Source organism: Convolutriloba macropyga, chromosome 6 (assembly GCF_964194025.1).
Source record: "Convolutriloba macropyga chromosome 6, txConMacr16.3, whole genome shotgun sequence".
NCBI classification, from domain to species: Eukaryota; Metazoa; Xenacoelomorpha; order Acoela; family Convolutidae; genus Convolutriloba; species Convolutriloba macropyga.
In genome coordinates, this window is record NC_134473.1 from 64,234,513 (window position 1) to 64,349,989 (window position 115,477).

General features: G+C 33.6%; 1 protein-coding gene across 9 annotated transcripts; it reads left to right on the forward strand.

Moving 5' to 3' along the window:
* The first annotated feature begins 859 nt into the window (after positions 1-859).
* LOC142341862 (TNF receptor-associated factor 4-like) lies at positions 860-81,089 on the forward strand. 9 transcript variants are annotated; one of them, XM_075393134.1, is made up of 9 exons: positions 7,927-7,997; positions 16,037-16,190; positions 27,707-27,910; positions 35,671-35,829; positions 58,159-58,429; positions 67,935-68,173; positions 70,726-70,788; positions 71,044-71,380; positions 80,590-81,089. In XM_075393134.1, the coding sequence occupies exons 1-9, from the start codon at positions 7,957-7,959 to the stop codon at positions 81,006-81,008; spliced, it is 1,887 nt and encodes a 628-aa protein (XP_075249249.1). In that variant the 5' UTR covers positions 7,927-7,956; the 3' UTR covers positions 81,009-81,089. The 9 variants fall into 9 exon arrangements, with proteins under 9 accessions (XP_075249251.1, XP_075249250.1, XP_075249249.1 ...); XM_075393136.1 differs by lacking the exons at positions 7,927-7,997; positions 16,037-16,190 and adding an exon at positions 860-961; XM_075393135.1 differs by lacking the exons at positions 7,927-7,997; positions 16,037-16,190 and adding an exon at positions 2,341-3,030.
* Positions 81,090-115,477: the final 34,388 nt, after the last annotated feature.

Consider the following 115,477-nt stretch of genomic DNA (forward strand, 5'->3'; position numbering starts at 1 on the left):
GTTATAGTTATCAGATAACAGCAGACTGGAAATCAGGATTTATATCTCTACCTCATTAGTTACCATTATACGCTTTATGGCGTTCCCATTTTTAGTATCGAAAAAAAGTGTCAACTGATTTTTAATTGGCCTCGAAATGTCTATTTCACACAGTCTACAGCCCTCTCCCCTCGCCGCATTTCGTCTTTTTTAATCCCTCCCTCCCCCCCCCCCCCCCGCACTCAACCTTACCCCTCTCATCAATCCCGGCTTTCAACTCATCTTATTTTCCTGAAGTTCACCGCACCACATCACGGCCTAGTTAGTTATGAGTAACAACCAGCCAACCGCCCGCACACGTACTTGCCCGTTATTACAAAGCCCAATTTCCTTCAAAGAATTTTTCGGGTTGCCGCTGAAGGAAAACAATTAGGCATTTTAGTGTAGGCTGTAATTTTCCCCCTTTGGCCTATTTCCTCCCCGGGTTCCTTGAAAGAATACGAGAAATAGCGGCGGTATTAGTCAAAAAGTTAAACCCTTGCAGCTAAATTTTTGTTATACTTATACAGACGTGAAAAGTTATAACTTCACGCCTTTTGTGTATTCATTCACGTGTCCCTATCACCCTATATCTTTAGGGTATTTTTTGCAAATGAGTTGTAAAAAACGGACAGCCTTTTTTCAGTTGAGCAAATAAATGATACCTACCCCACCTATCAAAATATTTGTATAGGACCCGTTATTTGTTATTTCAGGGGGTTGGTCTTGCAAAAATTTATTCACCCCAGAATCTAATCTATTTTTCCTCAAAATTTTATCCATTGTAAATTTTTGGAAGACAATAAATCAAAACAGTTTACAATAATTCATACCGGGAATAATTTTGACCTGATAGCTTTTGTTCACTTATTTGCTTTTGGTCAATTCCCGGGCAATAAAAGCCCAATTTATATCTGCGAAGCTGCTGAAGTAACCAATTTAGGTATGTATTAAATTTCCGGATCATTACCATCATAGCCCCCCACCCCCAACCCCCCCCCCCCCCCATAAATTATAGCCCCTGATGGTATGCTATCATGATGGTGGGGGCTGTTACGTTTTGACCTTGGGGGGGGGGGGGGGAGGGTTGTAAAAGTAAAATGAGAAATCTCCAAATTTCCAATATAATTGAGGGTACTTTTGCGCATTTCAGGCTTAACATTTTCCATATTTGCTCTATTTGGCAATCAAGATCGAAAAAATCAATCTCTTTGGATTACCCAATTACTCATTGTTTAATTCCATTCGGCCGACGCTCAATGGGCAGAATTTGCTGAATAATCGAGCCTGGAAATTAGCTGTATTTTTGCTGCCTCGAACAATATAGAATCTGTTATGAGACACCCCTCGCCCTAACCCCCCCCCCCCCCCCCGACATCTCTAAGTTCAAGGCTAGGGTCATCAACTTTAAAAAAAATTAACATCCCAGCAACCAACCAACCCCCCCCCCCCCTCCCTCCCTCCCTCCCCCCCCCCCCCCCCCGTGTCTTTATCTGAGAAATATACGGACTGAAGTGCTTTTCCGGCCTTGTATTTAAATATGGCCCTCGGGATATAGTCTGAGAGATAAAAATGTTGTTGAGACTTTGTTTAATAGGTGGTGATAAATTTCCTTTTGAAGTAATACTTTTCATGTCAGACAAAAGCACCATCAACATTAGTTTTCAACTGCAACTTCCACCTAACACCCACCAATGCATTAATACAAATTAATGCATTAATGCATTAATAACTGTAGAAATAAATGTGAACTAATATTTTTCAAGGAAAAAAATTGAACACAAACACAAACAATTTTTTGACAAAACAAACAAGTTTTTATTCAACTGAATTTCATCCCGAGGCGGGTTCGGGTGTAAATATTGCGAGATCTTACTAGAATGTTGCGAGAAACTCTTGCAAGAGGAAAAGTTTTGCAAGAGGAAAAGTTTTGCAACATTTCCTCTTGCAAGATCACCATCCCAAGATAGCATCCCAATCTTTTGATTATAGGGAAAATTCACATGCACATTACAACCCCAACCCCCCCCCCCCCACCCCCCATATCCTCATAGTTGTGATATCCCCCCCCATATCCTCATAGTTGTGACATAACACAGAGCCTCACCCTGGTATATAAACCATTAGGGGTATTATTGGAAAGACCGAAAGACCCGGAATCCGTTTTCTTCTATTTGACCTTTCGGCTTAAGCAACTGGATGATCATTTGCCAGGCTTAAGGCGCAATCAATACGTGATCAAGATTAATCGTAAGGTATTTCCTGCCAAGCTCTCAGTCTTTCCTCAATTTCAGGGGTCAATTCTGCCCGAAAAGCACACATACAACTTCCTTCTGAAATTTCCCATGCCCAATTTAATTTAACCCCACTTTTTTTGCTTCCACTTGGAAGTCCCGAAAATATTCAAAAAACTTTTTAAGAAAGAATTTACCAAAAAATGTGTTTACAAGAACAAGTGCAATTTGGTATGTTTTTTGTATATAGTATGTGACCACATGTGATTCTAAGCCCCCCACTTTGTTTATTTTTTCTCCAAACAAAATTTCTCCCAGCTCGAGTTTAACTTTTCCTCGATTTGTACACATTAATTACATGAACGCTATTTGTCACATCCCAAAATTCGTCTACATTTCATTCTGTTCACGTCTACTTAATCCCCTAGCACAAAAATATATATGGCACTTTCTACCATCTTAATTTTGGTCATAAGCTTCCTGTTTATGAAGATTGATTAAAAGTAATCCGCGGGATTAAAAAGTGACTGTTGGTTGTTCTGTGTTTGACAGTGAATCAAATTAATTCCCTCAATATTGCTTCCCCCTTTTGTCAGTCCAAGAGGGTATTCTTTTGAACTGTCTTTCAGATTTGTACTCTTGAACCGTAAGCCTTTTGTGTTATGAGAGGCTGTTCAAATTGGTAGAATTAGAGGTGACGTTTTAAGTCGAGCGAGATAATTGATCTGAGCTCTGTTTCTGATCCCAGTTCGCCAACACCTTGGAATTTGAAAATAAGGTAAGACTTAAATTGTTGTTTTACTTTTATAGACAATTGTCTTCTTTAGATTGTGACTTTTATCATTGTTAAATTATATTCTTTAGTTCAGTTTTATAGTTCAAAGTTTAAACCACTCCAATTTTTTTCATTTATATAAAACAATAAACTTCCGAAAAGCGTAAAACAAAAAAGCGTGCTTGAAAAGTCATAGTCCTCAATTTAAAAAAAAATGTACAAAAGACCGTGCTTTTTGTCTGAAAGGGCTAAGGTGTAGTTTCCTTGCATAGATTTTTCCCTTTCTGTCTTGACTAGCAAATGTCTGATTTAATTTTTTGATGAAAAATAAAACGTCTGAAATCAAATTTGAGAATTATTTTAATGTATCATAATTATTGTAGTCTTTTGCGCCTTTTTATGCAAAGTCTCTGCTTGTAAGATTTTCTTGCCTTTAAAGGTTTGCATGTTCAAAATCTCTCTCATTCAAATTTTTCTGGTACCTGAAGTAAATTGTTGGCAACCGATCGCTAAAAACACGCAATTTTATACTAATTTTCACAATTTTTTTCAAGCTTTTTGAAAATTTTTGTTGTTTTTGAGTTTTTCAGCCCTAAGTGTCAAGGAACATCCTCTAGTGTTTTATAATAGGTTACTGCGTAGTTTCTAGTGGCAGTGGAATGGTTTCAGCATTTTAACATCGCGAATTTTAGCTTTTTTTTTTACAAATTTTGCAATTCTTTTCAATTTTGACATATATTGTCATTGTTAAGGTTTTTCAGCTTAACAGAAAATCTCCGTTAGGTATTGATAATAATTTACTGGAAAAAATTTTATGGCCATAGATTAGTTTTCAACTTTTATTATCACCAATTTTAGCTGTTTTTTTTTGTCATTTTAGCAAATTTTTAAATTTTTTTAAACTTTTTGTAATTATATTTTAGGTTTTTCCAGCCTCAAGAGCCACATAACCTCCTCTAGGGTTTGATTGTAGGCTACTGCATAGCTTCTAGATGTAGTGGAATGTTCTTCAGGATTTTGATATCAGCAATTTTTAAAAAATATTAGCAATTTTTTCAAGTTTTTTGAATCTTTTAAATCATTTTTTCCGGCACCAGGGTCCTAGGGACCTCCTCCAAGGTTTAATGATAAACTGTAGCATATTTCCTGGAGTTAATGGAATGGTTATCAATATTTTTAATGACTCCAGCTTTAGCAATCTTTTGATAAAGTTTGATTTTTTTTTTCAAATTTTCGGAAAATTATTATCTTGTTCCAAGTTGAAGGATCTTTATGAGCCAGTGAATCTATTTAAAGCTTGAAATAGGGATTCTGGAAAGTCTCTTGATATGATTAAATGGTTTTGGATATTTTAATATGTAGAATTTTAGCAAGATTTTGTTAAAATTTTCTTTTAGTTTCAAAATTTTTGAATATTTTTGTACTTTTCTGAGTTTAACGATCTTTACTGGCCAGCGAAGCTTTTCAAGTCTTGCAGAACCTTTTAACTCCAGTGACAAAAATTAGTTTTGAGCATTTTCTCTGTGAAATCTGGAAGCTTTTCTTTTAATTTTTGCAATTTTATGCAAATTTTTAATATATCAGGTTTTTATTTGATTTATTTACTAACAAGGCTAGAAAACTAAAAGTTACAGAGTGGAATCAAGCTAAAGCTAGCCTCACTATACCGTGGCTTGCAACTGACGAAGTCAAACGCTCGCCGGTCGTTTGAGAGCAATTCGCTCGACGTTAGTCGGTTATGTTTTAGAGTGTTAATTGCAAATTTTTGGACGGTCCAAATATAATTGAGTTTACAGTAATTATTTAAACTGTATATGCACTGTCATATGATTTCTTGAATTACTTTATAATAAAAAATTTTGTTTGGGTGCGAATAACAGTAAATCTTATATATTTTTTCAATATAAGAGGAATTAAATCATAGGTCCAAAATGCAATTAGAAGCAATTTCAAAATATTCATAGACGTCATGTTTTTGTTATAAACGGTAGCACTCATTATGGTAGAAAGTCTAAATAATTTATGAAACTGGAACCAAGACTTTTTCTTAGAAAAGTGTAATATATGTTGCTTAAGACGATCAAAGTGTCAAGTTGGTTGAATTTTAGCGGAACTTTCTTTAGAAATAACGTCAGTTTAACAATTCGAGAGAACGAGGTTGAACGAGAACTACAAATGGAAACTGAAGGCACTCTAAAGAAATTTTGGTTTTGCAGTAATGAAAGTGCACAAAAATATCCCAATTTTATGGTTTGCATACACCACGTGTTTGAGCGCAAGATTTAACACGTTCTCGAGTCACAATAAAATACTTCACAAAAAAATTCTCAATTGTTTCAAGTTACTTGATTATCTTAAAAAAATAATCAATTAAATCGAGAAAAAGAATTTGAGCGTTTGCTTGATATATCATAAAACCGTCGCAATGCATCCAACAAATTTCACAAAAAAAAAATAAAATTTTCAAACGATTGATAAATGTTGAAAATAACTGGCTGAAAATATTTTAACCCAGCTAAAGTTCTCACAATTTTATTCAAACGAAAATTCCTCCTTTTTTGAAAATGTTGATTAGGATTTTTAGACCTAATAGAGTACATTTAATTTGTTTTGGCTCCCCAGTCATCTGAAGGAGAACATCATATGCTCATATCTTTTAAAAGTGATTTTCGGTAGCTCGATAGAAAACTTTTATGTAGAAAATGCTGAGTGGAATCTAGTTGATCCGACAAGTGTTCAAAACTGTCCATTCTGAGATTTTTTTGTTTTTGGAGGCACTAATGGACTTTAAATATTGTGGAATATTCTGCTCATTTCATACAACTTGGATGAAGTTTATGCAGTCTCTTTATTGCATTTTATGTTTTAGTAATTTATCAATACATATATGTCTTTAGATTTTTACAATGAAAAATGAGTTAATAAGTTAATTGGTGCAACAATTTTGGCTAGCCTGAAGACTTTTTCGTTTGTTCAGAAAGATTTAAAGAAGATCAGCAAGTTGGTATCTAACAAAATTGTGCATTGAACATTGCGTTCAACTATTGGCACAATAACTCAACAAAAAATTTTTTGAAGAAAATATGTTTTCTTGCAATTTGCTTGTTTATTTTGCATTTCTTGGCCAATTTGTTTTCATTTGAATTGAATTTTGTTAAATTATTTTTTAATTTGTTTCTATTAACAAACAAAAATTGACTATAGCCACTCAACCAAATTCTCTGCGAACTTTTTCAGTAGTTTTGCCCTTAAGATAAGGAAAAGATAGATTAATCTGTACCAATTTCTACTAAAACATCGAAAAACTGAATCACGCAAACATTTGATAGGTAGAAATAAAGGGGAAAATTACCGTTGTCATTTTAAGAACTTGTTGAATTGTTCAATTCCTAATTCTGTTTAATTATGCAACCTCAGAATGATGTTGTAAAAATTATCTTTGACTTAAAACCATATAAGGATGTGTTCAAAAATTTTATGTTTGCATATGTTTTTATTTTTTGGGTTCGACTATTCAATAAAAAATTTTATTGGCTTGTTGAGTTTGAATTCAATTTATTAACGAATTATTTTTGTTATCATCATATGATGCTTTGCTGAGTCGCAGGAATATGCTGTACTGAAAATAGTTTTTGATTTGAGGATTTCAAATTACGGATTTAGGAATGGCCCATCTTTTTTGACAGAGAAAAATTATTAGAATTTTTTCTTCACCTTTTTTATTATGTGCTTTTTAAACGACTTTTAATCATAACAAACTGTACCAATTTTTTTCTTTTTGAATATAATTTTAACCGGTCGACTATTTTGGAAAATTAGTTTCACCGTCGCATTACAACTTTCTTTTTGTTTCTAAAAATTTTTTTCGCATCAAGAAATTTTTAAGAGCTGATCAAAAATTCGGTAGTTAACTAAGTTTTGGGATTCTGTATCCAAACAGACAATAAAGTGTTATTCTTCCTTTTGCTTCGATAATTAACTTTTGCAATTTCTGATATATCTTCTTATCTTCTTTGCGTTTTTTTTGTATAAAAGATCAAAGAGCAGTTAGCATTTATTCATTCTTTTCTGTTCCGGTACATCAATTGAAAGTAACACAAAATTGAAAAATTTTGGAGTCCTATATAGAATCTTTTTGGTCATTGAGAATTTTTGGAAAAATAAAGACCTAATCAAAACAATATGCTTTCAAATTTTATTAAAATGTAACGCTAAAAATTTAACTGATAATTTTCGTCGAATATTAAGCCCACAGCAATTAACCTGCTTTGTTTGTGGATTTTTTTTAGAATACGATTCAAACTTGTACAAAATAAATATTTTACGGAAACTACAGCCGTCGAAATTGACAAAATAAATTTTACCCCAACGTTACATTCCTACGAAAATTGTTGTCCAAGCTTTCACTAATAGAAGTTGACTTTAATCCTTTGACTTTTTTCCAACGCTCCTCTAAAGAAAGCATGATCTAAGCTCTCCTGAAAATCCAAATACCTAGAAACGGAAATTAAGTCAGTCAGTATTGAAAAAAGAACTCAATTTTTAAAATAAATTTCTAAATTATTCCTTAACTTTTTTTTGAAAATATGCGGATGAGATGAGTTCGAAGTTCATGTGCGAGCTAACGCGACAGCGCCTTATGATGGTTATAGAATCAGCAAAAAGAACATCCCACTTTTCAATTATTATCACGCTTCTGTCGTGAGAGAACATTTCTGGTGTCGGTTAAAACTTGAATAAATTATGTCGGGTTTGATCAAATTGAGCTGAGGGTCTCGTGCCGTATTTGCACTGATTAAATTTGACAGCTCATTTCAAGTATTGTAATTTATTACTTAATAATAAAGATATCTAATTGGTGTTCAAAGTTTGTTTTTCTATCATAGTTTCAGTTGTTTATTTAGTTGTTCATCTAATTCGTTACTCATTATGAACTTTAATTCTTTCTTCCGGCCTAATTTTCCTCTTAAGTAAGTTAAATGCCTACGCAGATAGATATTTAAAACAATATTGACCACCATCTGAAATAAAAATCGATTCTGATATTTGATCGGAATCAGCGATCATTTCAAACAATTTTTGTGCTTACCGTTGCGTAAAGTTTACTTTGGATCTCGATTTGAAAGTTGTTGAAAAAGTGGGAAAAGTGAAAAACAGCGAATGGGAAGCAGAATGGAATTAAAGCGGAATTGTTTAAAATAAAAATTAAAAAAAACAAAACAAAGCGGAAATTTCGCTTTCGTGTTAGGATATAATAGTGGATTTACCGAGACAATTTATGGTCAGATTGAGAAAAATAAAGCGAATAAAAAAGGAAGTTCACCCTGTCTGTTTTTGAAATTATGAATGCCATTAGTATGAAATAACAGAGGAATAAACATTTAGTTTAAATGGACTTCAATCGTGTCAAATTTCCTACTCTTATACCCAGTTTATACGTTATCAAAGAACGCAGACACTTATCCCTAACTTTTTAGTTGTCGAAAAGTGCCCAAATTTTGATTCCAGATAACACTAAAGCACAAATTAAACATTTACAAAACAGTGCAGTTACTTATACAAGGAAGAGCTGTGGTAAGATGAGATTTTCGAAATAAACCTAACTCCTCCAACCAAATATGCCATCCCTTGTCAATTGCGATTGACTATCTTGTACAAGAGTTATTTTGTAAGGGTCTCTAGCAAGCGTAGTTTTACAAGATTTTCTGACGTATACCCAAAAAAAACCATAATTCGTCTCGCGAAATAGCTTTGTCCCTTAATCATTCAAACGATAATAGGCACCTAAAAACAACAACTTTTCTTAAATTATGATGTCATGATGTTATTGAAGTTATTAATATATACATTTGATGTGATACCACAGCAATAAAACTAATTTAGGATTGTGCTTAATCTAAAAAATCTCTTGAAAAAATGTTTTTGCTGATATCAAAAAAACTGCGCCAAAATACTTCCTGTTAGTCAGCAGCAGAAAATGAGCTAAACTTGTTTTAATTTGACAGCCATTTTCAGCTTATTTTAATTATTCTCAATGTTTTCACAAAACAAGCATAAGGCTAATAAAAAATATTACAACTATGTTGTTCAACTTCTCAATTACTGTTCCGACCCCCACTTTAGTGGGGAGTGAGGAACTATATACTCAACTGGGTTTTTTTTTTGTTCAGTCAATTTTGGCCGACCGATATATTCATCGTAGAGAATTGTGAGTGGTATCATTAAAAAGCCCGTCTAGCGTAGAATACGAAATTAAAAAGATTTTTTCGATTTTCGTGTTTTACAGGGAGTTATCGAGGTTTAAATTTTTGTGAACATTCGACTGTTTTTGTTCACATTTTCAGTAATTTTTGCTAAAAATTGGCACAATTTCGCTAATATAATTCAAAATAAGTTAAAATTTTTAACGAGAGAGTGTTGCTGTTAACGTTAGAGATAGAAGAGCATTGCTGAATTGTTTGATTGAAGTTTTATTGCTAAAACTGTTGATAAAATTTTCAAAATTCAAACTTTTTTCCATCAAAAAAACTTTTTTGATACACTTTGTTAAAGTTTGCCAGACTTAGTGACCCAGAAACCATAACACAGACTCCCTAATCTCAAAAAGAGCGCTAGTTGCAATTAGACGCCGGTTGATAGTCTTCCAGAGTTGAAACTTTGCACTTTTTTTTTGCATATTTAACTCGATAATTATACAAAATGTTTTGGCAAAAAAAAATTTTTTTTTTTCAAAATTTGAAGAATTTCACTCAACAATTGGTCTAAATCGCAAATAGTTGGAACACTTGTTGGCCGGTTTGCTGGGCGTTTGACAAAATCAGGGAGAGGTTCGATACTATCATGGACTCTTAGAATCAGAGACTTTTTGGTTTTCATTTTGATGCTGCCTTTTTTTAAAATATTTTGCTTTCGTTTTTTTTAATGTTTATTACTGACAATATTTTTTTTCACGGATCCGTTAATGAAAGCTCCAATTTAAGGCCAAAATTTGAGGCCGAATGTAGATACAGTTGGTTTTCAGAGAACCAAAGGGTTTTTTATGGCTTTGAGGAAGAGTTTTAGTGAAAATTAACTGAATTCTTGTCTTTTGCCTTCAATTGTTAGTCTTTTGGCAGTCTGTTTTTTAAGTTTAGTCCCTCAACGATCTAATTTTTTTCTCATGGGGTGCAACTGGATTTTTTCAATTCATTCGATTGTTACCTAATGTCTCTTATGTTATTGAATGTATTTGTTTTAAGGAAAGTTCTGTGATTTTTTGAACTTGTCAATTTTCTACATTATTTTAATCAACATTTTGATTATTCTCAGTAAGTACAGGTCAACCTTTCCTCCTTATAGAATAAAAACTAAATTTGGGGCCAAATTGTTTTAACAGAAGGTTTACTTGCTTTTCGTACTACGAGTTTTCATACAAAATTTTCTGATTCTTGTGCATAATTGCCCATTTTTGCTGTTGTTTTTGGTTCTTTTGTAAATTGTCATGTTATTTAACAATCTAACGGAAGAAAGTGAAGAAAAACACTTGAAACTGAACATAATTTTTGTTTTCATAACATATGGTTTAAAGGGCTGCGACACCGTTCTCTTGCAGAAATTGGTAGAGTTTTTTTTTGCCCTATATTTGTTGTTAATTTTTGTTGTCATATGTTAAATATTGTGTAATTAAAAGTCTCAGCGGCCAACTATAGATGAACACGTGAACTACAATAACTTATTTTGGTAAATAACTAATGGTTGTTTTGACTTTCGAATTAAATTTCTAAAAAAGTTGTAATAGTATTCTTCAACTTATCACTTTTTGTTCTGGTTTGCGTTTTTTTTCGTATTTTCCAATATTGTATAATTTTCGTAAATTAGCCTCATTATCTAGAGCTGTTTTTATTTTTTGTTGAATCAAACAAGAATTTTTCTGTTATTTAAACTTTTTAATTGATGTCTTCACGGCTTAGACAATTTGTTTCAGAAGAATTTTGTGAAGTTTAGATAAGTTTCAGTTCATGTGGTTCTTTTTGTTCTCATTTTGTGATAGCCGTTTTACAAGAAGATACTATGATGATCAAAGGAGACGCAAATGAAGATGTTATTTTCTCGCGGTTAATATCTAATAAATTTAATGGCTTCAAAACTGTGGTTTCGTAAATTTGTTTGTGAAACTTATTTGTTCAGCTTGTAAATAATGTTATTTTATAGTCTTATAATTTAGTCTCATAAATAACAGTTGCAATTAGTTTTCCGAGTAGTTGCAAGACAAACTGTCTACTCTTTGAGTCGAAAGCTTTTGTTGGCTAAGAATTTTGAAAATATTTGTTTTTAATAAAAAAAAAAACAGATAGATTTTTGAGATTGTCAATTTTTGTTTGTTAAAGTGTATCTATGAATCTCCATATACAATTCACATCATTTATCTTTTGAAATACAATGTGTTCTTTATAGCAATTTTATTTTCCTCAAATGCTCTTTCTTCTTGGAACAACCAGTTTTCAAAAAACCAATTTTCATGATTTTTGCAAATTTGCCCCTTTTTTGTAGGTTTTTCTTTTTTTTTCACAGCATCACAACAATGGGTGTCATTTGACTTACAAATGTTGTCATCTGCAAAAAATGCAAACAAAGATTTTTGTTATTTTTTGCGATCAGCTTAATATTTAATTGATTGGGGGGACATCGTTTTCGTGCATAATTTTTAGTGCAAATTTTTCGTTTTTGCCTGTATTTTTGGTTCTTTTTGTAGTCGTATGACAAATCCTGGATAATGAAAGGCCTCAGTCGCTCTCTATTGAGGTATAAAGGACTCTCTCAATGATTTCATTTGATGCGTAATGTTTCTAATCAGTTCGAATTTAATTTTTTTTTTAAAAAAGCTATTTTTAATAATTTTGCCGGTTTTGCTCAGTTTTTGTCGACTTGTTGCCAACTCTCTTTGAGAAAAAGTCCCATTTTTTGTTCCAAAAGGTACCGGTTAATCTTTTTAGTATAAAATTTATCTGACGCCATTTTGATTTGTTTATTGGTTTTCAAAAAATGGACAAGGAGTTTTGGTCATAATTAATATTTGTAACTATTTGATTTTTATTGCCGTCTTTTCTGGTAGTCATATTATAGTAGCCACAGGTCTCATAGGCCCTCTAGAGTAGATTGTTTTATTTGTAATTTGTTGAACGATATGTTGATATTTTAATTTTTTAATCTCTGCCTCATTTGGTAGACAATTAAGTGAAAAATGTAGATGAGCGGGGTCGAAACTTAATGTGCGAACGCACATTACCGAGCCTCCTTGTTCCAATATAAGCGTTACGTCTAAAAATGCGGAAACACATGTTTGTGTTATTAGTATTTCATGCATCTTTTCTGTAGCTATGTTGACCGAAACGTTTTTATCAGGAACTTTTATTGAAGTGTTTTCAACCTCCAAAATGTGCTGAGGAAGTAATATATTCCCATTAACACAAATTTTGTTCAACAAACTTTTACTGTGGGACAAGTTTTTTGCTCAGTGATTTTCATGTTCTTTTCATATTCGAAAACAGAGAGCATCTTTTATCTTTAAACATAGTTAAAATTAACAATCTGCACATTTATTGAACCAATCCATGAATGTTTTAAACTAATCTATGAAAACTATACATCTTCTTTTTGTTAAAAAGATGGTAAAACAAAACTTAACAGTTTTTATTAGTTTTAAACGTTCCTTAATTGTTTTTCAATTAAAAATTAATGTTTAAGCACAATGTTTACACTCAAAAATTACTAAAACTGCAGTAGTTATGTCACTAACACTGTTGAGAGTTATCTGAAACATTAAAAAACTGCTAAGAATTCAACTTTTACAAAATAATTTTAAACCAATCACACCGCAACAAGACTAATGTTATGTTGACTCAAACATATTCATTAGGTAGGAAATTCAAATTATAGCATAATTGAATAATGTTCGCGAAAACTTAATTGATAACTTTTGTTGAAGGAGATTGTTTCGCGATTTCGAGTTGCTCTATGACTTCTATGAGATTTTAAACCTGTGATAAAATCACAAATCAAAAACGTGCAAAAAATTTGTTTCGAAGAGCTATAAACGGTCTTTTCTTTTTTTAAACAAAATTTTTACGATATTCTTGCAATTATTTTCAAGTTTTTAATCATCGTGAAAATTTTAAAACCGCTCTTTACCAGGGATAAAATCAATAGGGGTTTGGTTTTCCCTTTTTAGTTACAAGTTCTTCCCAAACGGTTGACCATTCTTCTGATTCAATTTAACTTTAGGCTTATTTTATTTATTTGAAGGAATTTTACAATTCAGTTTTTCAACTTCTGATCTATTCAATTAAGAGCGTTGCCTCTCAAAAAGGATGCAGTGGTTTATTGTTGTAGCACTTAATGCATCTTTTCTGTTGCTAAGCTGTCCGAAACATTTCTATCACGAATTTATGTGAATTGTATTCAGTCTGCAAAATGTTTTGTGGAAGTAAAATATTCGCAAAGAAATAACTTTTGTCCTACATTTTTTTTGCGAGGCAAGTTTTGTTTGGAATACTTAAATATATTACTTTGTAGCTCTCATGATTTTACAGAATTGTCATTGCAATATAATTGTTTCCATATTTTAAGATAGAGAGAAAAGTTCCATCTAACGTATGTGCTTCAAAAGATAGTTAAGTTTAACGATGTGCTCTCATATTGACCTAATCTATGAAAGTTGTAAACCAATCTATGATACCTTTATATTTTTAAATGGGAATATAAAAAGTCATCAGTTTTCATCGAATTTTTAAAAGTTCAGTAATTGATTTACATTTAAGAGAATACTGTTTAAGCACCATTTTGACACTCAAAAAAGTACAAAATGCGGTAATTTTGCAAAAGTTAGTGTTGAGAGTCTTTTGAAAAAATGAGAAGCTTAAAATCCACAATTTACAAAATAATTCTAGGTTAATCACACCGCAGGAAGAATGTTTATATAATGACCTAAACAATCATTACAATTAGGTAGGAAATTCAAATGACAGAAAAACTGTATCTTCCCAAAAATTTACCTCATAGCTGTTGCTGAAGGAGATTCTTTCAAGTTTTCAATTTTCGCTATAAATTCTATGAGTTCTGAAACCTGTCATAAAATCACAAGTTTACCCATAAATCACATCCTAGAGCCTTAAATGGTTTTTCAATTTTTAAAAGCAAATTTCTGTTCTTGCACGATTCTTGTAAGAGTTTGGCAGGTTTTGAATCATCCTGAGAGAATCTTGCAAGACTTAAATTCGATCATTACTGGGATGCACTGAATATAATTGATTTTTATATTATCTAAGATATGATTATTTGTTATCGAATGAGGAGCTTAATCAATCCCATTTTGTTTTCATTGAACCATTTTTGTGAGAAATTTTTGATGCTGGCTGATTTTTCTATCAATATTTTTCTTTTGTACATTTTGACATCAATTTTTCTTTAAAATTCTATGATTAAATTAAATTTTCCCAGCTACAAATCAACAATTATCACATAAATTATGATATCCTTCGCTTAATTTTGATAATTTAAATTTTCTCCTTGAAATTTCTGTTCTCAAAAAATCTCAACCCGAAAATTGTTATCAACAAAAATCAATTTTCAGACCGCAAATAAGCAACATGTCGACATCTATTGAATTCAACTCCAGGAATTTTGTCTATTTGCAAATCAAAAAATTCTTGCCATTGCTTCGTCTTCTGACAGATTTTTCCTGCATTCCGTATTCACGACATGTCTTTTTATGGCCTAGCTTCTCTCTCAGCCATTATTTTTATACACGAATTCACTTAAATCGAAACGGCTATTGACATTCTTTTCTTCCGGTTATTTCCTTTCACGTGCAAAAAATTAGCTCGCTTGTTGCATTGTTGTAAAATTCTTTCATCTTTTTGATGTGAATGTGTTTGCTTGATCAAACAAATTTGCTCTGTTTTTGTAGTTTTTTTTTCTACGTATTTTAGCTTCTTTTTCTTTTCTTGCTTTCTTTTTGTGACTTCGCATTATAAATTCAGTCATCGTGGCTCCATGGCCTGCGTACCCTAACAATAGAAGCGTGGTCATATACAGCGCCATGTGAAGGCTACTCCTGAAAAAGAAAAATTTAATTTAACTTCTCTTTTTCCCTTTGAAAAGCAAAATAAAATAAAACTTTTTTTGCATCTCGTCTTATTTGACCTCATGTGCTTTATTACACCCCGTTCACCTTGAATTAATTACGCAACGTAAGTAAACAATAATTTTACTCTGAAAAAGCCTTAAGAATGGCAGTTTTGCCATGCGCAGGTCGGCCTTTTGAGCGCCTAAAAGTCGGATAAGCAAACTCAATGACCCAAAAATTTTGATCGTAAATTAAGGCTAATTTCATTGTGCTCCAAAAGCCCAACTTGTCAACTCATAACGCGGCCTTGTTTGTACATTGCCAAAATGCCTTCGAAATCTGTAACTTAATCGCAAATATATTTTCGGCCGGCTTACCATAACAAGTTTTAAATCACTAAATTTATAAAAAATAGGTACGGCCGAAGCTCAAAATACATTTTTGAGCTTTCGAAGTGTTTATAGACTTAGTTTTGAGCGTTTGTCCGTAAGCTTCAAATATTTTCACAAGACTAGGTGATCAAATATTTGAACGTATAAATTTCACAAGGTGTTTTACGCGCAGCTACAACTGTTTTGAACTAAAGAACTAAACATAACTTTAAGAATTCGCTCATTAAAATTGTGTTATGTCAGCAATATAAATGCAGAACGTTACTGATCAGATAGCCCAAAGCGAACCCGCGAAAAATGTAGCAATTACGACCCCGGGTTTAACTCTACATGCTCTAACAAGACCGCCGGTAAGACCCCAAAGCCATATATACTCCAACATTAGCCCAAAATTGGGCTCAAAAACTTTCGAGTCGCTCCCTTTTGAAACATTGTATCAAAATTCTGTCAAATTTCAAACTTTACCCCATCGCTCGTCTTCGGCTAAGAGTTCGTTCGAATTATCGCCCGATAGTCCACCGTCTAGACTACCACGAGTGGAGTCACGTGACCTGCATCCATCCGTGCTGTTAGCCGAATTGTCGCATATTTATTCTATTCCGAAGAAGGAACCTGCTAATACGAGTGCTGCTGGTTGTTCGCGTGACTATGAAGAGAACAGTAAACAGGTAAAAGAGCATTCAAAGTTTACAAAAAATTTATTAAATACAGCATCGAAGTTTTAGGACACTTCACCCCCCCCCCCCGCCCTCACTCACCGTGAACAATGTTTTTTGATTTATACAGCCGTTACGCACAAACTAATGCCTAATGTTGCTTAGAAAACTATTTGCAGAGGCTAAGAAAATGTGATGGGACTTTTCATTATCATTTATATGTTTATTAACCGCGTTCATCAACTAAAAGGGAGTAACCCAAGTCACCTCTGGTCAGACCTACTTGAATCGGGTGGGTATTTACAGGGGGGGGGGGGGGGGGGGGGGGGTATTTACTGGTCACCGACATTGGTACTGAGAGTAAAAGATTTCTCAGAAACCGTTCATATGAAGACACATCTTTCGGGGGATGGACCGTTTGCTGCGGTTGGAGATCTTGTTTATGAACAGACTATCCATACTTTCAAAAGCGTTCTAAAATTTTTTAAACATGAAGGCATTGATGATAATTGGTGCTATGAGTTCTTTGCCAGAAATAGATGCTACTCTGTTTATACGTCCTCTGAGCGCAAAAGAAAAACATTTTTTTGTGAACAAACGAAGAAAACGTCGATCCTCTGTAACTGATGTTCTCTTGGTAGTCGTATGAAAATTTCATTTTTTTCTTCTGTTCGTCAACTTACATTTCATCTCATAAATATTAGTTCCCGTGCACTTTCTTGTAATATAAACACTACAGATTTTGTGCTACAACCGACGTTTTTATGACTTTTGCACTGAATCTTTTTGAAACTGGGCAATGCATTTGGTTCTTTTTGATGTCATTTGTTATTGCCAGTTTCAAAACAAACCCTAATTAGAAAAAATTGGATGACTACAAAAGTTTCCGTTATTAGCTCATACTTATAATGGTCTCAAAATTTTGTCTTTGCAGTTTGTTGTGCTTTTCTTGACTGTTTTTGTAGTCATTTTGTAGTTTTACCAATTAGTGTCTCTGAAGTCAGGCGATGTTGGCTTCTCAAGCAGTTACTTATGAATCCATCTAGTATTTTTAGTAGGAAGTTGATGGTTGTTATGACTTCAGAATTCATTTGGTTTAAAAATTCAGAGGGTTTTAGAGCTTTCTCTTTTTCGTTTTTAATAGCCGCACAGCGATAGCTGGGGCTATTATTGGCCTTCTCTTGGTTTTTTACGACTCGAAGAGGAGTATTGGTTTTCTTCAGGTTTTTTTTACCGGAAGTACTATTTGTTCAGACGCTGTTTTGACCTAAAAGCGTAAGTGAGTAAAATTGCAGTGTGAACTAATTTTTTCTGAGCGAGAGAAGTTTTTTGATCATGCGCCGAGTTTAGTGAATGACTTTTTGACTTTGAAAAGTAGTTTTTGACTGAATGGAACATAGATAACCGTCTTTAGCCGTTTTTTCGTCTAAATGACCCAATTTTTCTGTTTGTAATTTGGTTTTTTGTTGAACTTATTTTTATTCGATGCTATATTGAAATGTCAACCTCGGAAATTGATACCACTATGTTTTGTCGAGCCTGAAGATTGCGTTTCAAATTCAAAATTGGCACAGTCTTCTTGATTTTTTAGTTACTTTTTGTTTTTTTTTCTATTAATTTTGTCATTTTGGATCTTTTAACCTTCTGTTTGTCAAAAATCAGTTAATATGGCAACTTCTTTTTGAAAATTCATATACTCAACGCCTCTTTCTACCTGGATATAATTTTATTTTATAAAATTGTACATATGCTAACCCGATTTTGGTTAGTTTTTTGCCGATTTTTTGTCAGTTTTTTGGTTTCTATTTTGGTTTTACTTACTAGAAATAATCTTTTTGTGCAAAATGAGGGGTTGCAATTTCGTTTCAATAAAAGTTCAATCATTTTTCGGCGCTAAGTTTTTGAAAAACAGTTAAAATTTTTTCATAAATGCAGTCTTAATTTTTTTTTTGCAAAATGTTTTAATGTTTCGTCTTTATGATTTCTGCTTTTTCCTATTTTTTTGTTGTCTTCAGGAAGATAAGTCTTTGTATCGGATGACTAGTTATCTTTCCTTTTTCTTAAATGCTGAACAATGAAATGTATTCGTTTTTCTTGAATTTTTTAAATTGAGTTTTGATTTTCAAAAGTCATGTCTTTTTGTTACGGTGTTACTTACGTTGTGCCTACTAGCATATGTACAACAAGGAACAAGTGTGTTGTTTTTGCTTGTTTTAATTGCAGTGTTTAGAAGTGTAATTATAGGTGTTTTCTGATTCTTAAATTTGAGCTTTCTTTTTGAAAAACTTAATTTCTAAGATTGTTATCTGCCGTTTGCTTTTGCGATATTTTTCAGATTAAAATCAAGAATTATTTGAGGGCAATTAATAATTTTGTCAGGTATTCCAGGCTGTCAGTTTTTTGACCGTTTTAATTATTTCGGATTTTTTAACGTTACCAAACGTTTTCAATAATATAAAATTTTGCTGCATTTTGTTTCTCTTGGTGACAGTGGTTTAAGTTTCACCAATTTTTAGAGCAGACCTGGAGAAGTAGTGAGTTAATGGTTTAATACAAATGGTAGTGGCCTCCGCTGCAATTACAGTTTTGTTAGTGAAGTTTTGACGCTTCGAGTCGCTTCCGGAGTTCTTCCGGCTATGTTTTTTATTTCATCGTCATGATTTTTGTTGCGACCATATGACGTCACAGCAACTTTTTGTTCATTCGTTGATGCAATTTCAACTGAATTGCATGTGTGACGTCATTTTTTGCTCTTAGTGGAGCGAGTTTTTTTGTTCATGCGCGTGATTAAATTTTTGGTCACACTTGACTTACCTCACTCTCAAAAATGACTTCCTCACTTTGAAATTGACTTTTATTTATTTTAATTCAAAGAGATAAGGTCAAATCGGTGTGTGTCACTCTAATTGAAGGTTAATTGAGATCAGCTAATAGAGGCAGCAATAACTTATACAGATTTTTAATCGAAACATAGCAGATCAGCTGGGTGTGTGTCACTCTAAATGAAGGTTATTTGAGATCAGCTAATAGAGGCAGCAATAACTTATACAGATTTTTAATCAAAATATAACAGATCAGCCTTCAATGAAAAGAAGATTTTTTTGGTCTGTCTTTTTTATTGTTTTTTTAGACTGCTGATCTACGAATCTAGTGCGGCTATTTTCTGGCAATCTGCCAGCTGTGTTTCTTTTTGTCGACTTGTTTCCTAGTCTCATTAAAAGTAAGTTGCACCTGCTTTTTTTAGTAAAGTACGAATTGATTTGTCTAGTTTAGGTTTGTTTAATACTAATTTCACTTTGTTGATAAATGTTTCTTCAAGAAATATATTTTGAATTTTGTCCGTAATTAAAGTTTTTGTTGTTTTAATTTGTGTTTTTCTTGGCTCATAGGTCCCAAATGTCCATATTGTCCCAACGGTAATTACTAAAAGTAACCGCTGCTCCCCATGATGCTCTAATGCGGCATCAACTAGTTCACATCTAGAAGTTTGATTTTGTGAAATTTTTTTAAAACTTATATACCAAATGTTTTCGAACAGTATGTGAATTTTGGAATGTTTCGTATCTCTTCCTCATTTGGTTGGCATTAAGTCAAAATAAGAATGAGCCGGGTCAGAAAATTGTGTGCAAACGTACTTTACCGAGCCTCCTTGTTAATTGTTTAGTTCGGAATTGCTTAGATCACAATTTCTTTGTTTGTTATTTTCGATTAACTCTCAGGGGGAAATATATGAGTTTTGGATTGTTCTGTCAGGCATATTCAGCCTGGAGTTCACTATTCTTGTAATTGGTGTTCTGTATGGCAAGAAAATTGCGCTTTTGAAAATGAAAATTTCCTTAGAAGGAATGAATTGTTGATGTGAAAATTTTTCTGGTGTTAATTTAGGCTGGCGTTACCAGTTGACGAAAGATTTTCAACTTAATTACAAAATATTATTATCATGCTTATTGGGTTTTGATTTTTTCCCAAACAATATTGAGTTTTAAAAAGTGAATGATTTGGCTCTGAACAACCATTAGGCCAGGTCCATTTTGTTCAAACGATATTTTGTTGAAGTTTAGATATCTGTATCGTTCTATACTTTCTACGTATATAGTTTTTATGTATGATTCTAATATAGTTTTCATTGGTTTCCGTTTAAATTTACAGAAAATGATTGGTTCCCCTGCATTTGATTAACATTCAAGAAAATTATTAAACCAAAGCGGGGTATATTTTCTGCAATCTTTTGTGATTCATAGAGATAAAACCGACTTATTTGCTGTTTTGAATAACATACAACATAGTCATTTCAGGTGCCTACCAGTATCCGCTTCAATATCCGGGGTGGGAAAATGTAATCTGGGTCAATAAACTTATCATTTCATTCAGACACCAAATGCACCTCATAGTACATTCACAAAGAATGATTCCCTCAAAATGCAATTAATATTTTTCAAAGTGCATTAGAGATAAGAGGAAAAAAATTTTTCTGATTACAGGAAAAATCCAGGCACCAGACAGACAGTGATAAATTGGTATCAACTGAAAAATTGAGCTCAAAGTTTATCGGGTCACAGAAGGTGGCGGAAAGGGTGTTTAACAGGAGCTCTGCTTTTTGGGGTGAAAAAACAGTCAGACAATAAGAGTTTCGGCACATTTATCTATGAAAATGAATTTGTTTTTCAGCCACCCCCACCCCTTCCGCAGGGAGGTCTGTTTAGATATTTGATTATTTAAGAAAGACATGATGTTTATGTAAACATTACATCACCAAAGATACATATATTTCAATTGCAAGTAGCCCTAGTCGAGGAATGAGCACGGACAAAACGCAAGACATGAGCGGAAATTGAGCGGACATATTAGCAAAATCCGCTCCAAGTCCTTACATTTATTTGACAGGAATAAGCAGCATTTGAGCGGAGTAAAGATGCAAGAAATGGGAGGAATTTAAGCGGAATTAATATGCAATAAATGAGCGGCATTTGAGCGGGAAAAATGCAAGAATTGAGCGAATTTGAGCGGAATAAAAAAAACGCTAACTAATAGCCCTTGAGACTCCAAAATGCGCAATAGAGCCTAGAGAACTATCTTATAAAGTCAAGAAACCTATCTTATGGAGCCTAGAGAACTATGTTATAGAGCCTAGAAACCTATCTTATCCTATGCAAAAACGAATACGATTAAATTTTGAATATACTATGTTATTCATTACTTCATTCTTTCATTGCTCAAATTTTTTGTTCCGGTCAAAGTTTACTCATTTCTTGCATTTTTTCTACGAATCCACTCATTTGGGTCAAATTCTGCTCATTCCGGTCATTTCGTGCATTTAGAGCAGAATTTGAGCAGACTCATCGACTAGGGGATCCATTACCCAAAAACTACTTCTAATAGTCTGAAACATGATTTCTCTAATCTCTTCGGACATTTCTTCCAATTATGAACACGGTTACATGGTACTATAGCAATGCAGAAAAAAACCAATGAACTTTTGGTTCAATAATCCGATTACAAATTAGTGGTTAGCATTTCCACTATGTTTTTTATACTTTAAGCGGACTATTTAATCTCATGTTTGGTTGTGGTTGTTTTATACAAAAGTCCCTCGGGCTGCTGAGGCGAGGTGAAATACACTAGCTAATTATTGTGTTAAATAACCGTTTTGGTAATTTCAACTTGAAGATAAAATATTGGGTATATTTTGGGTATTTTGTCACATTGGGTAAATTAGCTTTGCTGACCTCTAATCAAATACACGTACCAAACGAGAGAGTTTTCAAAGAATCTGATTGGTGGAGAAAATTAGAACACAGAAACTTTACGCGTTCAACTATTCTATATTTGGTCTAGCTTTATTCTAGATTATATATTTTATCTCATCTGGCCATGCTTGCGGTTCATGGCCATGCATCACGGGCCTTTGGGTCTTGATATGAATCCATAACAAACAAAAATAAGATCAGCGTAATCAAAAAACAAATACAAAATTACAATTAGTCTGTAACATCTTACCCAATTTGAGGCCAGAGAACTTATCTTAACTCGGAAGTTTTGCAGGATAAATTTTAGGTTTTCAGTTGTTACTATGTGTATAGATGTATGGAAGAAATTATTAACCGATCAGGATGCGCTGTTTGAAAAAAACGAAAATTCTAGCGGCTTGTAATTAGATTCAATATCTGTATAGAAGGGAAAGCAAGCCATTGTGTCACAAATCAAAAATTAAAATCAACATAAAATAATAAAATCTATCAAATAACACGATTTTATGCCGAATAATTGTCAGTTTATTTACCATATTGGTATACATTTGTCACCTATAAATCAAATAAATTCCTGTTTTTTTACCGCATTGGGACAGACTGGTGATGGGGCTTTGATCTACAATCTAAGTAGAGAAAAGGCCTGCCAAATGGGCATAAAAGATTGAGGTCTAAAGGCCGCTTCTTTGTTCGATCGTTGTCTACTTTAACACGAGCTACTACTATTTGATTACTAAAAAAATTGTTTTGAAATTAAGTTTTCAACCGGCAGCCTGTTTCGTTAACCTACAGCTATATTTTGGGATTTTTTTCCATTCAGGGAACCATAAACTAAAAACATTTTTTTCAGTAAGTTATTAGAATAATTTTTCAATTGACTCTTCCGTACTTTCATTCTGCATTTAATAGTAATTTGATCTTTTTTTGTTTGTGTCCTCCAGTACAGTACGTTATGCGCCCCATCGTTACAGAGTACGTGCCATTACATAGTAATTCATTATATAAAATTATTGCACATGCGTCTCGGGGTTGCAAATTTAATGCAGCCACTAAGCTGGATTGGCACAAACGGAAAAGATCCTAGTAATTTAAAGTGAAGAAATTGTGAGCTTCGGCTTTGATAACATAATATCAGGGGAAGATTCTCTTTGAAGGGGGTAAAATTTTTCAATCCTATGCAACTAGCTAAAAAACCATAGTCAACAAAATGGCTGAGGAACTGAGGAAAGGTTCCACCTTTACATTCCAAAAAAGATCTATCTTTTGAAATAGTCGAATTTAACAATATCATAAATCTCGGTCACGTTGGTCTATTTTGTTTGAATAACAGTAGGTGGACCAGGAAATGAAAAAAGAGATAAAATGATAAAAGAAGAAATCTAATTCGATAAATATTTGCCCATCTTGATGCTGTTTTGAAAATTTTTTTACTAGAAAAAAATTGTCAAGAATAAAAATGGCAGTCTTTATTTGGAAACCGTTTTGTAACTAAAAACTTTCAACAAAAATGTCTGATAATGTTTTTTAAAATACAAAACGCTTGCTGTATGAGTGGAATTCAATACTCAGAAACAATATAGTCACTTGTAAATAACTTTCTTGTCGGAGTTCTCTTAAGTATCTCAGATTTTCAAGTTTTTTACAAGTTATTTTAATTAGATCTGGTTGAGCTCCACCTCTAATGTAAGAATTTCCTATTTTTAAGAATCCTTGTCATAAATATGTTTTTTGGAGCATTTTCATAATCAATTCATTCACTTGTATCTACATAACAATCATTTTGTAAAAACTAATTTTTCTTTATCGACAATCCCAGAAAACGCAACTGAAAAAAGCCGATAGGCATATCTGACAAAATAGGATTATGCCAATTGTATATAATGCAACAAAAAAATCTGCATTCGTGTCCCTCGGGCTGATTTAAGTAAAGATTGTTACTGAAAAACAATTTAACGTATTGAGTCAAATACACACTCATTTCTAAATTCGACTGTCTAAATTAAATCGAATTTATTAGTAAAAAAGAACTGCTGGAAAAAATTGCATTAAGAAAGTAGTTTGAAAACAGCTCAACCAATTTGTTAACAGTTGTTTAAAAGCAACTCTTGTTACAAATTTATGAAAGATTAAATTTCACCGAAAGTGGTTCATTAATATTTGAAATTTTGTTCGACAGTACAACAATAAGAGAAGCCACGAGGAAGACACAAATTGGTCCAACCCATCAAATCTCAAAATATATTTAGAAATTTTAGAGTATTATATAGGTTTAAGGAAGGCCCAAGTCTACATAAATTTAGTTCATCATATAGTTTTCCACCCAAAGCAAGAACATGATGACCATTCTTCGTAAGAATGTTCTAAGTTGCTTGGGGAAACTTTTTTGTCTTGTTTGATTTTAATTTTACTTGGTAGTTCATTCCAATCTAGTATCACTAATCTAACAAACTAGTTTTGCATTTTGGTAGAGGAAATTTTTTGGTCCCAGAACAATTTTTTTGACGCGTATATTTTTGACCTCATAGACTCATGAAGATTCCAGGTAATTAAGGGACGTCCCGATGTTGGTGAAAAAGCAGGTCGTAACTGTTTTTTTTATTTTCCAAAAGTATTGTAATCGTTTTGTTTTTAAAAAGAGTTTTACGGGGAGTATATTCGGACAGCATTTAATATCTTGAGCAGATTCAAATTTTTGTCTAAAAAAGGTTGCTCGTAATGACCAGTTAAGCTGTTTTTCAAGAGATTTTATTAAATTTTGCTCGATTGCGTGAATGATAATTGCTGAGTAGTGCAAGTGACTTAATACCAGGGCATTTAAGACACGTATCAATAGTTTTTGTGGAATTGATTTTCTAATAGCATAAATTGTTATTCCTCGGGCCATTTTTCGTAGGATATGTTTCACTTACTCTTGAAACGTCAAATTGCTGTCTATGTGAAACCCTAAAAATTTTACTTCAGGTTTCTCGTCTATTGGAATTGAATCTACAATTATCTGTTCATTGAAATCTTTTCTTTTGCTCTTACCAAATATCATGAATTCAGTTTTAGAGGTATTAACTGTGAAGTGAAGTTCATGAAAATATCGAATAAGTTTGTTTGCATTTTGCTTTAACTTGATTTTGCTTTAGAGCAAAATGCAAACAAACTTTGATAGACATTTTACAGCAAAACAAAATTTTGGAAGACTTGGCTCATTTTTCGAAGAACATTGATCCCCAAAAAATCGGGATTGTGTAAGTTTTCTAAACCCTCTTCTGAAAAAAAGTATTGAACGTTTTTGTAAGAAAGTGGGCTTAAACCCTTTGCTGAAAAAAGTTTAATAATAAAAATTAAGCTTTTCTTAATCTTGATTTTTTAATTAGCTCTTTTTTACAATCATTCATAAAAAATTTATTTTTTTAAGTTATGATATCAAAAACAGATAGCGAAAACATTTTTTCTGATCTTAAACTTGCCAATTGTTACTGAGAGCAATGAAGAATTGGACCAAAGATCAAATCATTGGAAAAAACCGCTTGCACAAATTTTCCGCTTGTACCAGCAAATGATGAAGAGACATTCTTTAAAATTTGAAACGGTAGCAAGAACAGTTCGCTCAGATACACTTCTAATAAATATCTTTTGAATTTCCGCAGTTTTTGCAGAATTTGTCTTAATGATAATAATTGTCTCTGTGATTTTGCTTAATCTCAGTGAATTTGTATCTTTTTGATAAGCGAATCCCCGTCGATACTAGAAAGCTGGTAAGTTCTTGCACGATTCTTTTAACAAGATTTCATCTCTTGAGATCTGGCGAAATGGTAAGTTACCTTTCAAAACTCCAAGCAAGTAATTTCTGGTCACGCTCTACTCCAACAAGTTCGTTTGATGCTTTTAATAACTGTAGAATGCGTTGGAGAATTAGTTTTTCTGTTTATATAACATTTAATGTGACCTAAATTGTCATAAAAATGTTTATTTCATTTAAAAAATTATACTAATATTTTTGCAATTCGGTCCGGAAATGTTATAGCTCTCTTTGGTCCTTTATTTGCACGCATTTCATGGTATAAATTTAAGCTGCTCAGCAATTTTCGGGGACTAATTTCTGTTTTTTTTCCATAAATTGTCGTAACGATTTGTACCCTTTTTTGTCTTGATTTTTTTGTCAACTTTTTTAATCAATATTATGCCCATTATTATGTCTTTCTGTGTTCTTGTTTTACGCTCTGTTTTATTCAAAGTCAATAAAACGGGTTATGCAAAAATGCATACTTAACATGAACACATTTGCTCTCACCTTAGAGATATAATTTGCATATTTGCAAGAAACACAAATCGTGCAACATCTTGCCAAGTTTTGGCATGCAATCTTTGTAGATCAACGTGGGAAAATTGAGTTTTGAACATGCTGACTACAAACTATCATGCCATTTTTCTGTAATCTTTCAAAGAACTAGAAATTGGTAGTATAATAATTTTACCGATTAATCTACATTTGAATTTTTGGCAAAAATTAGGTCAATAATTGAACAATATTTTTATAGTAGCTTGAACTTTTCTTAGTGAGAATGTATATATCAATTAGGCATCTTGGTAATAAAATAATCTGATCAACTTTCCACAGTTTTCATCATTGTAAGCAATCATTGTTTATCAATTTCCATCACTAAAAATTCATCATTGTAAGCAAAGTTTTTTTTTACTTTTCGCTTGTTTCAGAAGAAAAATTGATCAAAAATTTTTTATGTCTTTCCAACAGGAACAGTTGTTAATAAGCAACAACTTTAGTTGTTAATAACCAAGAGTTAAGTTGTCAAAAATCAACAATAATAACCATTATATTCTGTTTACCGTACATTCAGATCGGATACCTTTCGGAAATTTTTGTTTTCCTCAAAATATTTTTTGACAGAATATATTTTTCTTATAGCTTTTTAAAAAAGAACTTTGACCATGATCATGATTGCATTGAGGGTGGGAAAAGTAGAGCAAGCGCAAACGATCTATCTTCTTTATTCAACAAAATGATTTTCTCTGTGTCAGCGCAATAAAACCAAAATTTGCTCAGAAAATTTGCGAACACGTGTCGCTATGTTGACATGGACATTTAGCTGTCTGGCGTAAAATGGATAAAAACTATTATTCTCAACAGTTTCCTAATTCTCATCCCTTTTCACTGCTGCTTGACGTAATAAATTAACCATCATTCTCCAGGCCCTATAATTTTCTACACGCTTCCGATCAAAAGAGGTAATTTTTTCGACTGGCATAATTTAAAGAAAACAATCATTTTTGTTAAAATCTTTGTTTTTCAAATACCTGAAATAAATTCTACCTTTATTCGATAGCTTTGATAATTTTCTCGGAAAATAACTTCAAATAACCATTTTGTATCCGCGCATATTTACTTCTCGAATTTAATCGGATAGTAAACATTTTGTTGGTCGAATTTGACAGTCGAAATGACTTGAATTCATAACAATTATAGTGTTGTCTTTTAAGCTACAGATTCCGTTTTCTTTCGTATGCAACGTTTAGTATATTTTGATTTACTTTACAAGTACGCTTTTTAAATCACTGGCAACATTTATCTAAAAAGTAAAAAATCAAATCAGTTGATTGAAATTAATTACCTGAAATCCCGAACTCCGGTGCGGCAATTTTTCCATTATTTGCTTAGTTGACATAGTCTAAAATGTGGTTTTGCAAAACGTACTAACTAGTGGGGTTTCGTAGCCCCCCCACCCCCCCCCCCCCCCATTCACATATTTACAATTTTTTACAGAATGATTTTAGCCTCCTGGTGTTACGACAGGCAGTGCTCTAATGGCGTGCAGCTTTGTCCCATCTCAGTGCGAGAGTACCTGCGCCCAGATTCTACAGGGGGTGGGCCAAAGTGGACAAGACCTGGGCGACTGCCAGGGCCAGAAGACTCAAAAGGCAAAAAACCGGACCAAATGTCCACTTTGTGGTCTGGAAGGACATGTTGAGGCTATTCAAGTTGGTATCATAGTTATAACTCCTATCCTGGTTATAAGTGGTTATAATAATTGAGTGGGCGGAGTTAGGGTTGTTTGCATTGGAGGATGCAATTGACATTTCTTGGTTGTGATCAATAAAAGTGAACTGAATTGATCGATTTATTTAATGCATTCAGGTAGAGTAACCACACTATAAGCACACTAGTCTAAGAATTGGAAACCAGGTCATTTTTAGTCTACATTCCTGGCCTGACTTTAATTTTTGCAGGTTTTTTTTCTTTCTTTCAAGTCTTTTGACGATAACCGATGGCTGATCATACTCAAAATGAAGGTACGATTTTATTTCATTTCCGATTTTTTTTGAATGTTAGGTAATTGGATGTGTGTCAACGCCTTTTTCAATTTTTCATTTTTTTCCGTTAACTTTAAGACTTAAGTGTTATTTGTACACCCTGTAGGCGTTGAAATTAATTTAATCCTTTTAAAGTTTGCCACCATCCTGTAAAATATAAATATATGATTAAAAAAGTCAAAAATGGTTTTTCTAGGAAACACATTTCACAAACAGCAGAAACTATTTTATCCACCTTGATTTTGAAACATTAATCATTTAAAGTTTTACAAACTTATGGTAGCGTCTGATATCATATAAGATCAAGCCTCTCGTTGAAGGGTTTAAAGATGTTTATACATTTTATATATTATTTTTTGTCGCTACTGAAATGTCATTCAGTTGCTCATATTAGGAGCTACGATCAAAGAAGATACAATCTATAAAGTTTTTGGTGTGGCAGAAAATTTAATGAGGCTTAAGTCAAGATCTGATTCCAAAAAATTGCATTTTTGTATTGATCCCAATATTCATTCATTGAAAAGCTGCAAGAAAAACCCCATCCCAGGCAATCTCATCTCGATAAACTGACAATTTTTTCTCTTAAATTTGTATAAACCGCTTTCTAAACGCTGTAATGTGTTGCATTCAAACCCATCGTGAGATCATGCACGATGGAGTTTTGAGATCTTGTCTTGTAAAATTGTTCACGCAAAAAACTACAATAAAAAACTCATATTTTAAACAATATTGAAAATTTTTTTTACTAGGAGATCTCGCTGGGAGTGAAAGATATTTTAAACAAGAATGAAAAATATTGAGGTCCCGTTCAAAACCAAAGCACAAGCTAAATTCTAAATTTCTATTTTAGTAGAAGAAAAAATACTTTGAAGATATTTCCTTAGTTTTCTCCATAAATAATTTTAATTGTTGATTTGATTAGATTTTATCAGGCTGCTCAAATTTATTTTTGTATATAGTGTAGTCTTGTTTTTTAAAAGTGATAAGGTTTCATGATAAGGCTATTTTGGTAATTTTTGTGGAAATTTAGATTATCTTTGCAGGGAATTACAAAATCAGCAATTCTATCAAAATACATAAATAAATAAATAAATTTGATAATTTTTCAGCCATGAATTGAATCATACAAAGATTATTTTTAGTTTGCACCATTGATATGAAAAATTCCATCTATAGCATCTGAACAATGAATATTTTGCAAACGTTATCATATCAAGAGATACGATGAAATGAAAACTGAAAATTGATCTCAATCAAAAAGATTTATTTTTAATAGCCGCACAGCGATAGCTGGGGCTATTATTGGCCTTCTCTTGGTTTTTTACAATTCAAAGAATTTGAATTGTATTGGTGCGCTGTGTTTTTTTAAGATGTGTTCACACATTTTTCAATGACGTTGATCGTTGAAAACGGGATAAACAGGTAAAGCCCAGCGGGCATTTAGTTTCATTAGAGGTCCAAAGTGGGCTTCAGTTGTCCTTCAAGTGCTAAAAGTGGTGCAGCTGCTGGTAGGGCCTTAATTTAAGGTTAAAAGGTCATTTTTAGGAGTTTTTCGGCTGAAAATGGTGCAATTTTTCATGTTTTTGTGATTTTTTTGAGTTTCTTTGTTTCATTAGTCTTAGGTTGAAATTTTTAAAAGTTGATTAAGGTCGTTTGCGACACAAAATCGCTTGTTATGATCGTTTTATGAGCTATAAGTTTTGGTTCTACAAACACAAACTCGCGAAATCATACTAATTTTTTCAATTTTTTTCAGGTTTTTTGAAAATTTTTGTCATTTTTTGAGTTCTTTTAGCCGTAGGTACCAAGAAACCTCCTCTAGAGTTTGATAAAGGATTTGATGATAGATTACTGCATAGTTTCTAGTGGTAATGGAATGGATTTCAACTTTTTCCCATCATGAATTTTAGCATTTTTTGAAAAAGCTTGCTATTTTTTCATCTTTTTTGACATTTATTCTCATTATTCAAGTTGTTTGAGTCCCAGGGGGCCAGAAAACCTCATAAGCGGTTGGATATTAAGTTACTAAAAGTTTTTAAGTTGCCATGGAATAGGTTTCATTTTTTTGAATATCACATAATTTAGCGATTTTTTGACAAAATTCGCATTTTTGTCAGGTTTTGAAAATTTTCGTCAATTTTTCAGTTTTTCCAGCTTCAAGGACCAGGCAATCTGCTTTGAGGTTTGTTAATAGGGCACTTCAAAATTTCTGGTAGCAATGGAATGGTTTTTAACATTTTAATGTCTCGAATTTTAGCATTTTTTTGATAAAATCTGCAATTTTTTTTATGGTTTCCCAAAGTTTTTGTCAGTTCGTCCATTCTCAAGTGCGATAAAACCTATTCCACGTTCTCATAAAAAATTACTGCATGGTGTTTAGTTCCGATGGATTTGTTTTCAACAATTTAACCGTTCGAGTTTTGGAAGTTTTTTGATAAATTTGGAATTTTCAAGTTTTTTTTCGAAACATTTGTATTTTATTTATTTATTCTTGACTCAGTACACAGGCAACCTCATACAGTGTTTGATAGTATGTTATTAATTAATTGTTAATTGTCAAATGCTAGGGGCAATTGAATGGCTTTCAACATTTTAATAGAACGAGTTTCTGTTTTTTGAAGTTAGAAATTTTTTCTAAAAATTATTGCCTATCGATCTATGAGCCAATGAGTTTTTTAAAGCTTTGAATTAGGTTACTAGATAGCCTCTAGAGACATAGAAATGATTCTGAAGATATTCATATCACAATTTTTAGCAATATTTTCTGATAATTTGCATTTGATTTCTTTTCTCTTAAATTTTTGGTCATTTTCGAGTTAATCATGGAACTTCAAGGGCCAATGAATATTTTTCAGGTCTTGCAGATATATTACTGGTCCGATTTTAGAAACTAAAATTGATTTTGATCATATTTTTGAAATAGGTTAAAGGGAAAAATTTTGCCATAGGTTTGAAAGCTTCGAGTTTTAGCAATGAATATATTTTGTTTAGTTTTGATTCTTTTAATTTCTCAATTTTTTTAGTTGATTTTATTCAGTTGATTTGCTGGTCAGGTAGAGTACGTCTGAGTTTTTCATTCAATTCGTTGAAATGTATTTCAGGACTTGTCCTGCTATATTTGTATTAAGATCTGTTCACAAATTTTCATGATTTTCGAAGTCAAATTGGAGTAGTGATTTTGGTCACGCCAAAACAGGAAGTAGAGCGAAAAGGCGAGTGTTTTTTGGCGTGAATTTTTTTTGCTCTAAATTTAAAGTAGAGTGAGAAAGCTGAGAAAACGGTGTTTGAACAAAAATTCGCTTTCTCGCTAGTGGTTTTTTGTTCACATGCGGCATTTTCACTTTGATTTTTACTGTTTTTTAGATATTTTGGATCGGATTTTTTTTCTAAATGGTTTTCCCAATCCATTCATAGTCGGTTCTTTGTCTAGTTTTTTATTTAGTCAATGAAAAATCTTTGAATTGTACGTCAGGACTTGTCCTGCCAAGTTTTTTATTTCGTCGTCATGATTTTTGTTACGACCATATGACGTCACAGCCAGTTTTTTTCATTCGTTCATGAAATTTAAACTGAATTGCATGTATGTCGTAATTTTTCGCTCTTAGTGGAGCTAGTTTTTTTTGTTCATGTGCGTCATTAAATTTTTGGTCACACTTAACTTACCTCACTCTCAAAAATGATTTCCTCGATTTGAAATTGACTTTTATTTACTTTAATTCAAAGAGATAAGGTCAAATGGGTGTGTGCCACTCTAACTGAAAATTATCTGAGAGCAGCTAATAGAGGCAGCAAAAACTTATACAGATTTGTAATCAAAATATAACAGATCAGCCTTCAATGAAAAGACGATTTTTTTGGTCTGTCTTTTTTACTGTTTTTTTTAGACCGCCGATCTACGAATCTATTGCGGCTATCTTCTGGCAATCTGCCAGCTATGTTTACAAATTGGAACTGCCAAATAATTTTCTTTTGTTGTGAAAGTTTTGTTCATTCTATATTGTTTGCGCTTTTTTTTAAAGTCGCTTAAGTTCCACATGGTATAAGGAAAAACATAAAAACAAAGGCAAAAAAACATTATTGGGCGAAAGTTACCTAAACATCAATTAAAGAAATTTGGTTCACCTAAAGCTGGGGCCATTTTCTTTTATAATCCGTTCTCACTGACTTTCTTGTTACTCAATACTTCCTTTCTCTAGCCGATTATACGGTGAACAATTAGAGCATCTTGTAAAGCGATGCCAATCTTATTTTAAACAAATTGTGCATTAGGTCGTTCTATCTAACCTTCTAACACAAGACACTAAACAAAATTTGTAAAGATGGAAAAAATGTGTAAAATGAAAAGTAATTAACTGTTAATACCAATTATTTAGTAACAAAAAACCGTTTGGAGATTAAATTGAAAGCATCAGAAGCTTTTGGAGGCACCATAAGACGCTATTGAACAGAGAGTTTAGGAAGATTTCCCAGGAAAGGGATTTTGCTTAATTTCTGTCAATAAAATAACTTTGATCAAAAATCCAAGAGAAAGATTTAATAAGTAATACGAATATTTTCAGGCAATAGAACGAATTTCTGTTTTTTGAAGTTTGAAATTTTTTCTAAAAACTATTGCTTATCGATCTATGAGCCAATGAGTTTTTTAAAGCTTGGAATTAGGTTACTGGATAGTCTCTAGAGACAAAGAAATGATTCTGAAGATATTCATATCACGATTTTTAGCAATATTTTCTGATAATTTGCATTTGATTTCTTTTTTTCTTAAAATTTTGGTCATTTTCGAGTTAATCAACGATCTTCAAGGGCCAATGAATATTTTTCAGATCTTGCAGATATAATACTGGGCCGATTTCAGAAACTAAAATTGATTTTGATCATTTTTTTGAAATAGGTTAAAGGGAAAAATTTTGCCATAGCTTTGAAAGCTTCGAGTTTTAGCAATGAGTATATTTTGTTTAGTTTTGATTCTTTTAATTTCTCAATTTTTTAGTTGATTTTGTTCAGTTGATTTGCTGGTCAGGTAGAGTGCGTCTGAGTTTTTCATTCAATTCGTTGAATTGTATTTCAGGACTTTTCCTGCTAAGTTTTTTTTTAAGATCTGTTCACACATTTTCATGATTTTTGAAGTCAAATTGGAGTAGTGATTTTGGTCACGCCAAAACAGGAAGTAGGGCGAAAAAGCGAGTGTTTTTGGCGTGAAACTTTTTTGCTTTAAATTTAAAGTAGAGTGAGAAAGCCGAGAAAACGGTGTTTGAACAAAATTTCGCTTTCTCGCTAGTGGTTTTTTGTTCACATGCGGCATTTTCACTTTGATTTTTACAGTTTTTTCAGTTTTTTGGATTGGATTTTTTGAATTGTTTTCCCAATCCATTCATAGTCCGCTCTTGGTCTATGTTTCTGTTTAGTCAATGAAAATTCTTTGAATTGTACGTCAGGACTTGTCTTGCTATGTTTTTTATTTCGAGATTTTTGTTACGACCATATGACGTCTCAACCACTTCATATGCTCTTTTTGTTCATTCGTTCATGCAATTTCAACTGAAGTGCGTGTGTGATGTCAGTTCTCACTCTCAGTTGAGCGAGTTTTTTGTTCATTTGTGTGATTAAGTTTTTGTTCACACGTGACTTACCTCACTCTCAAAAATGACTTCCTCACTTTGAAGTTGACTTTTTTTACTTTAATTCAAAGAGATAAGGTCAAATGGGTGTGTGTCACTCTAACTGAAAGTTATCTGAGAGCAGTTAATAGAGGCAGCAAAAACTTATACAGATTAGTAATCAAAATTTAACAGATCAGCCTTCAATGAAAAGACGAAAAGACGTCTGTCTTTTTTACTGTTGTTTAGACCGCCGATCTACGAATCTTTTGCGGCTATCTTCTGGCAATCTGCCAGCTATGTTTACAAATTGGAATTGCGAAATAATTTTCTTTTGTTGTGAAAGTTTTGTTCATTCTATATTGTTTGCGCTTTTTTTAATAGTCGCTTAAGTTCCACATGGTATAAGAAAAAACATAAAAACAAAGGCAAAAATCATTATTGGGACTTAAACATCAATTAAAGAAATTTGGGCCATTTAAAGCTTGGGCCATTCTTTTTTATAATCCGTTCTCACTGACTTTCTTGTTACTCAAGACTTCATTTCTCTAGACTATTATACGGTGAACAATTAGAGCATCTTGTAAAGCTATGCCAATCTTATTTTAAACACATTATGCATTAGGTCGTTCTATCTCAACCTTCTAACACAAAACACAAAACAAAATTTGTAAAGATGAAAAAAATGTGTAAAATGAAAAGTGATTAACTGTTAATACCAATTATTTAGTAACAAAAAAACCGTTTGGAAGTTAAATTTAAGGCATCAGAAGCTTTCGGAGGCATCATAAGACGATATTGAACAGAGAAGTCAGGAAGATTTTCCAGGAAAGGGATTTTGCTTAAGTTCGGTCGATAAAATAACTTTGATCAAAAATCCAAGAGACAGATTTAAAAAGTAAAACGAATATTTTCACCTTGATCTTCCAAAAAAAAAACAAATTGATTTGAACCCAGAACTTACTTAATGAAATAACTGGCAACCAAATCTTGGTTTTGAAGAACTCTCTTTCATAAATCACATTCTAGTATTATGCCAAAATAGCCTTTGTGTTTTTTATTCTTAGAAACTCATCGATAAATTTGATTTGAAACGCGGTAAATCGCCATTATGTAATCTAGGAAAACCAAGAAACCGACTGAGTGATAGCATCTTCGGCTTTATATCAAGTAGTTTATCGATATAGTTTGTTGAAACTGATGCTAGGAACTGAACAGTTTGTGATATTCGTGGCTTCAAAGCCCAATAATTTCTTTGAAAAAAATGGTAAGCTGATAGATATTTTGCTATTCCATTTTTATTCAGAAGGCCATGGTGACAACAACCAATTGTTCAAAAAATACCACTGAATGAACAAATACTTCTTTAATCTTGCAACTGTTTCACGTCAACAGTATATTGATATTGCCAATGTTTGATGAAAGTTTCAAATTTTTTAATGATTTTTTTTATCTTTTCTGTTTTAGCCCCTCCCCCAGCTTAGTGCGTGAATATTATGGATCTATTCTGTTTTGCCCTCAGTGTTTTTCACGCCTCCAGTAACCAATTATATGTTGTTATATACCACGTTACTATGTACGAAAATAGCATGTGCTCCTGGGTGAGGGACGTAAAAAATATGAGCTCACTAAGGTGCTTCAAACAAAATAGATCCCATATTATTTGCACCCCCAGTCCCATCATGACACGTGCTCGGTAACTGGGGGTGCATAACGTACGGGGGGCACAAACAGAAAAGATCCGATATTTCTATGGACAGCAATTAGAATAAAAAGTTTTTTGGTTCGCAAACCAAAAAAAATCCAAAAAAAACGGAGTTTATATTTAAGCAACACGTGAGCACGTGCAGTTTGGAGAGTGTGGCCTGTGTGCAGTGTAGTGAATTTGTTCACAAGGGAATCCTCGCACACCACAAGGACTACCTGTGCACTAAGAGACAGGTATTCTGCAAGTCATGCGGGCACAACTTCATTGCTGACCAGATACAGGTGTAATAACACTTCTCCTTTTAACAGTAAAGGGTTATGCCCCCACCCCCAGCCTAGTGGGCATATAACCTTCACGCCTCCAAGGACGCCTGATAGTTTTTACATAGTAACGTGCTTTATGACAACACAAATTGTAACGGGGGATATAAACATCAAAGTGCAATGTAACAACGAATAAGTTGTAAAGGTGTCATAAAAAACACTGGGGGATAGGTCTGGGGGATAGAGGTACGGTGTGTGGGTGAGGGATATCGAAGCATGTGGAAAAATATTGCAGCTGAGTTTTTAGACCGCGAAACTCGCATTACTTAGCGGTGAGTGCAGTGAATTTAATTAGAATCATCTTCAATTTACAGATCAAACTTGATAGATTCACAAAATTCATTGCTTGTCTTCACCGCATTCTTACACAATGCGTTTTAAAATACTTAAATACTGCTAAAAAAACATTGCTTTATACTTAAACTTAAAATTTTTAAGCTGTTCTTTTTCTGTGAAGAAGAAACAAATCAGGTTTATGTTTATTTTATTTTTTTATTTTATTTTTTTAAATAAAAATTAAAATAAGAACTAAATAAATCATTGTAATAAATAAAGTAAAAAGAAGCAATATTTTTCAATTTTTCCAGCGAACATTGACTCCCTGTAATCGAAACATTCCTTTTGTCTGCAAAAGTAGCACTTTGTTATTATTTTCTACTTATATCAAGCCGTAATTAGTAAAATCGATTAAAGAGGACTCAGATTGAAGTGGGCATTTGTGATCAGACACTTAAAGACACACGGGGATGAGGTGAGTTTTTAACACACCGACGAAATTGCTGGACGAATCTGGATAAAGTTCGATTATGAAGGAGTTAAAGTCTGATCGTGGCTGAAAGTTGTTTAAATGAGTCTGATTATTGAAATTTCTGATCATTAACAAACATTGCTCTTGAAAAAACGCTCTGAAATGAGAGAACTGAATTAAAAACGACGTAAAAACAAATAAAGAAAAAGACAACCCACGTCTTCGGAACCATTAATCTTAAATTATCGAAAAAAAACTTTTTCTGCTTTTTCTTCTTCTCCTTTATTTCTTCAAATTATCTCAAACAACATTAAGAGCGTCTGCCGGAAGCGAAAAAAATCCATTTCCAGAGAAAATGGCTGGCGATTTCAGGTGCCGCCTTCCGTACAATGCGGAAAGCGCTTAAATTTTGTAAAAGTTGTTTCCACAAAACAATTAAAAGCCTTAAAATGAAATAAAAGGATCAAATAAATGTAAAGAGCAGTTACGTTCGGTTGAAAGGGCATTTCATAAATTTTTAATCCATTTAATCCATCTGCAGCTCAATTTTACAATTTAATTTTACCCCCCCCCCCCCCCGCAGAATTCTTCGCGGACCGCGATTCCGCAAACGTATTTTGCGGTGGAAAGCAGTTTTCATTTTTCAACTTCCAGTTTAAATGTGAAAAACACTGACTTGTATTTCTTTCTGGGCACCGCCTTATTTTCCGCAAGGTTTGTAAGTAAAAACTCACTCGCGCACGGGTACAACCCCAAAGCCTAAAAGCATAAGAGCAATGATTGTTCAAAGTCTAACCACGAGCAAAATATTGAAAGTATTCTAATCATAGTTTGCAACACATTCATTTTTTTTCTTTGGGCGTTTTTTCGTTATTATTCAAAGAGCTCAAAAGGTCTGGTCTTCATAGGAAGAGTAAAATTTTTAGTATAGTTTGTTTAAATCGTGAATATCCTAAAAAAATTGAAATTGTCATATTTCTTTATTTTGGCTTCTGTTAATCTAACAGATAGCGAAGATCACAATTTCTACAATGCCCTGAAACGTTATCAGTGGCGAATTTTATCCAAGAAAGCATCATCCTAAACGTAAAAATTTCAATCTGGCAATTAGAATTTTGAATCAGTTTTTACTCTTTTGCTCCTTGCGCATAAGGGCACCTTTTAAAAGCTTTTGCATGATTTGTCCTCTTAGCCCCATATTTAGGGTGCGCATTGAGAGTGAAACTGGCCGACGTATTAATCGGTTCATAACTGGTCAAACGAAGAAAAGCAAGTCACATCAGTTCTTTAATAACCCTGTGTGAAAAAATTTGAGCCAATTATGTATGAATGACGGTTTTCCTATACTAAAAACCAACTAAACTAACCACTGCAATTTTTAAACGCAATAACTCTTGTTTTAAATATAAATACAAATTTGTAATATTTCTGGATACATTTCACATGTGAAAACTACTTTACCATTAAATTTTCACTTGGCTGCATGTTGCCTATTCTTATATATCTACTGCTAATTGTAAATTTGTAAAACTTAATCTTCATGCAACCTTTTAAAAATGTGATAGCTGTTTTTGCATTTGACGCACAAAAAAAACAAACATATGCTCTGACCAAATGCAAACAAAATTGTGCTCACATTTGTTCGTCCAATTTTTTCCTCTCTGTTCTCCGCTTCTTTGTATTCCATTCCCATTACATAGCTTCAAGAAAAACTATATCGAACACGCATAAGAGAACTGAAGTTTGCATCGTTTCAACTTAAATGAAAAACCCATGAACGCTGATAATATTTTGTTGCTCTAAGAATTTTAGTGTTGATAAAAATGCTTTCTTGAGAACGCCATATATTTTGTACACAAATGGCTGAAGGAAAAAATATATTTTAGTTGGTTGGTTGGAGGAGAAACTTAGCGCCTTTTTAAAATTCATTTTTGGCCATTTCGTAAAGACAAAAAAGGTATAGTTAGTGTTTTTTGTCTAGGGCGATCGCATAGTTCTGGATTTTCCAATAAGTTTCCGTGGGCGAACTTGCGGAATTTATTTGGTGCTAATTCGGTTGCTTTTGTGCAACGTTTTCCTGCAACTCTAGGTACTCCGGCATGATTCATTCGTATTTTATTTAACTATATATTGACTTATGATCAACTTCTGTATACCTTAAGGATTCCATTCGAAATGAACGTGTCCTTTTTGAGTAATTTGTACGTTTTTCTGATTTAATTTACGAAAAATGAGTCAGAGTGAGTCTATTGTTTACGTTTTCTTTTTAATTTGAATATTTTTCATGAAAAAATACATGAAGTACAATCCAAATGCATTTTTTGTTCCGACCCCACTTGTGGGGGGGGGGGGGGAGGAACTATATTGTCAAACGGTTTTTTTTTGTTCAGACAATTTTGGCCGATCGATATACTCGACTTAGAGAAATGTGAGTGGTATCAATGAAAAACTCATCCAGCGTAGAATTCGAAACAAAAAAGATGTTGTTCAATTTTGTTTTTTCGAGGAGTTATCGAGGTTTAAAGTTTTATGTGAACACGTGATATTTGCATGATTTTGTTCACTTTTAGCGTAATTTATGTTCAAATTAAGGCTTTTTCTTTAAAAATAAAACTTTAAAATTACATTTCACGCTTCAAAATGAAAAAATTTTGCTTTAGCAATAAACCGATAATAAAAAAGTTAGTTCTGGTCTCACGAGGAAGTTTACTATAAAATAAAACTCCGAGAAATGAAATTTCCGAGCTGTTTTTTTTAAAAAAATTTTTCCTTCTTTTTGTTTTTAGTCACTTAGAGACTAGTCTTTTTTCATATCGATGTTCTGTTAATGACAAAACTTCATTTACGGTCAATTGATACCCATTGGACAAAAAATCCGTCTTCACGGAATCGCTCATGTTTTTTTGTCATCGACTCTGAGTTTTCGAAGTTTTTAATGAAATTTTGATTTACTTTTTGAGATTTGCGAAGTTTTGGGAGTTCTATTATATAGATTCGCTGAAAAATGCAACTGTTTTCCTAATGTGCATTAGATAAACCTATACAGTGCTTTGAGTGGACAGCTAATGGCTGTTAAGACTTTAAAAAACAAATTTGCGAAAGTTTTTTTTGAACAATAACCAATAATAAAATTATTTTTTCATGAACAATAAGTCAGTCTCAAAGATGGCAAGTCCTCCTGTCTTATATCTCAACGAAACTTAATTTGATAACTATTGGTTTTATGACTTCCATAGCACGAGTTTTCATAAATGAAAAAAAAATCAGATCTTTTATGTACTTTGGGGCTTTTTGAAATCTTATCTCATTATCCTAATTTTGATAGTTCCCATTGGCTTGGAAAAGACATCCAATGGATCATAGATAAAGTTTTCAGAGAAAAGATTATGGTTTAAATGGCTTCGAATTTTTCTTCTCGCAGTTCTGCCTATTTTTTGGTTTTTGACAGAATTTGTTGTTGTTTTCATAATCATATAACTTATTGTGAGGTCTTTTTGATGACATATTGATGACAACCCTCCTTGTCTTCCCATCGAGGCATAACGTGGTGTAGTTTTTGCTGTTCGTTGAAAGCTCTTGAATTTAATGGCTGTTGAGATTTTTTTAAAAAATTTTTAAGTCTGTTGAGACTTTAAAAATTATTTTCAGAGCCTGAACAGCCCTTAATTTTAAAGGCTGTTGAGACTTTAAAATTAATTTTTATCAATATTTTTTTTTTTAAAAAAGCCAACAAAATTAATCAGTTAAGCTGCTTTATCTGCTAACTATTGCTTTTATTACTTCGATACCACGAGTTCTCATTATTTTTTTTAAAAATTCGTTTTTTTTGTAACTTTGGTTCCTTTGGAAATTTTATCGAAATATGTCAACGCTGATACTTCTTATTGGCATAAAGAACGCTTCCAATGGATTATAGATAAATTTTTCTGAGAAACGCGTGGGGTTTAAATGGCTTTGACATTTTCGTTTCGTACTTTTCTACTGAAGTTCTGGTTCTTGATTAAATTTGTTGTTGTTTCAATGATCATCAGACTTGTTGTGTTATCTTTTCGATGACTTATGATAAACAAAGATCCTTGTTATTTCATTGAGGCATAGCTTTGCGTATTTTCTTTCTTCCATTCTAAGCTATTGAATTTAATTACATTGATAAAAAAGGGTTTTCTCCAAAACTTATTAAATTTGTTCATCATTGTTGATTTCTTCAAGTCATATTGTTAAAAAAAAGAAGAACTTCTTTGCTGTTATAAAACTATACGAGATTGGAAAGTTTTTCAACAATTCTTTATTTTTTTATTCGTCTGGATACTTTTCGCTCAATGTTTTTTTTATTTTTCTGTTTTTTGGCTTTTTTTCTTCATGTAATCGTAAAATTCTAACTTGTCTCACAGGATTTTAAATAAGGATTAAAGGAATGATGTTTCAGTGATGTTTCAAAGCAGTCAGTTTATATCGAACAGTATTACAGTTTATGATATTGTTTGTTTTCAAATTTTTTTTTTCACTTCTCAAATTTTGTTCTTTTCGTTAACTTGTAACTTATTCTCATCATTGAGAGGTTCCACCCAATTCGTTGTAATTCAAAAAATACTCTTCAATTGATATCATGTCTTAACTGATGTTTTGTTTTTGGACGATATGTGTTTTCAAAAAAATTTTCTGAGTTGTCAATATTTATGTTTCTTTTTCTCTTCTTTTATAGCACATTTGCTTACTTTTTTTGTTTTTGCCTATTTCTGATCTTTTGAGCTCTGTAATGAGGCATGATATTTTGTAATTCATTTAGAAATTCTGTTGTGTAACGATTTTTTAAACTCAAATATCTATTTTTAATTATCTCATCATTAGGTTTTGCAATTAAGTCAAAAATGTAGATGAGCTCGGGTCGGAACATCTTGTGCTAACGCACATTAACGAGCATCCTTGTTTTTTGAAAACTGCCAATAAGACAAGACTTTTTCGAGATGATAAGAAGTTTTTGAGAAAACAACAATTGTCGGTTATTTTTGCACTAATGGCTATATTATAATAATAAATTGTTCATTTTCTGTTATCGAGCAACACAAAAGAAGTTTATTTTACTGTGCACAAAATATATGTACAATGAAGTTCAACAGAAAAAGAGCACACCATTAGATCATCAGTTGATCCGTTTTCAGGTGCCTCACAATATAGGAATATCAAAGAACTGTTGATTAAGAACCGAAAGAAAATTACTATAGTAATTGAACTAAATCATGGTTGGTTAAAACAAAAAAAATTTTAAAAAAATATAAATAAACCGATAATTGAGTGCAGGGGGCTACAATTAGACGTACTCAAAAAAATAACTTGAGAAGTCCTGGTTGTCAATTATGTAATTTCTTAAAAACATATGGCAAAAATGTTTTAATTTTTGATTTGTCATTTTTAAAACCGTATTTACAAAGGAAGGTTCCAGAAAAACCATCAAATTCAACATTTTTCGGACCTTAAACCTCAATCGGTTTGTCACATTTTTTCGATCACCGCAATCAAGACACATTGTTGTTTTTCTTCTTTTTTTACTCTGTTTAATTCGTTATCATTCAAGTAAGATTTGACGTGACTAAGAACACATTCGTCTCTTAGCATTTTTATTAACAGTTTAAGTACTTCGTACAAGTGTAGTTCTTTTGCTAAAAACAGGTTAAATTTTCTCCTTAGATCACTCACTGAGTTGAACTTATTTTTATTGAAAATTATCCTTATGAGTTTTTTTAATTTTGAGTCTATCAATGAAATATCTGACAAAACAGAATTTCCATAAATCAGTATACCATATTGCACTACCGGCTGAACATAAATTTTAAAAACCTGAATCATTTGACTTTAACAAGGAAATTTTCTCAGTCTATAGAACAGTCCAATGAACTTTATTAATTTTTGGTTAACCACATCAATATGATTTTTGAAAGACAATTTATTATCTATTGTTATTCCAAGATAACGTATTGAGTCAACGTTTTCAATTCTCTTTTTATCGATGTTAATCTGTTCTTGTTTTGAGTAAGTTTTAATTTTCCCAAAAAACATTGATTTTGTTTTTTCAGTATTGATTGTCAATTTATTATTAGTTAACCACTGATTACATTTTTGTAATTGAGTTTTGTGTTTCATCACAACCTCTTCGGCGGCTGAGGTTTCAATAACTGTGTCATCTGCAAAAAGTATGATATTAGATTAGAGATTAGTTAAATTGTCAACATCTTGCGTATTGCTCAAATCATTCACGTATATTATGAAAAGCAGAGGACCGAGAACCGATCCCTGGGGAACTCCAATATCAACAAAAGCAGTACTTGAAACAACTTCTGCAATTTGAACAAACTGAGAGCGGTTAGTTAGGTATGATTTAAGTATATTGAAAACATGACCTCTCAAACCAATATTACAACATTTGTCTAATAGTATTGTATGGTCTACCGTATCAAAAGCTTTTTTGAGATCCAGGAATGTGCAAACAGACATAACGGATTTCTCAGATAATTTTTGTCGCAAGAGTTCAATCAGAAACAAAACAGCGTCAACTGTACTTCTTTTGGCCCTGAAACCAAACTGGGAGCTTGTGAGCAGATTAAATTTCATTAAAAAAAAGATAATTCTTCCCTGAAGCAATTTCTCGAAGATCTTTGCTATCGTTGGTAATAAGGAAATAGGCCTAAAATTTGATGGTATACTCTTATCTCCAGATTTTTGAATTGGGAAAACCTTTGCAATTTTAAGACAATCAGGGAACACGCCAAGATTGAAACATTCATTGAACCATTTTGAGAGAAAAGGACTCAGGACATTAGAAAATTTCTTGATGCAGTAGTAATTGAGGTCATAACAGTCCTCACTGTACTTATTCGGAGCATTATTAATGATATCAAAAACTTCCTTGTCTGTAATATCGGCAAGAAACATAGATTGTTCTGCTTTATCGGTTGTTTTTAGAAACAATTTCGTTGGTAAATGTGCGTTCATTTTCCTTTCGATTGATGTAAAAAAAATCATTTAAATGGTTGACTTCATCTTGAGATGGTATTTTTCCACGATTTTCAATTTTTTTGCCTGTTATGTCACCATAAACTTTAAAAAGTTTCGGTTTGTGTTTGCTGCACCTTTTTCAATTTGATTTTGATAAAAAGTCTTCAATTTGTTTTTTATCAAAGTTTTTACCTTCCTGCACTGTTGTTTGTATTCGTTATTGGCCGATATTGATTGAGCTTTGAGTGCATTCTTCCACAACCTTTTTTTCTTTGCGGCAGCGTTTTTGACTTCGTTGTCAATCCAGATCTTTTGCACATGTTTTCTTGTTGTCTTAGGTAAATAGTGATCTAATGCTTCTTGCACAGTTCTTTGTGAACATTTGAATTTATCATTAATTTCTTTTTCGGTAGAATCAATTTGTTTTAATCGCTGCCACAGATCGAAACTAATTTTTTCCTGAAGAAGAGGATTTTTCGAAACTAATTTTTTCCTGAAGAAGAGGATTTTCAAGTTTTTTCCCAATTTCTCGATTGAAAAAAAATATTTTCTGTTTCTAAGTTGGTTTTATTCTTTAATTTAAGTAAAAGTGAATAGTGATCAGTTATTTTTGTTCTTTGGCTGGTAACCTCTGATTCAAAATTTGTAAAGAACAGGTCAATATAAGAACTTGAATTTTTTGTTTCGCGTGTAATGAGGTTCTCACTTACCAATTTTAGGTCAAATGTTTGGGTCAATTCCCTTAAATATGATTGTTTGTTCCCTTTAGATAAAAAATTTACATTAAAGTCACCGCACAGCTCATGCAGGCTTTGCGGATCGCTAATATGTTGTTCCAAGTAGGTGCTAAGAACGTCAAAAGTAGCAATCGTGGTGGCATTAGGTGGTATATAAACACAAGTCATTGATAACTTTTTCGTTCCAATACTTAAGTAAACACTAACCGCTTGTATATTATTCAGGTTTAGAGACCCGCGTATTTTAACATTAAATTTATTTTGTACAAAAATTGCAACACCTCCACCTCTTTTTTCCCTATTGCTTGTAACCAGTTTATCATAACCATCTATGTGAAAAATATTTGATGAGAACTTATCTTTAAGCCAAGTCTCTGTTAGGCAGATTGCTATAGGTTTTTCTTTCAGAGACGCAATTTCCAAAGTGAGTTCATCAAAGTTTTTTGTTAGTGAACGTATGTTCTGTAGCATGATAACCTGCTTGGTTTCGCCCAGTAACATTTTGTCTATGACGACCATGACAGAATAGTTCAACTACACAATCTGAGCAATCAACGTTGACTAATGAAATCATTAGCAATTTGAGATAAAAAAATAATAAAAAAAAATGTATTTGAAAAAAAAAATTAAAAAGAAATTCATGTTTTGTTTTCAAGCATTTTGAAAAATTTGAAGCAAAGAATGTTGAAATTTAACTTAGAGGACGTCCAGTGACATTTTTACCTTCTTTTTTTCATTTTTTAAAAGAAAAAATTGCACTCCTTTATGTAAGAATGACTTTGATCACTGGGTGAAAGTTTGTTTATTTTAGGTGCTATCTTTAATATGCAGTATAAATAATAATCTTCCGCGGAAATCACAGAACTTTTTTTCATCTCAATACTCTTGTTTCAGACTAGATAACTGCGGAAATCACAGTCAGCTTGAAACTTGCTCGCGGAAATCACGAGCAGAGTATCAAAATGAATTTTTTTCTTTCTTTTTTTTTTTCTTGTTTATGTTATACTTCTTCCCCCATTTTGTTTCTTCATGAAGCAATGTTTCAAAAAAAACAAGAAAAACTTAAGAAGGAACGATTCACCAAATATAGTGCATTTCCCCCTATTATTTTGTTGGCAGGAAACAGCTCTCAGTTATTCCCAATACATCAACGAAATATAACATTTGTTTTAACAATGATTTTAACAAGTTAGCAAGTAAATACGAAACAAAAAAAATAAATGAGTTCATGTTCAAATATCAGTTTTATTCTAGTCTTGCGCCAGACCATTTCTTTTTAGTTTTGCGATTGTTTGTTTTGTTTCTTTGCAGCAGGGCAAAATTCGTCTTCGTCGTCACAATTGTTTTTTTTTCGTTTGATAACGTTAAGATTATCTAACTCGTCAATTTCCGTAACTCTGACAAATTCGTTTTTTCCTCTACCATTGTCTACTAACACTGAAACCACGCAGTTGTTTGTGCTGGTTATTAAGTCGCGTCGTTTAGCTTCGGCATTGATAGCTGCCTCGCATTCCGGTAAGGGCTCGTTCAAATAGATATTTTTGCTATTTGTTTGATTTTCTTTGTTTCTCAGTGCTCTGCGTTTTTTGTAGATCATTGTTTTGTCCTCAAAATACAGAAACTTGCATATGACAGTCGGCATTATGTTGTTAACAGTACTTGGCACAACATGGCATGCTTTAATAGCATCGTATTGAATTTTCACACCCAGATAATTTTGAAAAAATTTGAGCGTTTCGCTGGTAACGTTCTGAACCCTGTTAGCATCGAAGGGAGGGTTAACTATCAGTAAACTGTCCTTCCTAGAGTACCTCTCCTGTGCACGTAAGCGATTATTTATGTTTTGCTGTTGGTTTTTTAAATTAGCAATAATTTTTTCTTGTTGTCCGACTCGGATTTTTAGATCCCTAACTTCATTGGACAGACTTCTTACCTCTTCTTCGGCATTACTAACGACATTTGCAGAACCTGCAGAAGGACTCGTTCCAGAGCACTCCATTACACAACTCGATCCAGTACACAACTCACAGTATAAGAAACTAAGTAATATAATGATAAGTGAAAAAAAACTCAAAGTAAATTTGAAATAAGCTCAATTGTCAAGTCAAAAATCAATCTCGGATGAAACTGAGAATGCGCAGTTTAGAACGTTTCAAAAAGTCATTCTTCTAAAGGTCAACCGACTGTTCACTTCGAACTCTTTTCTCGTGCTTCGTACTTCATGCTCTCGTGCTTTATATTCATACTTTTTAAAAAATTTGATCTTGTTTTTGTTTAAATTCTCTTCTTGTATTTTTTTACTTTTGACAGAAGTTAACAGTAGCCTATTGAGATTACCTATAATAGTTTCAACCCTCGCTACAGTTTCTGCTGGAACATTTGAAAAATCATAGATTGCAATTGGCTTAATTTTAATTTCGGTTCAACTTCACAAAGTAACTGGATTGTTGAAGCAAAGTTTTCACAAGTTCGGGATTTTTCTTTCAAAATGTTATAATTTATCAACAAAGCAATCGTTTTGGAGTCAATTTAAACTCATTTATTTTTTATAACCTCAAATTTAATCCTGTGAAGTGATAGCAAACTTTTTGAACAGTGTTATCGAGATTTTATTTTGTAGCGACGCAAAGAAAAACGAAAGCCAATGAAAAACAAATTAAAGGCATAAACTCCAATTGAACTTTGTTTTTAAAAAGTGATGTATATGAGAGAGAAAGTCAGTTCAGCGTGAAAACAGATATACTTTTTCTTATTTGAGGTGAAGGGGTGAATTTCTTAAATTAATGTCACTTCAATTTCATGAACAGTAACCTAGACATTTTGGTAATTGTCTTATCGATAGTTTGCTCTTTTTTGTGTGTTTTTTTATCAACAAACTCAGCCTTCTATGTTTGAGGATAGCAAAATGAAAAATTCTGAAAGATTATAAAAAACTCCCGAACATTGAGTTATGTCAATAGAGCATTAGTTTTAAAATTTAATGCGAATTTTTAGTGGTAATTGCAAATGATGAAGACTAGTTTACCTCAAACTGTTTGATAATAATTTGTAATAGAAAATTCAATTGTCATGATGAAGCTGCTTTATTCAAAAACAAATGATTCATAATTTTACCACGTAAGCAAATACTTTTTCTGTTGAGTTTTTAATGCAGAACTTATTTTGCAATCACGAAAACCTTATTTTCCAACATATAAAAGTCTTTGGGACTTCAGAAAGTGTACCCTAAAATTAAAAAGATAGCAGTTTACTTTTTAAAGAGTGAAATAGCAGCCATTTTGTTTTTTTTACAATTTTGAAAAAATTGTGCACTTAATTTCAGAACCAGAAAAACCGTTTTTTGTGTTTAACATTTTAGATTACTTAATGCTCATCAGTCAGCAGCAATTTGGAAATGTAATTATTAATCATCAAGCGGGTTGGCTGCGTTGTCCTGTTTCACTGACAAAACTGATCAATTGGATGTTTGTATGCAACATCAAATAAGAGACCAATAAACTCATGGTGAATTCAATAAGCATTATTTAAAAACTGGGTTGAATTTTTGGTGCATTTCCGCATTTGGTTTCTTCAATGCTAAAAATGCCGAAATTAAATTATCTATATCCAGAAAATCGGTGTCCCGCTTTTTCATTTAACTATTTTTATCTCCCTGCCATTTAAACCCTTTATCATCTAACCCCCCTATCCATTAATCCGTCTATAATTTCACCCCATTTTTAACTTTTATATAATCAAAATTCTAAATTAATCAAATGGCCATTGCCTCAGCGGAACATTGGACTTGATCTAAAACCATCGCAACCGAACTTGGGATCAAGATATCGGCTTAATTATGACAGCTAAATTGTGGGTTGAATGATAGATGGGTAAATTGATATGCGGTTCAAATATGCTGGGATAAAGTAATCGTTGTGAAAAAATAGAACCCTACAATTTCCATAAATCTTCTTTAAATAACTTTTTTTAAAATGCAGGAGCTTTTGATTAATTCTTCGCTTCAAGAATTCCAATTTTTTTTGTTCAGAGAAAGAAAAATAAGCTTTTTTCTGCGATTATTTTAACTTCTTGTAATGTCTTCTATCTACGATTCAAAAACCATTTTATAACATTGAACTTTTTAATAATAACGGTCAGCTAAAAGTCCAATTCATCAAAAATTATGTGGATCATAGAACAAACAGCTCTGCCATCGCAAAATTGTGCAACGCTGCCCAAGATGTAATTTTGCAAAATTCAGTTAACCTATTGCGCGCGGAGTGATATTCCAATTTCGTCAATAAATGTGTTATTGTTTTTGTTTTTTTTTGGAAAAATTGTGTTTTGGTCGAAGTTTACTCTATAAATGACAGTTTATTCAGAAAAGAAATACTTTTGATTACAGATAGATTACAGAGAGATTACATTAAGTTCTGTTAGAGACCCCAAGGTACCATTTCTTTGCTTATTAAAACTTCGAGGCAGAGAGCTCAGTTTGAAACATTGAACTTAGACTTACAGAAGTAAACGTCTAAACTTTGTGTCTTAATTTAGGACACTAAGTTTAGGGGAAAAAACTAGACTTAAATGGAAGTCTAACTTTTGAAGCTTGAACCAAACCGCTACCAATACCCTGACCGGTTCACTATCGGACACGGAGACGTTTGGTTTATCTCAACTTCTGTATTTTTTAAGAAGAAAACTTCAGAATTATCTTAACTTCAATTTCAAATGGATATCAACATTTTCGTACCTTTTGGTTCTCTAAATACGTTAGAATAATATCTTAATCCCTCTTGTGCCTCGTGCCCAACACTTGGGCGCAACGCAAGCGCTCTCGTATTAGTACTCTAAATTACTCAGGTGACCCAGGTTTTGTTCTGACATATCCAGAGCATTTCGGTTTACAAGACAATATCTTGGTGTGAAGGGTGGTTCTTAATATTAAACGTTCCACCCCCCCCCCCCCCCACAACCCATTCAACCCCTCACTCACCCTTTACCATTACCCCCAACACTCCCACGTCCACCCTCATCCACCAGGCGATCTGAACCCATTTTTCGTTCAGTCATCCCAAACCTACTCCCCTCTCCATCACTTAGCATTTGACCTCCTCCCCCAACGCTTGAATTCCCCACCCCTCACTCCGCTCACCCCCCCTAATTCTAACGTCCCTATGCCCCAGTTGGCTACTACATAAGCAACCGCTCGCCGATTGTTTCAGAGCAATTCGCCCGACGTTAGTTTTTTTATGTTTAAACTGGAAACCATTGACAAATAATGTGAAAAATTTAAACTGCCGAGTTTTAAATTAAAACAGTTTAATATTTGATTCTACCCCTGCGATTCAGTGTATTATGAAAAATGTACGTTTGCTTTTTTTCTAATTTCACGAGGGACAAAAAAGAATACGGATTTCCGAAATTTTTATTTTTGGCTTCTGAAATTAAATTCACCAGCATTCATTTTCATTGCGCAATCTATATCATGCTGCGATCTATATTTAATTTATTCCAACGTTGTGACACAGTTTATGAACTTTGTTTTTCTTTGTATCCTAGCTTTTATTGTTGTTTTTATGGCTATTAATAGCCAGGCACAGTGAGATTGCATTGAATTGATTTTCCAAGTTCGCATATTGGTTATTTTTTTAAATTATTTTTGTCAGTGTTTCCGTAATATGGTTACAATCTGATTTGTCTGGATTTTACTCCCGTCATATTTTGTCTGGAAATTAGTCAGGTCAAATTTTCCCTATATCATTTGCATATTTATTAACTTTCAATTGTTTGTGTTGAAAAAAGTGAAAAAAAAATAGTTAAGAATCAGATGCAGAATACGAAATTCGTTGATTTATCTTTATTTATTTGGATAAGTAAACAGAATATATTCTTTGACAGCGCGGTTTTTTTCTGTTCATATGATGGGCTGTGTATATAGTTTGCATTACGATATTTTTATATTTTTATTTCTCTCTTTTTCGTCTTCTGACACTTTTTCACGTGAAAAGCGCATTTTTGAACAAGAAATGGGTAAGAAATATTTCCGCATTAGCTTTTATTCAGCATCAATTGTGACTGAATAAACAAGAATTTGTTCAAATATTTGTAGCTTGCCATTTTTATGGTTTTTTTTCACAAACATGAACAGAAAAGTATATTTTGTATGCAGGCATCTATGCCCGTTTATAGAGGCTAAAAATAGAAAGACATCTTTTTTGTTAAAATAAAAACCAAAAGATTATCGCATGAAAACACAAAAAAAGACAATTCGAAAGCTTTTCAATGAGAGTTTTTTAAGAGTTTTGTGTGTGTGTGTGTGTGTGTGTGTGTGTGTATGTATGTATGTATGTATGTATGTATGTATGTATGTATGTATGTATGTATGGTGTGTGTGTGTGTGTGTGTGTGTGTGTGTGCGTGTGTGGTGCTGGTGGTGGTTGGGAGGGTGGGGGGTGGGGGGTGTTTGCGAATGAATAATATTACACAAAGGTAGGGAAAAAAACGAGGGCATAAAAATCAGGTCATAGCGCCAATGGTTGTAAAAGTAGTCTTAAGTTTATTGATACAACAATGCGGTTCTAATTATTTTAATTCGAATTTTACGAATTTAGATGTTTATAATTTAACATGCTAACACTATTTTCCTCAAATTCATTGCCATGCAGTTACTGTTTAATGATTCTTGAAATTTCACTTCAATTTGAACGCGTTATTTTCAGTCGGTTTATTCTTATAGCCAAAACAGAGACAAAGGTTTCCCAAACAGAACCAACTGTTTAAAAGCAACACTCAAAACGTCAGTTAAGTTGTTTCAACAATCTTCAGTTTGTTTCTGCGCCCGCTGCGATTAGTTATCAAAACAAGTTGCCCGCTTTGTTTGCGTGATTCGATAAATCAAGTATTTCTGTTTACATTTCAATTTGGTCACAAAAATTAATTCAAAAGCTTTGCCATTTTTTTGCGGTTACCGTTTGACTTCAAACTTTTAGCTTGTTATACTAAGAAATCTAAATAGATTAATCTTGGTTGAAAATTAAGTTGATTAATTTAAAAAGTTTCTGTTCTTTTACTTACGTACAGGCAACTCTAACTTAAAATTAATTAAACTCTGGAAGAAATTGAACGGGATTCGGTCAAAATTTTGCATAACTTCAATTTTTTGAGAAATAAAGTACGAAAATTTTTTCATTCACAGATAAATTATAAAATTCTATCCAATATTTTCTGAGCATTATTTCAGAAGTACTTCCAGAAAGGTCAAAATTTTAGGTGAGTTTTCAGTACAAAAAAATGACAGCGCAAAGATTTTTCAAAACATAGCTGGCTGATTCGAAAACGATCTTCCTCATTTTACCGCGCAAATTGTTTTTTTTTCTTGAGAGAAAAATAATTTTAAATCATGTTTAAATTTGTTTAAAACGATGCAACGTGACTAGCCAAAGGTTCATTGCATCAGCATTATTGAGACTGTAAAAAGTACAACAAGTTAGAGTCCTTGAAACAGGAATACTAAATTGAAACTTTCAGGGAAAAATTCTTGGTGATTGTGAAAATGTCTTTTTTAGCTCTTTGATGGTGCATCACAGAATCTAGGGTTCAATAGCCGCACTCATATCTGAGAAAACCATTTTTTGTTTTTGTTTATTTTAGCTATGCCAATTCGGTTTATATTGCTATCATTGAAGAATACTGATTTTGACTGAAAACGTATTCTGACAAATTATTCAATGTTAATTTATATTTTCAGGTGGCTAACTATCTCGTTGACAACATTTTTGAACATAATTATTTTTTTACCAAACTAGAGTCATTGAAGAAGAATGTCTAAATTTTGTTTGGGAGAAAATGTGAAAACCAAGGTAATTCGCTGTAGATTCACATTTAGAGTATAATTGTAACCTAGAAATTCCAAAAGACTTTGCGAAATAAAGTATTTTATGTTGTATCTTATAGAAGAATATGATAAAAGTTTTTTTCAAAATCTTGTGCACTTTTTCTTCACATAGTTTCAATACACTGTCTATGCGCTCACTTCCTCCACTTTTCATGGAAGCGTTTTTTAAATAGAATTTTTATCAACAAAACGTAATCAGGCTTAAACTGAATGAACAAACATTTGTCTACTTCAAAAAACAATTTAACGGCACAAAGTGATTTTTTTTCACGTTTTCTTTCTGAGATGTTGTTTTTGAAAAGAACTTGCATTGAGACAGAAAAACGGTCAAAATGATAATAATTTGAACTCAAGTGATAAAGATAGCAGACATTTTGCATTGTTTAAGTAAACAAATTTGTGTTCCTTTCCCATTTACGGATAGCTTACCCAAGGGAATTCTTCTTCGTTTTTAGTTTTTTTTTCTGAATAACTTGTTATTTGGAATTATTTTTTGTCCATTTGTTGGGATTAATTTCTGAGCAAAATTAAATCAAAAATTTTCAGCAATAGACCATGACCACAACCAGCTAAACGATTCCTGTGAGTTTTTTCCCTAAATTTGAAATAAAAATTGAATAAGGAGATTTGTCAAAATTTTGTCTTTTTCTGTAATTTTTATATTTATATCGCATATCTAAAAAGACATTATTTCTGTCCACAGCGAGCTATAACCTTCAGCAAACAATGCGGATTAAACAGGTCAGAACACGATGAACTAAATTGCATCACCGATCGTTTCTGTGTTTGCTTAAGATTTCATCAACAAAATCCGGTCACGACAACTGGAAACAGCCTGAGTATCATGTTACACAGCTGACATTTTTCTGTAATTTTCTTGAAAAGTTCGCAGACGCATGCACATTCTATGGTGCTTTAGTCAGACTTAATTTTTTAAGTTGATTTGTGGAACAACCGGTAGCTGCATTTCGTACAAAAATTCCCAATTTCACCGCAATCACCGCTAAAAGTTGCTGCATGGTGCTTTGCGGTTGAAAGTTTTTTTCATCGTAAGTCGCGGCGATTCTTTGTTCCAACCCCACTTGTGGGGGGGGGGATGGGGGGGAGTTGCTATATACTCAAATGGGTTTTTTTGTTCAGTCAATTTTGGCCGATCGATATATTCATCGCAGAGAAATGTGAGTGGCATCATTAAAAAGCTGGTCCAGCGTAGAATTCAAAATTTAAAAGATTTTTTGATTTTCGTTTTTGTCGAGGAGTCATCGAGGATTGAAGTTTTGTGTGAACACGGGACATTTGATCACTTTTATTGTGATTTTTCTTCAAATAAAGATATTTTCTATAAAAATAGGATTTCAAACTTAAATATCTTGCCAAAAAATGAACCAATTTCGTGTTTCTAATAGGCTAAAAGCGATAAAAAAGATTGATCACTTATTGTCACTTATTGTCTGATGTCTTATTGATCACTTATGCATGGCAAACATCCCCATACTCCTATTGAAGCTTATTTGAGCGTATTTATTGACTTTTGTTGAAATTTATTGAGTTTAATGGCTGTTAAGAATTTAAAAATAATTTTTCGAAAAATTTTTTGAACATTAACCAATCTTTAAATTTTTGTGAACTGTTAGTCAATCCCAGTATTGACAGAACCCACTTGCTTCTAGCTAAAACTAAAGTAATTTTTGTCGGCGGTTTTATCTTCTAACTAATGATTATATGACTTCAATAAGACAAGAATTCAAAATTTTAAAAAAGAAATCGATATTTTCGTATTATTCGTTACTTTTGAAGTCCTATCACATTATCCAAATATTATACTTATTATCCAAATAATATTCTAGTCCCATTGGCTCAGAATGGACTTTCAGGGGATCACAGATAAAGGTTTCAGAGAAAGCTATTGGTTTAAATGGCTTCGAAAAGTCAAATTTGGAAAATAAGTTTTTCGAATTCTTTTTTGAAAATTAACTGATCCTAAATTTTTTTCGTGGACTGTTACTCAGTCAGAGTACTTGCATGATCCATTTCTACTTCTAGTGCAGCCAAATTTAATCTGGTTAGCGTTTTCATCTTCTCCCTATTAGTTTTAGAACTTCAATGCTACTAGTTTTCATATATTTTTTTAAACTTTCGGTTACTTTTTCTTGTTTTTGGATCCTTTTGAAATCTTATCCTAATACTGATGGTTCCCATTAGTTTAGGGAAGACGTTCAACGGATCATATATAAAGTTTTCAGAGAAGAACTTATGATTTAAATTGCTTCGACACTTTCATCTGGCACATTTCTGGTTTTGGTTTAGTGAATTTTTGGTTGTTGCCTGTCTTTGTTCCTCTTTTCATCTTCAATAACTTGTTGTAAGATCCTATTGACCAAATATGATTGCCAAACAAACTTGTTGTCCCATGGAGGCATAATTTAGCGTATTTAATGGATTTCGTTGAAAGCTCTTGAAATTATTGGCGTTGACACTACGAGTTTTTTCAAAAATTTCATGGTTCTAATGTATTTGTTCATATTTGATTTTTTGAAACTGTATTGATTAAAAAAAGCAATCCCGTTGCTGTTAAAAATTAATTGAACATGTAAAAGTTTTTAGTGAAAAGTTTATTCTCTAATGCCTTCAACACTTTTCTCGCTCAATTTTTTTCTTGAAATTGCTGTTTTTGCCTGTTTTTGTTCTTTAGGTAGCCGTAAATTGCTGACAAGTCTCTTAAGCTTGTAATTGAGGATTGAATAAATGATGTTACCCGAATCATTAAACAGTTTTTAGCTTTTAGTCATAAAGTTTAGGATAAACATTTTCAAACATTTTCAGTTTTTGTTGTTCTTTTCGTCAAATTGTAACTTATTTTCATCAATGAGAGGTCACATTAGATTTCTTGTATTCCAAAAAATAAACTATCTACTGATATTATTTGTCACCGATGCTTTGTTTTTTGAACAATATGCGTCTTCATAAACGTTTTTTGAGTGGTCATTTTTCGCGCTTCTTTTTCTCTTCTTTCAGAACAATCGCGTAGTAACAGATCCCAATGGTTTACAAATGTGGCCCAAATAAACTTATTTAATCTCTCAGTATGATTCCTGCAGCTGAATTTGTAGAAATAAGAATTGAATTAAAAATACATAATATTCAGATAACAGCTAATGATTTTAATGGTAGCAATAGTTTGTGTTTTCGCAAATCTCTTCTAATTTTTTAAGTTTTTCTTTGGTTCGTTTCTAAGTCTTAAACTACCCAAAGACAAGGCCATTTTGTTTTGAGTAACTTCATAGTAAATTATCATAGATTTTCAAGTTAAAACCTAATGTTTTTTCAAGACTTTTGAAATTTTTTGGTTTAAAAAATGTTGATTAATTATTGAATTTCGCCTCATTGATCGTTCTCTTTGTTTACTTGTAACTTAGTCTCATTAATAAAACTTTCCATCAGGTGAATAAATAGGAGAAATTAAGTTTGAGTAATTAAGGTCTTATCTAACTGCATTTGAGGTTGTTACTATGTGCTTTTAAATTTAGATATTCAGTTTTTGCCGTGAAAATTTCGTTTTTGCTTTGTTTGTTTGGTTGTTTTTTGTCTCGTAGTCTCTTTAAGGTCAGATCTCAATAACGTTTCAAAAAGGCATGGCATTATGTAATTCAATTAGTAGATGTGTTGTGTAACGATTGTTTTAAGCTCAAACATCTATTTTTGTTATTTCTTCATTTGGTTGACAATTAAGTCAAAAATGTAGATGAGGTCGGGTCGGAACATCATGTGCGACCGCACATTAACGATCCGCCTTGTTTCTTATAGCTTTAATACCATGACCTGGGTCTACCCTCCCCCCCCCCCCCCCCCCCCCCCCCAAAAAAAAAAAAAATAAAAAGAACTTTTGACTCACTAATATCAAAAACAAAAGAGGGAAAAGAAAAAGAGTTGAGGATTTATTTACATACACACATAAGTTGGTCATTTTGCTCATAATCTGAAAGCTGTTTAACGTAAACAGATACCATGTTCTAAACAAATGTAGCGAACATTTTTGTGATCAAGAGTTAAGTGTAAAATTAGTTAGTACTTTTACCTAATCTATACTCCTGTTCTAACCGGAGTTGTTTATAACTGTTATGTCCGTTTCCTACATTATTCCCTGCGTTCAAACTCAGATCGGATAGCTCCACTTTATTCCCTAATTTCTTTATTCCATGGATTTGTGTCACATGGCGTCCCGGGGCGCGGGAAGCATGAATAAATGATTGAACCTGTTTCCAATTACTTGATCAAAACTCTAGTTTCCTGTTGTTCAGTGACAGGCAATTAAAAAACCCCGCCCACTCCATTTGCAAATCGGCCCCCTCCCCCCCCCCCCCCCCCGCCCACCCCCAACCCCGTCTCCACCCAGCCCGTATTACCCTCCCACGCACATATAAAACATGTACACATCTGTATTTGCGCGTATAAACGTGTTGCAATTCTTTTACGTATAATTCTTTTGCTATAATTTGTTCCCAAATTTGTATTTATAACGGTTTAGCTGGGGTGGTTAAAATTTAGTTAGTAATGCTAATGGTTATAAATAATGTGTAACGGCTATTAAACCCAAGCTTTCATCAACTTTAATCTTATTCGGTAAAAAAAATACATATATAAAATATAAAAGGATATATTGTATCTATATATGGTTTTAATTCCCTTACATATATAAAACCATATATTTCCCTAAAATAGAATTAAGGGTTACTAAGGTCACGCTCTATTGGGGAAAGAATAAAATTGAAGTACACTAAAGTGCAATTTGGAAAATTTTTCCCAAGAAAAAAAACAAAAAAGCGGAAGCTTTGAGTATTTTTCACTTAGATAGCGAGACATAGAATGCAAATGGCTACTCAGCATATAATATCCGCAATTTTCCATTCCGTATTCCATTTGTGTTTTACAGACTTATCTTTTTCCTCGTTTTCCTTGTTGAAAGAAAAGCCTTGGCCATTTACTTTTGACTGTCCCTTCAGTGGCGGCTATTTAATTTGCTAAACTGACAATGTTATTATTACAGCACCCTTCAATTTTTGTCAAGCAAGCCTGAAAAGATTTCACTTTTATTTCACGTTCTTTCTCCCATAATTTTTACCCATAATTTCCCATTTTTACAATTTTTTTATTACGTAATAAACCAACATCCGTTATTAAAGCGGTGTCTTTACATGGTTACTAGGCATAACTAGCTTTGGTTATAACAAGTGTAGTCGTTATTGCAAAAAGCTATTTTTCATAATATTGAGGCTTATTTTGTGAATATTTTTGGCTGATTTTTATCCATTTACGCTTTTTGTTCTGTTTCTATACGCTTATCTGCCCTCAAAAAAGCCAAAGCCCCCCAACGTGGTTTTAAGCAGGAAAAGGAGTTGAAAAGAAGTGGAAAAATTAAGCAATCGATTCCCCATTTTTATTGACATTTTTATTTAGTTCTCCTACACTTGTTTACTCCTGTGGGAATGAGATCGTGGAAAAGTAATTTAGAGTATACGCTGAATAAAAATATAAATAACACAGATAAAACTTTCAGTTTGTTTTCGATTTTAGCTCGCGAGTTACCTCAAGACATTGCTCAAATCTTATTCCGCCAAAATGACTGAAATCTTTTGAAACATTTCAAAATATTGTAAACTGTACCGAATATACTTTTTTTAATCCTCTCTTTGTTATTTTTGGGCAAAGTAATCCCTTTTCAACAGCCCTTAGATTTTACGATATGGGTTGTTATAAATTTTTAATGAAATGGATTGTTTGTGTTTTATGAAGCGATCACCGTGAATATTAAGCCTTGTGTGCTGTCTGGTTAATAATTTATAACTAATATGAGTCAGCGCGATTTTTTCTTCTCATCAACCAGTCGATCGAAAGTTTTCAATTATCAGAAATCGAAATTTCGTCTTTCTCCTCTTCAGACGCACCAATCAAAATGCAGTTTGGCCAATAAAAATTGGACCAATCACAACGCAGCTTCAGTTCCGATTACGTCATCCAGCTTAACACGGTCAACTTTGAGTGACGCAGGCAAAACTGCTTCCTACGCAAACGGAACTAGTGTGAGTCAGTATATTCCGGATAACTGCAACCAGTCGGTTACGAGTGGGGGGAGCTTGGCAGGTACCCAGAGTCGAGGAGCTCCCAGATCAATTCCAAGGGCAAAATCATCAGACACATTCGAACACGCAGGTAAAGTACAGTTGGGTCTTTTTGATCTTTTCAACAATGGCCCAGCTCCCCTATTACAAAAGGGGAGGCAATTCTTGAGTAGAATTAACCGAGTAATATATCCACCAATCAGAAATCATCTAAACTGTATTGGCTTACCTGCAAATCGAGAGTATCATGCAATATGACATTGAGTGTAATTTAGAACGGGGGGTGGGGGGGGGGGGGGGTGCTCAACATGGTACTAATTGGTGAAAATATCCAGAAGACTTTTTCTGCAATTTTTTGACATTTGATACTGGGATCATTTTCATGGACCATAATGTCCGGACGTCCGCCGCGCACTAATGTTAGTTTGTAGCCGTAGATGATTTTTGTTCTGTTGTTATATCAATTTGAGGATAAACTTTCTTCCATACTGCATCCTAAGTCAACTTCCCACTGATACTATCAATTCATGCATCGGAAGCCAAAATGACACTTGCCTGTAAATTAAGCTCATTAGACTTCTGTTTTTTCAAAAACTGTTGTAATTATTGCTTTTGATTGAACTCTTGGATTTGTTTCGATACGTTATCAACTCAAAACGTCGAAAAACAGTTGTCTGAAATGAGCTTGCTTGACAGTTCCGAAATTATAGTTTTCAAGAAACGATGAATCGGTCGAGCAAGCCGATAGGCAATTAAGCCAAATTTTGAATAACAGGTCAAGCAAGCCGAAAATTTGAGATCCCTAAGGCTAACGTTTGGGTCAGCCTGTGGGCTCACTTTGCCGCGATAACAAGCACGCGATTTTCGAATTTCATCCCAGAACAGATGAAAGGCATACCCTTTTAAAAAGTTGTGCAGGGGTTTGTATGCTTGTACCCCACGATGATGAAAAATAACACAAACTGCGTTGCAACACATTAAATATTGAACAATATACTTTTTCTGTTGAATTGCGTATTCACTTTTCATAAGTCAAGGTCTAAACATGGGAAGTGCTTATTGAATTCAAACGTGCTTCTATGTCGTTTTGTTTTTCAATTTGGCTAGCTTGGTTTTCATATCAAGTGATGACAAGGCAAAAAAGAAACCCGTTTAGATTTTAATTTATAAGTATAGTCGAAAGAATTAGGTTCCACACTGACTAAAAATTCACGTCAGAGCGAGCTCGTTTGTGTCAATTGCGATGTTATTATAAAAATTGATGTCTGAACTGAAATAAATTGTCAAGATAAATTATCAACCCATTGACATTTATAACAGTTGGGTATCTAATCTTTAAAAACAATTTACGGCAAGCATTTTTTCATTTTCAAATTGAGTGCATTGATAGAAGAAACACGAGTGATTTTGAATTCAAGTAAAGTGCCCTGCGATCTTACAAAACCAAAACTGTTTCACGATGCTTTAATTGCAGTATTGTACAAATTTCTTTGATTAAATGAAAAAGACAAAAAAGAGGGTAGGAAACGAAAAGTATAGTTCCTTGGTATTGAATTGACAGTTTTAAGAGGATTCACAAAAAATGAAAATAGAGGTAAGTAATAGTTGCGATAGGCATTTGGTCCTAAAATGTTTTGCTCATTTTGTTTATGGCAAAATCAGTAAGCCCACTTCATATAAAAAGTGACTGCGCATTAATGAAGGTAAAACCTTATAAAAGTACACTTGGTACCAGAAAGCTGTGTACCGCACATTTTGTGCTCTTTAAGCGTTATTCTTGCGCAAAAAGCTTGATTTGTGATAAGGCACGAAATTTTTAAATTCTAAATGGAAATTTCATTCTCGTTTTCTCCGCTTACACAGAAAATATGGCTAGCTTGCTTTGTTAATTTGATAACTGCCACGCAATTCCAACCGCCCGATTTTCATGGACTAACCAAGATTTAGTAACCAGCGTGTATACAATTGTTACTGGAGAGATCGGGTACTGGAGAGATCGGGTACTGGAGAGATCGGGAAATAGTCCAAATCTGAATCTAATTGAACACTTACAGAAAGCATCAGTAAAAAAGCAGATAGTTATTAGGGAAATTTTGAAAAAAGATTTTTGACGCAGATGTGTCGAGAAAAATCTGTATGAAAACTTACCGTCTATGTAGAAAACAAACCGTCTACTACATATCAAAAAAGCGAGACACGTTACTCTAGATCTCATTTGAACTCAAACTGTAGCACTATTTGGTATTCGTGGCGCTTTAAGAGTTTTTAACTTGTACTTAGGTTTTGGTTCCACAGTGTAGTAGCTAAAACCGAATAGAAATTTTGCATGAAACAGAAAAAACTGTATGGTGGTCCAATCAAAGTTGACAGCTCGATGATTGAATGGATGAAGGTTTTGGTCTTTTCATAAGTTTTCAGTTGTTGAGTTTGCATTGCGTTTATTCTACTTTTTTTAATGATTGATATTGTGGGTGCTAAACAGACTCTTTTTAATTACAATCAAAATATTTACAAATCAAAATATTTTTAAGTATATCTCCGCTTTCAATGATTACTTCAAGTGGGCGTATGAATGCAATCAATTGTCAGCCTTTCAATGATTGAAATACCTGTTGTCTTGCTTTTTTGAGAAAGGTTAAAGTTTTATATCGGACCGGATTCTAGTGGTTGTAAACATATCGGTTAACACGAAACTTTGACAACGTATACTTCGAAACAAAGCTGAATTCACCTTAGAACATGGGCGCATTTAATAAACCTATAATATTGAGACCCTTTCATTTTGCATCCCACAATTTAGAAAGAAATAAAAAAGAGTGTGAGTTTTTTACGAAAAGTTCTAACAAATTCAATGACAATTTTCAAACAAACAAAAATTGTGAAAACAAATCATTGCGAGGCATTTGATCTGAAAATATCTATTTACATTAACAGTTCATGTTTTGCGAACATCACTCGAAACTATGAGAATAAATGATTCCAGGCAAGAACCGTTTGTTTATTAGTATTATTTGTATAAACTAAGGAAATAAAACTAATGTCAATAAATCAATATCTAATTTGCTGCATTTTGTTTTTGCTAGTTTTCCAGGGCTAGTAATCGCTGGAGGTGTGTAGAAACTTCTGTAAAATTAATAAAATAGAAAAACGTTGCCTGCAGAACAAGAATTGTCGTCTACTGAATGTTAATGAAATATTTCCATCCCTATACAACACCAAAATCGTTTCGTAGACTATGTTTGCTCACTAAGAGCGATAAAAACACTCAACACAAAAATTCGAATTTCCGAAATTTCGATATTGCGTTTTTCTGCTGCGATTATTATCACTTATGGTCAGAAAAATAAACCTATGAAAAAAATTCTATCTTATTGTATAGGAATTGATTAGTTGTGCCAGTTCTGCTAGTTCTGATTTATTTCAAAATTAACCAATTATAGACGTAATTCTTCTGGATTTAGAACACGTTCAGAATAAATGTCTAACAAAATTTGAATCACGAAAATTTGAAACACGAAATTTTGTCGAACATATATTGACCTTAGCTGAAATTTCTGCAAAAAGAAAAAATAAGTTACGCAAAAGAAAAATGGCATATCCAAATACACCACATATCAAAGTCTCCTAATGAAAATTATAAATTTTTCGAAACGAGCCGATTAAAAAGACAATACAGCAGAATTGCGGCTGGTGTCTACTTTTTTTGACGAAAAAAGGAACTGTAAATGTTTTATTCTTTAATAAACCACTCTTCTGAGAAATAAATAAATAGTAGTTTATTTCTTCTTGCATCACCAAATTCTGTTCAATAATATTTAATTTCTGACTTCCTGCTTTTCTAAAGAAAATGTCTTCAAGCTAATTTGTATATTTTACATTTTTTTTTCATATCATTTTCATTTTCGAAATTGATTGCCAAGTTTAACAATTAGGTGGAACAAAACTTTCAGCAAACTTTTTATTGCGTCTGAATTTCTGCTGTGGAAATTGATAAATGTGGTAACGTGACCAAAATTGATAAATTGTAGAGTTTACACTTTTTCGAGAAAAAAATGCATTGGTTTGATTCGATTAAAAGGCTTTTGTAAGATCACAGTATTCTTTAGTCGTCTATAAACAAAATGTTTTTGTTTACTCGGCCTTTTCGGAGAATCACGAAGAAAGTTTGCATTTTCAAGCGCTATTGTGCAGAAACCGTGCTACTGTGCATAAACCAAAATGTAAAAGCAATTTATTCAAAAAAAGGAGCTGGAAGTACTGAAGTAGTCAGCAAATTTGAATGCATTTGGGCATTTATTGACAATCTAGGTTCAGAAATTGCAAAAACCGTCAGATTTTTAAAAAAATAATGAAGCAAAATTGTCTGAAATTTAACTCAGATTGCATTAGACACATGTTTGAAAACATTACAAGGCCTCTATTTAATTTGCAAAACCTAATGTTGTCATTATCAGTCTCTAGAGAGCCTGTTTGAACTCAAAATTGAAATATTAAAAAAATTAAGCTAAAACATTTTCAAAGTTTTGCCTAATATCTGTGGTTATTCACTCCAAAATAACCCGACTACTGAAATGAATAATATTTAGGTGTCTCTATATGTTTTCAGCTATTGAGATTGCACTCAGTTTTTTCTACAATTTCTCCTGACTGATATTGTGGGTGCTAAAAAATGTTCTTCAATTATAATTACAATAATGTTCTAATAAACCTTCCAAGTTCTGCAATTTCTCAGCTTACTTCAAGTGGGAGTATGAATGCGTATAATTGTCAGTTTTTAAATGATTCAAATAGTTGTTCTCTTGCGTTTTTTCAGATTGTTATAAATTTACATTATAAATGATTCCACTGGTCTTAAAAATATCGGCTTAAAAGAAATTTTTAACGTTTACTGCAAGGAATCTGAAACTGGGAATTTGGGCGCGTTGAATATGCACAAAATTTCGAGACCACTTGTTTCGTTTTGTTTTAAATGATTATTTTAAAAAATGAAAAATAATGTGAGGTTTTACGTGAGGTTTCACAAATTTATTCTCAATTTTCAAGACATTTAATTTTTATGAAAACAAATCTTCAATAAGAGCTCATGTTCTCTTTTCACAGCAGACGTAATAACCAGAACAATTTATTTTGTGGCAAAACCCTTTGCTGATTAGTTGTTTTTATGTTATTAAAGAAAATAAAATTAACGTAAAATTGTCAGAGGTTGCTAGCTATTTGTCAATTAATTTGCTGAAATTAGTTTTCGATAGTCTTCTAGGACTAGGAAACACTGAAAATGAACTGAAGGAAAGTGTGCAGAAACTTGAAAAGTATTACTAAAATATCAAATTGTTGCCTGATGGACACGAGTTATCGTCTCCTGTATGTAAATAAACTAATTTGATTCCTATGAACTAATTTTGTAAATAAATTTTTCCAACCGAGAATGAAATTGAAATTACAGAAACGCAATTTCTTTAAAAAAAACTTCCACGTTATCTTTTCTGTATACTGTTATCTCTTTGAATATAAGTCGAATGAAGCCAATGTTCTTTCATTGAATAGAAATTAGATTATTTTTTAAAAAAAGATTAGACGGATTGGTCTTTGAAACCAACGTGGATTGACAAACAAAGTTATTAATAAGAAAAAGTACAGAGGAACACAAACAATTAAATAAAAATTCAATTTCAATATAATATAAAATGTATTTTTTTGAAATTTAAGCAGATAAAATTAAAATATACTGCAGAAACTCCCCTGGTGTCTACTTTTATCGCAAAAAAAGTATATCACTAAATTTTTTAAAATTGTTTTATAATTCAGTTTTCTCAAAAAGACACGAAGAAATAAATCGTAATTTTTGTTTTCTTGCAACATCAAATTCTTTTCAATACCAATTCTCGTTACTTGTCGACATCCCGTTCTGTAAAGAAACTTTTTATTGGCCATTTTTTGTGTTTTACACCTATTGATCACTTTGACAATCTCGAAAATAAATTGAGACGATAATTAATGTTATAGAAATTTTTTCAACACACCCTGTATTGTATCCCAATATCTGATGTAAAAATTGATAAATGACATTGCGTGACCTAATGAAAGAAAGTATTGAGTTTTTCTATTTTTTAAGGCAAATGTGACAAAGAATTTTCATTGATTGAACCAATTTTTCAGTTTGTTCATCTTTTTCTATATTTGTCTTTAACACGATAAACATTATGCATGAAGAGGACAGAGCAACCATATTAGCATTTTTCAAAAACAAAACTTTTGGCCCAGTGAAACAAAAACGGTTATTTTTACTTCAACTACCTGAGAAAAATATTTTAGGTAGATCATTTTCTCGTTAACAATAGATTTCCCGTGCTTTGCTCTTGTCTATTGTGTGTTGATATTAAAAGGATGCTTTAAATCTAATAACTGAATACATCAATGCAATAGACAACAAACTTCGCGCTCAATCGCTCAAGTAATTTTTGCCAAATGAATCTAGCGAAGCACAAAATTTTCTAAGCCTGCCACTCAATAATCCACTGAACAATGCAAAATAGTTTTGATTAATTAAATTGCTTCACATAGCTTCCCGGGATGACTGCTCACCCGTTTGGAACTCGCCCTTTGGCATCATCAAAGCGTGGTGTACAGATTATGCACTTAGATTAACCTTTGTGTTACCTAAGTTATAATGAACGTCACTGTGTACCAAGGCTCTTTCATCACTGATTGTGCTAATTCCACCACTGAGAGCTACTATCCCTCGGGGAATATTAATCTATCAGGGTACACCAATCATGCAGCCGTGTCATAAATCAAACTTTTAACAAATATTTTTAGTTACACTTCCTTCCTCCTTCAAATTTTGCTAAGTTACAATTCTACAAGAAGGTATTTTCTTAACAAAATAAAACCGCTCTAGGGTATCAATTGACTAAACTTATAAAGCCGTTTGATGACTTGTCAAATCTAAACGATGTCCCTGTGTTTTTGCCATAAAATGCTATCAGAATTAAAAACCAAATAATCTTTTCATTTGAATAATGGTTGTCAATTTTTCGGGGTTAATCTAAAATTTGGATGTTAACAATGTATTTTTACTACTTTTACGAATGTGCAAATATGATGTCATAGTAAATGAGACTCAATGAGGATTTTGGTATTCTACAGGTTGTTTTGCGACTCGAAGAGGTGTGTTATTATTCTGCAGGTGTTTTTGAGCGCAAGCAAATATGTTCAATTATTGAACTTTGACTTTTTTCTCTTCGAATATCGACATCTGTTCGAGAATATTGACACTATAATATTCGAACAATGGAGAGTAGTGGGTTTTTTAATGTACAGTAATCAGAAGCCGCCTATAATAATCGTGGTCACTCTACAACAGTCTCAAATTATCCCGCACCTGTCCCACCCCCAACACTTAACATTCACCACCACACATACCTCAATGCAAACTTACCCCAGCACAAACTCTCCCCAACCTACACAGCCCCCATCTGCTGCCTCCCGCTCCACCATCTAATCTCATGCCCCCATGTACCTTGTTCCCGCCCACCTACCCATACCTGGCCACCTGGGCACCTGTTCCACTCGAACACTTAACACCTAACCCCCAACCCCACCCCAATCATTCTTATCCGAAAACCTAATCCCCAACCCACACACCCAGCTATTACCCCATCTGGTGCTTTCCCCCACCACTATCTAGTCCGACACCTATCTATCCCGGTCGTGCTCACCTATATATGCCTGGTTACGGCCCCCTAAACATTAGCCCCCGTTACTCTTTTCATCTATATTGGTGGCAATATTGAGAAGTGAAATAATTTTGATTACAATATTACGCGGTTAACGAATTAGGCGTCTGACTTAATGGTTTTTTAACCTTTTTATTAATAGCCGCGAAGCGATAGCTGAGGCTATTATTGGCCTTCTCTTGGTTTTTTATTTAGTTCGTCGTCAAGATTTTTGTCACGACCATCTGACGTCAAAACCACTTCAAATCTACTTTTTGTTCATTCGTTCATGCAATTTCAACTGAATTGCGTGCGTGACGTCGTTTTTCACTCTTAGTGGAGCTAGTTTTTTTTAAAATTCAAAGATTTTGAATTGTATTTGGGCGCTGTCTTTTTTTTAAGATCTGTTCACACATTTTCATGATTTTTGAAGTCAAATTGGAGTAGTTATTTTGGTCACGCCGAAACAGTAAGTGGAGCGAAAAAGCGAGTGATTTTGCGGCGTGAAATTTTTTGCTCTAAACGGTGTTGGAACGGTGTTCAAACGGTGTTTGAACAAAAATTTGCTTTCTGGCTAGTGGTTTTTTGTTCACATGCGGCAATTTCGCTTTGATTTTCTCTGTTTTCACAATTTTTTGGAATTGCATTTTTTCTAAATGGTTTTCCCAATCCATTCATAGTCCGTTCTAGGTCTAGTTTTCTGTTTAGTCAATGAAAATTCTTTGAATTGTGCGTCAGGACTTGTCCTGTTATGTTTTTTTTATTCACGTGATTAAGTTTTTGGTCACACGTGACTTACCTCACTCTTAAAAATAATTTCCTCACTCTGAAATTGATTTTTCTTTGCTTTAATTCAAAGAGATAAGGTCAAATGAGTGCTTGTCAATCTAATTGAAGGTTATATAAGAGCAGCAAATAGAAAAACCAATAAGTTATACTGATGCCTAATCAATATATAACATCTCAGCCCTTAATGAAAAGAATAGGTTTCTTTTTTTGTCTCTTTTCAACCTCCTTTTTGAGACTACAGATCTATGAAGCTATTGCGGCTATTTTTTGGCAATTTGCCAGCTATGTTTTTCCTTTTGGGCAGGGTTAGTTTTGCCGGAGTTCATCTGCTTCTGGTCGTTTCCGGTATTTTACTGACTTTGCTTTTATTCGCTGAAGCATGTTTATTATTGATTCGAATTTTGACTTGTTTGATTTCAAATATCGACTTCGGTTTTAGAACTTTGACCTTTGTATTCGAACAATGGAGAGTAGCGTATTTTTTAATGCATACTAATCAAGAACTTCCTGTAATATTCATGGTCAAATAGTAATTATGATAAGTTTTGACTCTACAAAAGACTCAAACTACCCCAGCATCTGTCCCACCCCAACATTGAACACCTAACCCCCACACCTACCCCAATGTTACTTACCCCAGAACCTACTCCCCCCATCTACACACCCACCCATCTGATGTCTCCCACAGCACCATCTAACTCCAAACCCCATCTACCCTCTTCCCGCCCATCTTCCCATACACGCCCACCTACCCATAGTTATTGGAAACTGCCGTGAAATTGCAAGCTCAAATGGTAACTGTGAGATATATTGATCCCATAACAGTCTTTTCTCCCAACGCAAACTAAGCTACCCCCCCCCCCCCACAAACACACATACACACACACACACACACACACACACAAACACACACACACACACACACGCACACGCACACACAACACACCCACACACACACACACACAAACACACACACACACACACACACACACACACACACACACACACACACACACTAACCTACATGACCCCTCTCCCAACCCCAACCCCAGGAGGGAGACACAAAAATAAGAACTGAGTTCTGCTGCGCAGGTGTGAGAACTCAATTAACACCAGCTGAGAGCACTGTTGTCTGCTCATCCTCAAGCAATCAGCTCATGGCATCTTCTGTAAACAACACTGGGGTGAATCCAGGAGGGGGAAGAGTCCAGAGCACACCGGCTGCCTTTGGTAATCTGGAACCTCTCATTGGGAACGGATACGGATCCCTGTTTGCAAAACTTGAAATGCTGGATAAGTCTATGGAAAACAGCGAGAGCCCAGATGAACATGTTAGTTGATTATCATCTGCAGGTAACGACAATTTATCAAAGGTTGAAATACTTCTGGAGAAGATTAGAGGGCTTAGAGATATGAAAGATGAATAAATTTGAACTTTGATTTTACAAATGACATCCCGTTGTAAAACAGGACTAAAATGTAGCCTACTCTGATTTTTATTTATGTTCATTCATTTCCATTTTTTACTAAATTTCACTTTTTGTTGAACTAGAAAAATTTTTTTGTTCACTGTTTACCGCATAAAAAAGCTGCTTGCGGGTCTTTGTCTAAAACTTCCTTTTGCAAAATTCATTATTAAATACTTATGATAACTTTGAGGCGTGTCCGGAGAAAACAGTCCCAGACAAAACCAGTCCTAGACCAGGGAAAACAGTCTCAAATTGCAAAAAATTTTCAGACAAAAGATTCCCAGACAAAAGACAAAATAGTCCACTAAAAGCAGACAAACTTGTCCGTCCCAGAAAAAATTGTTCTGAATAGCTATGAAGACAATTGTAAATATAATCTGCAAACAATTAACAAACGTAATCAATGACTTACTCTTCTGACACCATTGTTTTCAGTTGATAAAAATAAAGATTAAACGAAAAACTTGATGCAAAATACACAATTGGGCGGAAATTATGTTATAATCAGCTTAATTTTTCTTCAATGACATTCAATCGTATGAACAACTGTTAAGAGTTACATATTGGTGTGCATATGTTTGACTCTGTATCTGGACGGGACTATTTCGTCTGGGACTGTTTTGTCTGCTTTCTTAAGACTGTTTGTCTGAGAATATTTTTCTATTCAGGACTTCTGTCCGGGACTGTTTTGCCTTTTAATTCTTTAATTGCTCTCGAACGAAGTTCGTAGCAATTATTGTAAACGCGTTAGTCTTTTTATGCAAATTTTTTGTTTGACCATTTTGCGCTTTTTTCGAGAACAGTCTTTTTCTTCTCAAGTGACTTCATCACGCTTTCGTTCTTCTTTTTTGAGTGATCTATATTGCTCTCACTCAGAAGTAAAGCTTGCTAAAGTATGATCGATTGCATGCGAGTTACAAGAGGGAAATGATAGACTAGTGGGAAGGGCTTCTGGTGAGGGATCAGTAGGTCAATGGTTCGAATCCCGTCGAGGTCAACTGTTTTTTGCACCCATAAAGAAAAATTCATCTAGGCTACGCCCCCTGAATTAAATTACATCGCCTGTCGTTCGAGAGCAATTCTTCCGATATTAATCGGTTTATTTTTGTATGTTCACGCTATGAGGTTCCAAAACATCTCACGAGCAGCAATATCAGTAAGTGGCACTGTTAATGCAAGGGACTCTTATGTAATTATTTGCCAATTAGGTTTTCTTCCCTCTCTGCCTAATTAACATATTGTCAAGATTTATCGCAAAAAAAAACTGTGATAAACGTGAGTATTTATTCCCACCTGAAAGACTTTTCGTAAGTAATATTTGAAAACTATTCCACCTCTCATTATTGGTGATAAGGGGATATGGTTTTCCTCTGTGAAACAAAGCTTTGACTCTAAGTTCTTCCTTCAATTTATAAGTTCTTCGTTATTCCACTGTTTCCAACAGTGAAAATTGCTGACCTAATGGTCGAAAAAAATTTTAAACAATTTTCACGTTTTTTTCAACAATTTTTAAATGTGTACAGCTCAACCAGAGAACTTAAATTTCTAAAGATTAGATGAAAACTTCAAAACCGTTCGAGGCCTTATCGTAGATAAATAGTTGCGGGTGGGTGAGCGAGGCCTTTCCGTTATAACCAGCCCGCAATTTTTGAATTTTACTTACTTTCAATAAACTCATAAAACGTGGTCGGTGATCAATTCTCTGCGACCGATTTTATTTATGCGGGTTTAAATATAACTTCAGCATCAAAATTTACTAAAATTTCAATTGAAAATTATGAAAGAGACATGAAAAACACAATCACTGTGATATGATCTTCCTTATGTTTTAAACTCTTTTCAATTTTAATGAAAAGGTTCTAATGGGCCTTTAATGGACAATTGATGCATATTTAATTGTATTTTAAAAAAAATAAACATTATGCTGCAAGTTTCTCCAATCATTGTTACAACCAATTCGGTTACATGACAAAATATCTCGGCAAAACATATAATGTCATAAAACGTAAATTATTTCGTTTGATCTTTTGGTTCAATATTCCGATTACAAATTAGAAGTTGGCATTAACAACTCTTTCGTCATAATTCAGCTTAATTTTCGATCTATTTTTATCATTTAAAGGGTATAATTAAATCCTATGTTTGGTTGTGATAGTTTCATATCGTCCCAAGGACCACTGAGGCGTAGCCCAATGAACTAGTCCTAGATTTAAGATTTAGTAAATAAAATTTAATACATAATTTTTTCGCGTACGCACTATTATGTTAAATAATTGTTCTGATAATTTCAACGTTGGGGTAAAATATTGGGTCTATTATGGGTTTTTTTGGATCATTGGGTATTTTGGCATTGGGTTTTCGGCCCTGACAACCAACAATTCTTTTTTATTACTATTATTTTTATTACTTTACAGGTGGACCACCAATCAGCCGTTATAGTTCCGTGTATCTTCAAAGACGCAGGATGTCATTTTCAGGTAACCTGTTAACATACATTTTTGCCCCCACTCCACCGTTACAAATTGCAGGGAAAATTTTGATGCTTAGGTCATTATTTCATTTAGTACTTTGGATTGTAATTCAGGTCTTGTGACGGTGACAGGGTTAAACACTGGGGTGGCAAACAGAATAAATACAATTTTTTGTCATATTTAAAATTATTTTTAAGATTAATAAAAACAAAAAAATCCCAAAAAAGAATCAAAACCTTGATTTAAAAACCTTGTTTTCAGGGATCTCATTTTGCTCTTTCCCGACACTTAGAAGAATCTACAAAACTGCACCTGGCTATGACATACAGTGTAATGCAACACCAACAGAAACAACTTCTCATGGTCACTTCAGCCCTCGCAGCCGCCATGAACCCAAACACAGACGGAAACGTCATTTGGAAAATCCGCAACTTCGGAGAGCGACTTATGGAAGCAAAGTCGGGAAAGAGAGTCGAGTTACAAAGTGCAGTTTTTTACTCGTCTCGTTTTGGGTACAAGTTGACCCTGCTGATGTACCCAGATGGTTTTGCGTCTGCGAAAGGATCTCACATTTCAATATTCCTCAAAGTACTCAGAGGTATGTTTTACAAATTTCCATGGGGGGGGGGCTGTCAAATCCAAGTGACCTTTGATCAAACATTTTTTTAGATTTCAGTCGCCGATCATACCATGTTTCAGACTTTTAGCGACTGATCAGTCTTTTTTCAGACTTTGGACTCGGATCAGATTATTTGCCGCACAGAGTTCTGTTCAGAATATGCTCAAGACCCTCTGATCACAGATTTCTTCAGTCTCTGACCTCCCGGACTGATGTCTCATGATATTTCAGTACTGAATCATAAAAATTTCATTCTGTTTTTTTTTCTATGGGCAGAGCTCTGATCAAGGCACTTATTAGCCATTTCATGGTAAATTTCAGAGTAAATTCTGAGATTCTTCTGAACATCATGAACCTCAGTTTCTGAATTCTCCCTGAACATAATGAATTTTTATCCTGATTTTTTACTGATTAGTATGAAAAAAATCAATTCTCCTTAAAATTGGAAAAAACTCAGCCAATAGCAAAAATTAATTAAATGAGTATCTGATTAATTGAAACAGAAGGTTTAATAATAATAAAAACAGACAAAAGGGTTTTTAATTGTTAACAGAAGATTTTGTTGAATAATGTACACTGGTAGAGCATCGCACTCATCGTAACATCCACTCGTGACATCCTCTCGTAACATCCATTAGCATCGTAACATCCACTCGTAACATCCTCTCGTAACATCCACATCCACTAGCATCGTAAACTCCAATCGACAGTTTCCTCGAACTCGCTAAAATTGCACTCGATTCTCCAGAAAATATAATACCTGTGACCTTCATCTGATTAATCGTCGGCTGACACTGACACTCAAGCTTTAGGAAAAGACGTCTTTGTTCATAAGCGAAGGAGATGAAGAAGGGAAAGGTGGAATGTTTCACAGTACTTCCAATGCGCTGAAAAAAAACCCCCCCCACCACCGTTACCCCACCTGATCAGATTATCTTTTAGACTCTTGCCCCCGATCAAATTTTTGTACAGTGAGAAAGAAATAAAAATTCTACAATTAAAACTTGGTACAAATTACAGCATTAAAATCATATTGCAGGGGACATAAAACGACATTCTTTGTTTAAAGTTTTGTACAAAGATGGCTTTTCAGATCATTTTGCTCATTTTCAAAGTAAGACGGACCATTTTTTTGTTATTTTTCTTAGTGGACTTGACAGACATCAAATAACAATTGTTAAAAGCATTTAAAAAACACGCCTTGTATAGCAAAAATAGCCCTGGTCATTGTATTGGGGTTGTAGATACACCATGTCACCAAAAAGTTGCATACAGCACCATTTGTGCTCTTTAAGAGTTATTTTTGATTGAAATGTTTTCACTGGGCTAAGTTGTAAAAATTCAAAGATCTGAGCGAGATTTCATTTTTTTTCTTTGTTTATGAAAAAAAAGTTTAGTTGCTTTGTTCTGTTGCCATTCGTCACACTGTTGCAATTTTATATGTCCAATTTTACAACGAAAGAAACGCAGTTCAAAATAAATTCCTAGTATAAGCCATTCACAATACGCTGTCGGAAAATTCACAGGCTCGAGGCATCTCCTGCAAAGGGTTTGAGGAAGTTCTTTTGTTGAAATGGAATAAATTTTTTTGACAAAAAAACGAAAAATTTTAATCCGCACTATCGGTAGCTCGTTTTGATGTACAGCAAACAGACATGACATCTGGCAAGATTTAAATATCTTGTTTGATACTCAAACAAGCCAAAGATTTTAGCTTACATGTAAATTTTTAAAAATTGCCAAGAAATATCGTTTTCAAGACCTCATTATTGAACAAGATATTGCGCCTCTGCTTAAGTCAAAGATGGTGAGCACTTTCTTGAAAGCAAAGGAGTAGGAGGTACTGATATGGTCACCAAATAGTATCGATCTGATTTTAATTGAAAATTTATATCTGTTTTTCAATTTACTAAATAATTACATTTTCAAGTAATGGATGAATTAACTACCCAGGGTTATCGGAGCTTGCCAAATCAACTAAATAAAAACAAAATCAAATTTGTGATTTAGTAGCCTTTCTTTGCACATTTTTAATGCAATTCAATCATTTTTGCCGAGAAATTGAAATGAGCCAATTACCATTTTTGACTGCATAACTATGAAATGTGAGATGTCTCTGATTAAAGAATTTTTATTACTGCTTCCGAGGTGAGGTTGCCAATTTTGCGTTCCCTGAACATAGTGAATTTATATCCTGATTTTTTACTGATTAGTATGAAAAAAAATCAAATCCCCTTAAATTTGGAAAAACTCAGCCAAAAGCAAAAATTATTTAAATGAGTATATGATTAATTGAAACAGAAGGTTTAATTATAATAATAACAGACAAAAGGGTTTTTAATTGTTATCAGCAGACTTTGTTGAATAATGTACACTGGTAGAGCATCGCACTCATCGTAACATCCATTCGTAACATCCTCTCGTAACATCATCTCGTAACATCCACTGACGTCGCAATATCTACTCGTAACATCCTCTTGTAACATACACATCACTAGGATTGTAACATCTACTCGTAACATCCTCTCGTAACATCCACATACACTAGCATAGTAAACTCCGCTCGACAGTTTCCTCGAACTCTATGAAAATGCACTCGATTCTCCCGAAAATATAATACCTGTGACCTTCATCGGCTTAACCGTTGGCTGACACTGACACCCGAGCTCCAGGAAAAGACGTCTTTGTTCATAAGTGAAGGAGATGAAGAAAAGAAAGGCGGAATGTTTCACAGTACTTCCAATGTGCTGAAAAAGAACCCCCCACCACCGTTACCCCCACCTGAACAGATTATTTTTCAGACTCTTGCCCCTGATCAGATTTTTGTACAGTGAGAAAGGAATAAAAATTATACAATTAAAACTTGGTACAAATTACAGCATTAAAATCATATTGCAGGGGACAAAAAACGATATTCTTTCTTTTAAGTTTTGTACAAAGATGGCTTTTCAGACCATTTTGCTCATTTTCAATGTTGGACGGACCATTTTTTTGTTATTTTTCTTAGTGGACTTGACAGACATCAAATAACAATTGTTAAAAGCATTTAAAAAACACGCCTTGTATAGCAAAAATAGTCCTAGTCATTGTATTGGGTTTGGAGATACACCATGGCATCAAAAACTTGCATACAGCACCATTTGTGCTCTTTACGAGTTATTTTTGATTGAAATGTTTTCTCTGGGCTAAGTTGTAAAAATTCAAAGATCTGAGCGAGATTTCATTTTTTTCTTTGTTTATGAAAAAAAGTTTAGTTGCTTTGTTCTGTTGCCATTCGTCACACTGTTGCAATTTTATATGTCCAATTTTACAACGAAAGAAACGCAGTTCAAAATAAATTCCTAGTATAAGTCATTCACAATACGCTGTCGGAAAATTCACAGGCTCGAGGCATCTCCTGCAAAGGGTTTGAGGAAGTTCTTTGTTGAAATGGAATAAATTTTTTTGACAAAAAAACGAAAAATTCTAATCCGCACTATCGGTAGCTCGTTTTGATGTACAGCAAACTGACATGACATCTGGCAAGATTTAAATATCTTGTTAGATACTCAAACAAGCCAAAGATTTTAGCTTACATGTAAATTTTTAAAAATTGCCAAGAAATATCGTTTTCAAGACCTCATTATTGAACAAGATATTGCACCTCTGTTTAAGTCAAAGATTGTGAGCACTGTCTTGAAAGCCAAGGAGTAGGAGGTACTGAAATGGTCACCAAATAGTATCGATTTGATTTTAATTGAAAATTTTATATCTGTTTTTCAATTTACTAAATAATTACATTTTCAAGTAATGGATGAATTAACTACCCAGGGTTATCGGAGCTTGCCAAATCCACTAAATAAAAACAAAATCAAATTTGTGATTGAGTAGCCTTTCTTTGCAAAATTTTAATGCAATTCAATCATTTTTGCCGAGAAATTATAATGAGTCAGTTACCATTTTTGACTGCATAACTATGAAAAGTGAGATGTCTCTGATCAAAGAATTTTTATAACTGCTTCCGAGGTGAGGTTGCCAATTGTGCATTTTTGCTTGAACATCGTCAAATTATTCTCATTTTTTTGTCATTTAAACAATTTTATATCATCTTAACGTGGCTATGGAGATTGTTAAGCTCCTTGCTCATTTTGTTTGCTATCACTGATGTGAATAATGCAAAGAGTACAATTATCAATATTTCTGCTAAAAATATTTGTATTTATCGTCATTTATATCATCAAATTGTACATGGATTGTTTTAACCTCTATTCAAAACTCTGGAAAAAAACTCTCAAAAAAGTTTGAATTGTTTCAAATCTTTGCTTGTTTCAAATTTTTGTTATCGCCGTTCCTGGGATGACAATTTGTGAAAACTAAAGTTGCTAAAATTTTTCGCTGATTTTTTTTTCTCAGTTTGGGGTAAAACTGTTAACACTTCGTAATAGTTTTCATAATTGCAAAGTACATCTTCTTTCCTTTTTATGAAGTGGTATGATCACAATCTTAGCGTTCTAAATTAAACATTCTATGAAAGAGAATATAAGTTTAGATTTATTTCAAATGATTTAGAGCGACCTCTTACAACTTCTTTGTGTAAAATTTTCACTTATGATTTCGTTAACCAATTGAATTAATATCTCACTCAAGTCATCAAATGAAACAAAACTGAAAAATAGGTCATCAAACGCATACACTTTATTTTAGATAGAGATAATATAGAGGCAACTGGCTAATTTATTTTTCCATCGCCCCTTCGAAGCACTGCAAAAGCGAAACTAAAAGCAAATACATGTGGAAGCATTGAATATTCCTTTGTGACGACTAGAGGAAACACTTTTGGAATTTGACTCTCATCCTAACTGAATTCAGCTGAGAGAATGGGGGATGAATTGTTGGTATTGAGTTACACGATTACACAGACTTAGTTGAATTAAAAACAAAATAGATTATAAACATTCTCTTCCTTGAAAAAATAAGAAGTCTCATCTTGAAATTAAATACGTTTCCTTCTTCTCTTCGAAACGAATTCGACGACATAAACAAAAATCGAACGCATGTCTATGCCTCTAACTATGAAGCAAATGATGAGTTTTTGCTTTTATAGCATTCTAAATAGCTAACGGTTTACCATTTTTTTGCTGAAATTTAAAAGTTTTTTTTAGATTTTTAAAATAAATTCACCTTTATTAGATATCCAGATTATGCCATTGAATACACAAACATAGGTCGAGGTGGAAATGTTTTGCAAGAGAGGTGCAATGTTTTTTAATAAAAAAATTAAGAGCCGTTGCACTACTTTATTGCAACTTTTGGCATTGAATAAAACTTCATGAGTTTGTTATAACTGTATTCTCAATACACTTTCAAAAAGAGTTCGAAAAGCAGCGCGCTTTCAAGTGACAAATTTGTATGAGATCTAGCACAGGAAATTTCCACAAATGGTTTGGATGGCAACTAAGATGTTACATTCTCCATTGGTCTCAGGAACACGAAAAGGTTTCTCGACATTTTTAATTGCTCTCAAACGAAGTTTGTCGCAATTATATTAGTCCTGTCGGTCTTTTTTTATGCGATTTTTGGATTGACCGACTTTTCGTCTGACGCTTTTGACTTTTCGTCCACAAAAACGACATAAACAGGTAGCGCCCAGCAGGCATTAAGTGCTCTTAGAGTCTTTCGGCTCTGTTTCAGCTCAAACTGTTTTGGAGACTTAAACTTATACTTATGGTGTGAAGGGCGGTTCTTAGAGGTTGAAGACACCCCCACTGTTGACCCCCCTATTACCCACCCCCCACCAGCGCGCTGTTGCCCACCCACCCCAGTGTTGCTCCCCAATCTGCCCCCGGTGCACCCCCCCCCCCCCCCCCTGCCCCCCTCCATGGCTAGCTACTGACGAACAACCGCTTGCTAAAAATGCAATTTTATAATTTTTTTGCAATTTTTTTCAAGCTTTTTGACAATTTTTGACTTTTTTGGTATTTATCAGACCTAGTTGTCAAAGAACCTCCTCTAGGGTTTGATAATAGGTTACTGCATTGTTTCTAGTGGTAATGGAACGGTTTCAACATTTTAACATCACGATTTTTTGCAATTTTTTGACAAAACGTGCAATTTTCAAATTTTTTTCCTTATTCAGGTCTTTCCAGACCCAGGGGCCAGAAAACATTCCAAGAGGGTTGATAATAAATTACTGACAAATTTTATTGGCCATGGATTAGTTTTTCAACTTTTTGATGTCACAAATTATAGCAATTTTTTTTTTATAAAACTTGCTTTTTTTTCAAGTTTTTTTGATTTTTTGCAGTTTTCTTAAAATTTTTCAGCCTCAAGAGCCAAGGAACCTCCTCTAGGGTTTGTAAATAGGTTATTGTATAATTTTCAGATTAAATGGAATCTCTTGCAATAAGCTGCTGCATCGCGAATTTTAGCAAATTTTTGATATTTTTAGGCATTTTCCAATTTTTTGACATTTATACTCATTATTCAGATTTTTTGATCTTCAAAGGTCAGAAAACCTCTATTAGGGTTTGATAATCAGTTACTGGATAATTTTTGTTGGTCATGGATTAATTTTCATCTTTTTAATATCACAAGTTATAGCAATTTTTTTAAATAAAACTTGCAATTTTTTTAAGTTTTTGAAAATTTTTTTCGTTTCTTAGGTTTCTCTACCCTCAAGGGCCACGGAACTTCCTCTTAGGTTTGATAATATTTTACTGCTTAATTTAGAGATGTAATGGAACGTTATTCAAGATTTTAATATTACGAATTTAAGATTCTTTTAAAATATTTGCATTTTTTCGTTTTTGATTTTTTCCGGCAACAGAGGCCCTCGAGCCTCTCCAAGGTTTGATAATAAGCTGCTGCATTGTTTCTAGAGTTAATGGGATGGTGATCAACATTTTTTATGACTCAGTTTTAGTAATTTTTGGACAAAATTTAAACATTTCAATTTTTTGGAAAATTTGTATGTTCCAAGTGTATGGATCTTTATGAGCCTGTAAAAATATTTCTGACTTGAAACAGGGATACCGGATAGTTTGTTGAGACAATGAATTGGTTCTTAAGATATTAATGTCTTGCGTAATGTCATCATCTTCTTTGCGTAATGTCATCATGTCTGAACCTCATTATCAATGAGTTATAGTTGAAATGTTTTTCATCATAACTGATCTAACAGACACATTTAAGGAAACCATTGTTAATTACTCTCAAAAGCAATTTGTAGCAAATTTATTAACCCGGTTTGTCTTTATGCAATTTTTCGCTTGGCCGATTTTTCGTCTGACCCATTTGACTTTCGTCTTCAGAAACGGGATAAAGATGTAGTGCCCTGAGGTCACTAAACCGTGGCTAGCTGTTGACGAAGCCAACCGCTCGCTGGTCGTTTGAGAGCAATTTGCCCGACGTTAGTCGGTTATGTTTATAACAATTAGACCAATTTAGATATGATTTTATTTTCCTGCCTTCTCATATATGATCTTATCATGTCCGCTAAAATCAATTTCATACTACCATTTTAAAGTTTTTAATGGTTACTAGGAATCATATACATCATTGAAGAATGCTTGCAATGATTCTTTTGTGGTGTGTATCCCGGGTTACTTATAGATCCTTTATAAAGCATGTATAACGAACCTGAAAAATCGTGCGCATCTTGACGTTCAGGCCACAAAATCTTTCTCAGCATATTGTTACTGCTCACGGGGTTAGAAGGGTTTTCGATGAAAAGCGGCTTTCATATTTTTATTCTTTGTTGGATTGAAAACCAACTGACATAAATAAGATAAACAACCGGACAAAATGAGATAAACTACGTTTATGTGGTTGCACGAAATCAGCTGGAAAGTCACACTTCACAAGTTCTTCTTGCTTCATTTCTAGAAAACAACCTCTAGATTTGAAACGCTTCTTTTTCCCGGTTAGATCCTCCCATAATTAGAAACCCCCCCCCCCCCCCCGCCGATGATCCTCCTCAATTAATATTTTGCACCTCCTACTTTGCACCTCAAATTATTATTTTGCAAAAATTATACTCATATGTATAAATTTTAATCGCTAACCAAATTCCTTTATAAGAATATGTAAAAAAAGCATTCCTTCACTGAAAACATGCTCTGTATATTTTATAGAGAAGCTTGGCTAAACTTGATAAGCAACACTAAAACATGGTAAAGTGTGCCAAAAGCTGACATGGTATTTATCTTGAAAATACCAATTTCTGTAGATACTTGCAACCTCTTTGCAAGGGTATCAAGAAACAAGATATTGGCAAGATGGTGACGTCTTAACAAATAGACGTACCAAAATAAAGAAATTTCAACGAATGTGATTGGTTGAGAAATTTAAAACACTGTACCTTCATGCGTTCAATTAGCCTAAATTGGACACAGCCTAATGCTAGATTATAATTTTTACCGCATCTGGCCATGCCTCGCGGGCCATGGCCATGCCTCAGCGGCCCGTGGGACTTGATATGAATCTATCACAACCAAACTTGAGACCAGTTTCCCCCAAAAAATTATAATTTTGCTTTTTCGGCTTATCGCAATTTCTGAACTATTTTACGTTAACGCGCATATCCTATTTTAAAACATGGAGAATTTGTTGAGCAATCAGCCAATCAGAAAAAATTATTCCCATTTTCTCGATTGTGATTGGCCAGCTATAAAATTTCTATATTTTGGTACGTCTGCCATTTTCACTAGCGCCTGGCAAGATAACCAAGAAAGATCAGCCATGACATACCAAATTGTAGACGATAGTGTAACTTTTTTATTATACTATACAAACCAGCACGTATGTGAAAAATGCATTAGTTTGTTCTAACATGGTAATATACACGGAAAATTAAGTTTTACTCAAAAGGGGATATGAAACCCATAGTATGGGGTCTGCAATCCAACACAGAAAATGGTTAGACCTTCTCCGAGTTCAGACAGAAAATAATCAGACCAATCGGACTAAAAATTGGGCATTGACCAGACCGAACAGATTTTGGCCAGATCAGTGGTTCGAACCCCTCGCAAGTCCAAAATTTCGGCATCACAAAAGTTTCTCTAGCCTATATGCCCCTTCTAAACTGATTGCCTCGTCGCCCGTCGTTCGAGAGCAGTTCTTCCGACATTATTCGGGTCATTTTTCTAGATATCACTTTCATTTCAGGAGATTATTCTATCGCTTCATTTGATTTCAATTGATTATTTTAGGCGATTTTGACAGTTACCTTCAGTGGCCCTTCCCACACACTGTCAAAATAGCCATTCTATCCCAGGACCAGTCCCGACAACACATAGTCCAACGAGTCAACCACAAGTTCAACATCGTCAACGAATCAAACAGTGCCACGTCACCATCCGTTACATCACCTAGATCGTCATCAATTGCGTCATCTGCCGCGTCTTCTAGTACCTCCAATGGTCATCAATCGTCAAGGCAGCAGTCTGGATCACCGGGACCGAACTCTGGACTAATTGGTCTGTCGAGATTCGTGTCGCAGGAGTTGATTTTATCCAGTCAGCAATATTTGATGGACGAGACACTTGCAATTTGTGCATCAGTTATGAGCACTGACAACAATAACAACTTCAGACAGCCCGAAGTGTTCCCGCGCACAAGTGAAATCTAAAACTTGGAATCTAGGAAGAAAAGTGAATAGTTTAGTTCTTCTTGACAATCATAGTCCCCCCCCCCCCCCCAACATGTTAGCATCCCCTCCTCCAACATGCTGCGCATGTTATGGTTTTGAACTATTTTGTTGGGCAGTGAATCCACACTTTAGAGAAATTTTGAGAATTCAATTAATTTTTTAGGTCCTTTCAAACAATTTATTCGAGCCGTGACAACTTTTGTAAGAATTGCGGTGACCTTAGTGGTAAAATATTATAATTACGTACTGTGGTGAATCGCGGTGAATGTTTTTCACCCAAGCAGTGTTGAAAAACAATTCACCACATTCATCGTACCGTTTGAAACAAAATTCAACCTTTTCGTGCATTTTTAGCAATTTTTAGCACTGATATCTCGACCTGCGGTGAAACTGTTTTTGATTGCATAAAATGTGGAAGGCAAGCATAATTTTAGATTTTTTTAAAAAAAAATGACAACGCTAGGATGGCCAATTCCTGCTGGGTTATAATGGTTCATATTACAGCGTTAATTTGATTGTTACCAGGAGCTTAACTAAATTGTAATAAAAACAAATTTATTCTAGCTTAAAACTATTTGAAATCATATAATTAGCTACTTTATGTATCAATAATTTACGCATTCTGTAAACTTGAAATTTCTCATTTCTCGAAAGTGATCCAAAGAAACGAAAAGACCAACCTGGTTTATTAGCTGAGCGGACGAACAAAATAACCCGAAAAATCCTAAAATTGAAAAAAATTACAAAACATTTTTAGGCTCATAGCGACGCTGTGTGACCCACGGATTAGAATTGATAACATAGCATTCCAGTGAAAATTGACTGCGGGGCAATTTTTTGTTATACGATTGGAAGAAAATTGATCCGATGGGGAGAGAGAATTCTGACTTGATTGCGCTGATTGCTCTAGAAAAACGACATGATTTAGAGACGGTCGATGGCATTAAGTTGCTGTTCGCAGTTCAACTGAAGTTTTTAAAGGCCTCTAAAAATGCTGAGGATGAATAAAGTTGTGAATTAAACGGCAGACTATGCAGGTTTGGCCGCCCAGGCTACCCAGGTTGCTTTAAAAAAAACTAACGATTGAGGTAAGTTTCACTTGACTTTGCCTGAACTTGGCTCAGTTATTTACCTTAACTCATGAGGTCACTTTAATTTAATTTACCTTAAATTTAGGGTATATTTGCCACAGCAGTTATAGCATATAATTTAGTTAAGTTATCGCAAAGTTGATTTTTTACCTGAATAGTTAAGTTGAAGAATTACGGTAAGCTTAAGGTAATTTGTGGTGAATTTACGGTCGTTATTAATTCAGTCAGGCCTTAACATTTCAAAGTAAACTTAAAGCAAAGTGTACATAAAATCTTAAGCTAAGTAATGTTGATATCGCCTTAAGTTTATTTAGTCTGAAGGAGTGTACGAGGAAGGCATTGTCTTTTTATTTGTTCACTAGTTTTTTGCATCTAAAACAAAAATGTTGAACTGAATAACATTTATCTACCACAGGAATATTTTCCTAGCTGACTTTAGTCGCCTGAAACTTTTTGAATTATCCGTTGAAGAATTGAGTTCTTGCCTCCGCGATGCAGCTGCTGCCTTATTGTGCAATTAGAGCCCATTAACAGTTGACAGTAGGAATAAAATACACACTAAAAAAGTAAATGTAAAATTGCCTTAACGGAGTTAAAGTAAACTGTTGTTAATGTAAAGTTAAGGTAAGGTTTACCTTAACTTTACCTTAACTTGAGTTAAGGTAAAAATTTACCTACACTTTGTTAAGGTAAAATTACCGTGAATTACTTTAATTTTTTGTAACATTCTGCAGTAAAAGTACTGACAAAATGTTAGGCCTGCCTAATAAAAACAAACACGCCGTCAATAAAGGTTTACTAGGAAAATTTAAAGTATTTTCAGGTAAATTTTCAGAAGGTACCCCTTAATTTTTCAGGTAATCTTCAAGTAAAATTAAGATAGGTTTAAGTAAGGCAAAACTACCTAAACGTTTCAAGTAAGTTAAGGTGTTTTTTCAGTTAATTTTAGCTGAACATTACTTAGTGTGTATTTACGGAGCTGGCGTACATATATATTATTCTCAAAACCTTTGTTCTTTATATTTTAAACAAAATTAAGGGCCAAAAACGGTTTTCTGGTAAAAAATGATATTATTACGTATACTGAGCAACCCCTTTCAATGCCAGCTGAAATACGATATAGCCCTAAACTTCAATCAAAGCCCAATCGATTGGTTCACAAACTGAAACCTCATTCATTTGGTGAATTTTATTAGCACGTTTACAGCCCGGATCTAACGCCCAGTCAATTTCAGTACTGGGCGAGTCTAATTACAAGTCTCATTTCATTACTGATTCAGAGCTATGACTCTGTCACTTTTTACACTTGGCTCTCTATATACAAGTCCGATCTAAGACTTGGCAATTCTAAAACCAATTCTGATTTAAGACTTGACAATTCTAAACTCAAGTCTGATTTAAGGTTTTATTTTGCAAGTCTAAATCCAAGTCTGATCTAAGAGTTTGGCGATTTAAAAATAGGTCTGGAGAACGTCAAAATTAACCCAAAAATATTTGGAAATAGGTCCTCAGAAATGTCATAACAGCCGAAAAAATTTACGCCCGGATCTAACGCCCGGATCTTACATTTCGCACTCTATATACAAGTCCGATCTAAGACTTGGCAATTCTAAAACCAAGTCTGATTTAAGACTTTACAATTCTCAATTCAAGTCTGATTTGAGATTTTGCAGGTTGTGATATCCTTCACTGTGGAGATAAGTATTTGAGCCACAAATCCGCTTAGAGTTTATAGAGTAGGATTCGAGGTGCGAATCGAGCTTTTACTAACTTGTGGGATTACCACTTTTAGTTTGTTTTAGCAGTTGAGCTACAAATGCAACCGCGTTTTATCTGTCGTGGAAATCCTCCTCGAATCCAATAGGATTCTCCTTATTGAAAAACAGAGTAGAATAAAAGCAACTGAAATAAATGATGAAGGTTAGGGGAATGACAGATTGATGAAAGTGGGTTATGTGAACAACTGAAAAATTGACTTATTAGTCGGAGGCAAACTTAAAATAGGTGAACACTGACTTTTGATTAGGCAAGGACAAACTTAAACAGATTTGGTACTCAAATGAAATGAATTGAACTTAATGAGAGGACTTGAGTGGAATTGAGAGACATTTGCTAATGAATTAAAATTAGTGTAATTCTCTCACATTTACATTCACTTGGAAACATACAACATAAATTAAAGCTCAGTTGAGGTGCGAATCCAATAAATCAAATATCTATGGTGAACTGCTACAGAACCAAAGTTTAATTGAACGGCTGTAAAGGAGAGACATTTACAAATAAATATTGAATTCCAACAGAAAATTTTCGCAATTGTAGCGCGAATCCAGATCAGATTTAATAACTCACAATTTAATTTAAATGAATGCAACAATTGAAAGTTTTGGAACTGAGTTTAAATCTGATTTTCGGCGTCGAAGACGCTCATGCTAACCTCTCTAGCATAATCTTCATACTCGTAATTTTCAGGGGACCATGTCCCAACTGGAATGGGTGCAGGCGGACTCACTATCGGGAGATCTAAGAATGTCTCCACTACTGGAGGTTGTGACGCCTCTTCTTAAGTAATGTTCTCAATGACCGGGTTTGCTGTCTTTGATCGTTTGGGTGCAGGGGCGGCAGAGTCGTCGCAAACAGAGCACACAGAACTTTCAAAGCCGAAATAATCTGGGGCTCTGTGATTTCTCTTGGACTTTGATGCAGAGGGCGAAGCAGTTGATGATGCGGCCGACGACGCAGCGGCTGAAGGGGCATTTGACGTATTGAGTGCGGAAGAAGATTGTCATGAACGTTTTCCTCCTGCTTGAGGCTTTTTGGGCTTTTGTGATGACATCGCCTTGGCGATGTCACTATTAGCCGATGAAACTCCTGAGGTGGCATCAGATTGTGTCGGTCTGTGGCGAATCTTTATTTCCCCGCGGTACTTTTCTTTGAGGTCCTTAATATGCCGAGAAATTTTTTCTTCTGTCGTTTTCTCATAAGGAAGGGGGCGTCGTTGGGCATATTGTCAAATATCCGTGTGACGTTCAGCGCGAGTGCCAAACTTCGCTATGTCGCTATTGCGCACTCGTACTTCGGGGACTCCAGGTTCTTTAATTACGGTTGTGGTATCCGATGTGCGCCCTACTGTACTGCCCGGAGCCAATGTTTCCCACAAGCCACGGAGGTCCCTCTTCAATTTTTTCGTCACTTTTCGCGCCAATTTCAGGTCTAAAGAGTTTTCGGACCGCGGTATCGGGTTATTAAGTTTTGGATGTATAATAAACCGAGAAACTGATTTATTATGCTCCCCATTGTACCGGCGTCCCGCATCCACCTGCGCCTTTTGCATAGCCTCTTCTATGAGGATATCGCTACGGTCACCGCTCACCTATCCGTTGTCGTCAAGATAATCTTCCACAGGAACGGCATCGGCATCTAAATAGTGGTGAAGAGTGCTTTCATATGATAAATTAGATGACTTTGGTATTGTACTAATATTGCTTAATGGTTTGTTTGGCTTTCTTCCGAAATGTGCTTGGAAAGGTGTTACATTTGTGGTCTTTTGTTTGCATATACACAATTGATATACTATTGACTTTATTGCTTCTTTAATTGTGAATGTGTTATTTCTACTATCTAATTTCACGCAGCTTAAACGTCTTTTAATAGTTTGTATCAAACGCTCCACTAATCCAATAGCTCTATGATCATCAGCAGGGGCAGTGATTAAGTTAATATTGTGTTGTTTGCAGAAATTCTTTACTTTATAACCTATTAAACAACGTGCATGATCTAATCTAATTTTTCGGGGAACACCGTGTATGTGAATGTATTCATCTAAAAATTTAATTACATTTGGTTCGTTTGCTTTTTCAAATACTTCTACGGTCGGATATTTTGAAAAACGGTTAATACATGCAGGAAAATGAATATCTTAATCTTTTTCACTCGTGATGGGCCCTCCAAAATCAATTTGCATTTCTTCATTAGGTTCTGAACCATTTAACAAAGGCTTCCATTTTGACGCCGGAACAACTGGTTTAAGATTCTTACCAATATCAGTACACGGCTTGCACTGAGCAGCCTTGTCCAGGATTTCGCGATGCATGTACGGCGAGAACGCGTACTGTCCGAGGGTTATCATACTCCAACTGCCGGGGTGCGTAAGGTGAAGGCTTTCCGGGACTGCATCTTGTATCGAGTGTGGGATTGCCACACGTTCATTGATGCAAACGCAACCCGATCGCACGTGGAGATCTCTCCAATATGAAAACATGTAAGGATTCACTTCTTTACATCGTTGGGGGTCATTTTGCAGAACGCAATTGCGCACCTCTTTGAGAACCGCATCTTTCCTAGTCAGTACGGCCAAGAATCCTTTTGTGAATACCTCCTCCTTTGATAAGTCTAAGTTGGGTGAGTTCTGGGCCTCACTTGATGATCGTGTTGAGTTTACCGCCGAATTTGGGGTTGATTGGAATGTGACCCTGCTAAGGGTAGGAGGGGTTTGTGGGTTGGACCTCGGGCTGGTCATATTTAATTGAGAGATTGAATGATTGTGTGTTGAGTTTGCGTTTATTTTAAATAGCGGCTTGATTTGACTTGAGTGTGAATTTGAATTTGAATTGGAATGGATTTGAGCTGCGTTTGCAGAGTTCTCGAGAAGCAACTGAGTGGTATTACGATTAATGGCAGAAAACAAACTGGAATAGTTTGTTGGGTGAGGATGTGAGGCACGTGTGGAATGTGTGTGATTGACGCAGCAAAAGTGCTGTGATTGACAGGTTTGCTGTGCGGTATTTATATAGATTGCTGCAATAGCGTCACGAATGCGGGTAATTGTTGCTACCGCAAATTCCTCATCGTATTTGTTTATAACTTTTGCTTCTTGATTTGGTTCGCATGAAACATAATCAACCAGCCCCATTTTTACACCCGGTATATGTTCAATGTTAAAATCAAAAGGTAAAAGACGATCTACCCAGCGGGTTGAGCGACTATTATAAGATTTGTTGGAGCGGTGTTCTTTCATAATCGAAAGTAGTGCTCGATGATCCGTGATGATTGTGAATGATTTGCCAAATATATTCTACGGACCATACAACCCCTAATAGTCCTAGTTCATTAACACTGTAGCGTTCCTTGTTTGGGATGAAGAAATGAGACGGAATGCAACTGTATTCCAACCTATTGGCGAGCGTTGTTCTAATGCTGCTCCTAATGCCGCTCTAGATGCGTGGCATTTGATCTGCGTTTCCAAGTGCGGATTATATTGTGTATTTTCTGTCGCATTTGCCACTTTAACTCATTTCCATGCTATTTTTAATTGCATGGAAATGAGTTTCATGCTCGTCATTCTAGACACATTTTGTGTTCTTTTTAAGTAATGGCCGAAATGGATGCCATAATTGTGATAATTAGGAATAAATTTTCCTAAATAGTGGACAGAGCCTAGGAATGATCGTAATTGGTTTAGATTTTTAGGTGCTGATAGAGATAAAATTGCTGCTGTTTTTGATTCAGGCGGTGCGAATCCTGATTGAGTAAATTTGTGTCCTAACAATTCGATTTCAGTTTTTGAGAAATGACATTTAGATAAATTTATTCTTAAATTATCCTCATCCAATTTTTTTAAACATTTGTAGACTAACTTTAAATGTTCTTCTTTAGAAAGGCGACTAACTATTATAATGTCATCCAAGAAACAATGAGTATTTTGAACTCCAACTAATGTATAGTGCATTACTTTTTGGAATGCCGCCGGCATATCAGTTTATCAGTTAAACCGTAGAAACCGGTAATAAAACGATATGTACCAGTTCCCTAACCGCTAATAATATTGAAGTTGCAATGCCGGGCCGTTTCCGGGTGTAAGTTAAGTTGACTGTATGCGTACTTCAAATCCATGGTAGAGAAATATGCTGTCTCCTGTGATGCGTTTGTGTTTAAATTTAGTTGAATCGTGTCAAATAAATTGTCTATATTCGGCACTTGATATTTATTTTTATGGATAGATTTAATTAAAATGTTTGAGTCTAAAGCCAGTTTAACCGTTTTATCTCTTTATACTGTGATAACTATAGGTGAAATGAAATTTTTATCGGAGCAACTGTTTAGTTTTATGATGTGTTTTTCGTCATGTAATTTTTAAAGTTCTGCATTAACTAGTGGTTGTAAGTTAATTGGGACTCGGCGACCTTTTTGGTGTGTAGGTGTAAATTGTTTGTGGAATGTGGATTTGACTGAGTGTTTTAAAGATTTACCGATTCTTTTGATGAGACCTGGAAAATCAAACGCAATCTATTTCTTGATTAAACATTGGTTTGATTTATATTTGCAACTTTTTCAACTGTGTAAGAGAAAAGCCTAGCTTTGAGAAGAGATCTCGTCCAATGATTGATCTATGACCATCTTCCACCACTGTTACATTAACACCAGTAGCTATCCAATCATTACATTGGATTGATGTCTTAATCACTCCAAAGACCTTGACTATATCATTAGAGAAAGTTTTTAGGTCATGTATCTCTGGTGACTGTACCCAAAAGCTTCCTTTGCATTCTGACACCACAGTTTTTGCAAGACTTTTATTGATAATCGTGCACACGCTCCCCGAATCCACCAGTGCTTTTGTCTTCGTATTCCCGACACAAATGTCTAAGTTCACCGGTTCAACTTCTCGAGTGTCGCTTTCAATTGAAATCGTCGCAACACAATTATCATCATAGTCGTCATAATCGGAGTCATAGTTTGCGTTGTTAATACCTTGTTTTTGAAGTAGTCTATCTATATTGTTTATTTGTTCGGCTGCTGTTGCTGAATAACCCACTGTGGCTGCCTCAGAAACAAAATCATCTACATTATTCACTCGGGGTTTCGGTTTATATGGGTGTTTAGGTTTTCGACAGACTTTGGCGAGGTGGTTAGCAATGCCACAATTTTTACAATTCTTTCCACGGGCAGGGCATTTTTGTCTATGTGAGGCTGACCATCCATAGCCACAGTTTGTACAAGTTGTAAGCTTAACAATTGGTTAGTTGATTGACGTGATCTATTCCAAGATCCTTGTACATTGTCCACTGATGCATTTGTAATCTCGTTCGTAGTTGTTTGAGCTGAGGTCCCAGATATTTTTAGCTGATTTTGTATTCCCATCTCAATGTTCATGTCAATTTCAAGCGCTTTTTTCGCTGTTCTTGTCTCCATTAGCAATTCCCTTTGGATTTCACCGTCTTGCATGTTTGCTATGAAGACATCACGAATGATTGACTCCTCATGGCTTCCTAAATCGCAATTCAATGACAGTTCCCGAAGGCAACCGTAAAACTTTTCCACAGGTTCTCCCTTCAATTGCTTCCTGGTGAGAAAGGTATACCGATCAAAGGTGACGTTTCGTTGTTTAGCTACGAGTTCTATTTTCTGACATGCACCTACGAGTTCTATTTTTTGACAACGATTTAGCCACCAGTTCTTCAGTTGCTCGTTTCGGATTTTTCGATCTTGTCCGCTTTGGATGTGCTGTTTTCAACATTATCCTTGTATAAAGGTTCAGGAGGTAGGATGACCATGTCTGGGGGATCTTCGAGTAGAATGTTGAAGGAAATACCCTCTTTTGCCATGATAGCCAACTTCAACAAGATCTGCCAGCGGTCCCATCGCAAAGGAGGCTCTAGTGTCGGTTTCTCCCAAAAGGGTTCGATTCCAAGAAGTGCACGTTCTTTGGTTGCTGACTGCGCCATGTGATGTCCTTGACTGTGGAGATAAGTATTTGAGCCACAAATCCGCTTAGAGTTTTTAAAGTGGGATTCGAGGTGTTAATCCGAGCTTTTACTAATTTGTGGGATTACCACTTTTAGTTTGCTTTAGCAATTGAGCTACAAATGCAACCGTGTTTTATCTGTCGTGGAAATCCTCCTCGAATCCAATAGGATTCTTCTTATTGGAAAACAGAGTAGAATAAAAGCAACTGAATTAAATGAAGGTTAAGGGAATGAGAGGATGATGAAAGTGGGTTATGTGAACAAATGAAAACTCATTAGTCGGAGGCAGACTTATATAGGTGAACACTGACTTTTGATTAGGCAAGGGTAAACTTAAACAGATTTGGTACTTAAATGAACTAATTTGAAATTAATAAGGAACAACCGTACCACACAGGTCTAAATCCAAGTCTGATCTAAGACTTGGCGATTCGAAAATAGGTCTGGAGAACAAAATAACCTAAAAAATCCCTATAAAAGAATGAAAAAAAAATTACAAAACATTTTATAGGCTCATAGCAACGCTGTGTGACCCACTGATTAGAATTGATAACATAGCATTCCAACAAAAAAATTGACTGCGGGACAATTTTTTGTTACGCGATTAGATAAAAAATGATCCGACAGCGAGAGAGAATCCTGACTTGATTGCGCTGATTGCTCTAAAAAACGAGAGGACTTAGAGACGGTCGCTGGCATTAAGTTGCTGTTCGCAGTTCAATTGAAGTTGCCTCTAAAAATGCTGAGTATGAATAAAGTTGTGAATTAAACGGCAGACTATAAAGGTTTGGCCGACCAGGCTACCCAGGTTGCTTTAAAAAGACTAACGAATGAGGTAAGTTTCTCTTGATTTTGCCTGAACTTGGCTCAGTTATTTACCTTAACTCATGAGGTCACTTTAATTTATTTTACCTTAATTTTACGGTATATTTGCCACAGCAGTTTTAGCATATAATTTAGTTATGTTATAGCAAAGTTGACTTTTTTACCTGAATAGTTAAGTTGAAGAATTACGGTACGCTTAACTTAATTTGTGGTGAATTTACGGTCGTTATTAACACAGTCAGGCCTTAACATTTCAAAGTAAACTTAAAGCAAAGTGTACATAAAATCTTAAGCTAAGTAATGTTAATATCTTCTTAAGTTTAATTAGTCTCAAGGAGTGTACGAGGAAGGCATTGTCTTTTTATTTGTTCACTAGTTTTTTGCATCTAAAACAAAAATGTTGAATTGAATATCATTTATCTACCACTGGAATTATTTTCTTGTGCTGACTTCAGTCGCCTGAAATTTTTTTGAATAATCCGTTGACGATTTGAGTTCTTGCCTCCGCGATGCAGTTGCTGCCTTATTATGTAAGTAGAATCCCTTAACAGTTGACAGTAGAAATACAATACACACTAAAAAAGGTAATGGTAACATTACCTTAACGGAGTTAACGCAAACCGTTGTTAATGTAAAGTTAAGATAAGGTTTACCTTAACTTTACCTTAATTTGAGTTAAGGTAAAAAGTAACCTACACTTTGTTAAGGTAAAATTTTCGTGAACTACTTTAATTTTTTTGTCACATTCTGCAGTAAAACTAGTGAAAAAATGTTAGGCCTGCCTAATAAAAAGAAACACGCCGTCAATAAAGGTTTACTAGGAAAATTTAAGGTTTTTTCAGGTAAATTTTCAGAAGGTGCCCCTTAATTTTTCAGGTAATCTTTAAGTAAAATTAAGATTGGTTCAAGTAAGGCAAAACTACCTGAACTACCAAGTAAGCTAAGGTGTTTTTTCAGTTAATTTTAGCTGAACATTACTTAGTGTGTATTTACGGAGCTGGCGTACATATATATTATTCTCAAAACCTTTGTTCTTTATATTTTAAACAAAATTAAGGGCCAAAAAACGGTTTTCTGGTAAAAAATGATATTATTACGTATACTGAGCAACCCCTTTCAATGCCAGCTGAAATACGATATAGCCCTAAACTTCAATCAAAGCCCAATCGATTGGTTCACAAACTGAAAACTCATTCATTTGGTGAATTTTATTAGCACGTTTACAGCCCGGATCTAACGCCCAGTCAACTTCAGTACTGGGCGAGTCTAATTACAAGTCTCATTTCATAACTGATTCAGAGCTATGACCCTGTGACTTTTTACACTTGGCTCTCTATATACAAGTCCGATCTAAGACTTGGCAATTCTAAAACCAAGTCTGATTTAAGACTTGACAATTCTAAATCCAAGTCTGATCTAAGAGTTTGGCGATTCAAAAATAGGTCTGGAGAACGTCAAAATTAACCAAAGAAAATATTCGGAAATAGGTCCTCAGAAATGTCAAAACAGCCGAAAAAAGTCATAATAGGTCCAAAATTATGTTAACATACACAAGCAAAACTGAATCTCAAACTAATATCCAAACTGAAACCGGGCAACACTCTATTATTTCAGAATACGTTTTGCGACTTAAAAAAATCAACGATTGATTTGTAATAAGTTCACTAGAGTATAAATGAACACTATTGTTGTAATAGAACATTCCACAAATATTCTACACTGTCAACAGTTTCTCCCTGACATGAATTATGCTCTTAAAAAGTGACGTGAACGTCACATTATGTCAACTTCTTTATCTACATTTTATCACAAGTGCTTGTCTAATATTAAGTTTATATCACACAAAAAATAGTATCAATGGGATTTAAAAACTAACAAAACAATTTAAATTCATGAAAAATTATCAAACTGATACAAGAAGCGTGTTAAACTGCAACTGATTAGTTATTTTTTTTCTCTGTATTGTTGCTCTAAATAATGATTGGAATTGATCAAACCATCGAATTTTCACTATTGAAAGAAAAACTCATTTTTTCCGGCTTCATTTCGAGGAACAACGTCAAAAACTATGAGAACATTTTACAAATTATTTAGTCCGACGTAGTGTGCTAATAAAAAATGTCATTTTATTTGTTCACTAGTATTGTACATCTAAAAAATATAGAAATGACTAACATTTGAACCACTGGAATTATTTCTTTTGCTGACTTCAGTCGCCTGTAATTTTTTTGAATAGTCCGCTGACGAATTGAACTCTTGTCTCCGCAATGCAGCTGCCGCTTTATTGTGCAATTAGACAATTAACAGTCTGACAGTAGGATTAAGATACCATTAAAAAACGTTAAAGTACTTTTGCCTCAACGGAGTTAAGGTAAATCTTTGTTAAGGTAAAATTAGGTTAACTTACATTGTAATGAGTTATGATAAAAAATTTACCCTAACTTTGTTATGGTAAAACTACCTTATTTTACTTTATCCTCTCTGTAACGTTTTGCAATAAAATTACTGCAAAAAAGTTAGGCCTGTCTATCAAAAACGAAAAAGCCTTCAAAACTCAGGTTTTTCAGGTAAATTTAAGGTATGTTCAGATGAAAAATCAAGTGGTGCCTCAACATTTTTTCAACTAATTTCCAGGTAAAATTAAGCTAAGTTTAGGTAAGTTCAGCTAAAGCAAAACTACTTGAAGGTTTCAAGTGGGTTAAGGGGTGTGTTTTTTAGCTTAAAATTATTTAGTATGTATTTACGGAGCTGACGTACATATCTTTTTTCTAAAAACATTTGTTCTTGATTGTTAAAACCAATTTCAGGACCAACGAAACAGTTCTCTGTGTTGAAAGTAAGATTATTACGCATACTGAAAAAAATGCCAACTGAAACATAGCATAACCATGACGATATAACACTACACTTAAATCAAAGCCCAATCGATGGGTTCACAAATTGAGAACTCATTTAGTTGATGACGTTTAAGAGCACGTTTACAACCCGGACCTAACGCCAAGTAAACTTCAATTCTGGGCAAGTCTAATTACAAGTGTCATTTCATCACTGACTCAGAGCTATGACCACGTCACTTTTTACATTTGGCAGTCTATATTGAAGTCTGATTTAAGACTCGGTAATTCTAAATCCAAGTCTGATTTGAGACATAAAAATTCTAAGTCCAAGCCTGATTTAAGAATTGGCAATTCTAAATCCAAGTCTAATCCCAGACTTGGCACTTCCAATAAGGGTCCGGAAAACATCAAATTTAGCCAAAAAATAGTCAAAAATAGGTTTGATTGAATACCAAGTGATTTGTCAAATTTTTGTGTGTACGGTCAAAATGAGGGTGATTGTGACTGGGCCTATTGAGAAAACAAACTTGTTTTTTCCGACTTCTTTCTGAGGAACAATGTTCAAAAAAATGAAAGTATTTCTAAACACGGAAAATGTAAACACGAAAAAAAGTATCGCAATGCAAAGCTCTTTTTGGTAATAAGTAATCATCAATTTATGCAGCGCTAATCCACAATGCAGAGGACGGAAAAAACGAAGCAGAAAAATTACATGCATGGTAACTGAAACCATTGAAAAAATTTGAGAACCCCGAAGCTTTTCCTGTCAAAGGGGGATATGTGGTAAGCAGTTAAAATTTTGTCATTCATGATAGAAAGTGGAAAGTAAAATAAACTCCAAACTGATGAAAGCAAAATCCAAATGTGACCAGATTGACAGCAAAACTCAATCTTGGCGATAAAAAGGTTCAGTTCATCAAATAGATTAAAAGTAAACCCTGTGAATAAGCAGAATAAAAACGAACAGCAAAACGCCAAGAAAACTTTTTCAAAACTTAAATACATCAATCAGTACTGAATAAACGGGACGCCAAACAACAGGGCTTAGTGGAGCAATATAACTTCAAAAAAAATTTTCTCTCGTTAAAAAGAGTTTTATTCCGACGCAATTTATAATGAGCTCTCTGGCAACAAATTATTCTCACATTGGGAGTAAATCCGCAACAACAACGCCAAAACATCAAAGCACCGTAACCATTGAAATTAAAGATTTTATAGAGCAAACTCGGGAGTGCAGATTAACGTTGGATTTTAATTGACTTGCCTACATGAGAAAAGTTACAAAAATAGCAATGATAATGAGGCTTTCAAGATAACTTTACAAATTGGAGAAGTTGCAAAGAGGTACGATATGGTAGTTGTTTCGAGGTATCCTCAGCAAATTAAAATTGTGATGAAATGATAGAGATAATTTATAATGAAATTGAAACGAAGTTTTGATAAGATCCACTAGCATTCACTTATAAGAAAAACTTATGAAGTGATAAAAAAATTATATGGCTTCATTCAAAGATTACGCCCCTGTCAGTCAACTAATGTGCTGGACAGTTCTTTATTCTAATTGGAGCACACAGACCGTAACTTTCACGGATTGGGCATTTAGAGTTGACAATTTTCATACACCAGATAAGTCAGGAGATCAATTTGAGGCAGAATCTCAATTAAATAGACATAACTTCTCCTCACGAATTGGGAATTGACGAAGTCTTTTTCACCAGTTGAGGACAGAGACAGATCTCCAGGCCTTTTTGCTAGAAATTACAGTACTGTATAAGATAAAAGCCAAATACAGGAATCAGAGACAGTAAGCTAACCAAAAGAATTCCAAACTGAAGAAACAATTGCAGCAAAATCTGGAGTCGCATTTTCAGGATAATTTTGCCGCACGTCCTGGAAAATTCTGGAGAGAAAATACGGACAAAAGATCATTGGCGCACTGATGGAGAATACTCATATGCAAGTAAAGTGGAGCCTGAAGACACGAAAGGACAGAAAAATTTCCCAGCTATTGTTTCCAGCTTTGTGAACGTGCATATGGGATACTATCAACTTTGCAACGAATTTTAGCACTGTATTTAGCAGTGGATAAAATTTCCGAAGTTCTCAAAGAAAAATGGAGGACGCACTATTTTGATAACGATGAAAACCTGACTGGTCTAATTGAGTTTTAAAAAAAACTCTCATGAGATGCATTTGAACAAAAAATGAATTTTTGTCTTTTTGTCTTGTCGTTCTGAAGGAAGATTTTGATTGAGACTGTGCCTATTGCAAAAACACACCTAATTTTTTCCAACTTCTTTCTGATGAACAATATTTGAAAGCATAAAAATATTTTAAACACGGAAAAGGAAAACACGGAAAAAAGTATCCCGAAGCACAGCTCTATTTGGAACTAAATAATAATATGTTTATGCAGTGCTAATCGACAATGCAGGGGACGGACAAAACGAAAACGAAAAAATACCTGCATTGTAACTGAAACCGTTGAAAAAATTTGGGAAGAGCAAAGATTTTCAGTCAGAGGGGGATATGTGGTTAGCCTTTGAATTTTCGCCATTCATCATGGAAAGTGAAAATAAAATAAACTCCAAACTGAAGAAAAATAAAGTTCAAAGGCACCAAGTTAACAGCAAAGTCAAGCTAGCCATTAAAAAATGCAATTCTTGAAAAAGAGCGAAATATAAATCCTGTGAATAAAAAGAATAAAAACGAACAGCACTATGCGAAGCAACCTTTTCAAAACTTAAAAATTTCAATCAACACTGATTGAACAGGACGCAAAATATCAGGGTTTAGTGGAAAAATCTAACCTCAAAAATTCTTTCTTTCAATAAAAAGGAGAATTACTCCGTTACGATATATTTAAAGCTCTCTGTCAACTTATTCTGCTCACATTGGGAGTAAATCCGCAACAACAACGCCAAAACATCAAAGCACCGTAACCATTGAAATTGAAGATTTTATAGAGAAAACTCGGGAGTGCAGAGCAACCTTGGATTTTAATTGACTTGCGAAAATGAGAAAAGTTGCGAAAACAGCAATGATAATTGCGCTTTAAAGGTAACTTTACAAATTGGAGCGGTTGCGAAAAAATAAGATTAGTAATTGTTTCGAGGCATGCTCAGCAAAGCAAAATTGTGACGAAATGATAGAGATAATCGGAATTGAAATTGAACCAAAGTTTTGATAAGCTCTACGAGCAATCATTTATAAGAAAAACCTTATATGAAGCGAAAATAATTACATCGCTTCAGTAAAAGATTATGCCCCTCTCAACCAACTTTTGCGCTTGGAAGTTTTTTATTCAGCTTGGAGCACACAGACCGTAAGTTTCACGGATTGGGCTTAGAAAGATGACAACTTTCATGAAGCAGAGAAGTCAGGAGCTCAATTTAAAGCAGAAGCTCAATTAAATAGACATAACGTGTCCTCGCAAAATGGAATTTGACGAGGTCTTTTTCATCCGTTGAGGACAGAGACAGATCTCCAAGCTTGGTTTGCTAAAAATTAGTCTACTGTATTAGATAAAAGCCAAATACAAGAATCAGAGTGATAAACTAACCAAAAAACTTCCAAACGGGCGGAACAATTTCAGCAACACCTGGAGTCTCATTTTCAGGAAAGGTCTATGGCACGTCGTGGAAATTTCAGGAGAGAAATTTTGGACGAAATCATCATCGACGAAATATTGGACGCACAGAAGGAGAATACTCAAATGCAAGTCAAGTGGTGCCTAATGATACGAAAAGACAGAAAAATTTCGCAGCTGTGGTTCCGAACATTGTGATAGCGCACAAAGGATACAGTCAATTTGGCAAACTGCAACTTGTTTAGAGCTGTTTATGGCCATGGATAAAATTTCCCAAGTTCTCAAAGAAAAATTGAGGCGGTAGTATTTTGATAACGATGAAAACTTGACTGGTCTAATTGAATTTTAAAAAAAACCCACATTGAGATGCTTTTGAATATGTTTTCTTGTCCTATCATTCTAAAGAAAGATTTTGGTTGTGACTGAGAAAATTGAAAAAAAACAAACCTAATTTTTTCCAACTTCTTTCTGAGGAACAATGTTTGAAAGAATTAATTTATTTTAAACAGGGAAAAGTTAAACACGGAAAATGTATCGCAAAGCAAAACTCTTTTTGGGACTAAATAATAATAAGTTTATGCAGCGCTAATCGACAATGCAGGGGACCAAAAAAAGCGAAAAGGAAAAATTACCTGCATGGTAACTGAAACCGTTGAAAACATTTGGGAAGAGCGAAACTTTTCCGGTCACAGGGGGGATATGTGATTAGCCGTTGAATTTTCGCCATTCATCATAGAAAAGGGAAAAAAACTCCAAACTGAAGAAAAATAAAGTTCAAAGGCACCAGGTTAACAGCAAAACTCAAGCTAGGCAAAAAAAAAGTGCAGCTCTTTAAATAGACTGAAATTCAAACCCTGTGAATAAGCAGAATAAAAACGAACTTTTCAAAACTTAAAAGTTTCAAACAGCACTGATTAAACACGACGCAAAATATCAGGGTTTAGTGGAAAAATCTAACCTTAAAAATTCTTTCTTTCAATAAAAAAGGAGATTTACTCCGTTACAATATATTTAAAGCTCTCTGTCAACTTATTCTGCTCATATTGAGAGTAAATCCGCAACAACAACGCCAAAACATCAAAGCACCGTAACCATTGAAATTGAAGATTTTATAGAGCAAACTCGGGAGTGCAGATTAACGTTGGATTTTAATTGACTTGCCTACATGAGATAAGTTACGAAAACAGCAATGATAATGCGGCTTTTAAGATATCTTTACAAATTGGAGCAGTTGCAAAGAGATAAGATACGGTAATTGTTTCGAGGTTTCCTCAGCATAGCAAAATTGTGAAGAAATGATAGAGATAACCGATAGTGAAATTGAAACATAGTTTTGATAAGATCCACTATCATTCACCTACAAGAAAAACTTTATATGAAGTGATAAAAGAAATACATAGCTTCATTGAAAGATTATGCCCCTATCAGTCAGCTATTGCGTTGGACAGTTTTTTATAAAATTTGGAGGAGACGGACCGTAAGTTTTACGGACGGGGCACTTGAAGTTGAAAACCTTCATAAACCAGATTAGTCAGGAGCTGGAATTTGACGAGATCTTTTTCATCAGCTGAGGACAGAGACAGATCTCCGAGCCTTGTTTGCTAAAATTACTTTACTGTATTAGATAAAAGCCAAATACAGGAATCAGAGAGAGTAAGCTAACCAAAAGGTTTCCAAATGGGCGAAACAATATCAGCAACTTCTGGAGTCGCATATTCAGGACAAGTCTATGGTAAGACCTGGAAATTTCGGGAGAGAAAATACGGACAAAATCATCATCGGCGCACAGATGGAGAGTACTCAAATGCAAGTCAAGTGGAGCCTAAGAACACCAAAGGACAAAAAATTCCCCGCTACTGTTTCGAGCTTTGTGAACGTGCACATAGGACACAGTCAACTTGGCAATTTGCAACGAACTGAAGCACTGTATATGACAGTGGATAAATTTTCCCAAGTTTTCAAAGAAAAATGGAGGACGTACTATTTCGATTACGATGAAATCTAGACTGGTCTAACAGAGTTTTGAAAAAGCAACTACTATGAGATGTTTTTGAGCGGAAAAATGTTTTATTGTTTTCAGTTTTTAAAGAGGAGCGAAAAGGGGGAATATAACGTAGCGGCCATATAACTAGGGTTTTTATTGTAGCAGCAAGTTCTCCGCACAAATAGTTTTCCAAAAAAATACGCGTGGAGTTATCTTCTAGTTCAGGCGTTGAAGAAGTACGTTCATAAAGATTTCAGAGTGAATTTGCAGCCGAAATTGCGAAATCAACATAACACAGTACAGGAGATCATTCAATATTATCCAAGCTAACCTGCAATCATCTGCCGCGAAGGGATCAACAACAGGATCACTGAGCACTATTGTGATCCTCGAATATCTCTTTCTCAATTTGGACTATTTCAGGAAATCAGTGTTCTAGCACACGGACTGGTATAGATTACTCTCAAAGAGACAAGTCAAAAACCATTATAGGAGACTATAAAACGTTGAGCATTCCTGAGCTTGCTTGGGCTCGCTAGTCACGTCTCTAAAACAAATAGAGTTGTATCAGCTTGAAGAGTTGTAGGAAATGGTCGAATCAATTTGAGTTTATCAAGAAAATAAGGAAGCCAAGAACACTCCTGGTATCAGATTACGAAGCCAGACTTGCTATAGTCAAACACATTGAAAATCGAGCCCGATTAGTTCTCAAAAATTTGTACGTTTAATTTCAACTCGAAGGAAGAAGCAAAGAACGAAAATAAGTCGAGCTGCTAGAGAAAAATTGAAAATCCTTGATTTTGAATTAATCAATGAAGGCAAGAAAGGAGAAAGTTACGCCATCTGCAGAATCCAGCATCTGACTAGGATTCATCTACATTATGTAATCCACAAGAATGTTCAGCGTCGAGAACAAATGAACAAAACTCGCAAATGCAGTTGCTTTAGATGAATATTACATAATTTGCCGCTAAGAAACCTAGTTTAACGAAGTTATTGATAACTCTCAGCCCCTTATCAAAAAGTACATGATTACTATGTTAAACTGAATAGAACAAAATACGCCATGGCATGTCAACTAGCCGAATCAGAATACAAAGCGAAAAGAATTTCCGACTGGCGGGTCGGTTATCGAAGCACGCCCACCAACGCGCCAGTCGAAAATTTTTTTCGCTTTGTATTCCGGTTCGGCTAGTTGCCATACCATGGCGTATTTTGTTTCTATTCAATTTAACATAGTATGTGCATGCGTGGAAAATTATTAGTAGTCTCTAATTGGTTAATATATGGCTCGCTTAAATTCTATTCAAGAATAATCACCCTTTTGCGAAAGACGGACAATTGTTGAAAATATCCGTTCAACGATTACATAGAAGGGTTCACCGAGCTTTGTTTTCCTAGAAGGACATGACATCGCCATTTTTTTACCACCATTGATATCCAGCAGTACTTAAATTCTCATGAGGAAGCCAAAAAAAATAAAAGAAACAGCTACTTCTGGAATCTGCTTACTAATCCGCAGAACGTTGTTATTGAAAACACTAATTCTGATATAATTTACCATTTGGAGAAAATCATGTTAAAAAGCGACACAAGTGTTTTTTCAAGCATCTGAAACAATTAACGAACCAACCCAATTCGACTTATGTTATCACAAACGTTTATGTAGCGACACAAATTTCTAAAGAGAAACTGGAGGAGTTTGGACCTGTTAACCTTAACAAATTCTTTCCACACTAAATAAAAAATTTGAAAATCCAGTGTTCACAAACTTTGGATTTCTCGAAACAAAGTACACGAATTTCTTGATACTGAACCTCAATACATAAGAGTCAGACGGTTAAAAAAATATCCACAGTTTTCTTTCCGCATGAGCCCCTACCTCAACAATTTGCTGAAGAACATAACAAAAAAAATCCAAAATGCTCCGAAGCTGTGGAAAGTTGCTGCTATCTGCAAAAAAGCACAACTTTTGCTGGAAAAATACTCGACATATTTCTAAATCAATTTTGATTGTAATGTGCAGGAGAAGAGCATGTAAACAGCAGCGCTGTACAGACACATTGTGAGCTATCTCAAGGATCATCACCATGGGTTGTCTGCAGCAGGTAAGACTTGATGAACTTGATATCATTTTTCTAGAGCATCAATAAACCTCCTGATAGAAATTTGACGAATGAGTAGTGGAAAAAACAGGGGTTCCAGCCACCAGCCCAGTTTGTTTCATTCCCTTCATGCTGGCCGCATTGGTGGAAATGAGCCAAATTATACTGGTAACTGGAAACCCTGTTTTTTCCACTACTTTATACACTATCGAAAAAAATCAAAAGTAAGTTTTAAACCCGCTTACCCGCACACCCACAATTATGCTAGTATTTATATAAAAATCACTCCACCTTTGCTTCGGCATAATTTAAATCTAATCGGGGAGAACCGGCCACAGTAATCCGTGAAACGGCTTCAGCGATATTATATTTATAAACATGCTCTCTGAATTAATTTCTAGTATGGGTGAATCTACCTCTATTCGGATAGATGCACAATCTGCATCTCCTGTTTCTAAGCCAAAAGAAAGGAAAATGCTTATAAACTTTACACATATTACACTCTAAATCTTGATATGGATTAACATAATGTTCTAAATGTTTGATAAAAACTTTTACTTAACTATATTCTTGCATATATAACAATAATCTGATTCCTTACAATCATTACAACATTCTTTCCGACGCTTATTTTTAAACTTATCGCGCTTCATTTTTTTAATTTTCGACAAAATTATAAATTTTCCCTAAAAAAATACACAATGTCTGACTCAACTAACAGCAATGTGAACTTCTGCGACGTCTGTAATTTATCCTTTGAAACAAAGAAGGGTTTATAAGGCATCAATCATACGATTCTAAACATAAAGAATTGTTAGAGAAAATGTTTGATCTGCGAAGCAGTTTCACTGATTCTGATGATGATGGGGCTATAACTGAACCCCCAGCTAAAACTATGAATATGATGTATGATTCAGGTGAAGACTTAATCTATCCCAAATCTTTTACTAAAACTAAAACTGAAACTAAAACTAAAGATAATACCAAAGATATGATTAAAACTAAACCCATCACTAAACCCAAAACTAAAACCGCAGATAGTATCTACTCTTGAATTAAGTTTGATTGTAAAGAATGTCATACAGAATTTGGAAATATAATAGACCTAACTACTCACTCAAATAGTCATAATCGTACGTATCTAGAAAACACAGAATATTTTGATATAAACTCTAGCCAGAACATGAAGGAATTTTATATTATTGATAAAGCTGGAAATTGCATTGAAAATATAGTTGAAGCTATTAACAACTCTTCAGAAGAAGATGTTAGAAAACTGTAATAAGAACAGAAAAACTAAGAGTTTTAAATATAAGAGCACAACTGAGTGTGAGTACTAGAAGAGAACCCAAACAGAAATTAAAACTACTAAGATATAATTCAACACTGATTATAATATAACTAATGCATTATATGAATATGTTTACTTCAAACAATGTTTAGATTTTGAAAAGGAAATATATGAGGATTATGGCTATGACTTTGAGTTTCTTGGATTAAGAAGTATTCAGATAAGTATTGAACCGACCAAAGCATCAATTGGTAGTTATATAGATTTACCCCCCGGATCTCAATAGCTCTAAGTCAATACTAAATATAAGCAAATCCAAATACAACTGCTTGCAATTAACTATTACTGCTCGGCTAAATCACGCTATGTACCATGTAACACGTGAGAATAAAAATGTAAATAATCTAATTAAAGCACGACAACAACATGGAGATGATATTGCTTATATAATAACAATACAGAAAATGTACAATACTAATATTTGGGTATACACACTTCGTAGTATTCTTTAAACTAGTAAATCATATCGATAAAGATAGAAAAGATATCAGAATATTAGTTTGGGGGAACCACTGTGCTCTAATAAAAAACATAGAGTCCTTGTTAGACTAACCAAATAAAGTGAATTTTAATTTCTATTACTGTGATAGATGCACATATTGATTTAACTCTCAAATTGATTACGACAAACACGCTTGTAGCCACTCTTTTTTTTACCATAGATTGTTTTTCCTAAGAAGAAGATTTTTTTATAAATGAACCTAATCGCCAGAATTTAAAAAACATTACAACAGCTGATATAAATTGTTGTGTGGGCGATGTCACAACTAAGACCCAAAAATAAGTAATAGCTGAACACATATCAATAAGTGTGAGTTACATCAGGCAAAGTAATTGCAAATACTATTTCAGTCTGGACTGTATCAAAAGATTTGCTAGAGATCTACTAGAAATAGGAACAGAGAATGGTTTCCAGCGTAATGAAAAGATTGTATTTAATTAAGAAGATAAACTATATCATGAAACCAAAAACAATTGTCAAATATGTGGTAAAACATGTATTAATAAAGTAAGAGATCACTGTCAAGAAACTGGTAAATGTAAAGGACCAGCATTTAAAATTTGTAATCTAAGACACAAACGAAAGAGGAACATTGTTAATTTCCTCTGGTACACATAAGTATAAAAAGCAAATGGTAAAAGAGGCAATGTGAAGTTAAGAATATAACGTTATGTAAAATTATAAAATCATTAAATTACTTAATAAAAAATTTGACCTTACATTATTAAAAAAACGGCCTAAAATGCGAGCATAAAATGTTCTCACAATTTTATATGTACATCGTGAAGGTTCAAAATTAAAAATAAAATCTAATGCTCTCAATGTCATCTTTTATATCTGTTACTTTTGGGTCCTTCAAAAATTTTTTCCAAAAATATTCTTTAAGTTCTTTTTTTAAGGAAGCTTTCGATGTTGTTTTCAGTCTAAAATTAGAAGGCAGACTATTATAAATTGGAATGGCTTGTGCAATAAAAGAATCAGTTAAAAACTTATTGTTCTTTCTTATATCGAACGTTACTTTTTTTGACCTGTCATGTTGTTTTATTCTCATGGTAGAGAGAGGTTCAATTTTATATGCTGGAAGATCGTTGCTGAGTAAGCAAATAAAATATTTTGAGCAACGATATTTCAAGAGCAAAGAAACTGGTAGTATTTTGTTGCGAAGTTTGAGATCTGTAGACCGATCGTATTTTCTCCTATTAAAAATGGATTTTATTCCCCAATTCAATTGTTTTTCTAAATTTGTGAGTAATGACTTTTGCAACCCTATTAGAATTAGCGCGGAATAATGTGGATGACTTATTACTATTGCATTAAGTAATAAGACTTTCGTTTTCTCTGGTAAACTTTTACTTAGTGTATTCAAAACTTTTATTCCACAAGCCATTATCTGAAGAATCTTTTTCACTTCTCCATCAAATTTTAGTTTGCTGTCTATAATTACGCCAAGATACTTCACACTATTTGATTCTGCTATTTTTTCATTGTCAACATTCAGAACAGTATTTGTTAACCTCTTCCTGGTGCTGAACACAATATATTCTGTTTTTTGTTTGTTCACTACAAACTGGGACTTTGCAAAAAAAATCAATAATTTTTGAGATGTTATGTTCAAGTTTTGTTTTTGCCAATATTTCATCAGTGTCGGGTGTAAAAAGAAAAGTATCGTCTGCGTACTGGCCAACCGTGCAATCCTCTTCAACAATCTTTGCTAAATCGTTGACGTAATTGTTAAATAATAGAGGTCCTAAAATAGTACCTTGTGGAACTCCCCTCTTCAAATTTATCCAGTCCGATTCAATTCCATTCAGAACAACTCTTTGCGTTCTTTTACTCAATTAATTCTCTATTAAATTGGTAGCATGTTCATCGAAACCTATATTTTCATGTCTCCGTAACAGTATATTGTGGTTTATAGAATCAAAAGCCTTTGAAAGATCTAAAAACGCCCCTGTAACATTTTTTTTCTTGTTGAGTTCTAATCTTATTTGTTCTGTCGACTTCAGGATAGCATCAATTGTTCAAATTTGTTTTCTATAACCAAATTGACTGGCCGACAATAATTGCTCCCTTTCTAGGAAACTTGTGATTTGTGAACTGAACGCCTTTTCAAAAATTTTTGACAAAGCAGATGTGCCAGAAATAGGTCTATAATTGAGTGGGCCTTCGGGATTCCCTTTTTTGAAGAGTGGAGTTACACAAGCTTTTTTAAGATCTTCTGGAAATTTTCCTTCTGTAATGAATTGATTAATGAGATAACATAGTGGTTCCAATAGCGCTGCTTTAGCATCTTTTATTGCCCAAGCTGGTATTTTTGAAGGACCGACTGGTTTACTTGTATTCAATGAATCTATGAGCACATTTGTTTCCTTGGTTGTTACATATCGGAAATTGAAACACTTTCTCGGAGCAGTTTTAGGAGGAATGTTGTTAGTTTGTTGCAAGCCAATGAACTCTCCTAGAGTTGAAAATCTGTAATTTAGAAGATTTGCGATTTCCATGGGCTTTGTTATCTTATCACCAAAACTGTTTAATAAAGATTGAATTCTTGCTTGAGTCTTTTCTTTATTTTGAAGATCTTGAATGAATGTCCATCTAGCTTTTTCACTGTTTAACTCCATAAAACTTGAAAGAAGTTGTTTTTCTTTTTGACGGATTAAAGCGTTTTTAGTTTCATCTTTGCTAATTATTGAAAACTGTCTTTTTGTTTCCTCACATAACCATTTTTCTTGAAGCAAGAATTTTGGTTTATCTTTTCTAATATAACAGGCTTTAATTGGAGCATGTAGTGCAAATGCTCTTTCAATCATTCTTTGAAATTCTAATAACATCATATCTCCTGTCACTGCACCGTAAAATTTTGGAATGCTATGGCTGAATAGTTTTTTTTGTCAAAAAATTTTTTCTTTGTTGTTTTTGATTTTAGCATCACAGATTTAAGAACTGTGATTGTTGCACTATGATCAGTTTTCAAAATCGTATCCGCAATTATGCCAGTTTCGTAATCGTCTGTTATGATATAATCGATAAGTGTTGAAGAAGAGGTAGTCATTCTTGTAGCTGTATTATTATTCGTTGGTTTAAGATCATATGGAGAAATTACAGATTGCAGCAGACTTCTGTCGCGCTTGCAAAATAGTTTAAGTTGTAGTCTCCAGCAAGTATGACAGATTTTCCTTCAGCCAAAGCAAGATCAATTCCCAGGACCAATTTTTCCAAAAACATCTTAACAAGTTTTTTTTCAGGACAGTATGATAAATTCAAAACGCATTTCTTTTCAAAATTTGTATCCAGAAAGCAGTTGAGATAAAATCCGGAAAGCATTTGAGATAAATCCGGAAAGCAGTTGAGATAGTGTAGAGGTTAGATGCAGATTGTGCATCTCTCCTGTAACAACAAAACTTCATTCCTGTAATATTCCACCTTGGCTCTGGTTATGATTTCAATCTACTATATAGTGAACTGTTTAAACAGATTAATGATAAAATAGAAAAGTAGATAACATACCATTAGCTGCTGGTAAGTCCAAGATGTTTAGTATTGGTTGTCTTAAATTCTTCGTTAGTTATAACATCTTAGCTATGCCTCTAGATCAAATGGCAATGATATATCATTGTAAAACTAAAACATTATATCCGTATTAACACTTTGGCTTAAACTCATACCAAGAAATTATAGGTAATCTAAATATAGAAGACTTCAAATCCTCACTATCTAATAAATTGCCAACACAAGAAGAAGTCAATATTTTTAACAAAAGACAACAGTTTGACTGTAAAGTATTTACAGAATGATGTGGAAATGTTAGGGTAATGCATGAATGAATATGTTAAATTGAGTATGAAAGAACTGGGTCTCAAACCTCTACACTATGTAAGTCTCCCTGGTTATAGTTTTGATAGCTGGTTAATGTCAAGTGGTGTTACATTAGATACATTACAAAATAAAATAATGCTAGATGATTTCGTTGAAGCAAAGAGAGGTGGTATATGTGGTATAATTGGTGATAGATTGGTTAACAATCGGCGAAGCCGCTTCGCGGATAGTGACTGTAAAAAGACTCTATGGTATATATATGCTCTCTGAATTGATTTCTAGTATGGGTGAATCTACATCTATAAGGAAAGATGCGCAATCTGCATCTTCTGTTTCTAAGCCAAAAGAAAGGAAAAAGTTTATAAACTTTACACATATCACACTCTAAATCTTGATATGGATTAACATAATGTTCTAAATGTTTGATAAAATCTTTTACTTAACTATATTGTTGCATATATAACAAAAATCTAATTCTTTACAATCATTACAACACTCTTTCGGACGCTTATTTTTAAACTTATCGCACTTCATTTTTTTAATTTTCGACAAATTATAAATTTTCCCTAATAAAAAACACCATGTCTGACTCAACTAACAGCAATGTGAACTTCTGTGACGTCTGTAATTTATCCTTTGAAACAAAGAAGGGTTTATAAGGCATCAATCATACGATTCTAAACATAAAGAATTGTTAGAGAAAATGTTTGATCTGCGAAGCAGTTTCACTGATTCTGATGATGATGGGGCTATAACTGAACCCCCCGCTAAAACTATGGAGATGATGTATGATTCAGGTGAATACTTTATCTATCCCAAATCTTTTACTAAAACTAAAACTGAAACTAAAACTAAAGATAACACCAGAGATATTATTAAAACTAAACCCATCACTAAACCCAAAACTAAAACCGAAGATAGTATGTACTCTTGAATTAAGTTTGAATGTAAAAAATTTCATACAGAATTTGGACATAAAATAGCCCTAACTACTCACTCAAATAGTCATAATCGTACGTATCTAGAAAACACAGAATGTTTTGATATAAACTCTAGCCAGAACATGAAGGAATTTTATATTATGGATAAAGCTGGAAATTGCATTGAAGATATAGATGAAGCTATTAATAACGCTTCAGAAGAAGATGTTAGAAAACTGTTAAAAGAACAGAAAAGTTAAGATTTTAAATCTAAGAGCACAACTGAGTGTGAGTACTAGAAGAGAACCAAAACACAAGTAAAAACTACTAAGATATACTTCAACACTGATTATAATAAAACTAATGCATGAATATGTTTACTTCAAACAATGTTTAGATTTTGAAAAGGAAATAAATGAGGATTATATCTATGACTTTGAGTTTATTGGATTAAGAAGTATTCAGATAAGTATTGAACCGACCAAAGCATCTATTGGTAGTTATATATATTTACCCCCGGATCTCAATAACTCTAAGTCAATATTAAATATAAGCAAATCCAAATACAACTGCTTACAACTAACTATTACTGCTTGGCTAAATCACGCTATGTACCAAGTAACACGTGAGAGTAAAAATGTAAATAATCTAATTAAAGCACGACAACAACATGGAGATGATATTGCTTATATAATAACAATACAGAAAATGTACAATACTAATATTTGGGTATACACACTTCGTAGTATTCTTTAAACTAGTGAATCATATCGATAAAGATAGAAAAGATATCAGAATATTAGTTTTGGGGAACCACTGTGCTCTAATAAAAAACATAGAGTCCTTGTTAGACTAACCAAATAGAGTGAATCATAATTTCTATTACTGTGATAGATGCACTTATTGATTTAACTCTCAAATTGATTACGACAAACACGAATTTAGCCACTTTTTTTACCAGAGATTGTTTTTCCTAAGAAGAAGATTTTTTTTATAAATGAACATAAACGCCAGAATGTAAAAAACATTACACCATCTGATATAAATTGTTGTGTGGGCGATGTCACAACTAAGACCCAAAAATAAGTAATAGCTGAACACATATCAATAAGTGTGAGTTACATCAGCCAAAGTAATTGCAAATACTATTTCAGTCTGGACTGTATCAAAAGATTTGCTAGAGATCTATTAGAAATAGGAACAGAGAATAGTTTCAAGCGTAATGAAAAATTGTATTCAATTAAGAAGATAAACTATATCATGAAACCAAAAACAATTGTCAAATATGTGGTAAAACACATATTAATAAAGTAAGAGATCACTGTCAAGAAACTGGTGAATGTAGAGGACCAGCGTTAAAATTTGTAATCTAAGATACAAACAACAAAACTTCATTCCTGTAATATTCCACAATGGCTCTGGTTATGATTTCAATCTACTATATAGTGAACTCTTTAAGCAGAATAATGATAATATAGAAAATTAGATAACATACCATTAGCTGCTGGTAAGTCCAAGATGTTTAGTATTGGTTGTCTTAAATTCTTCGTTAGTTTTAACTTCTGAGCTATGCCTCTAGATCAAATGGCAAAGATATATCATTGTAAAACTAAAACATTATATCCGTTTTAATACTTTCGCTTAAACTCATACCAAGAAATTACAGGTAATTTAAATATAGAAGACTTCAAATCCTCACTATCTAATAAATTGCCAACACAAGAAGAAGTTCTTTAATATTTTTATTAAAGACAACAGTTTGACTGTAAAGTATTTACAGAATGATGTGGAAATGTTAGGGTAATGCATGAATGAATATGTTAAATTGAGTCTGAAAGAATTGGGTCTCAAACCTCTACACTATGTAAGTCTCCCTGGTTATAGTTTTGATTGCTGGTTAGTGTCAAGTGGTGTTTCATTAGATACATTACAAAATGCAATAATGCTAGATGATTTCGTTGAAGCAAAGAGAGGTGGTATATGTGGTATAATGGGTGATAGTTTGGTTAACAATCGCCGAAGCCGCTTCGCGGATAGTGAATGTAAAAAGATTCTATGGTATATAGATGCAAACAACCAATACCAATGATGCAAAAGCTAACCTACATGGGCTTTGATTACACTTCTACACCTCTATTTTAAGGCGATACCACCTTTCGACATATATTACATACTCCAGATGATAATGATCTTGGTCACTAAATAGTTTGTGATATTAATTATAAAAATAGTTGTAAAGATAGAATAGAGCAACTAGCATGAATGCCTAATAAAGGAACGATAAATGATAATGAATTAGGCTATAGAGAAAGAGGGAAATGCAGAGTGAGAAAAAGAAATTAACCTTAAATCAAAACAACAAAACAGAATTAATGGTTCATCATAGTATGTTAAATTTCTGTGTTAAGATGGGTTTAAAAGTAACTAAAAATCATGGAGTAATTAAATTTAAACAAGATTAAATATATAGAGACTATATTGAAAGCAATACTAATAAAAGAGCAACAGCTGAAACAACTGAAGCGGAAAACGATGTAAGGAAAATAATGAACAACTCACTATATGGGAGAATGTGCATGAATCCTCTACACTTCCTTCAAAGTAAGTTCTTACAGGATGAAGAAAAAATAAAGAAAAGTATAAGTAAAGCAACATTTAAGAATATAACTATATAGAGGGATTATAGTCAAATTGAATATATAAAGCCAAAAATAGAGCATGATTCGCCAGTATATATAGGTGTTACTATATTAGAATTAATTAAATTACACGTGTATGATATATTCTATAATATTCTTCAACTATCTCTCAAAGATAGTTCTGTGGATACTGAAAGTTTTGTATGAAGTTTTAGCGAGGGTAATGTCAACAATGAACACATGGACTTAAGTAATCGCGAACCAACAGTCATAGAAGAGTTTATAGCTCTGTCACCAAAGACATATAGCTTTTAAGTTTACCCAAATGAAACGAAAGAGAAAGGAAAAAAATTGTAACAATGCTAAACATGAAGAGTATCATAATGCGTTAATGTATAAAACACAGAGAACTGTAGATGAATGTAGAATACAAAAAGTTGCTGATTACATGACAACAACAAAAACAGGTAAGATTAGTCTAAACACATTTGATGATAAACGATTTCATGTAAACAATAGTAAAAGCTATCTTCATGATGAGAATCTATATCTATTCAAAAAAGGTTTAATAAATAAAATTAAGAAAAGCGATACCATGCTTCGCCATACACCATTAGTGTTAGACAAAGATCAACTGGCTGATAATATTCTAGAACTAACCATTAATGATGACAGAAAGTTAATCGAGGCTGCTATTAGATTATATAATGATCTCTGAACAGAATCCGTTTGTTGTTTACCAACAAGCTCCGCTCGTGGTTTACCAAGCAGTTTCACTGATTTAACATAATTTTTATCTTAACAAATAAAAAATGGCTGAGCTAGATAAACTGATTAGATCTAATCCAAAAAGATATAAGAGGTGAAGATAATAAAATAAGATTGTTTCTAAGTGATATCAACTACATCAGAAAAAGAGAGAGGAGATATTAAAAGTAATAGAGTGAAACTTTTTAGAAGAATAGACTACTAGTCTTGGCTTACCAGGAAGAAATCCACGTCATCACACAGTTGAATTTAGTAGTGAAGAAACTGTTTACGAGAGTGCTGAAAATGTTGAAGCTAATGGTCATAGCAAAGCCGACCCCAACAAATTAGAAAGATTAGAATTACTTATACTAGAAACAAAAGCTGGGCATGATGGATTATATGATGAAATTCTAGATATAGCTAAACAACTATTATCTATGAATTTTATTCATCAAGAACAACTAGGTAATTTTGTTTTCAATTATGGTAAATAAATAATGTTGGAAAAACAACAACTACGAGCTAAAGAACTATTTGGCCCCCAAATAAGAGTAGAAGAGAAAGAATAACACCATTATGTAGAGATGAAACATTGTCAGCTGATTTAATTGATAATTCAACAAAAGTTTATATTAACTGTTTTAGATATATTCACAAAATATGAATGGGCTATTCCATTAAAAAAAATCTGGTTTATCTATACTTAACGGTTTTAAATCAATTTTACCAAAGTGTCCACGGAGTGGCTCTGAAAGTAGCAAACCAGAAAAGTTATGGGTAGATAGAGGTATCCAGTTTTACATAAAACGTTTAAGTCTTTTATAAAAGAAAATGAAACACAACTATATTCCACTTATAGTGATTCAAAGGCTGTATTTATAGAATGATTTAATAGAACGTTATTACACGTAATTAATAAACCAATGTTCATCAACGGTGATGGTAATTGTGTAGATATATAAAAAGATGCAGTAATAACGTATAACAAATAACTTTCATCCAATATGAAATACTCATTCAATATTCATAACAATTAATATGACACCGGTTGATGCTTCTAATAATCCTGATAAAGTAGGATACTATGTTAAATCTTTAAAAGCAACAACAAAACTTAAAGTCGGTGATTATGTCAGGAATGCTGACAAACGTAACATTTTCTCTAAAGGATACACTTCGAACTGGAATCGAAAATTAGTTAAAAATAGTGAATTCTAAAAACTCAACCACCAACATATAGAATAGAAGTCATTAATGGTGAAATAATGGAAGGTAAAAACTATGAACAAGAATTATTAAAACCCGAGTTTGATTTTGAATCTAATAATAAGGTTTTGGAGACACTTGTAATCAGTGAACCTGCTTCGCAGATGGACCTGTGGTCAGCTACGAAGTAGATCAACATAGTTGCTGCTTCGCAGATAGACCTATGGTCAGCTACGAAGTAGGTCAGCGGAACTGCTTTGCAGATTTTTCTTAATATAAATGATGACAAGAAATAGATTTAACCAAGCCATATTACAAACCATAACAACAGCAATCAGTTCACCGAACCATCCAACTACTACTAAAGCTCATCAATTATTCTTAGAAGAAAATGATAATATTGATATGAGAAAAAATATATAATCAAAAAATTACATCCACCTTTTGATATAAAAGATGCGGTTAATAAAGAATATTGTGACAATACCTTTTTATCAGCTAATAATAAGACGGACATATTAGGTAAAAACAAAACTGAAGTGAGAAAAGGTGAATTTGAAGAAGTTACAGCTGATCAATTAAATGCAAACATTATTCGACCAACATCATCTACAACCAATGGTGGCTCTGTATGGATTGATGATTAGACAGTTGATCTAGTTTCTCATAACTCAGATAATTTAAGCACATTTGATAACAATAAGTTTAATCAGACAATTGCTAATATTCAATTAGATGAAGCATGTGTTGATAGATGGAGGGGTTTAAGAGAAAACCACATATTAATGACAAGGATTGTTATAAAATACATAATTTCTATATTACTTGAGAACAAGTTACTTGACTATAAAGAACAAGCAAGACTAAGGATGAATTATGATTTTAATCAGGAAGATATAATGAAAGAATTAGAAGGATTTTTACTAATGAAAATGAGTCAAAAAAGTTCAAAAGAGTATAAAATATTCGCAAATTTTTATTTTAAGTAAACAGTTTCGTGATAAGTTTCATAAAATATATACTAAATCATTGAATGATAATAAAATAGATGGTGATGAAAAAAATGAATTAGTTAAGATATATGAACAATATAAGAAGAATAAGAAAAGTAATTTTATTGTTATTTTAAATTAAAGCTAAATGTGTTTAGTGATAATGATGGGACTTTGTCCATGTTTCACCATATCTTTAGTAATAATACTATTAGTATTAATTTCTACCATTAGATGTACATCTATATCTAGGTTTATAGGTAGATCTATATCTAACATAAGAGGTGGATCCGTATCTAAATCTAGAATTAAACTATATTTTCCCTGAACATAAATATAGTTCTTCATCTTCTTTTTGTACTACTTTTATACTCTCACCAGTAGTTGCAATATTAATTAAATCTGGTGTAGCAGCTAAAGCAGCTCATGGGTTCCTACTTGCAGCCGCACTTCCTATTTTACTTGTGTTTCTAATTCTCTTACTGGATTATTAGCAATTTTCTTTCCAAAGCTAACTGTTGCTTTACAAACACTTTTAAAGAAATCTTTCAATCCCTCTGCTTCTATTGTTGCATCACTAACGGCCATTGACTTATTTCTTTTAGACTTAACACAATTACACTTTAACATATTTGTACCTTTTGAAGTAATAAAACCGCTTATGTTATTAGTACCACTAAAATTTCTACCACCAACACAATATGAATTGGTTTTAAACCTATTAAAGTTACTCAAATTTCTATATATAAAAATTAATGGAAGTTAAAAAGTATAATCCCTAAGTAGGAAATAAGTTAGAGCTATGACTGGGGCTAGAACTATAACATTGACAATGACTTTGACAATGACTAGAGCTAGAACTATAACATTGACTATAACAATGACTATGACAATGACTATAACTAAGATATAATATCAACCATCTTATTGACATCACTATTAACACTAACAATCTTTCTTTTTAATACTAAAGCGTGACATATAACATCTGCAACTGCAGCACTAATATTAAAATTGAGTTGTATTGGTTGTTGACCTATGTGATCATTTTGATATCTAGCATCAAATACATATATTCTATAACTACTTCTGAATGTTCTATGGTTTATATATGGTTAATTATTTTGAGGTAATCCGTTTTAATCTTTATTAAAAAAAACAATCTCTAAAAAAAACATCATTAAAATTATTAGTACCATGATTAATATTCATTCTATTCTCGGGATAAATTTCACTACCAATCTTACAATAGCATTCACTAACATTCATTATATCAAATGTACTTGCATCATGAGTTTGTTCATTAACAATATTTTTTTCAAAACCAATTATTATGTATTTGGGTCTTTCCAAACCACTTTCTATACCAAGATCAGGCAAGAAGTTAATAGCATTTGGTACATTCTTATAAAATGCTTTCTTTCATAGTAACTAAAATCAATATTATTCTTTTAAATTAATCCTTGTACTCCATCTAATCTGTACAATAATTCTATTATCATTACTGGGATCAATATTAGGCACACACCATGATATATCTCTATTATCTATATTACCATCATTAGCAACTGCACCAGGATTAGCATTAACTCTAAATAGAGATCTATCATTGTTATTTCTTTTTAATATTAGTTTAAATTCCAAACCATATATAATCTCTTCTAAATCATTTACAAACCCAAATAGATCAGTCTTCTTAACCATCAAATACATATGGCCTCGTTCTGCAGTAATATGATCAACTTTGAGTTGACTATCTCTATGGTCATAATAGTAATATGATCAAATTTGAATTGACTATCTCTATTAACTTGATTTCTGACAAAACCCACTCTCATATTCATTATCACTACTGGTTAATTACTTAAATATTAATAGATTAGGATGGCAATTATCTATATATTAAATAGTACTACCACCACTAGTTTCAAACTTAACTGAACTAAAAAATACCATCACACCATAATTAACTAATCTGATACTAGCATCGTCAGCAAAAAAACCAAAAGCTTTATCCGATACAACAAACTCAATCTCTAGATAAGAATAACGCAAATTAAAATGACTCTCTTCTCTATTGAGAATGATATTAGTATTAG

Bases quoted from the DNA above. Each gene is read 5' to 3' on its own strand.
- LOC142341862 (XM_075393131.1), top strand. From the start codon at position 15,774: ATGCAGAACGTTACTGATCAGATAGCCCAAAGCGAACCCGCGAAAAAT. The intron at 35,830-58,158 runs GTGTAATAACAC...TCTCCTCTTCAG, and splicing joins TCATTGCTGACCAGATACAG to ACGCACCAATCAAAATGCAG. The intron at 68,174-70,725 runs GTTAGTTGATTA...ATTACTTTACAG, and splicing joins GCGAGAGCCCAGATGAACAT to GTGGACCACCAATCAGCCGT.